The sequence below is a fragment of the Somniosus microcephalus genome, chromosome 20, assembly GCF_052327205.1.
Source record: "Somniosus microcephalus isolate GS21.2 chromosome 20, FLI_Smic_1.0, whole genome shotgun sequence".
NCBI classification, from domain to species: Eukaryota; Metazoa; Chordata; class Chondrichthyes; order Squaliformes; family Somniosidae; genus Somniosus; species Somniosus microcephalus.
In genome coordinates this window covers 12571157-12713236 of record NC_141006.1, presented here as the reverse complement: position 1 = coordinate 12713236, position 142080 = coordinate 12571157, and positions in this window count along the sequence as shown.

The window sequence follows — 142080 nt, the reverse complement described above, 5'->3', positions numbered from 1 at the left end:
TGGAGGTGGCGGTCCCATGACCCAAGGTTGCGGCGTCCACGGTGCGGAGTGGTTAGGGGAGAAAGCGTCCATATTCCTGTGGGCCGCGTCGAGCGAGAGCGCGAGGGGCACTGCCTTTTTCAGGTCTATTTCTCCCTTCTCCAACAGTCTCTGCCGGGAGTAGTCGGACCTTAGACCCGCAACGAAAGCATCTCGGATCAGTCCCTCCGTGTGTGCTGCGGCTGATACTTCTTTGCAATCGCAGCCTCGGCCGAGTATCCGTAGTGCCCGTAGGAAAGCCTCCACCGATTCCCCGGGCTGCTGTCTGCGGGATCTTAAGAGGTGCCGGGCATAGACCGTATTTACCGGGCGTGCGTATTGCCCTTTAAGCAGATCGATAGCCGCCGCGTAGGTCGTCGCGTCCTGGATTAGTGTATAAACTTGGTGGCTCACCTTTGAGGCCAGGATTTTCAGCTTGTTTTCGTCTAGGGTCACAGTTGAGGCTTCCAGGTAAGCCTCGAAGCAACGCAGCGATTGTGCGAATTTGGTAGCCGAACCCGCTTCTTGGGGGTCTAGGTCCAGGCATGTTGGTCCGAGGGCTCGCAGCAGCGCCTGCTGCTCAGCGTTTGGCGCCGTCGGTTGATGCAGCTCCTGCTGTTCAGCATTTGGACCCGACATTTTGTTTTGCTAATAAAATTGATGCGCTATCAATTCCTCATAAAAGACAGAGAGTTAATTAATAGGCTTTTATTAGCAAAGAACAGAGCATGCCTCTCGTGGTTGCCTGGTATCCAAAAGGGCAGGGGGCTGCAGAGCAGTCACCTTTATACCCGGGCATGTGGGTGGAGCCTGGGGCGGAGTCAGCTGAGGCATGCATAGGCACAACAGTGTGCAACAACAACAACAACAACAATAACAAACAGTGGTTTACCACAAGGAGGATGGGGGGTGAGGGTGAGGTCTGGGGGATGGGAAGGGGAGGGGGAGGGGGATGGGGAGGTGAGGGGGAGGGGGAGGGGAGGTCAGGGGGAGGGGGAGGTAAGGGGGAGGGGGAGGGGAGGTCAGGGGGAGGGGGAGGCGTGGGGGATGGGGAGGGGGAATTGAGGGGGAGGTGAGTTGAGGGGGAGGTGAGTTGAGGGGGGAGGTGAGGTGAGTTGATGGTGAGGATGAGGTTGAAGATATGGTGAGGAGGAGAGGAGGTGAGATGAGGTGAGGGGAGGTGAAGGGGGGAACGTGTGGGCACCACCCAGGAGAGAGAGAGTGATTGCCTGGTTCCAATTACCTATCATTGTTTCAGGGAATGTGCTGCACCCCAATTAAAGGAAGATTCACTCCATTGGGAATGTTGGAGGGAGGGGCTGGTCACACTGAGGGTGGTCTGGTCCCCTTGCCCACCCTGACCTTGTCCTCCCGTGCTGCAGTAACACTGCGAGCTGCCGCCCGCGCTGGATTAGCCCTTCTGCTGTCTAACCCGCCACCGGCCGCTCTCTGGTGCTGGGGTTCACGCAGTCCTACATGCGACACTCACCGGTTTTCCTGGTACTCCTATTCCTGGTGGTCCCGCAGGTCCCGGGGATCCTGGCTCACCGGCTAGTCCCTCCGGCCCAACTGGTCCTGGATCTCCCTAATTAACAGCAGAAACAGAATGTGAATCCAAGCGAGACTGCAGCAGTTACTGGTTTTAAAGGCACAGTCCTTCACTAGCAGGCCAGCCATAACTGGTGATGATGGGGACGAGAGTGAGGAGGCTGTCGGGACTTCGAACAGGGAAACGTGTTAATTCTCACAATTTAAACCGCGGAATGAGGTGTTCCAGAGTGAATGATGCTCGTGACTGTGTCATTACAAACACTGGAGAGACATTATGGTGAAAGGATGTACTTTAAAAATCAGAGGCCTCACAGAGCAGGCCGCGCAGTGAATCTCAGGGTGGTGGACACTCAGTTGCTATGGCGCTGGTCTGCTTTAACTGCAGAATTTCTGAATCAAAAGCATGTTAAAGAGACAACAGCCCAGAAATTCGGCCACACAGCGCCTATTTTCCAGGCACGAAACAGCCTCCTAAGTCTCCAGTATGGCGGGTAGGAAGCGCACGCTCATGAGATGGAAGTTTGCTGTCCGCCATATTGGTAAAGGCTGAAAAATCGTCATACAGCGCCCACACCTGAAATAGGCATTAGACCCTTGCATATGCAAATAAGGAGTCTAATGATTGTGTGAGGTCCCAACTGCAAGATTGGTTTACCTTGAGGTAGCCGGTACTCAGGCTGTATTGGGCCTGGTCTTCCTAACAGGCTGTCCTTAAAGGGGCTTTTGAAGGCCTCAACGAACAGGGTAAGTGTTTAAAATATACTTACCTGAACGTCAGGCCCCTGGCGCACTAGCCCAGTAACATAATCACGATGCTACCGTACCCCAAAAACACTTGCATCACACCGCCTGTCCTGTAGGGGGACTGCCCGAAGATGGCGCTGTTTCCTCACACTGCCGACCCCCGACCCCCTTTGCCTCTCCCCCTCCTTCCATCCCCCCATCTCCACACGACCCCGAATCTCGGGCCTGGGATCAAGGTGGCTGCAGCTTAACGTGGCTGCTTTAAAACGACGGAACACTGAAGAATTGAGCAATAAACCTACGACAGTCAGGGCTGGATCACTCTGCTGCCGTGGTATGGGGCGCACGTACCTTCAGATGGAAGGACTGAGGTGTGCTCCTGACCCAAGGCCGATTTCCTGGCCTGTGAGTCATTCCAATAGATTCGCAGGGCACCCCACAGCCTCCATTCTGGAGGGGCAGGTGTGGAGAGGGCGCCTTCCAAACTGCCCCCTCCTCCACAATCGATCACTCTGAATTTTAATTACCCCCTTCTGCTGCCATAGCAACATCGTGGATGAACAGGTATCCCTGCCATCCAGGGTTGCTCTGCCACAAGAGATGGAGAATGGGTCGGGTGGGGTGCTGCTGTCATTAAAATATTATATGTGAGCAGGTCTGTGTCACCTGCCAGTCTGTCAGGCCATGGGAGGGCAGCAAGCATGCTGTGATCCGGCGGAACGGGTCACTGACCCCCTTTCCCAATCCGTCCGCCACATTTTTCCACCAAAATAATTGGCAGAGGGAGAACGGAAAATCCCACCTTAGCGTTCACTCCAATGAAGCTCCCTTCCAACCTCAACAAAACTTCTCTCCACAGAATGTAACTGTCTGCTCAATGCAATCTCCTTCTTTCTCACGTTCTGTGTTTCCGTTCCCCACGCCCTGGATCATTTGAGCCCCACTCTCCCTCTCTGTTACTCTTTCGAGCTCTTAGTGTCAGTCAGGGTGGTCCAAGCTCCAAGGAAGAAACAGGCAAGAGAGGAAGCTTAGCCGGGAGAGCGGGGGGGGGACAACTGCATGTTTGAGTGCGTCTGTGCTTTTCTGCCCTGCTCTGCAGTCAGAGCAGACACGGGGTGATGGGAGTCGTCGCCCCCTCAACTCCCCAGTGTGAGCAGATTCCCAAAAAAGAAACATTTTTGGAGCCAGTGCCAGAGCTCCACATCCTTCTGCTGCCAACAATCTGAAGTCGGCCGCCACTGAACCTAAAATAACTTGACAGCAAGCAGGCTAAGAATATTAGTCACTCTCACAAGACAGATGCAGATGAGGGACACAGCTTGATTCAACATAGCCCATCCAGCCTGGGGAAAATAATCTACAATCCCCCACCACGGCATTGAACGGGCCCTTAGGTTGTAGGCTTCAGCCTCCACTCCCCCACTCAGAGGCCATTCCAAGTACTGATCACTCATTGCATGAAGCTTTCCCTGAAAGCTGTCTGAAATTGGCCTTTTACTAGTCTTACCCGGCGCATCCTTGCTTTTCTGCCTTGGCTTTACTTTGATGTAATTCTCCAGATTGGGGTTAGACTGGATTAAAGAGCAGGTCAGAGGCTGGGTTCGCTACAGCGAGTGTCTCACCTCCTGACTCCCCAAAGCCTTTCCACCATCTACAAGGCACAAGTAAGGAGTGTGATGGAATACTCTCCAACAACACTCAAGATGCTCGACACCATCCAGGACAAAGCAGTCCGCTTGATTGGCACCTCATCCAACACCTTAAACATTCACTCCCTCCACCATCGACGTACCGTGGCTGCAGTGTGTACCATCTACAAGACGCACTGCAGCAACTCGCCAAGGCATCTTCGACAGCACCTCCCAAACCCGAGACCTCTACCACCTAGAAGGTCAAGGGCAGCAGGCGCATGGGAACATCACCACCTCCAAGTTCCCCTCCAAATTCCAAACCATCCTGACTTGGAAATATATCGCCATTCCTTCATCGTTGCTGGGTCAAAATCCTGGAACTCCCTCCCTAACAGCACTGTGGGAGCACCTTCACCACACCGACTGCAGTGGTTCAAGAAGGCAAATCATCACCACCTTCTCAAGGGCAATTAGGGATGGGAAATAAATGCTGGCCTTGCCAGCAACGCCCACATCCCGTGAATGAATCAATAAAAAAAAAGATTGACCTTATCTCTACCATTTAATATCTTTGATAGCTCAATAAGAGTAGCTAAGGGTGGCTCCCATCGGTCACTTCCCTTCACGGTTAAATACTCCCCCAGTCTTTCCTCATGACTAATTCCTCTGACTTTAGGGATCAGCTTTGTCTGATCTATTTTTTGAATAGTCTAAAGCTGTCCCACCTGCCTCAAGGGTTAAAGGTCAGACTTCCACTTTCGGATATCATCCCAACTTCCTCATAACACACTCCCAGTCACTTGTACTGTTTAACGCAATACAAAACATTGAGCAACTGCTAAAGATTATTGACAAACCTTCGCACCCTTCGGTCCAGCCACACACAATTCTCCAGGTTTCCCCTTAAAAGACAAAATTACACGAGAAAGAACAGTTAGAATGGTGACGAGGAACAGGACAAGAAGAACAAACATGGACGATTGCTTCCAAAACAAATTAAATCTAATTACGGGATAGTGACTCCTGTTTCCCAGAATTCAGTGCAGCATTCAAGGTGTCAAATTGGAGGAAGATTGGTGCCGTGATCTCAGCCTGCCTCTATGGTCATTGGCAAGAACGGCATCTTCAGGAATCCCGCCCTTACTCGAGCAGCCCCCGACTGGGCTCTGACTCTTCACTGGCTCATTGAAATTCTCTTACTATACAATCATAAAAAGTTCCAGCACAGGAACAGTCCATTCAGCCCATCAAATTCCGCCAGTGACTTTCTTCATATGAGCTCCCCTAATCTGATCCCACTCTCCCGCTCGCTCCCTGTACCCGTTAATATCCCACCCAGTCTAACCCCACTCTCCCGCTCGCTCCCTGTACCCTTTAATATCCCACCCAGTCTAACCCCACTCTCCCGCTTGCTCCCTGTACCCTTTAATATCCCACCCAGTCTAACCCCACTCTCCCGCTCACTCCCTGTACCCTTTAATATCCCACCCAGTCTATACCCACAGCCCTCGCTCCCTGTACCCTTTAATATCCCACCCAGTCTAACCCCACTCTCCCGCTCGCTCCCTGTACCCTTTAATATCCCACCCAGTCTATACCCACAGCCTTCGCTCTCCGTACCCTTTAATATCCCGCCCAGTCTAACCCCACTCTCCCACTCGCTCCCTGTACCCTTTAATATCCCACCCAGTCTATACCCACAGCCCTCGCTCTCCGTACCCTTTAATATCCCACCCAGTCCAATCCCACTCTCCCGCTCGCTCCCTGTACCCTTTAATATCCCACCCAGTCCAATCCCACCCTCCTGCTCGCTCTCCGTACCCTTTAATATCCCACCCAGTCTAACCCCACTCTCCCCTCCTCACACCCCTGGGAGACCAGCCAGTCCCGGCAACCCTGGCTCACCCTTCTGACCTCTCTCAGACTTCGGAGGCAAACAGAACATTCTCAAATTAGACATGAATAAATATAGCCCCCAAACTCTAAAACCTGCTTCGATTACTGCACACAATTAGAAAGAAAGAAGTCAATGGGAAAGTGTCGGAGTTCTGGGAGTAACTGAGGCCGAGAACCAATGATACGAATGCCATCAGTCAGTGTCGCCACACTCCGCTCACTGAAAGTTAGACAACTAGAAATGGGCACAGCAACGAGCGGCCGAACCTGCACCAACACAGGAATCAAACATGGTTTTGGGTTCATACGTCAGCCTAAGGGATTAATATTCAGCTGAAGACAGCCTTTGTATCCCATTCTTCGAGAACTCCAACCCGACAGTCTTCCCATTACTGTGTTTACATCCACCTGATCAGGCAGGTCAGCATCAATGTAATACCTCAACTGAAGGACGGCACCTCCGACAGTGCCGCACTCCCTCAGCACTGCACTGGAGTGCCAGCCGAGATAGTGTGCGCAAATCCTGGGGCAGGAATTGACCCAAAGCCACGATTGCTACCAACTGACTCAAGCTGGCACAATAATGGCAGGAGAGCCAAAGCAGAGAGGCAGGACAATGCAAGGAGGAAGAGGAGCAATGACATGAGGAGGAGAGAATTGGAGAGCTAGTCCATTTTACACCCCTATGTTGGTCCGATGTTCACCCTGTGCGGGCTCCTCTGTGACCAGATGCTGTTCATTTTCAGCATGGATTATGAGGTAAATAAAACAGACATAAAAGACATCAAATCTCAACTGCAATCACAGGCCTATGAGTGAGAGTTTGGAGAAATACAATGAGAATATGATTCAATGGACATCCTACAGAACTGGGCAGGAGCAGACTTCTTTTCAAGATGTAACATCACCGAGCGTTTGTTTGTAGAAACACTTACCGGAGGGCCTATGGGTTCTCCTAGAATTCCCTAATTAATAACAGAAAATACTCAAATTATTCTGAAGTTTCTGATCACTGAAATATGTTTTTTGATGCTAGAAAACCAAAGCCACTTGGAGTTCCCAATAGTGCACGAACTCTGGTTTGACATATTCCTGGACATTTAATCATGTGACATCTGATCGCATGGCATTCCCTTCCCAGTGTGTTGTTAGATCCGGGTACCTTGATGTTGTGTCCTTCAATAACTAGACAAGAGACTGCAGGAAAAAATCAACAGGTGTTAACTGAATGAGGGTTACTCTAAAACTAACTGTACAGCTCCCTACTCAGGGTTTATATACAGGTGTGGTCACTGCCGGTATTACAGTATACAGGAGCTGTAAAAAGTAGTTCTCCCCTTAAAGGTACATACATTACAATTCCTCCCCTTTTAGATTAACAGTACCATAACATTCATTTAAAAATTAAATATCAACTAATTACAATTAACACTTTTAACATGCAACATTAACTGAAAATAGTCTATTTATAAATTCAGTCTTTGGGGAGGCTTCCTGATCCTTTCTGGATAGCGCCTTTCCTGAGTGTCTTGCTCTTGGTGCGGAGGCGATTCTGGCCCCCTGTCATCGGTTGGTTCATCAGCTTCCGATGCTACTGTTTCTGGGGTAGATGCTACCTGTATGTCGGGTTCATCACCAGGTACGCGAGACATGGGGTTGACTCGTTCCTGTGACTCTAGGATCTGGTCAACATGGCGTCTCACAATGTTCTCCCCAACATCCACTGTGTACATTAGTGGCCCCTGCCGTGTGCATATCGTTCCTGGTTGCCATTTCTCTGTTCAGTAGTCGCAGGCCAAGACTGGTTGCCCTACATTGAAACTACTTGTCGGCTTCTCATTGATGTGCTGGAATTGCTTATTCTCAACATCTCTTCATACATTTGGTCTGAGCAAATCCAGGCGAGATCTCAACCTTCGGTTAAAGAACATCATGGCCGGGGTCTGGTTGCTGACTGCATGTGTCGCATTTCTGAAGACTAACAGGAAATTGTCCACCTTATGCTGCAGTGGAATGTCGTCATCGCACATGGCCCTTACTGCTTTTTTAAAGGTTTGTACGAACCTCTCAGCCAATTCATTTGTGGCTGGATGATACGGGGCGGATGTGTAATGCCTTACCCCATTCCTTTTCATAAATCTTCGAAACTCTTCGGAAACAAACTGTGGTCCGTTATCAGAGCAAATCTGCTCTGGCAAGCCGTTCCTGGCAAATATGGTCCGTAGGACTGCAATAGCTTTCTCCGTGGTGGTGGAGGACATTTTGATGACCTCAGGCCATTTCGAGTGCGCATCCACAGCTATTAAAAACATTGAGTCCATGAATGGACCAGCAAAATCAATATGCACCCGTTGCCATGGAGATGAGGGCCAATCCCATGGGTGTAGAGGGGCATGTGGTGGTGCATTTTTAACCTTCTGGCATCCTGAGCAGCTCTTTGTCAGTTCCTCGATTTGCTGATCCATCCCCGGCCACCACACATAAGCCCTAGCAAGGCTTTTCATTTTCACCCCTCCCAGATGGCCTTCGTGAAGCTCATTGAGCACTCTCTCCCTTAACTTGGGTGGAATTACCACTCGGGATCCACACATCAAGGTCCCCTGGCATACTGACAGCTGTTCTCTTCTGGATGAGAATGCTGGCAACAGTGAGTCGCCATGTGTTGGCCATCCCTTCACCGTCAAGTCATATACCCGAAACAGTGTCGGGTCATTTCGGGTCTCCTTCTCTATATCAGCGTTAGTTACTGGCAAGCGTTCAATTACAGTCGAATAAAATATTTCAACAGGGTCCACTGCTGGTGATTCCTCCACAGTAGGCAGTGGCAGGCGTGATAGCCCATCAGCGTTTCCATGCTGTTTCGTGCCCTTATACTCGATTTCATATTGGTTCACCCCTAGAAAAAGGGACCATCTTTGTAGCCATTGTGCAGTCATCACCAGAACGCCCTTCTTTGAATTAAAGATGGAGACAAGTGGTTGGTGGTCAGTCAGCAAGGTGAACTTCTGCCCGTGCGGATAGTGATTGAACTTTTTCACTCCCCACACTAGGCTGAGGGCCTCCCTGTCAATCTGGGCATAGTTGCGCTCGGCTGAGGTTAGTGACCGAGACGCAAAGGCAACTGGCCTCTCCGAGCCGTCCGGGAATTTGTGCGACAGCACCGCTCCAATGCCATAGGGTGATGCATCACACGCCAACCGAATTGGTAGTGCTGGGTTGAAATGAGCTAACACCTCTTTTGATGTGATCAATGCTTTGCTCTTCTGGAAAGCTCGTTTACATTCGTCAATCCACTTCCATGGTACCCCTAGTACGATAGCAAAATACTGCAGATGTTGGAAATCCGAAATAACAACAGAAAATGCTGGAAAAACTCAGCAGGTCAGGCAACATCCGTGGAGAGAAATTTGAGTTGACGTTTCGGGTTGGACCCTTCTTCAAAACTGGAAAGAAAACAAACTAGATCGAAGGCAGGGCTGCGATCGGACAAAAGAATAAAAGAAACAAAAGAAGTAAAAGAGATTAGAAGCTAGACGAGATGGTAATAGGCTGGGATAGGGTGTAAAGTGTACTGGCAGGGCAAAAGAACTTATCTCTTCCTATCTTGACTCTATCTTTTCTCCCCTTGTCCAGTCTCTTCCCACCTACATCCGCGACTCTTCGGACGCCCTCCGCCACTTTAACAGTTTCCAGTTTCCTGGCCCCAACCGCTTCCTTTTCACCATGGACGTACAATCCCTCTACACCTCCATCCCCCACCCGGATGGCCTGAGGGCGCTCCGCTTCTTCCTTGAACAGAGGCCCGACCAGTCCCCATCCACCACGACCCTCCTCCGCCTGGCTGAACTTGTTCTCACATTGAACAACTTCTCCTTTAACTCCACTCATTTCCTCCAAATCAAAGGTGTTGCCATGGGTACCCGCATGGGTCCTAGCTATGCCTGCCTTTTCGTGGGCTATGTGGAACAATCTTTGTTCCAGTCCTACTCGGGTCCCCTCCCTCACCTCTTTTTCCGATACATTGATGACTGTATCGGCGCCGTTTCCTGCTCTTGCCCCGAACTTGATAATTTCATTCACTTTGCCTCCAATTTCCACCCTTCCCTCACCTTCACATGGTCCATCTCGGACTCTTCCCTTCCCTTCCTCGACTTCTCCGTCTCCATCTCTGGGGATAGGTTATCGACCAATATTTACTACAAGCCCACTGACTCCCACAGCTACCTGGACTACACTTCCTCCCACCCCGCTTCCTGTAAGGACTCTATTCCATTCTCCCAGTTTCTCCGCCTCCGCCGTATCTGCTCCGACGACGCCACCTTCCACACCAGGGCTTCAGAGATGTCTTCCTTTTTCCGCAACCGAGGATTCCCCTCTACCGTGGTTGACACTGCCCTCGACCATGTCAGTTCTATCTTCCGCACTTCTGCCCTCACCCCTGCCCCTCCCTCCCGGAACCACGATAGGGTTCCCCTTGTCCTCACCTTTCACCCCACCAGCCTCCACATTCAACGGATCATCCTCCGGCATTTCCGCTACCTCCAAAGTGATCCCACCACCAAACGTATCTTCCCCTCCCCTCCCCTTTCAGCATTCCGCAGGGACCGCTCCCTCCGAGACACCCTAGTCCACTCCTCTATCACCCCAAACAGCCCTTCCTCTTCGCCTGGCACCTTCCCGTGCAAGCGGAGGAGATGTAACACCTGCCCCTATACCTCCCCCCTTCCCACTGTCCAGGGCCCCAAACACCCCTTCCAGGTGAAACAGCGATTTACTTGTACTTCTCGCAATCTAGTATACTGTATTCGCTGCTCACGATGCGGTCTCCTCTACATTGGGGAGACCAAACGCAGATTGGGTGACCGCTTTGCGGAACACCTCCGTTCAGTCCGTAAGGGTGACCCCGAGCTTCCGGTCGCCTGTCATTTTAATTCACCGCTCCATTCCCACTCGGACCTCACCGTCCTTGGCCTCTTGTATTGTTCCACGGAAGCTCAACGTAAACTCGAGGAACAGCACCTCATCTTCCGATTAGGCAGTCTGCAGCCTTCCGGACTCAATATCGAGTTCAACAATTTCAGATCATAAGCTCGGCCCCCATTTCATTTTCTCTTGTAATTGTTCCACTCCTTTCCCCCCCCCCTTTCCTTTTGTTTCTCTCTCACACCTGGCAGCTATCTTTTGCCCTGCCAGTACACTTTACACCCTATCCCAGCCTATTACCATCTCGTCTAGCTTCTAATCTCTTTTACTTCTTTTGTTTCTTTTATTCTTTTGTCCGATCGCAGCCCTGCCTTCGATCTAGTTTCTTTTCTTTCCAGTTTTGAAGAAGGGTCCAACCCGAAACGTCAACTCAAATTTCTCTCCACGGATGTTGCCTGACCGGCTGAGTTTTTCCAGCATTTTCTGTTGTTATTTCCATGTTAACCCCGTTTGCAGTAGGGTGTTCAGTGGGTGTAGGACTGTAGACAAATTCGGCAAGAACTTATGGTAGTAGTTCACCAGCCCGAGGAACGACCTCAGTTGTGACACAGTTTCCAGTGCTGGAGCCTTGACTACTGCCTCAATCTTTTCAGGGGACTTATGTAACCCCTCTTCATCAATAACGTGGCCACAATACGAGATCTGCTTCTGGAAAAACTCGCATTTGTGGCGATTTGCTCGGAGCCCATATTCCTTCAATCTAGTGAGCACGTGCTCCAGGTTGGCGAGGTGATCACTGTCATTTTTGCCCGTGACCAGGATGTCGTCCAAATAACACTGGGTCCCTGGAATCCCTTGCAGGACTTGATCCATTGCCCTTTGCCAAATAGCCGGAGCTGATGCTACCCCGAACACCAGCCAGTTGTATTAGTAGAGACCTTTATGAGTGTTGATCGTGAGGTACTGTTTCGAGGCTTCTTCTACCTCCATTTGCAGGTACGCCTGGGCCAGATCAATCTTAGTGAAGCGTTTCCCTCCAGGTAGCGAGGTGAAAATATCTTCAGACCGCAGAAGCGGATATTGTACCGTGTGAAGGACTGGGTTGACTGTCACCTTAATGTCCCCACAGAAGCGAACCTTCTTTGGTTCCCCAGGCGTATTACTCAATGACCTCTTCATTACAGGAACGATGGGTGTAGCCCACTCGCTCCAGTCCACTTTGGACAGTACTCCTGAATGTTCCAAGCCTTCCAGCTCTGCTTCGACGGCTGGGCGGATCGCATAAGGCACCGGTCTGGCCTTAAAAAACTTTGGGCTTGCATTTTCCTCTATTTTGATCGTCGCTGTTATGCCTTTTAGTGTTCCGAGTCCCTCCTGGAACACTTCTTGTGCATCAGTTAGCATTTTTGACAGTCATCCAGGTGTGACGTCGTCATCCTTTTTGGCATCTACAGTCAGTGCTTGTATGGAATGCCAATCTAGCTGTATGTTCCGGATCCATTCACGTCCTAGTAGTGGTGCTCCTCCATCTGGCAATACATATAGGTCCATTTTTGGTGTTTCCTTGCTGTTATATATAAGGTTCACCCTTATTTTTCCTTTGCGGTAGATTTTTGCCCCATGACAATCTCTGTATCTCTCAAGGGTATATGTGAGAATAGTCGCTTGTGTAAGATTCGCAATTTTCAGCAAAAATCACGCAAGAAAACTGGATAAAATTAAGACTGTTTATTGACCAAAGTAAGCTTGCACAGAAAAACCTTTGATAAAAGGGCATACAAAATGGCCGCCAGGCCCCGTGATCAGTTTATGAACCATTTTATTTCTGTTACTGCAAGCCAGACAGGCTTGTGGATTGAAGACAGTGAGCCCACGAAAGCCAATCTCTGGGAACCGAAACTCAGAGCAACAGCATACATATTCAATGGATTATAAGTACAGGATGGGGCCCATCAAGATATGGGCGGACAATGTAAAAACACTTATACCCATTTATCGTACAAAGGAAAAACCGTTTAGCAGCCATCAAGGAAAATGTCCGGACCGATCAATATGCGAACCGAGCCACGGTGACAATGCAAAAGACATTGAAAGACATTATCGGCCAGGAAGGCCAGTTTAAGTTATCACCGGCTCCGTTACAAGACAAAGCGCCCCTGCAGAGATTTCTGCCCGCCAAAATTAATACAAAGACAGGACTATGATTTGGCGGGAGATAAGACTGTCCCAAAAGAGTATAACTATGGATTGAAAGTCCATCCAAAAAAACTTCGGACTCCGGGTTACTTGAACAACTTCTTCTTCACTGCCACGGCTTTCTTGTTGGGCGACTTCAGGCTTCCATTTTCTTCAAGAACTTTCTTCTACGAGGAACGAACGAAGGGCGGACGGTGCCCGGATCGGCGCCTCTTCCACTTCGGCAGATCGATGAAAACGTTTTCGTCTTTTTAAAGACGGACGGTTTCGGTAAAAGGACAACGTGGTCGGTGTTCAGCCAAACAAGGCTCGGCCACGACGAGAAGACGACGAGGGTGGCCCGGGTACTGGGGTCGGGAGATCATCGACGACCCAGGCCGACGGAGAAGAAACCCTCTGGAGAACCGGCGATCGATGCCACAAGATTCTCCCAAGTGCATAGCCTGCATCTGGGTCTGCTCCATGAACCCAAATTGACTTGGTGGATCTCAACCTTAACGAGCGCTCATCGAGGCTGGGTCTACCCCACCGCCTCGAGGGAGGAGAGAATATCGACTGCGCCAGAAGTTTCCAAATCCACGTGACGACGGAAAGCGGTGCCAAAAAGGCTGCGAACCCCCCTTTCTCGCGATTTCGAGAGTGGTGAGCATGATCCCAAGTTCCCCAGGTCGAAACTTAGTTTAGGTATAGGGGAGGGAGTTAAGGGAAATCGTAATGTGTTTCCCCTTTTTCGATGTGCCGTGTGTTCCCCATTTCCATAGAGTCAAGTTCATAAATTTGTGCATGATTGTAGTAACTTTAATCTGTGCCTATGATATGTATTTTGTAATGCTTCAAACTGTTTAAAAATAAAAGCATCCATTTCGTGCTATTCAACCTGGTCTATTGAGTTCTTTCTCTGCACTACTGTTCTCTGCACCTAAGTCCAAGGTCTAGAACCGTAGGGGGGAGTGGGTCGAACCACTCAAGGGTAATTATTGCACGAAGCCTGGCAGGAGACCAGAAAGAGCAAGAGAAACCCCTACAGAAATGGCGACCGCGGCAGGACCTTGGCAGCAGGAAAGTAGTGTGTTAGATCAAGATCTGAATAGACGAAATGTGATGGATGAAAGAATAGCAGATAATGTTTTTGGAAAAGTCAACCTCACAAAACAATGGATATCTGATCTACTAAGGGATAGGCGCCCGCTAGACGCAGCCATCAAGTGGACAGCGGGTAGAGAGCATAAGAAATCTGTAGAAAAGGCGGTCTGGCTGATGTGCTCCAAGAAGCAAGTCCAGCTTTTGGACCAGGTAGTTGCAGCACAGACAGTCCAGATCAACGGCTTGCTTAAAGGCGTGGAGGAAAAGGTTGCGGGAGGTCAAAAACTGATTGAATCGCTTGACGCGCTGAACCAGGAACGCCGCTCTGTAATTCGCTGCCACGAAACCCGGGTAGAATATTTAAAATGTCAGGTCGTGGAGGCCAAGGCCAGTGAAGGTAGAATGAGAGAGAGGTGTTCCCGTCTAGCCAAACAAGTAGATGCCCAAGAGGAAAAGCTCCTGGGAGCCAGGGCAGCATATAAAATGGCCATGGAGGATAGATCTGAGAACACCGACCACAGCACTTGCCGCCGGGAGCTAGAGGACCTGAGAAAGGCCCTAGCGAAGGCAAACGGGTTGGTGTGTCTCATAAATCCACCAGCGAGTCAGCTGTTGCTAGCCAAGGAATCCAAAAGACCGATTCCACAAGAGGCAGTTGGGGTACCAACCCCCGAACCTTCTGCGCCTCCTGCCTATGAGGAGTCTTGGACTCCGGGACAGGAGACGGAGACGGTAGAGGAAAAGAGCCCTGAGGTAGAGCAACCCCAGACAGTAGAGTCGGGGTCGGCGCCAATGTGTCCAACGAGACACCGGAGGATCGGTCGAAATGAAGAAAATGGCGATGACGGACCCCTTGAGAGTCAGATCATAATGCCTCATAGCGCACGACAGCTAAGAGAGATGATAAGTCACATCCCAAAACTCTCCGAGTCAGGAGATCCCTCCGTGCATTTCAGGGACGTGGAGCAGACCGCAGCAGTCAATGACTGCGACGGGGTTGAACAGTCTAAAATGCTGCTGTTCTCCCTGGACAGTTCGCTCCTCCAGTGTCTCCCTGACGAGAGCAAGAGAGGGCACAGGGACTATGAGTTGCTACGGGATGAGATTCTGGAGATCATGGGAGAGGGGGACGGAACTCCGTTCCTCCGTTTAGAAAAGACAGTGCAGCTAGAGGGAGAACCCCCACGGGTTTTCGCCGACAGGTTGTGGCCAGTGTATCGGCGCAGCTGCCCGGGCGGGCCGGCCCGGGCCGGGCTGGATGGCGAACAAAGGGCTCACTGGCTTCGGTGCCTGGTAGCAGGTTGCCTGCCAGTAGTGAAGGAACAGGCCAAAGCATGGTTTGACCCCACTAACGCCCGCTCCACGGAGGAAGTAGTACTAGATCAGCTCACGATCAGTTATAGAAACAACAAGGGCAAGAAAACGCCTGTTGTGAAAGAAAAGGTGCATGAGGTGAGACCCGCAGCCTCTGCTAAAAAGGAATGGCGTCAGGAGGGAAATCGCCATCCCCAAGCAAATAGCAGTTGTTACGGGTGTGGGAAGGAGGGTCATTGGCGCAAGGACTGTAGGAATCCTTGGAAGGATAAGAGGGAGAGAGAGTTCGCCGCAGCCCAAGATCGAGCCCAAGCCCGAGTCGCCAATGGCCCGAGAGTTTCCCCAACACCAGCACAACCACAAGTGCAGGCCGCTGCCCCAACACCAGTCCAGAACCCAACCGTAGCTTTTGCCCCGAATGAAGGGGGTGGTGCGGTTGTGGACCCCGCTGCGATCGAGTCAGTCTTGGAGACTATGCGGTCTCTGATGACCTGGCAGGGGAAGGTAGCGGTTGCTAACAGCCCTATCGCCCCCGAGACCCCAGCCGAAACACCTAAATGACTGACGCCCGCGCAGCCCATCTACTTGTGTCCGCTCCGCTATGACGCTTGGAGAAGACCTGTGGTGGAGATGGAGGTGGAGAAACAAAGGGGTAGTTACCTGTTGGATACGGGAGCTTCGTGTACCTTGATCCACACGGACAAACCTTTTGCCTCACCTCTGTCCGCCCAGGCTCCATATTTAGTAGCGGGTTTCACGGGTAGAGCACAGGCTGGCGCGCACTCCCTCCCGCTCTCCATTCAGTTGGGAGCGCTCCACACCACATGGACGTGCATCCTATTGAAGTGGAAAGAGGGGGGGGGGAAAGGCATCCTCGGGGCTGATTTCTTGGTGGAACACGGGATCCTCGTGGACCTGAGAAATCACTGTCTCTGGGGAGCCGAGGGCGGTTTAGGTAAGGTAGTCGTAATCCCGGGGAAGGAAGAAAAGGGGGCCCTGTGCACTATGAAGCCATCAGGAGGTTACGATCTCGAGCTCATGATAACAAACGTCCCAACGGACTTGCAGGCGCGTGTGTCAGAAAATCTGACCGCGTTCGCCACCCACAAGCACGACTGCGGGAGAGTCACTGGGTTCGAAGTCAGCGTAGACGGGGACCCCATGATCCAACCCCAAAAGCAGTATAATTTCCCCAAGGAGGCAGAACCCGACATGGAGACAGCAATATCTTCATTGGTACAGCAGGGCGTATTGAGGACGATAGCCACCCACGTGAACTCCCCATTATGGCCGGTAAAGAAACCGGACAATTCGTGGAGAGCCACGGTGGACTATAGAGTCCTCAATAGTAATATCCCAGCCTGCGCGCCCACGGTAGCAGCAGTTGCAGACTTAATAGGGAGTATTCCAGCATCGGCGACCACATTCACGGTGCTGGACATCTCGAACGGTTTTTGGTCCATTCCGCTGCGGCGGGAGGACCAGTACAAGTTTGCCTTTACTTTCAAAGGGCAACAGTACACCTGGAACTGCTTACCACAGGGTTTTCACAACAGCCCCAGCATTTTCCATCAGTGTATGGCGGGGAGTTTGAAAGAGTTCAGCCAGCCCAACCAGATAGTGCAGTATGTGGACGACTTACTCCTGTTCACAGATACAAGGGAGCAGCACGGCCCACTGTTAGCCGAATTGTTGGAACTGTTAGAAAGGAAGGGTTTCAAAGTAAACCCAAAGAAAGCGCAGATCGGCCAGCAGGAAGTTAAATTCCTGGGTCTGGCCATCCGCGCTGGGGAAAGAGCCATAGATAAGGCCAGACGGGAATCTATACAAGATCTGCCGATTCCCAACACAGTAACGGGTGTAAGGTCCTTTTTGGGATTGACCGGGTACTGCAGAGATTTCATCGAGGACTATGCTGCCACAGCGGCCCCGCTACTTCGACTCTTACACAAGGGAGTCGAGTGGTCTTGGGACGAGGGGTGCCAGGCAGCATTCGAGAAGTTGAAAAGAGATCTGCAGACCGCGCCAGCCCTAGGGGCCATAGATGGGGGAGAGGAGTTCTTTCTGGAGGTAGCCGCTAGTGGGGACAGCCTGAGCGCAGTACTGCTCCAAGAGCGGCACGGCAAGCTAAGACCAGTAGTTTATTCCTCCAGGGTGCTCACGGATGTGGAGAGGAGTTTCTCCAATTGCGAACGGCATCTCCTGGCCACGCATTGGGCTGTGAACAGATCAGTGATCTTCACAGGGACCTCTCCCATTACGCTCCTCACCCATCACACCCCCACGAAGATGCTTCTGGACGGGAGGATTAAGGATGGGACCGTAAGCAGCGCTCGGATTGCGCGCTGGACCCTCCTCCTTTCCCAGATGGATCTCAAAGTTAAAGGCCTCTGCGCGCCAAGGCTCGCAGCCAATATGGCATATCCCGGGACAGCCCATCAATGTTCCGTAGAAGGGGTATGGGAAGTTAACATAGGTTTACGGGCCGGGATACATCCCACGGGCCGCGAGATCTACGTAGACGGTTCTAGCACTGTAGCTGACGGCAAGCGACTCACAGGGTGTGGAGTTTATGACCCTGCGGCAAACATTGCCCTGGCAATTAAGCTCCCCAGCACTATGAGCGCGCAGCAGGCTGAACTGTCCGCGGTGGCGTACGTGGTTACCCACCCCGAGATTTTCCCAACCCCATACACGATTTGCTCAGACAGCATGTTCACGTGCAATTCGTGTACGGAGTACCTCGCCATCTGGTCCCGACGCGGGTACACCTCCGCGGACGGGCGGCCTTTAACAGTTAAGCCCTTGCTGGAGAAGATCCTAGCAGCTGTGGGGGAGAAAGGAGAGGTGTTCATCCATAAGGTGAAGGCTCACTCCATTACAGAACCCCGCAGTCAGGGCAACCAGCAGGCGGATGCGCTAGCCAGGGAGGGTGCCCGCAGCGGCATTCTCTGGGACCCATACGAACCCGGACCCGTGGCGGCGATCCAAGGCAGGGAGGGAATTCCCGGGAACACAGGGGTGACACCGCCCCCAGACCTAAAGACCGTCCAAACCCTGGATCCCGCCCTAAAAGCAGTCCTAAAAGCCATCACAGAGGGCAAACAGGTAGAAGGTCCGTACAGTACGGCAGCCCTCACAGTCAAGGAAGGTATGCTGTTCCGAAAGGAGCAGTGGGTTGTGCCGCAGCAGCACCGAAGGGAATTCCTGCAATTGGCCCACGAGGGTCCAGGAGTGGGACACCCCGGACCTGAGGTCACCTGGCAACGGGTGGAACAGGCGGGATGGTGGCCGGGACTTCGGGACGATGTCCGCGAGTTCTGCGCAAGCTGTCTTGTGTGTGCTGCTAACAACCCAGACCCCCACAAAAGGAAGGTGCCCATGGGGCACATCAGGAGGGTAGAGGGACCATGGCAGTCGATTCAGGTCGACTACATAGGGCCCCTGCCCGCCGCCCAGGGAGGCTATAAGTACTGCCTTGTCCTGGTAGATGTGTTCACCAAATGGGTAGAAGCCTTCCCGTGCAGAACAGCTACGGCACTGGGTACTGCTAAGATCTTGATTCGGGAAGTGTTCTCACGGTGGGGACTCCCCCGTTTTGTAGAGTCCGATCAAGGGAGTCAGTTCACCGGTCAAGTAATGCAGAACGCCCTCAGGCTCTTGGGCATTGAGGGAAAGTGGCACGTAGCATACAATCCCCAGTCATCCGGGATTGTTGAGCGTATGAATCGGACCCTCAAGGAAAAGCTGAGGAAAGAGACAATGGGCTCGCCCCAGAAATGGGCGGAGGTCCTGCCTTTAGTCCTCATGGGGATCCGAGCCAGCCAGTCCAAAAGCACGGGGTATTCCCCGCACGAGTTAATGACTGGAAGGATCATGCGAACACCCACCCATGTGCTAGCCCCGGTGCTCACTGAGGGCCAGCTCCGGGAGGTGAAACGGGACAAATTCGCCCAAACCCTCTTGGAGCGCCTGAGACAGATTTATGGGCAGGCGGCTGGGAACATGGGAAGACAGCACCAGGGAAATAAACTGTTGTTGGAACCTCGGAAACAACAAGAGTGGGTAGTCGGGGACCAGGTCATGGTCCGAAACTACGCCAGGGTAGGGAGTTTTGAACCACTGTACATGGGGCCATACAGCATTGTAGACAAAGCCAGCCCCATGGTTTATGCAGTGAAGACGCCCCGACGTACCAAATGGTTTCACATCAACCAGTGTAAACTGTTTAAACCGGGTACACCAGGGCCACCAAAGGGGACCAGGTCTGAGAACAAAGATCCTCAGCCTGTAACAGAGTCACAGACCACACAGGCTGGAGCAGTAGCCTGCGTGAAGGGAGAGGCCATCCCATTGGAGTGGGAGGTCTCATCTTTTGAATGGGATTTAGGCAGGGGAGAGCCCGAACAGCTCAACCTCGCTTTAGACCCAATCACGGAGGAGGAAGAGTCAGAGGACGGCAGTCCCGCCCTCGACTCAAGCTTGGGGGAGGTAGGGAGTGGGGGTGAAGACTCGTTACCTGTAGGGACAGGTGAGGTGGAGTCGGAAGCCACAGATCCCGACCCCGGGGGGGCGGAGCCTGAGGAAGGGGAGCTGGAGCCGGCAGCTGTGGAGGAACCACAGGCTGTGACGGTAACAGTCACGACCCCAGGTCCATCGGCCCCGGGAGCCCAACCCAAAGCAGCCCCTCGTAGGTCAGCTCGAGCGCCCCAGCCCAGAAAATTTTGGCCAGATTCTCCCCATCCTCCCCAACCACGGTTTAAAGCAGCCCCAGGAAGACATGATCCCCGTTCAGCAGCGACAGGCTGCGGGGGATCAAGGCCAAAGATCAATGCAGCCCCACCGCAGGGTGTGGCACACGACAGACCTCACAGGGATTCGGAAAGCCGCCCCACGGAGGGCGGCGCTGTACATAAGTTAAGATAGGTAATTATGGTCATAGTTTAAGGAATGTAAAGTATATGGTGTTAAGAGTACAATTTTGAAGTCTGCCCGGTATGTGTGTTTGTTAGGGAGCGGGGTCCAGGAACCCGCGCGTCCAATTAATTTAGGCCAGCACCTATCGGGAGCCCGGCTACATCATTTTGTTGGTTACAGAAACCTGGGATACGATGGAAAGGATTGTCGTCGCGTTCATGGCGATCGGGTGCGGGTGGGCCTACCGAGGCCGCACCAAGGACGTCATCATTTTCGGGTGCTCCGGGGACACGGTCCCCATCGCAACGGATGGGACGGGGGAGCGAGAGGTAGAGGAAACCGCCACCTACTTCCACCAAGGGAGATGGCCAGGTTGGCTGGGAACGAATTCTACGGAATATTCCAGCAATTTCGGTTTTGCCTACCAAGAGACTTCATTAACGTGCCCTCGAGTGAGGATCCTAGCGCCCAGAGTCAGCGTCACCGTGGGAAAGAGGATTTGTCTGGTGTGCAATGGGAACGTACCACCAAGGCGATGGTGGTGGCTACGAAAGCTGGGAAAGGACATGAGAAACTCTACGGTCGAGTGGGAGCGACTGGGTAATAATACCCATCGGACTATTACGGGAACTCACGGACAATTACGTGTGTGTTGGGACAAATGGTGGGAACCGGATGAGGGAATATATGTCTGTATGTGGGGTTCGAGACGCGTCTGCCCCAAGGGCGTGTCCATCTTCTTCCAGAGGCAGTGGCAGGATGAAGGGAAGGGGATGAGATGGGATGTTAGCACTCGAGCGTGCGGAGCCCCATACTCCCCTATTCCGGTGAACGCCACTGAACTCATCACCCGCCCACGCAAGCCCCTGCCCACGCTTCCGGTAGCACTAGCCCAGATAGGAGGGTGCCCAACCACCACCAGGGGACCCGGGAACGGTTTAGTATTGGTACCCACCGGTCAGGTGCTGTACCAAGGGGTACACTACGCGGTGGCCTCAGTGATTTTAAATCTCACTGAGGTAAGATTGCCGGAGTGGTGTCCCAAAGAAACGGAACAATTATACCAGGTCCTGTTAACCAGTATGTTTAGACAATTTTACGAATTTGATTTTGCCGACATCGACAGAGACAAATTATACACCACACCGCCAGAAGTTTTGGATCGAGTCGGGAGGCAAAGAAGGGGTACTGTAAATGACATATTCACTGCTTTTAATACCGGGACATCTGTTGTCAACGCTCTAGATAACGTGGAACTGCAGACACAGATCAACGGTTTAAAAGCCCAGTTAAGGAACATATTGACAGACGAAAACAAGGTCGTGGGTTCTGAGTTGCATGAGGACCAGGCCATGACACTACACTTTAAGGACATAATTGCTGAGCTGGAGAAACACGCGAGAACGGTAAATGCACTCATTAAGGAGGATCGGAATGCGTCCGATCAAGCTGCGCAAAACGAGGCCTGTGTGCTGTACGGGGCGTGGTTATTGGGCGAGGGCCGCAGTAATCTTGAGGATTTAAAACAGGGTTTGGTCCCGTCCTGGATCAGCAACAAGCACTTGCAAGCGCTCCACCCTTTTGAGAATGCATTAAGCCCGTGCCAGCTCAGACTAGCCGCAGAAGCATACCCAGTTCCAGTGGACTGCGGACATTCGAATCACACTATTATGGGAATAGTAGTAAGAATGCCGGTGTTGGGTCCCGCAGCAAAGCCCGCCCCGGTATACAGAGTAGAGAACATTGGAGTCATTCAGGGGGGCGCACACATTCGTTACGCAGTGGTCCCGCCTTACATCATCAGATGGGAGCGTACGATGACAGGCACCGACCTCTCGGGATGTCGGAGCCGGGGAGCACACATCATCCTGTGTCCCCAGCACTTGAATGCCTTTTTGAAACCACAGTGCGGGTTCAGAACCGCTAGCGCGAAGCCGGTGAATTGCACCATGGAGGCAATGGCAGAGGACCATGTGCCCCCACAGGTAGCATATATCGGGGGTGGGACATACTGCGTCACCACTGCAGCGCCTCAGTACCGATATGGACAACACGAGTGGTGTTCGGTCGGTGATAGCAGTTTCTGTTTCAAACCCAGGGCCGAGGTTCAAGTGGCACAACAACGAATTGTTCCCATTCCTGCGCCCTCCACTGTACACATCACTATCAAAGAGAATTTCACAGACTTACAACGATTTGTCGCGCATTTTGGTTATGTCATTCCCCCTCTTCCCGAACACCTCACCAAGGTTTTAAAAGCCGTTATAGTTTCGCAGAAACATTTCTATACACTGGAGCAGAAGACTTTAGAGATAGGAAAAGACATATTGGATATAACCATCCCACCATGGTGGGACTTGTTCACCAACATAGAGGTCCCCGCCTGGATTAGAATAGCATCCCATATCCTAGTAGTATGTCAGGTTTTGATTGTGATATTTTTGCTCTTCGTGCATTGCAAAAGAGGCAAACGCCTCCAGAGGCACGAGAACACAGGAGAATGGAGAGAACGCTATGTGCAGATGGGGGAAGCAGATACCCCACTCTAAGCTGCTAGTATAAGATTAAGCGTCCCTCCATTTAAAAAAAAAAAATTTTTTTTTTTTTTTTTGATTGTTTTGGGTTATAAGGAAATAAGTATTGTCATGTTATTAGTTGTTCTTAAGTTTTTTTGGATTAATAAAAGATGCATGCAGATGGCGCAAAAGGGTATCAACCCCTGCCCATCTGACAGGTGAAGGTGTTATAGTTTAAGATTTGCTGTCTATGATTCCAAATGTGCATGAGGTAATTTTCATTTTTCTCCGGAAATGGGAACTGCATGTGTCGTGAGGGGCATAGATAGTTAAGTGCCAGGAATGTTTGGTTGTGGGGAATCAGGGAAAATTTGCTCATCAAGGATTATTGATACTTTAAGCAAGCTATCAGTATCACAGGGGGGCCTGTAAGATTCGCAATTTTCAGCAAAAATCACGCAAGAAAACTGGATAAAATTAAGACTGTTTATTGACCAAAGTAAGCTTGCACAGAAAAACCTTTGATAAAAGGGCATACAAAATGGCCGCCAGGCCCCGTGATCAGTTTATGAACCATTTTATTTCTGTTACTGCAAGCCAGACAGGCTTGTGGATTGAAGACAGTGAGCCCACGAAAGCCAATCTCTGGGAACCGAAACTCAGAGCAACAGCATACATATTCAATGGATTATAAGTACAGGATGGGGCCCATCAAGATATGGGCGGACAATGTAAAAACACTTATACCCATTTATCGTACAAAGGAAAAACCGTTTAGCAGCCATCAAGGAAAATGTCCGGACCGATCAATATGCGAACCGAGCCACGGTGACAATGCAAAAGACATTGAAAGACATTATCGGCCAGGAAGGCCAGTTTAAGTTATCACCGGCTCCGTTACAAGACAAAGCGCCCCTGCAGAGATTTCTGCCCGCCAAAATTAATACAAAGACAGGACTATGATTTGGCGGGAGATAAGACTGTCCCAAAAGAGTATAACTATGGATTGAAAGTCCATCCAAAAAAACTTCGGACTCCGGGTTACTTGAACAACTTCTTCTTCACTGCCACGGCTTTCTTGTTGGGCGACTTCAGGCTTCCATTTTCTTCAAGAACTTTCTTCTACGAGGAACGAACGAAGGGCGGACGGTGCCCGGATCGGCGCCTCTTCCACTTCGGCAGATCGATGAAAACGTTTTCGTCTTTTTAAAGACGGACGGTTTCGGTAAAAGGACAACGTGGTCGGTGTTCAGCCAAACAAGGCTCGGCCACGACGAGAAGACGACGAGGGTGGCCCGGGTACTGGGGTCGGGAGATCATCGACGACCCAGGCCGACGGAGAAGAAACCCTCTGGAGAACCGGCGATCGATGCCACAAGATTCTCCCAAGTGCATAGCCTGCATCTGGGTCTGCTCCATGAACCCAAATTGACTTGGTGGATCTCAACCTTAACGAGCGCTCATCGAGGCTGGGTCTACCCCACCGCCTCGAGGGAGGAGAGAATATCGACTGCGCCAGAAGTTTCCAAATCCACGTGACGACGGAAAGCGGTGCCAAAAAGGCTGCGAACCCCCCTTTCTCGCGATTTCGAGAGTGGTGAGCATGATCCCAAGTTCCCCAGGTCGAAACTTAGTTTAGGTATAGGGGAGGGAGTTAAGGGAAATCGTAATGTGTTTCCCCTTTTTCGATGTGCCGTGTGTTCCCCATTTCCATAGAGTCAAGTTCATAAATTTGTGCATGATTGTAGTAACTTTAATCTGTGCCTATGATATGTATTTTGTAATGCTTCAAACTGTTTAAAAATAAAAGCATCCATTTCGTGCTATTCAACCTGGTCTATTGAGTTCTTTCTCTGCACTACTGTTCTCTGCACCTAAGTCCAAGGTCTAGAACCGTAGGGGGGAGTGGGTCGAACCACTCAAGGGTAATTATTGCACGAAGCCTGGCAGGAGACCAGAAAGAGCAAGAGAAACCCCCTACACTTGTAGTCTCTTCGGTTTATGATTGTTAGGGCTGATCCTGTGTCCAATTCCATTTTCACTTGGACTCCGGCTATCTTGAGCGTGACCCAGATAGTTTGGTGATCCTCCATTTTGATCACATTATGTAGTTTCAGACAACCCAGCTCTTTGCTTCTGGAGTCTGTATCACTTTTCTGTTCGTCTGAACTACTCTCTATCACCTTATGAACCTTCTTGTACTTCTCCTGTGGAGATTTCTTGCTGCTGGTTTTCTTTCCCGACCTGCAGACTCTTGCTATGTGTCCTACTTTCCCACACTGTCTGCACACTTTGTCCTTGAACCAGCCATCCTTATGGTCGTGTGTTGTTCTGCCGCAGTGAAAGCACTTCACTGTTCCGTATGACATTTCATTTGTGCCATACTCTTGTGGTCTCCGTTGTATCTCTGCCACGCCCCGTGCTGCTGCTTCATGTGATACTGCCATGCTGAAAGCCTTGTCCAGCGTAAGATCCTTTTCTGATAGAAGCCGTTTCTGGGTTCCTTCACTTTGAAGCCCACACACAAACTTGTCCCTTAAAGTATCTGCTACTCCCGTTCCAAACTGGCAGTGTTTCGATAGCTTGCGCAGTTCTGTTAAAAACTCAGCATTACTTTCATCTTTATGCTGGTTCCTTTTGTCAAACTTAAATCTTTCTGCTATCAGCAGCGGTGTGGGGTTTAAGTGGTCCTGTAGGATTGAAACTATGTTTTCAAAATCCTTTTCCACTGGCTTCTCTGAGGTTACTAGGTTTCGCAGTACGCCATACGTTTTTGCACCCATTGAATTCAACAATACCAGCGCTTTCCTGTCATCTGGCACTTCATTCGCCGTGCAGTACACTTCTATGCGTTTAACATATGTCATCCAATCTTCGACTTCATTGTCGAATGCTGTGACACTGCCACTCTTTGGCACCCCTGGGTGTGGTTAAACTGGCTCAAAATGGCGTCTCCCGCGCTCTCCCTTCTTCTCCGCTGCGGCTGAAAATGGCGGCTCCTGCGCTTTCCTTCCTTCCCCGCTGACGCTGCTCGGCCCTTGAACACCGGCTGCGCTCTGCGTGTTTTCCTGCGCGCCTCTCTCTCTCGTTGATGCTGCTCGGCCCTAGAACACCGGCTGCGCTCTGCTCTACCCTCTCTCTTCTCCCGTCGATGCCGCTCGGCCTTTTTCTGTGCCGTTGGTCGGCTCTAGCCACCGCTGTTCGTGAAGGGTCTGCGCCGTACCTGTTGCCAGCCCATTTCGCTGGACCACTGTGATTGGAGAACCAAGCCCGGCTCTTGACAGCCTCCCCTGCGATGCTCAAATCTCCGCTGGATGACTGGGGGGTTTCCTGTGGTCGACACCCGTGCTTCTGGACTCGGCCTTCTTCTTTCACTGTTCTCCAGGAGCGAATCCGTGGGAGGTGATGCAGAGTTGCAGGGAGTTTAGAATCTTCTCGTCGCTAATGTTAAATCCGGGTAGCTTGATGTTGTGTCCTTCAATAATTAGACAAGAGAATGCAGGGAACAATCAACAGGTGCTTACTGAATGAGGGTTACTCTAAAACTAATTGTACAGATCCCTACTCAGGGTTTATATACAGGTGTGGTCACTGCCGGTACTACAGTATACAGGAGCTGTAAAAAGTAGTTCTCCCCTTAAAGGGACATACACTACGTGTGTTTATCTCTCCCTCACCAGTGTGTTTCTCTCTCTCTCCCCAGTGTGTGTTTCTCTCTCTCTCCCCAGTGTGTGTTTCTCTCTCTCTCCCCAGTGTGTGTTTCTCTCTCTCTATCCCCAGTGTGTGTTTCTCTCTCTCTCTCCCCAGTGTGTGTTTCTCTCTCTCTCTCCCCAGTGTGTGTTTCTCTCTCTCTCTCCCCAGTGTGTGTTTCTCTCTCCCTCCCCAGTGTGTGTTTCTCCCTCCCTCCCCAGTGTGTGTTTCTCTCTCTCTCCCCAGTGTGTGTTTCTCTCTCCCTCCCCAGTGTGTGTTTCTCTCTCTCTCCCCAGTGTGTGTTTCTCTCTCTCTCCCCAGTCTGTGTTTCTCTCTCCCTCCCCAGTGTGTGTTTCTCTCTCACTCCCCAGTGTTTATCTCTCTCTCTCCAGTGTGTGTTTCTCTCTCCGCAGTGTGTGTTTTTCTCTCTCTCCCCGGTGTGTTTCTCTTTCTCTCCCCAGTGTGTGTTTCTCTCTCTCTCCCCAGTGTGTTTTTCTCTCTCTCTCTCCCCAGTGTGTGTTTCTCTCTCTCTCCCGTGTGTTTCTCTCTCTCTCCCCAGTGTGTGTTTCTCTCTCTCTCCCAGTGTGTGTTTCTCTCTCTCTCCCCCAGTGTGTGTTTCTCTCTCTCTCCCCAGTGTGTGTTTCTCTCTCTCTCCCCAGTGTGTTCCTTTCTCTCTCTCCCCAGTGTGTGTTTTTCCCTCTCCCCAGTGTGTGTTTCTCTCTCTCTCCCCAGTGTGTGTTTCTCTCTCTCTCCCCAGTGTGTGTTTTTCTCTCTCTCCCCAGTGTGTGTTTCTCTCTCTCTCCCCAGTGTGTGTTTCTCTCCCTCTCCCCAGTGTGTGTTTCTCTCTCTCCCCAGTGTGTGTTTCTCTCTCTCCCCAGTGTGTTTCTCTCTCTCTCCCCAGTGTGTGTTTCTCTCTCTCTCCCCAGTGTGTGTTTCTCTCTCTCTCCCCAGTGTGTTTCTCTCTCTCTCCCCAGTGTGTGTTTCTCCCTCTCCCCAGTGTGTTTCTCTCTCTCCCCAGTGTGTGTTTCTCTCTCTCCCCAGTGTGTGTTTCTCTCTCTCTCCCCAGTGTGTGTTTCTCCCTCTCCCCAGTGTGTGTTTCTCCCTCTCCCCAGTGTGTGTTTCTCTCTCTCCCCAGTGTGTTTCTCTCTCTCTCCCCAGTGTGTTTCTCTCTCTTTCTCCCCAGTGTGTGTTTTTCCCTCTCCCCAGTGTGTGTTTCTCTCTCTCTCCCCAGTGTGTGTTTCTCTCTCTCTCCCCAGTGTGTGTTTCTCTCTCTCTCCCCAGTGTGTGTTTCTCTCTCTCTCCCCAGTGTGTGTTTCTCTCTCTCTCCCCAGTGTGTGTTTCTCTCTCTCTCCCCAGTGTGTGTTTCTCTCCCTCTCCCCAGTGTGTGTTTCTCTCTCTCCCCAGTGTGTGTTTCTCTCTCTCCCCAGTGTGTGTTTCTCTCTCTCTCCCCAGTGTGTGTTTCTCTCTCTCTCCCCAGTGTGTGTTTCTCTCTCTCTCCCCAGTGTGTTTCTCTCTCTCTCCCCAGTGTGTGTTTATCCCTCTCCCCAGTGTGTGTTTCTCTCTCTCCCCAGTGTGTGTTTCTCTCTCTCCCCAGTGTGTGTTTCTCTCTCTCTCCCCAGTGTGTGTTTTTCCCTCTCCCCAGTGTGTGTTTCTCTCTCTCTCCCCAGTGTGTGTTTCTCTCTCTCTCCCCAGTGTGTGTTTCTCTCTCTCTCCCCAGTGTGTTTCTCTCTCTCTCCCCAGTGTGTGTTTCTCCCTCTCCCCAGTGTGTGTTTCTCTCTCTCTCCCCAGTGTGTTTCTCTCTCTCTCTCCCCAGTGTGTGTTTTTCCCTCTCCCCAGTGTGTGTTTCTCTCTCTCTCCCCAGTGTGTGTTTCTCTCTCTCTCCCCAGTGTGTGTTTCTCTCTCTCTCCCCAGTGTGTGTTTCTCTCTCTCTCCCCAGTGTGTGTTTCTCTCTCTCTCCCAAGTGTGTGTTTCTCTCTCTCTCCCCAGTGTGTGTTTCTCTCCCTCTCCCCAGTGTGTGTTTCTCTCTCTCCCCAGTGTGTGTTTCTCTCTCTCCCCAGTGTGTGTTTCTCTCTCTCTCCCCAGTGTGTGTTTCTCTCTCTCTCCCCAGTGTGTTTCTCTCTCTCTCCCCAGTGTGTTTCTCTCTCTCTCCCCAGTGTGTGTTTCTCCCTCTCCCCAGTGTGTGTTTCTCTCTCTCCCCAGTGTGTTTCTCTCTCTCTCCCCAGTGTGTGTTTCTCCCTCTCCCCAGTGTGTGTTTCTCCCTCTCCCCAGTGTGTGTTTCTCTCTCTCCCCAGTGTGTTTCTCTCTCTCTCCCCAGTGGGTTTCTCTCTCTCTCTCCCCAGTGTGTGTTTCTCTCTCTCTCCCAGTGTGTGTTTCTCTCTCTCTCCCCAGTGTGTGTTTCTCTCTCTCTCCCCAGTGTGTGTTTCTCTCTCTCTCCCCAGTGTGTTTCTCTCTCTCTCCCAGTGTGTGTTTCTCTCTCTCTCCCCAGTGTGTGTTTCTCTCTCTCTCCCCAGTGTGTTTCTCTCTCTCCCCAGTCTGTGTTTCTCTCTCTCCCCAGTGTGTTTCTCTCTCGCCCCAGTGTGTGTGTCTCTCTCTCCCAAGTGTGTGTTTCTGTCTCTCCCCAGTGCGTTTCTCTCTCTCTCTCCCCAGTGTGTGTTTCTCTCTCTCCCCAGTGTGTGCTTCTCTCTCGCTCCCCTGTGTGTGTTTCTCTCTCTCTCCCAGTGTGTGTTTCTCTCTCTCCCCAGTTTGTGTTTCTCTCACTCTGCCCAGTGTGTGAACATAAGAACATAAGAAATAGAAGCAGGAGTAGACCAATCGGCCCCTCGAGCCTGCTCCGCCATTCAATAAGATCATGGCTGATCTGATCCTAACCGCCAATCTACTATCACAGAACCATCTCCTGAATCTAACAGAATTAGACACACGAAATAGGAGCAGGATCAGGCTACACGGCCCCTGGGCCCGCTCCGCTACCCACAGAGCCATGACCGATCCGAACCTAGACTCATGTCCAAATTCCTGCCCGTCCCCGTAACCCTTATTTCGCGCCCGCTCCCCGTAACCCTTAATTCCCTTTACTTCTAGGAAACTGTCTATTTCTGTTTTAAATTTATGTAATGATGTAGCTTCTACAGCTTTTTGGGGCAGCATATTCCATGGACCTACCACCCTCTGAGTGAAGTAGTTCCTCCTCATCTCAGTTTTGAAAGAGCAGCCCCTTATTCTAAGACTATGCCCCCTTGTTCTAGTTTCACCCATCATCGGGAACATCCTCCCCGCATCCACCCGATCCAACCCCTTCACAATCTTATATGTTTCAATAAGATCGGTGGCATAGTGGCATAGTGGTTAGCACTGTTGCCTCACAGCACCAGGGACCCGGGTTCGAATCCGGCCTCGGGCGACTGTCTGTGTGGAGTTTGCACATTCTCCCCGTGTTTGCGTGGGTTTCCTCCGGGTGCTCCGGTTTCCTCCCACAGTCCAAAGATGTGCGGGTTAGGTTGATTGGCTATGATAAATTGACCCTTAGTGTTAGGGGGGATTACATACGTGGGGTTATGGGGATAGGGTGGGATATGTGTTGGTGTTGGTGTAGGGGTTATGGGGATTGGGTGGGACATGTGTCAGTGCAGGCTCGATGGGCTGAAATGGCCTCTATCTGCACTATGGGGTTTCTGTGATTCTGTGAAGATCGCCTCTCATTCTTCTGAACTCCAATGAGTAGAGTCCCAATCTACTCAACCTCTCCTCATATGTCCGTCCCCTCATCCCCGGGATTAACCGAGTGAACCTTCTTTGTACTGACTCGAGAGCAAGTATGTCTTTTCTTAAGTATGGACACCAGAACTGTATGCAGTATTCGAGGTGCGGTCTCACCAATACCTTGTACAACTGAAGCAATACCTCCCTATTTTTATATTCTATCCCCCTAGCAATGAAAGCCAACATTCCATTGGCCTTCTTAATCACTTGCTGCACCTGCATACTAACCTTTTGAGTTTCGTGCACCAGGACCCCCAGATCCCTTTGTACTTCAGTACTTTCCAGTTTCTTGCCATTAAGATAATAACTTGCTCTACGATTTTTCCTGCCAAAGTGCATAACCTCACACTTTCCAGTATTGTATTCCATCTGCCAAATCTCTGCCCACTTACTTAGCCTGTCTATGTCCCCTTGCAGGTTTTTTATGTCCTCCTCACTCACTACTTTCCCTCCCATCTTAGTATCATCTGCAAACTTTGATATGTTACACTCGGTCCCCTCCTCCAAATCGTTAATATAGATTGTTAAGAGTTGGGGACCCAGCACTGACCCCTGCGGAACACCACTAGTTACTGATTGCCAGTCTGAGAATGAACCATTTATCCCAACTCTCTGCCTTCTGTTAGATAGCCAATCCTCTCTCCATGCCAGAATATTACCCCTAATCCCGTGATTTTTTATCTTAAGCAATAATCTTTTGTGTGGCACCTTGTCAAATGCCTTTTGGAAGTCTAAATACATGCAGCAAATTTGTCAAACATGACTTTCACTTCATAAAACCATGCTGACTTTGTCCTATTAAATTATGATTATCCAAATGTCCTGTTACTGTCTCCTTAATAATGGACTCCAAAATTTTACCTACCACAGAGGTTAGGCTAACCGGTCTATAGTTTCCAGCCTTCTGTCTACTGCCCTTTTTAAATAAGGGTGTTACATTAGCAGTTTTCCAGTCTGCCGGGACCTTTGCTGAGTCCAGGGAGTATTGGAAAATTATTACCAATGCATCCACCATCCCTACCACCACTTCCCTCAAGATCCTAGGATGTAAGCCATCAGGTCCAAGTTATTTATCCGCCTTGAGTCCCCTTATTTTACCGAGTACCACTTCCTTAGTGATTTTGATCGTGTTTATCTCCTCCCCGCCTATAGCCCCCTGTTTGTCCAGTGTTGGGATATTCTTAGTGTCCTCTACTGTAAAGACTGATACAAAGTATTCATTCAGTGTTTTTGCCATCTCCATATTTCCCACCATTAATTTCCCGGTCTCATCCTCTAAGGGACCAACATTTACTTTAGCCAACCTTTTTCTTTTTATATAACTATAAAAACTCTTACTATCTGTTTTTATATTTTTTGCTAATTTACTTTCATAATCTATCTTCCCTTTCTTAATCAATCTTTTTGTTATATTTTGCAGTCTTTTTAAGTTTTCCCAATCCTCTATCCTCCCACTAGATTTGACTACCTTATATGCCCTTGTTTTTAGTCGAATACTATCCTTAATTTCTTTACTTAGCCACGGATGGCTGTCTTTTCTTTTACACCCTTTTCTTCTCAGTGGAATATATATTTTTTGGAAGTTGTAAAATAACTCCTTAAATGCACACCACTGATCATGTATCGTCTTACCCTTTAATCTATTTTCCCAATCCACTCAACTCAATTCCGCTCTCATACCTTTATAGTCTCCTTTATTCAATCTTAGCACGCTTGTTTGAGATCCAACCTCCTCACCCTCTAATTGAATATGGAATTCAACCATGTTATGGTCACTCATTCCAAGGGGATCCTTTACTAGGGCATTTTTAATTAATCCTGTCTCGGTACACAGGACCAGATCTAAGGTTGCTTTCCCCCTGGTCGGTTCAGTAACATACTGCTCAACAAACCCACCCCTAATACATTCAATGAACTCATCCTCAAGGCAGCCCTGCCCAATTTGATTTGTCCAATCAATATTATAGTTAAAATTCCCCATCATTATACATGTTCCCTTATTACAAGCCTCAACTATTTCCCGATTGTTACTCCGTCCAACCGAGTTGCAACTGTTCGGAGGCCTATAGGCTACGCCCACAAGTGTTTTTTTCCCATTATTTCTCTCTCTCTCTCTCCCCCCAGTGTGTGTTTCTCTCTATCTCCCCCAGTGTGTGCTTCTCTCGCTCTCCCCAGTGTGTGTTTCGCTCTCTCTCCCACAGTGTGTTTCTCTCTCTCTCCCCAGTGTGTGCTTCTCTCTCTCTCCCCAGTGTGTGTTTCTCTCTCCCTCCCCAGTGTGTGTTTCTCTCTCTCCCCAGTGTGTGTTTCTCTCTCTCTCTCCCCAGTGTGTGTTTCTTTCTCTCTCCCCAGTGTGTGTTTCACCTTCTCTCTCCCCAGTGTGTGTTTCTCTCTCTCTCCCCAGTGTGTGTTTCTCTCTCTCTCCCCAGTGAGTTTTTCACTCTCTCTCCCCAGTGAGTGTTTCTCTCTCTATCCCCAGTGTGTGTTTCTCTCTCTCTCCCCAGTGTGTGTTTCTCTCTCTCTCCCCAGTGTGTGTTTCTCTCCCTCCCCAGTGTGTGTTTCTCTCTCTCTCTTCCCGGTGTGTGTTTCTCTCTCTCTCCCCAGTGTGTGTTTCTCTCTCTCTCCCCCCAGTGTGTGTTTCTCTCTCCATCCCCAGTGTGTGTTTCTCTCTCTCTCCCCAGTGTGTGTTTCTCTCTCTCCCCAGTGTGTGTTTCTCTCTCTCTCTCCAGTGTGTGTTTCTCTCTCTCTCCCCAGCGTGTGTTTCTCTCTCTCCCTCCCCAGTGTGTGTTACTCTCTCTCCCCAGTGTGTGTTTCTCTCTCCCCAGTGTGTGTTTCTCTCTCCATCCCCAGTGTGTGTTTCTCTCTCTCTCCCCAGTGTGTGTTTCTCTCTCTCCCCAGTGTGTGTTTATCTCTCTCTCTCCAGTGTGTGTTTCTCTCTCTCTCTCCAGTGTGTGTTTCTCTCTCTCTCCCCAGTGTGTGTTTCTCTCTCTCCCTCCCCAGTGTGTGTTACTCTCTCTCTCCCCAGTGTGTGTTACTCTCTCTCTCCCCAGTGTGTTTCTTTCTCTCTCCCCAGTGTGTGTTTCTCTCTCTCTCCCCAGTGTGTGTTTCTCTCTCTCTCCCCAGTGTGTGTTTCTCTCCCTCCCCAGTGTGTGTTTCTCTCTCTCTCTTCCCGGTGTGTGTTTCTCTCTCTCTCCCCAGTGTGTGTTTCTCTCTCTCTCCCCCCAGTGTGTGTTTCTCTCTCCATCCCCAGTGTGTGTTTCTCTCTCCATCCCCAGTGTGTGTTTCTCTCTCTCTCCCCAGTGTGTGTTTCTCTCTCTCCCCAGTGTGTGTTTCTCTCTCCCCAGTGTGTGTTTCTCTCTCCATCCCCAGTGTGTGTTTCTCTCTCTCTCCCCAGTGTGTGTTTCTCTCTCTCCCCAGTGTGTGTTTATCTCTCTCTCTCCAGTGTGTGTTTCTCTCTCTCTCTCCAGTGTGTGTTTCTCTCTCTCTCCCCAGTGTGTGTTTCTCTCTCTCCCTCCCCAGTGTGTGTTACTCTCTCTCTCCCCAGTGTGTGTTACTCTCTCTCTCCCCAGTGTGTTTCTTTCTCTCTCCCCAGTGTGTGTTTCTCTCTCTCTCCCCAGTGTGTGTTTCTCTCTCTCTCCCCAGTGTGTGTTTCTCTCCCTCCCCAGTGTGTGTTTCTCTCTCTCTCTTCCCGGTGTGTGTTTCTCTCTCTCTCCCCAGTGTGTGTTTCTCTCTCTCTCCCCCCAGTGTGTGTTTCTCTCTCCATCCCCAGTGTGTGTTTCTCTCTCCATCCCCAGTGTGTGTTTCTCTCTCTCTCCCCAGTGTGTGTTTCTCTCTCTCCCCAGTGTGTGTTTCTCTCTCTCTCTCCAGTGTGTGTTTCTCTCTCTCTCCCCAGCGTGTGTTTCTCTCTCTCCCTCCCCAGTGTGTGTTACTCTCTCTCCCCAGTGTGTGTTTCTCTCTCCCCAGTGTGTTTCTCTCTCCATCCCCAGTGTGTGTTTCTCTCTCTCTCCCCAGTGTGTGTTTCTCTCTCTCCCCAGTGTGTGTTTCTCTCTCTCTCTCCAGTGTGTGTTTCTCTCTCTCTCTCCAGTGTGTGTTTCTCTCTCTCTCCCCAGTGTGTGTTTCTCTCTCTCCCTCCCCAGTGTGTGTTACTCTCTCTCTCCCCAGTGTGTTTCTTTCTCTCTCCCCAGTGTGTGTTTCTCTCTCTCTCTCCCCAGTGTGTGTTTATCTGTCTCTCCCCAGTGTGTGTTTCTCTCTCTCTCCCCAGTGTGTGTTTCATTCTCTCTCCCCAGTGTGTGTTTCTCTCTCAACCTGTGTGTGTTTCTCTCTCTCTCCCCAGTGAGTTTTTCTCTCTCTCTCCCCAGTGAGTGTTTCTCTCTCTCTCCCCAGTGTGTGTTTCTCTCTCTCTCCCCAGTGTGTGTTTGTTTCTCTCCCCAGTGAGTGTTTCTCTCCCTCCCCAGTGTGTGTTTCTCTCTCTCTCTCTCCCAGTGTGTGTTTCTCTCGCTCTCTTCCCGGTGTGTGTTTCTCTCTCTCTCCCCAGTGTGTGTTTCATTCTCTCTCCCCAGTGTGTGTTTATCTGTCTCTCCCCAGTGTGTGTTTCTCTTTCTCTCCCCAGTGTGTGTTTCATTCTCTCTCCCCAGTGTGTGTTTCTCTCTCTCCCCAGTGTGTGTTTCTTTCTCTCTCCCCAGTGTGTGTTTCACCTTCTCTCTCCCCAGTGTGTGTTTCTCTCTCTCTCTTCCCGGTGTGTGTTTCTCTCTCTCTCCCCAGTGTGTGTTTCTCTCTCTCTCTCCCCAGTGTGTGCTTCTCTCTCTCTCCCCAGTGTGTGTTTCTCTCTCTTCCCCAGTGTGTGTTTCTCTCTCTCTCCCCAGCGTGTGTTTCTCTCTCTCCCTCCCCAGTGTGTGTTTCTCTCTCTCCCTCCCCAGTGTGTGTTACTCTCTCTCTCCCCAGTGTGTTTCTTTCTCTCTCCCCAGTGTGTGTTTCTCTCTCTCTCTCCCCAGTGTGTGTTTATCTGTCTCTCCCCAGTGTGTGTTTCTCTCTCTCTCCCCAGTGTGTGTTTCATTCTCTCTCCCCAGTGTGTGTTTCTCTCTCAACCTGTGTGTGTTTCTCTCTCTCTCCCCAGTGAGTTTTTCTCTCTCTCTCCCCAGTGAGTGTTTCTCTCTCTCTCCCCAGTGTGTGTTTCTCTCTCTCTCCCCAGTGTGTGTTTGTTTCTCTCCCCAGTGAGTGTTTCTCTCCCTCCCCAGTGTGTGTTTCTCTCTCTCTCTCTCCCCCAGTGTGTGTTTCTCTCTCTCTCTTCCCGGTGTGTGTTTCTCTCTCTCTCCCCAGTGTGTGTTTCATTCTCTCTCCCCAGTGTGTGTTTATCTGTCTCTCCCCAGTGTGTGTTTCTCTCTCTCTCCCCAGTGTGTGTTTCATTCTCTCTCCCCAGTGTGTGTTTCACCTTCTCTCTCCCCAGTGTGTGTTTCTCTCTCTCTCCCCAGTGTGTGTTTCTCTCTCTCTCCCCAGTGTGTGTTTGTTTCTCTCCCCAGTGTGTGTTTCTCTCTCTCTCTCTCCCAGTGTGTGTTTCTCTCTCTCTCTTCCCGGTGTGTGTTTCTCTCTCTCTCCCCAGTGTGTGTTTCATTCTCTCTCCCCAGTGTGTGTTTATCTGTCTCTCCCCAGTGTGTGTTTCTCTCTCTCTCCCCAGTGTGTGTTTCATTCTCTCTCCCCAGTGTGTGTTTCTCTCTCTCCCCAGTGTGTGTTTCTTTCTCTCTCCCCAGTGTGTGTTTCACCTTCTCTCTCCCCAGTGTGTGTTTCACCTTCTCTCTCCCCAGTGTGTGTTTCTCTCTCTCTCCCCAGCGAGTTTTCTCTCTCTCTCCCCAGTGAGTGTTTCTCTCTCTCTCCCCAGTGTGTGTTTCTCTCTCTCTCCCCACTGTGTGTTTCTCTCTCCCTCCCCAGTGTGTGTTTCTCTCTCCCTCCCCAGTGTGTGTTTCTCTCCCTCCCCAGTGTGTGTTTCTCTCCCTCCCCAGTGTGTGTTTCTCTCTCTCTCCCCAGTGTGTGTTTGTTTCTCTCTCCCCAGTGTGTGTTTCTTTCTCTCTCCCCAGTGTGTGTTTCACCTTCTCTCTCCCCAGTGTGTGTTTCTCTCTCCCTCCCCAGTGTGTGTTTCTCTCCCTCCCCAGTGTGTTTCTCTCTCTCCCCAGTGTGTTTCTCTCTCTCTCTCCCCAGTGTGTGTTTCTCTCTCTCCCCAGTGTGTGTTTCTCTCTCTCTCCCCAGTGTGTGTTTCTCTCTCTCTCTCCCCAGTGTGTGTTTCTCTCTCTCTGTCCCCAGTGTGTGTTTCTCTCTCTCTCCCCAGTGTGTGTTTGTCTCTCTCTCTCCCCAGTGTGTGTTTCTCTCTCTCTCTCCCCAGTGTGTGTTTCTCTCTCTCTCCCCAGTGTGTGTTTCTCTCTCTCTCCCCAGTGTGTGTTTCTCTCTCTCTCCCCAGTGTGTGTTTCTCTCTCTCCCCAGTGTGTGTTTCTCTCTCTCTCTCCCCAGTGTGTTTTTCTCTCTCTCTCTCCCCAGTGTGTTTTTCTCTCTCTCTCTCCCCAGTGTGTTTTTCTCTCTCTCCCCAGTGTGTGTTTCTCTCTCTCTCTCCCCAGTGTGTGTTTCTCTCTCTCTCCCAGTGTGTGTTTCTCTCTCTCTCCCAGTGTGTGTTTCTCTCTCTCTCCCCCAGTGTGTGTGTGATGAAATATATGCCTTCATCAGCCCCTGTGTTTTACCAGCATTGTATTGTTTGCACCGTCCCCCTTTTCCCCTATTGTGTGTATTGGCTCCGCCCCTGTCTTTGGTCATATAAAGGCCTCAAGAGCTGTAGGAGTCATTCTGCCAGACGAATCCGATGTGGAATGACGTGCAATGTTCTTAGCGATTAAAAGCCTTCAGTTGAATCCTTTAACTTCTTGTCCTTGAGTTATTGATGGCACATCAATTTTAATCGCTAAAACACCAAGATGGATCGACTCCTGAAACCAGAGCGCTTGGATCTGGACCCCCATGCCACAGACGCAGCCACAGTGTTCGGACACTGGTTCCAATGCTTCGAATTTTTCATCGAAACCTCAGCCACCACCATAGCAGCCGCGACCGCCACCGGAGACGTGAAACTGGGAATCCTGCGAAACCGGGTGAGTCATCGGGTCTCCCCTCTCATCCGAGATGCCACCAGCTACGAGGATGCCTGCACCATTCTGAAGGCCCACTACGTGCGGCCAATAAACGAGGTGTACGCCAGGCATCTTCTGACTAGTCGCACGCAGCGGCATGGTGAGTCACTAGAGGACTTCATGCTAAGCCTAAAAGTGCTGGGCAGAGACTGTAACTGTAAGGCCGTGTCTGCCACCGTGTACACGGAGGAGCTGATCCGAGACTCCTTTATTGCGAGCCTCAGTTCAAATTACATTCGGCAGAAACTGTTTGAAAAGGAGGGACTGGACTTAAAACAGGCTATGGGCATAGCGCGATCGCTGGATATGGCCCAGAGGAACTCTGAATCCTGTTCCTCAGGCCACGCGGCCCACTCCGCCTCGTGCGCGCCGTGGGGGCCGCCATCTTGGAAGCCATCTTCACCTCCCAGGTCTCAGGCCAGCCCAGCACCGTCGGAGCCCCAGCCTCCACCCAGGAGCCCCACTACTGCCGCGATGCATCGGGGCCCAAAATGCTACTTCTGCGGCCAGGACAAACACTCCAGGCATCTGTGCCCAGCGAAGGGCACCACCTGTTTTAAATGCGGGAAGAAAGGACATTTCAGTAAAGTCTGCAGAGGGAACCCTGCCTCCAACTCCGCCACCGCCGCGTGCGCACCGCCGGGGCGGCCATCTTGGATGCCATCTTGTCCACCCTCATGGAGTCCACCATCTTGTCCCAACTACACGGACCCCCAGGACCCACTGGTGGCCTCAATCACAGTGGATCAATCCAGGCCGCATCCGTTGTCTAGATCGATGATGGACATAGAGCTAAACGGGAACAAGGTTAAGTGCTTGATTGACTGCGGGAGCAACGAAAGCTTTATTCATCCTAGCCTGGTAAAACGACTTTCACTAACGATAGTCCCTACACAGGGCAAAATCGCCATAGCTGATAAGACTCATACCTCAAAAATTACAGGTTTCTGCGCGGTTATGTTGTCGGTAAAAGGCACTGATTACAGAGATTTTAAACTGTTGGTAATGCCAGATCTCTGTGTGAGCGTGATCTTGGGTCTGGACTTCCAGTGCCACCACCAAAGTATCACGCTTACCTACAGTGGGTCCCAGCCGCCCCTCACAGTGTGCGGTCTGGCTACCCTGAAGGTCAAGCCGCCCTCTCTGTTCGCCAACCTCGCACCCAACTGTCGACCCATAGCGACCAAGAGTAGGCGGTACAGCTGGGAGGACAGACGGTTCATTGCGTCTGAAGTAGAAAGACTCAAACGGGAGGGTATCATCGAATGCAGTACCAGCCCATGGCGCGCCCAGGTAGTAGTGGTTAAGGGTAGCGAAAAGAAGCGGATGGTGATAGATTATAGCCAGACGGTTAATCTATACACCCAGCTAGACGCCTACCCTCTGCCCCGCACAGCGGATATGGTTAACCAAATTGCGCAATACCGGGTGTTTTCCACCATCGACCTAAAATCGGCATACCACCAGCTCCTCATTAGGCCAGAGGACCGTCCGTACACCGCCTTCGAGGCGAACGGGCGCCTCTACCACTTCCTCAGAGTCCCCTTTGGGGTAACGAATGGGGTCTCGGTCTTCCAGCGGGAGGTGGACCGCATGGTCGATGAGAACCAGTTAACAGCCACCTATCCATACCTAGACAACGTCACCATCTGCGGCCACGACCAGCAAGACCACGAATCGAACCTCGCGAGATTTCTGAAAACCGCCCTCAGACTCAATCTCACCTACAACGAGGATAAGTGTGTCTTTAGCACCACGCGCCTCTGTATCCTGGGCTGCGTGGTGGAAAATGGGGAAATCGGTCCGGACCCCGACCGATTGCGCGCCCTACGGGAGCTACCTCTACCAAACACTCCCAAGGCCCTGAAAAGGTGCCTGGGGTTTTTCTCCTATTACGCCCAATGGGTCCCCAATTATTCCGACAAGGCCCATCCCCTCCTGAAATCAATGTCCTTCCCGCTCACGGCCGAGGCCCACGCCGCCTTCGACAGCATTAAACACGACATTGAGAAGGCCGCGCTGCGGGCAGTGGACGAAAACATCCCTTTCCAGGTCGAAAGCGGTGCGTCCGACTTCGCTTTAGCAGCCACCCTCAACCAGGATGGGCGGCCCGTAGCCTTTTTCTCAAGAACCCTCCAAGGGCCCGAGATCAGGCACTCCTCGGTAGAGAAGGAGGCCCAGGCCATAGTGGGGGCAGTGCGGCACTGGAGGCACTACCTAGCCAGCATACGCTTCACCCTGCTTACCGACCAGCGGTCGGTAGCCTTCATGTTTAACAACAAACAGAGGGGGAAGATCAAGAACGACAAAATTCTCAGGTGGCGAATCGAACTCTCCACGTTTGAGTACGACATAATATATAGGCCGGGGGCCCTCAACGAATCCCCCGATGCCCTATCACGAGGGATGTGTGCCAGCATCCAGGGGGACAGGCTACAGGGCCTCCACAATGGCCTCTGCCACCCGGGGGTCACCCAGCTATTTCACTTTATAAAATCCCGTAACCTGCCCTATTCCATCGAGGAGGTCCGGTCTATGACCAGGGACTGCCGCACCTGTGCGGAATGCAAGCCCCATTTTTACAGGCCCGACAGAGCCCACCTGATCAAAGCTACACGGCCATTCGAGCGCCTGAGCTTAGATTTCAAGGGACCACTCCCCTCCACCGACCGCAATGTGTACTTTCTCAACATTGTGGACGAGTGCTCCCGCTTCCCATTCGCCTACCCCTGCCCAGACATGACCAGTGCCACGGTCATCAAGTGCATCGGCAGCCTGTTTTGCACGTTCGGCATGCCGAACTACATCCACACTGACAGGGGGGCGTCGTTCATGAGCGACGAACTGCACCAATACCTGCTGTCGAAGGGGATAGCCACGAGTCGGACCACTAGTTATAACCCCCGGGGTAATGGGCAAGTGGAGAGGGAGAACGCGACGGTGTGGAAGGCGGTCACCTTGGCACTAAGGTCTAAAGGCCTCCCTACCTCCCGCTGGCAAGAGGTCCTCCCGGACGTACTCCACTCGATAAGGTCGCTACTGTGTACTGCTACTAACGCCACTCCTCACGAGAAGATGTTTGTTTTTCCCCGCAAATCAACCTCGGGAATGTCCCTACCTTCGTGGCTCTCCACCCCAGGGACAGTCCTATTACGGAAGCATGTGAGGGGCCACAAAGTGGATCCCCTTGTGGAGGCAGTACACCTACTCCATGCAAACCCACAGTATGTGTACGTCAAGCACGCTGACGGTCGTGAGGACACCGTGTCCATAAAGGGCCTCGCCTCGGAGGAAGCGATGACGACCCATCCTCACCACCCCCAGAAGAACCTCGACCATCCCCAGAGGTATCCTCACCACCCCCAGAATTACCTGCAACACCCCCAGCACATGGGTATGCCCAGGAGGGCACCACGGACTCCCAGTCGGAACCCGAGGTACTGTTGCGATGTTCAGGTAGGACTATCACACCCCCCGGACAGACTAAATCTGTATGTAGCCTGGCGAAATGGAGCAGCACAGGACACAGAGCTTTCTTTTCTCTGGGGTTTTTTATTCTGAATTAATAACTTGGGTTCTAGGCTTAGGATGTAGTTGTAAATACATAAAACCACATTTAATTGTATAAAATACGGAAAGGACGGAAATACGGCAAATACAAGAAAACACAGTCGATAAAATACGGCAGTGGCTTGCTCTAGAACAGAACATGAGGCAAACTACAGGTGCAGTTAGTTAGTTAGCTAACAATCATTATACAAAACAAAACCAATAGTACAATACATTCTTATGTCCCGTTATCCCTTGTTACATCTTACAAGAAAACACAGAATATTAAACTCGTTCGCAACGTAGCCCCCAAGGACTCAACAACAATTTTAGCAAGTGTTAACACCAGCACATGGTGGGACAATCTGCAAGCATCCCCGTGGTATCGAGTGATTTGGGAAACAACATCACTTTAAAACTATGTCTGGGCTGCACTAAATACTGTTTTAGTTGTACTTTACACAGAATAAGTTCATTTCAAAAGTCATATTCACCCCAGCTCTCCTCAGAGCAATCTCTCACGCTGGATGTAGAAAATGGAGGCTGTGAAGAAAGGGGAGGTTCCTTTGGCATCACATGGTCCTACCCATAACCCTTTTCTCCTTGTTCAAATTACTAAAGGGGAAAATGAACCGCGCCATCTAGTGGACTTAAATATTCACTGCATTTTCCCCACTTGGCTACATTCTCCCCTGCTTTAAAGTCAACGTCCTCGGTGACTTAGCACCAGTTTTTCACTTCTTTTACAGCTTCTCGAAAAAATGCAGCACCCAGACTAGATAAAACCTGAGAGAACACTCAGGATTGAGTGAGACTGCATTACAGGCTGACTGAGGCAAATGGTACGGGTTAGGGTTTACCCCAGCATTGGCTCTTTTAGTTCTGCGAGGAGCCGGAATGGGTACCTGAACCTCAGTCCCACACTCAGAAGGATCTGAATGCTCTGGCTCAGAAACAGCCTCTGATTCCTGTACATCTTGGGCGTTACCAACAGGATCATTGTTTACTTTTTCCTCCTGAGTTAACTCTGGATAGGTGACTTCCTCTACCACAACAAACTCAGTATCAGAGGGCTCTGGCAACGATTCTGTCAAAAGAGTGACAGGGTGTACGGTGACAGGGGACTTGGTTCTCATCCGCCTAGGCTCAGGGACAGGGGCAACACATGGCCTAAGATTAACTCTATGGACCCTTTTTAAAGGACCGCCCTCTAAAGGCTCAACTGCATGTGTAGTGCCCTGTACCTCCACCACTCTGTACACAGCAGGACCCCAAGCATCCTGAATTTTGTTCCTACCCAAAGGCCTGTGTCGTAAGTATACCAACTGACCCACCTCAATGGTTGGACAGTACACTTTGTCTTTGTTAAGTTCAATTCTTTGAGCTGATTTATTTTCAGTGTACTCTCTTGCCCTTGCATGTGCCTCCTTCAAACGCTCTTCGTGGACAACCAACCACTCATGTTTCTTGTCTAACACTTGCTCCTGACCTAATAAAGCATCTACAGGAAGGTGTGGATGAACCCTGAAAAGCAGATAGTACGGTGAGTAGCCAGTCGTAGCATGGGGTGTTACATTGTAGGCATACACCAACTCAGATAAGTGCTCAGGCCAGCGGCGTTTCTTTTCTGGAGGCAGTGTACGCAAAAGATCATGTAAAGATCTGTTGAATCTCTCACATTGAGCATTTCCTTCCGGGTGGTGTGGGGTAGTGCGGGTTTTCTTTACACCATAAAGCTTACACAGCTCGGCAATGATTTCACTCTCAAAATTTCGACCTCTGTCTGAATGCAATCTTTCTGGGACCCCATGCTTCATGAACCACTCTTTGAGAAGGACTTTTGCCGTGGTATCAGCCTTTTGGTCCCGAGTAGGGAAGGCTTGTGTGAATTTAGTGAAAATATCTGTCACCACTAACACATTCTCACGACCAGCAGAGGCCGGTTCCAGCATGGTGAAATCTACAGCAACTACTTCAAGGGGCCGGGAGGCTAGAAATGATTTCATAGGGGCATGTACCTTGGGGTGGGGCATTTTTGTCAAAACACACCTCTCGCATTTCTTGACCCACTGTTCCACATCCTCATACATCCCAACCCAAAAACATCTCTGTCTCAAAAGGTTCTGTGTGCGCTCTATTCCCTGATGGCCCATACGATCATGCACACCTTCAAGTACGACTTCTTTCAAACAAGAGGGCAGTAGTAGCTGGCGACATTCACCAACATGGACATCCTCGATTACACGGTACAACAAGCCATCTTGCTCACAAATACGGGGCCACTGCTTTAACGTGGATAATACTAGCTTGGATAACTGCGACCTCTCCTTGTAAGTTGGCTTTCGCTGCTCACCCCAAAACTTCCTAAACACGCTGAGGGTGGGGTCTGTGTCCTGAAACTTACGTAGTTCCTCTTTAGAGTAACCGGGAAGTGTTGGTGTGTTACCCTGCGACTCACTACGCTCAGTACTTCCTTCTGCGTCCGAAACACAGATCTGTCTGACTTTACAGCACTTGACTCCTGCTGTCACTAAGTCTGGTCCTAGAGCTGTTCCCTTGTGAATGACATTACATATGGCCACACAATCATCATAGTCTGCATCCCCACTGTCTGACTCGGGCTCCCCTGCTAACGGCTGCCTAGAGAGGGCATCTGCTGCTGCATTACAGCGGCCTGGGCGGTACTTGACGTCAAAGTCAAAAACAGCTAACTGAGCCACCCATCTTTGCTCAACAGCACCTAACTTAGCTGTAGAAAGGTGACACAGGGGGTTGTTATCTGTTATGACAGTGAACTTGGAACCTAGAAGGTAACCTCGAAATTTCTCTGAAACAGCCCATTTGAGGGTGAGGAGCTCTAGTTTCATACTGCTGTAGTTTCTGTCATTTCTTTCAGCATTACGGAGCCTCCTACTGGCGTATGCCATCACTCTCTTCCTATCTCCCTGCTGCTGGTGGAGGATGGCACCTAATCCTAGGTTACTGGCATCCGTCTCTACAATGAAAGGCTGAGTGAAATCTGCGTAACCTAATGCTGGAGCACTGATCAGCTTTTCTTTCAACTGTTCGAAAGCAGCTTGGCACTCAGCTGTCCATGAACCTTCAAACAACCGTTTTGCTTTTGCTGGGCTGTCTTCCCTAAGGCATGCATTGACTACGTCATGGAGAGGGCCAGCTCATTTAGAAAAATCCTCAATGAACCTCCTGTAATAACTACAGAAGCCAAGAAATGACCTCAGATCTTTGACTGTACTGGGGACCTGCCACTTCTTTACGGCGGCAATTTTCTCTGGATCTGTCCCTATACCCTCCCCTGAAATTTGATGCCCAAGGAACCTGACTTCCTGCTGCAGGAAGTGACACTTTTCAAGCTTTACTTTCAAGCCTGTCTCTTTCAGTCGTCTTAGAGCTGTCTCAAGCCTCTCTAAATGGTCCGGGAAGGTCTGAGAGAACACAAGGATGTCATCTAAATACACCAATAGGATGTGGAACACTAAGTCGCTCATAGTCGCTTGCATAAGTCGTTGAAAAGTCGCAGGTCCATTACAGACACCAAAAGGCATTCTGAGGTACTCAAAAAGGCCAAAAGGAGTTGTAAAAGCAGTCTTAGGCCTGTCACTTTCACGAACAGCAACCTGGTGGTACCCACTTGCAAGATCAATGGTCGAGAAGAACTTTGCACCATGAAGGGCATCAAAACTCTCGTCAATGCGGGGCAAAGGAAATGCGTCACGTCTGGTTTTTGAGTTTAGTTTCCTAAAGTCAACACATAGTCGTATGTCTCCATCAGTCTTACGAACTACCACTATGGGTGAAGCGTATGAACTATTGCTCTCCTGGATGACACGCTTTCTTAGAAGCTTAGTGATGTGGTCCCTCACCTCTTTGTACAGTGTAGGTGGGATACGACGGTATGGCTCTGTAACTGGTGCGTCATCTACCAAGTTAATCTCATGCTCAACTTTATCAGTGTAGCCTAGGTCCTCATCCTTAAAAGCAAATACTTCCGAATACCTGGCTAAAAGTGCACCTAACTCTGCTTGTTGGCCCTGTGTGCCACCTATGTGTAGTTTGTCCAAAAGCAACTGAATGTCTTGGTCTGTCATCTGTCCTTCTTTTCTGCCAACAGTTACTTCCTCTGTGTCAGCGGAGATGCGTTGAAATCGCACCTCACAGGAGTCCTTGTCTACACACTCTGCCTGAGTCGGAATACCAAGCCTGGTCCTGGGGCTTAACCACACATCCTCCTCAGAGAAATTTACCACCTGCACTGGAAATAAATGTCCCTTTGATTCAACTAGAGTGGGGACAACTACCAGGCCACCTGGCAATGGTGTGTTACCTGGCTCCAACAGCATTTTAGTGCTGTCACCTGACTGAGTTTTAAGTCCCTTTACATGGACTGTAGCTATGGAAGACGCAGGCACATGTACAGCACCACTACCAGCTACACGGACAGAAGATGACTTTGGAGTGATGTTACACTGTTGTACTTGCTGAAATGCTTCCCTCCAATCTGAATCTAACTTTCCCCCTAGAGTAGTGTCAAACTCAGCATGAACTAGTTGTCTGCATCGGCTGATGGTGTTCATACCAATAAGACCTGGTGCTGCAGGCTGTGACTGCTGATGCTCTTTGACTACCAGGAAACCACACTCGGGTAAGGTTATGCCCATAGTTTCAACGTCTAACTCAAGGTAGCCCAAGTAGCCCAAGTAGGGAATGTCCAACCCGTTGGCGGCAGTGATCTTAAGCCACCCGGTTGTAGACAGCATATCCTCATCCCTCCCAAGTATGTGCTCTCTGAAAAAACCTTCAGTAATAGTGCTGACCTTGGCTCCCGGTATCCAGTAAACAGTTAGCAGTAACCCCCCCAATCTTGAGATCTACTACTGGACATTTACCTATTGCACGGTCAAGAAATCTGTCACGAATACCAGTACTATTCTGAGAGCCTGCAGGTTTTCCTCGCATTGCCCGGCTCATGGCAATCGAGGGAGCTAGTTTTCCTGCACCCCAGCCGGTATCGGTGGATGTGTTTGCTACCTTGTGCTTCTGAGGACACTGTTTGGCAATGTGTCCCACCCCGTTACACTTAAAGCAAATAGGCTGACCTTCATCAGTGAACTTAGGCTTGGCTCTAGGTTTCCCAACCTTGTCATTACCAGTGTTTTCCTTCTGTAGAGCAAGACCCCGTACTGCCTCTGTTAGTTCGCCGATAGCTTTACCCTGCTCCGCCACCACTTTAAGAACATCCTGTAAAGTGACAGCCTGGCTGCCTGGTACCCCAATGGCAGAACACTGAAGATCCCTCCCCGTACGGTCACACACTACATTCTTGCTCTTTGCAACTTTAGTGATACAGGGCTGGTCTTCTAAGGGCCATAAGACAGCTTCTTCACGTACATCAAACAGGGTAGACTGGGGGTTGCCTCGTACAAACTTGCGCAACTCTCTCCGGAGTGAGGGATCTCTAACACCATCAACAAATCTGTTTCTGACAACCCGTTTTGTGTCCGGCACAGCATCAGGTGATTGCTTTACCAAAGTTCTAATAATCTGAGAGAGTGCATGTGAGTATTCTTGGAAACCTTCACCCTCTTCTTGCTTGCGTCCATAGAAAGTTTCTAACAGCTGAGACTCACTGTGTTTTTCGGTGAAAGCCCCCCTTAGGTAACTGAACAGGTCACTGGGCTGCTTAGACTCTCCACCCAACCGTAACCTAATTTCCTGTAGGGCTGCCCCCCTCAACAAAGATCGAATGAAATCTACCTGCTCTGCAGGAGTCTGATCTCTAGCTCGTAGTACACTTTCAACCTCTTCAATGAACTCATCAACTGAACGACTATCTTTAGATACCTCACCACTGATTGGTTGGATCTGACGCTCTCTAGGTACATACACATATGACTTGGTTGCCCCATTACCTAGAGTGGCAATAATTGCCATTGCTTGGTCATGGTTTTTTTTCAACTCTGAAATCTGTGACTTGAGTTCATCTATCCGGTTGCCCTCACCCACACTAGAGGTATTGTCCTCAACATCCGAAGTGTGAGCTCCAACCTCCTCATCAGGAGACTCTAACATTTTGACTCAGTTCACAAGTCCCTGACAGCCACTGAATGGGATGGCAGCTGCGACGATTCTTCTCCAGTGCTGTCCCTCCTCGGTGCCTTGATGGGTCCTCTCCCAGATTGGTCCTGGCGCCCTCTGGATCCCGTCTGTCTGGTCTGGTCCTCCTTAGCAACCCCAAGCAGCACTCTCCATCCGTCTCCAGGTCCACTTGGCACCACACCACTCTTCCCCCACTGCCGTATTTTATGTATTTTTTCTTTACCGAGCCTGAGAAACTCCAAGCTAACAGACCCCACTCCTGGTACCAAAATGTGTAGCCTGGCGAAATGGAGCAGCACAGGACACAGAGCTTTCTTTTCTCTGGGGTTTTTTATTCTGAATTAATAACTTGGGTTCTAGGCTTAGGATGTAGTTGTAAATACATAAAACCACATTTCAATCACAGAATCACAGAATCTACAGTGCAGATAGAGGCCATTTCGGCCCATCGAGCCTGCACCGACACATATCCCACCCTATCCCCGTAACCCCACGTATTTAATCCCCTAACACTAAGGGTCAATTTATCATAGCCAAATCAACCTAACCTGCACATCTTTGGACAGAACAGAACATTTAATTGTATAAAATATGGAAAAGACGGAAATACAGCAAATACAAGAAAACACAGTCGATAAAATACGGCAGTGGCATGCTCTAGAACAGAACATGAGGCAAACTACAGGTGCAGTTAGTTAGTTAGCTAACAATCATTATACAAAACAAAACCAATAGTACAATACATTCTTATGTCACAAGAAAACACAGAATATTAAACTCGTTCGCAACGTAGCCCCCAAGGACTCAACAACAATTTTAGCAAGTGTTAACACCAGCACATGGTGGGACAATCTGCAAGCATCCCCGTGGTATCGAGTGATTTGGGAAACAATATCACTTTAAAACTATGTCTGGGCTGCACTAAATACTGTTTTAGTTGTACTTTACACAGAATAAGTTCATTTCAAAAGTCATATTCACCCCAGCTCTCCTCAGAGCAATCTCTCACGCTGGATGTAGAAAATGGAGGCTGTGAAGAAAGGGGAGGTTCCTTTGGCATCACATGGTCCTACCCATAATCCTTTTCTCCTTGTTCAAATTACTAAAGGGGAAAATGAACCGCGCCATCTAGTGGACTTAAATATTCACTGCATTTTCCCCACTTGGCTACATGTAGAAGGGGTGAATGTAATGAAATATATGCCTTCATCAGCCTCTGTGTTTTACCTGCATTGTATTGTGGGTACCACCCCCCCTTTTCCCCTGTTGTGTGTATTGGCTCCGCCCCTGTCTTTTGTCATATAAAGGTCTCAAGAGCTGTATGAGTCATTCTGCCAGATGAATCCGATGTGGAATGACGTGCAATGTTCTTAGCGATTAAAAGCCTTCAGTTGAATCCTTTAACTTCTTGTCTTTGAGTTACTGATGGCACATCATCCCCAATGTGTGTTTCTCTCTTTCCCTCCCCAGTCTGTGTTTCTCTCTCTCCCTCCCCAGTCTGTGTTTCTCTCTCTCTCTCCCCAGTATGTGTTTCTCTCTCCCCAGTGTGTTTCTCTCTCTCCCTCACCAGTGTGTGTTTCTCTCTCTCTCTCACCAGTGTGTGTTTCTCTGTCCCTCCCCAGTGTGTTTCTCTCTCTCTGCCCAGTGTGTGTTTCTCTCTCTCCCCAGTGTGTTTCTCTCTCTCTCACCAGTGTGTGTTTCTCTCTCTCTCCCCAGTGTGTGTTTCTCTCTCTCCCAGTGTGTGTTTCTCTCTCTCCCCAGTGTGTTTCTCTCTCTCTCTCCCCAGTGTGTGTTTCTCTCTCTCTCACCAGTGTGTGTTTCTCTGTCCCTCCCCAGTGTGTTTCTCTCTCTCTCCCCAGTGTGTGTTTCTCTCTCTCTCACCAGTGTGTGTTTCTCTCTCTCTCACCAGTGTGTGTTTCTCTCTCTCTCCCCAGTGTGTGTTTCTCTCTCTCCCAGTGTGTGTTTCTCTCTCTCCCCAGTGTGTTTCTCTCTCTCTCCCCAGTGTGTGTTTCTCTCTCTCTCACCAGTGTGTGTTTCTCTCTCTCTCCCCAGTGTGTGTTTCTCTCTCTCCCAGTGTGTGTTTCTCTCTCTCCCCAGTGTGTTTCTCTCTCTCTCCCCAGTGTGTGTTTCTCTCTCTCTCACCAGTGTGTGCTTCTCTGTCCCTCCCCAGTGTGTTTCTCTCTCTCTGCCCAGTGTGTGTTTCTCTCTCTCCCCAGTGTGTTTCTCTCCCCCTCCCCAGTATGTTTCTCTCTCTCCCTCTCCAGTGTGTTTCTCTCTCTCTCACCAGTGTGTGTTTCTCTCTCTCTCCCCAGTGTGTGTTTCTCTCTGTCTCTCCCCAGTGTGTGTTTCTCTCTCTCTCCCCAGTGTGTGTTTCTCTCTCTCTCCCCAGCGTGTGTTTCTCTCTCTCCCCAGTATGTGTTTCTCTCTCTCTCACCAGTGTGTGTTTTTCTGTCCCTCCTGTGGTAAACCACTGTTTGTATACTGTTTGCATTCCATTGTGTACATGGCTGGAAATGCCTCGGCTGACTCCTCCCACAAGTCCTAGTATAAAGGTGACTGCTCCCCAGCCCTTTGTATTTCTGGACCGGTCGACCACTCGAGGCAGACCTCCATTCTTTTGTTAATAAAAGCCTTTAGTTACTCTTCTAACTCTCAGTCTTTTATGAGTAATTGATAGCGCATCAATTTTATTAACAAAATTTTTATAATGGAAAAGATCCTCACACCAGCATGCCTGGACTTAGGTCATCGGGAGGCGGACTCATCCACCAAGTTTACTCACTGGCTTAAGTGTTTCGAAAAATTCCTGACCGCCTCCGAAGCAATCAAATCGGAAGAGGACAAACTGGATGTCCTGACCTCCAAAGTGAACCACCGAGTGTACTCGGTCATCCAAGACGCGACCTCGTACGCGGATGCTATCAAGCTCCTCAAGGACCAGTACACGCGCCCAGTGAACGAAGTGTACGCCAGGCACCTTCTGGGGAGTCGTAAGCAACAACCTGGGGAATCGACCGTGGAATATCTTCAGGCACTGTCCGTGCTTGGCCGGGCCTGTGGGTGCAAGGATGTAAAGGCCGCTGTGTACACAGAGGAACTTATCCGGGACGCTTTTGTAGCGGGCCACAGATCCAATTACACCCGACAGCGACTGTTGGAGCAGAGTGACCTCAACCTCAACAAGGCCTCTGAACTCGCACTATCATTGGATGCAGCCTACCAGGGCATGGATGCCTACTCCTCTGCACCGTGGACGCCGCGGGGAACGACAGCCTGGGACACGGTAGGACCGCCTCATAGCGCCGTGCCACCCCAGCCACACCCCAGCAACGGCCAAACTACCGCAGCAGTGTCCCAAGGCCAGACAGCAGTGCCCCAAGGCCAGAAATGCTACTTCTGTGGCCAGGCAAAACACCCCAGAGCGCGCTGCCCGGCGAAAAACGCGATCTGCTCGGGCTGCGGGAAGAAGGGACACTACGCTAGCGTCTGCAGGGCCAAAGCCACCCCGAACCCCAGCAGCGCCGCATGTGGGCCATGCGGGCCGCCATCTTGGGCCTCCTCGGCCATGTGCGAATCACCGGTACAGCAGCCATTTTGGACGCCTCCAGCCACATGGGGATCATGGACGCCGCCATCTTGGATGACAGCCGGGACGCAGCAGGCCCCCGACACCGCCTCATCTGATACCCGCAGCGACACACCGACCCCTACGCTGGCATCCGTTACACTGGACCAAGCGAGACCGCACCAACTGGCCAGTTCCACAATGGACATTAAGGTAAATGGTCACAATACAATCTGCCTTTTTGACTCTGGGAGCACGGAGAGCTTCATCCACCCTGACACGGTGCGGCGTTGCTCTCTCCCAGTCCTGCCTGCGCACCAGCGGATTTCTATGGCCTCCGAGTCCCAGTCAGCGGACATTGGCGGCTACTGCGTGGTGACACTCATAGTAGACGGGACTGTGTACGATAATTTTAAACTTTTGGTCCTGCCCGACCTCTGCGCTGCCGTTCTACTGGGGTTAGATTTTCAGTGCCACCTTAAAAGTGTTACGATGGCGTACGGTGGACCCCTCCCCCCACTCACAGTCTGCAGCCAGCAGCTTCCAAATTGCCCGCCGCGCACCAGGTGCAACCTCTCCACACTCCGAATCACCCCCCCCCGACTGTTTGCTAACCTCACCCCCGACTGTAAGCCCATCGCCACAAAGAGCAGGCGATACAGCGCCGGGGACAGGGTTTTCATTAAAACCGAAGTGGAGCGGCTCCTGAAGGAAGGGATTATTGAGGGCAGCACCAGCCCCTGGCGAGCCCAGGTTGTGGTCGTTAAGACCGGCGAGAAGCAGCGCCTGGTCATCGACTACAGCCAGACAATAAATCGCTACACCCTACTGGACGCTTACCCACTCCCCCGCGTAGCTGATATGGTCAATCAGATCGCGCAGTACCGCGTCTTCTCGACCACTGACCTGAAATCAGCGTACCACCAACTCCCTATCTGCCCTGAGGACCGCCAGTATACTGCCTTTGAGGCAAACGGCCGCCTCTATCACTTCCTTAGGGTTCCCTTTGGCGTCACCAACGGGGTCTCCGTCTTCCAAAGGGAGATGGACCGGATGGTAGATCAAAATGCGTTGCAGGCCACTTTCCCATACCTGGACAATGTGACCATCTGCGGCCGTGACTTGCAGGACCATGACGCAAACCTCGAAAAATTCCTCCGCACCGCCCAACTCCTGAACCTGACATATAACAAGGAGAAGTGCATATTCCGCACAAACCGCCTCGCCATCCTTGGCTGTGTTGTGGAACACGGAGTCATCGGTCCCGACCCCGACCGGATGCGTCCCCTTATGGAACTCCCACTGCCCCACTGCCTCAAGGCCCTGAAGAGGTGCCTAGGGTTTTTCTCCTATTACGCCCAGTGGGTCCCCTACTATGCGGACAAGTCCCGTCCGCTGATCAAGTCCACCTCTTTTCCCTTGACGGCAGAGGCCCGCTTAGCCTTCCACCGTATCAAGGAGGACATCGCCAAAGCCACCATGCACGCAGTGGACGAATCCATCCCCTTCCAGGTGGAAAGCGACGCGTCCGACTTTGCCCTGGCCGCTACCCTCAATCAGGCGGGGAGACCCGTGGCCTTCTTTTCACGAACCCTCCAGGGCCCGGAGACCAGACACTCCGCTGTTGAGAAGGAGGCCCAGGCTATTGTGGAGGCTGTGCGTCATTGGAGGCACTACCTGGCCGGAAAACGATTTACCCTGCTCACTGACCAGCGTTCAGTCGCTTTCATGTTTAACAACAAGCAGAGGGGCAAAATCAAAAATGACAAGATCTTGAGGTGGAGAATCGAACTTTCCACCTACAATTACGAGATCTTGTACCGGCCCGGGAAGCTCAACGAACCCCCGGATGCTCTATCGCGTGGCACCTGCGCCAGCGCGCAGATCGATAGACTGCGGGCCCTCCACAATGACCTCTGCCACCCGGGGGTCACCAGGTTCTTCCACTTCGTCAAGGCCCGCAACCTACCTTACTCCATTGAGGAGGTCAGGACCATGACCAGGAACTGCCAAGTCTGCGCTGAGTGCAAACCGCACTTTTATAAACCAGACAGGGCTCACCTGATAAAAGCCACTCGCCCCTTCGAGCGCCTGAGCGTCGATTTTAAAGGGCCTCTCCCCTCCTCCGACCGCAACGTGTACTTCCTCAATATTATTGATGAGTACTCCCGTTTCCCGTTCGCCATCCCCTGCCCGGACATGACCAGTGCCACGGTCATTAAATGCCTAAATGACCTCTTCACCCTGTTCGGTTTCCCCAGCTATATCCATAGCGACCGGGGCTCATCGTTTATGAGCGACGAACTCCATCAGTACCTGCTAACTAGGGGTATTGCCACAAGCAGGACCACTAGTTACAACCCCCGGGGGAACGGACAGGTGGAAAGAGAAAATGCGACAGTTTGGAAGGCCGCCCTGCTAGCCTTAAAGTCTAGGGGCCTTCCAACCTCCCGCTGGCAGGATGTGCTACCCGATGCGCTCCACTCTATTCGGTCACTGCTCTGCACTGCCACTAACGCCACCCCTCATGAGAAAATGTTTGTCTTCCCAAGGAAGTCCACATCGGGGACATCGCTACCGCCATGGCTGACGTCCCCAGGGCCGGTCCTACTGAGAAGACAGGTAAGGACCCATAAAACGGACCCCCTGGTCGAGAGGGTCGACCTCCTCCACGCCAACCCCCAGTACGCTTACATTGCGTACCCGGACGGGCGGGAGGACACAGTCTCCATAAGAGACCTTGCACCCTCGGGGGCTGCAGTAACCCACTACCCACTACCACCCCCCCCCACGATCCGATATCCAGCCCCAGCAGACGGCAGGCCTGGGTCCCGCGACCCGCTCAACATCTACGATGACGACACGCCAGCGCCACAGCCTACGCGGGACTTGATGCCGGAAGCTTCACTACCCCTGCCGTCGCCACGCCGATCACAGCGGCAGACAAGACCTCCGGAGAGACTCCAATACACTAACTTTTAATACACTTCACCCCGCCGGACTCAATTTTAAACAAGGGGTGAATGTGGTAAACCACTGTTTGTATACTGTTTGCATTCCATTGTGTACATGCCTGGACATGCCTCGGCTGACTCCTCCCACAAGTCCGAGTATAAAGGTGACTGCTCCCCAGCCCTTTGTATTTCTGGACCGGTCGACCACTCGAGGCAGACCTCCATTCTTTTGTTAATAAAAGCCTTTAGTTACTCTTCTAACTCTCAGTCTTTTATGAGTAATTGATAGCGTATCACCTCCCCAGTGTGTTTCTCTCTCTCTGCCCAGTGTGTGTTTCTCTCTCTCCCCAGTGTGTTTCTCTCTCCCTCCCCAGTATGTTTCTCTTTCTCCCTCCCCGTGTGTTTCTCTCTCTCTCACCAGTGTGTGTTTCTCTCTCTCTCTCCTCAGTGTGTGTTTCACTCTCTCTCCCCAGTGTGTGTTTCTCTCTCTCTCCCCAGTGTGTGTTTCTCTCTCTCTCCCCAGTGTGTGTTTCTCTCTCTCTCCCCAGTGTGTGTTTCTCTCTCTCTCCTCAGTGTGTGTTTCTCTCTCTCTCCAGTGTGTGTTTCTCTCTCTCTCCCCACTGTTTTTTTTTCTCTCTCCATCCCCAGTGTGTGTTTCTCTCTCCCTCCCCAGTGTGTTTCTCTCTCTCCCCTGTGTGTGCTTCACTGTCTCTCTCCCAGTGTGTGTTTCTCTCTCTTTCCCAGTGTATGTTTCTCTCTCCCTCCCCAGTGTGTTTCTCTCTCTCTCTCTCTCTCTCTCTCCCCAGTGTATGTTTCTCTCTCTCTCTCCCAGTGTGTGTTTATATCTCTCCTTCCCCAGTGTGTGTTTCTCTCTCTCTCTCCCCAGTGTGTGTTTCTCTCTCTCTCCCCAGTGTGTGTTTTTCTCTATCCCTCCCCAGTGTGTGTTTCTCTCTCTCTCTCTCTCTCCCCAGTGTGATTCTCTCTCTCTCTCCCCAGTGTGTGTTTCTCTCTCTCCCCAGTGTGTTTCTCTCTCCCTCCCCAGTATGTTTCTCTCTCTCCCTCCCCAGTGTGTTTCTCTCTCTCTCACCAGTGTGTGTTTCTCTCTCTCTCTCCTCAGTGTGTGCTTCACTCTCTCTCCCCAGTGTGTGTTTCTCTCTCTCTCCCCAGTGTGTGTTTCTCTCTCTCTCCCCAGTGTGTGTTTCTCTCTCTCTCCTCAGTGTGTGTTTCTCTCTCTCTCTCCAGTGTGTGTTTCTCTCTCTCTCCCCACTGTGTGTTTTTCTCTCTCCATCCCCAGTGTGTGTTTCTCTCTCCCTCCCCAGTGTGTTTCTCTCTCTCCCCTGTGTGTGCTTCACTGTCTCTCTCCCAGTGTGTGTTTCTCTCTCTTTCCCCGTGTATGTTTCTCTCTCCCTCCCCAGTGTGTTTCTCTCTCTCTCTCTCTCTCTCTCTCCCCAGTGTATGTTTCTCTCTCTCTCTCCCAGTGTGTGTTTCTCTCTCTTTCCCAGTGTGTGTTATTCTCTCCCTCCCCAGTGTGTGTTTATATCTCTCCTTCCCCAGTGTGTGTTTCTCTCTCTCTCTCCCCAGTGTGTGTTTCTCTCTCTCTCCCCAGTGTGTGTTTTTCTCTATCCCTCCCCAGTGTGTGTTTCTCTCTCTCTCTCTCTCCCCAGTGTGATTCTCTCTCTCTCTCCCCAGTGTGTGTTTCTCTCTCTCTCCCAGTGTGTGTTTCTCTCTCTTTCCCAGTGTGTTTTTCTCTCTCTCTCTCTCACCAGTGTGTGTTTCTCTCTCTCCCCGTGTGTGTTTCTCTCTCTCTGTCCCCAGTATGTGTTTCTCTCTCTCTCTCCCCAGTGTGTGTTTCGCTCATTCTATCGCCAGTGTGTTTCTCTCTGTCTCCCCAGTGTGTGGTTCTCTCTCTCTCCCAGTGTGTTTTTCTCTCTCTCTCTCTCACCAGTGTGTGTTTCTCTCTCTGTCCCCAGTGTGTGTTTCTCTCTCTCTCTCCCCAATGTGTGTTTCGCTCTCTCTATCCCCAGTGTGTTTCTCTCTGTCTCCCCAGTGTGTGTTTCTCTCTGTCTCCCCAGTGTGTGTTTCTCTCTCTCTCCCCAGTGTGTGTTTCTCTCTCTCTCCCAGTGTGTGTGTGATGAAATATATGTCTTCATCAGCCCCTGTGTTTTACCTGCATTGTACTGTTTGTACCGCCCCCCTTTTCCCCTATTGTGTGTATTGGCTCCGCCCCTGTCTTTTGTCATATAAAGGCCTCAAGAGCTGTATGAGTCATTCTGCCAGACGAATCCGATGTGGAATGATGTGCAATGTTCTTAGTGATTAAAAGCCTTCAGTTGAATCCTTTAACTTCTTGTCTTTGAGTTATTGATGGCACATCAATTTTAATCGCTATAACACCAAGATGGATCGACTCCTGAAACCAGAGCGCTTGGATCTGGACCCCCATGCCACAGACGCAGCCACACAGTTCGGACACTGGTTCCAGTGCTTCGAATTTTTCATCGAAACCTCAGCCACCGCCATAGCAGCCGCGACCGCCACCGGAGACGTGAAACTGGGAATCCTGCGAAACCGGGTGAGTCATCGGGTCTCCCCTCTCATCCGAGATGCCACCAGCTACGAGGATGCCTGCACCATTCTGAAGGCCCACTACGTGCGGCCAATAAACGAGGTGTACGCCAGGCATCTTCTGACTAGTCGCACGCAGCGGCATGGTGAGTCACTAGAGGACTTCATGCTAAGCCTACAAGTACTGGGCAGAGACTGTAACTGTAAGGCCGTGTCTGCCACCGTGTACAAGGAGGAGCTGATCCAAGACTCCTTTATTGCGGGCCTCAGTTCAAATTACATTCGGCAGAAACTGTTTGAAACGGAGGGACTGGACTTAAAACAGGCTATGGGCATAGCGCGATCGCTGGATATGGCCCAGAGGAACTCTGAATCCTGTTCCTCAGGCCACGCGGACCACTCCGCCTCGTGCACGCCGTGGGGGCCGCCATCTTGGAAGCCATCTTCACCTCCCAGGTCTCAGGCCAGCCCAGCACCGTCGGCGCCCCAGCCTCCACCCAGGAGCCCCACTACTGCCGCGATGCATCGGGGCCCGAAATTCTCCTTCTGTGGCCAGGACAAACACTCCAGGCATCTGTGCCCAGCGAAGGGCACCACATGTTTTAAATGCGGGAAGAAAGGACATTTCAGTAATGTCTGCAGGGGGTACCCCGCCTCCAACTCCGCCACCGCCGCGTGCACGCCGTGGGGGCGGCCATCTTGGACGCCATTTTGTCCGCCCTCATGGAGTCCACCATCTTGTCCCAACGACACGGACCCCCAGGACCCACTGGTGGCCTCAATCACAGTGGATCAATCCAGGCCGCATCCATTGTCTAGATCGATGATGGATATAGAGGTAAACGGGAACAAGGTTAACTGCTTGATTGACTGCGGGAGCACCGAAAGCTTTATTCATCCTAGCCTGGTAAAATGACTTTCACTAACGATAGTCCCTACACAGGGCAAAATCGCCATGGCTGATAAGACTCATACCTCAAAAATTACAAGTTTCTGCGCGGTTATGTTGTCGGTAAAAGGCACTGATTACAGAGATTTTAAACTGTTGATAATGCCAGATCTCTGTGTGAGCGTGATCTTGGGTCTGGACTTCCAGTGCCACCACCAAAGTATCACGCTTACCTACGGTGGGTCCCAGCCGCCCCTCACAGTGTGCGGTCTGGCTACCCTGAAGGTCAAGCCGCCCTCTCTGTTCGCCAACCTCGCACCCAACTGTCGAACCATAGCGACCAAGAGTAGTCGGTACAGCTGGGAGGACAGACGGTTCATTGCGTCTGAAGTAGAAAGACTCAAGCGGGAGGGTATCATCGAATGCAGTACCAGCCCGTGGCGCACCCAGGTAGTAGTGGTTAAGGGTAGCAAAAGGAAGCGGATGGTGATAGATTATAGCCAGACGGTTAATCTATACACCCAGCTAGACGCCTACCCTCTGCCCCGCACAGCGGATATGGTTAACCAATTTGCGCAATACCGGGTGTTTTCCACCATCGACCTAAAATTGGCATACCACCAGCTCCCCATTAGGCCAGAGGACCATCCATACACCACCTTCGAGGCGAACGGACGCCTCTACCACTTCCTCAGAGTCCCCTTTGGGGTAACGAATGGGGTCTCGGTCTTCCAGCGGGAGATGGACCGAATGGTCGATGAGAACCAGTTAACAGCCACCTATCCATACCTAGACAACGTCACCATCTGCGGCCACGACCTGCAAGACCACGACTTGAACCTCGCGAGATTTCTGAAAACCGCCCTCAGACTCAATCTCACCGACAACGAGGATAAGTGTGTCTTTAGCACCACGCGCCTCTGTATCCTGGGCTGCGTGGTGGAAAACGGGGAAATCGGTCCGGACCCAGACCGATTGCGCCCCCTACGGGAGCTACCCCTGCCAAACACTCCCAAGGCCCTGAAAAGGTGCCTGGGGCTTTTCTCCTATTACGCTCAATGGGTCCCCAATTATTCCGACAAGGCCCGTCCCCTCCTGAAATCAACGCCCTTCCCGCTCACGGCCGAGGTCCACGCCGCCTTCGACAGCATTAAACATGACATTGAGAAGGCCGTGGGCAGTGGACGAAAACATCCCTTTCCAGGTCGAAAGCAATGCGTCCGACTTCGCTTTAGCAGCCACCCTCATTCAGGATGGGCGGCTCGTAGCTTTTTTCTCAAGAACCCTCCAAGGGCCCGAGATCAGGCACTCCTCGGTAGAGAAGGAGGCCCAGGCCTTAGTGGAGGCAGTGCGGCACTAGAGGCACTACCTAGCCGGCAAACGCTTCACCCTGCTTACCGACCAGCGGTTGGTAGCCTTCATGTTTAACAACAAACAGAGGGGGAAGATCAAGAACGACAAAATTCTCAGGTGGCGGATCGAACTCTCCACGTTTGAGTATGACATAATATATAGGCCGGGGGCCCTCAACGAATCCCCCAACGCCCTATCACGAGGGATGTGTGCCAGCATCCAGGGGGACAGGCTACAGGGCCTCCACAATGGCCTCTGCCACCTGGGGGTCACCCGGCTATTTCACTTTATAAAATCCCTTAACCTGCCCTATTCCATCGAGGAGGTCCGGTCTATGACCAGGGACTGCCGCACCTGTGCGGAATGCAAGCCCCATTTTTACAGGCCCGACAGAGCCCACCTGATCAAAGCTACACGGCCATTCGAGCGCCTGAGCTTAGATTTCAAGGGACCACTCCCCTCCACCGACCGCAATGTGTACTTCCTCAACATTGTGGACGAGTACTCCCGCTTTCCATTCGCCTACCCCTGCCCAGACATGACCAGTGCCACGGACATCAAGTGCATCGGCAGCCTGTTTTGCACGTTTGGCATGCCGAACTACATCCACACTGACAGTGGGGCGTCGTTCATGAGCGACGAAGTGTGCCAATACCTGCTGTCGAAGGGGATAGCCACGAGTCGGACCACTAGTTATAACCCCCGGGGTAATGGGCAAGTGGAGAGGGAGAACGCGACGGTGTGGAAGGCGGTCACCTTGGCACTAAGGTCTAAAGGCCTCCCTACCTCCCGCTGGCAAGAGGTCCTCCCGGACGTACTCCACTCGATAAGGTCGCTACTGTGTACTGCTACTAACGCCACTCCTCACGAGAAGATGTTTGTTTATCCCCGCAAATCAACCTCGGGAGTGTCCCGACCTTCATGGCTCGCCACCCCAGGGACAGTCCTATTACGGAAGCATGTGAGGGGCCACAAAACGGATCCCCTTGTGGAGGCAGTACACCTACTCCACGCAAAACCACAGTATGCGTACGTCAAGCACGCCGACAGGCGTGAGGACACCGTGTCCATAAAGGACCTCGCCTCGGCAGGAAGCGATGACGACCCATCCTCACCGCCCCCAGAAGAACCTCCACCATCCCCAGAGGTATCCTCACCACCCCCAGAAGTACCTGCAACACCCCCAGCACATGGGTATGCCCAGGAGGGCACCACGGACTCCCGGTCGGAACCCGAGGTACTGTTGCGACGTTCAGGAAGGACTATCACACCCCCGGACGGACTAAATCTGTAGAAGGGGTGAATGTGATGAAATATATGTCTTCATCAGCCCCTGTGTTTTACCTGCTTTGTATTGTGTGTACCACCCCCTTTTCCCCTATTGTGTGTATTGGCTCCGCCCCTGTCTTTTGTCATATAAAGGTCTCAAGAGCTGTATGAGTTATTCTGCCAGACGAATACGATGTGGAATGACGTGCAATGTTCTTAGCGATTAAAAGCCTTCAGTTGAATCCTTTAACTTCTTGTCTTTGAGTTATTGATGGCACATCAGTGTGTTTCTCTCTCTCTCCCCAGTGTGTGTTTCTCCCTCTCTCCCCAGTGTGTGTTTCTCTCTCTCTCCCCAGTGTGTGTTTCTCTCTCTCCCCCAGTGTGTGTTTCTCTCTCTCCCTCAGTGTGTGTTTTTCTCTCTCTCCCCAGTGTGTGTTTCTCTCTCTCTCCCAGTGTGTGTTTCTCTCTCTCTCCCCAGTGTGTGTTTCTCTATCTCTCCCCAGTGTGTTTCTCTCTCTCTCTCCCCAGTGTGTGTTTCTCTCTCTCTCTCCCCAGTGTGTGTTTCTCTCTCTCTCCCCCAGTGTGTGTTTTTCTCTCTCTCCCCAGTGTGTGTTTCTCCCTCTCTCCCCAGTGTGTGTTTCTCTCTCACTCCCTGTGTGTTTCTCTCTCTCTCCCCAGTGTGTTTCTCTCTCTCTCCCCAGTGTGTGTTTCTCTCTCTCTCCCCAGTGTGTGTTTCTCTCTCTCTCCCCAGTGTGTGTTTCTCTCTCTCTCCCCAGTGTGTGTTTCTCTCTCTCTCCCCAGTGTGTGTTTCTCTCTCTCTCCCCAGTGTGTGTTTCTCTCTCTCCCCCAGTGTGTGTTTTTCTCTCTCTCCCCAGTGTGTGTTTCTCTCTCTCTCTCCAGTGTGTGTTTCTCTCTCTCTCCCAGTGTGTGTTTCTCTCTCTCTCCCCAGTGTGTGTTTCTCTATCTCTCCCCAGTGTGTTTCTCTCTCTCTCTCCCCAGTGTGTGTTTCTCTCTCTCTCTCCCCAGTGTGTGTTTCTCTCTCTCTCCCCAGTGTGTGTTTTTCTCTCTCTCCCCAGTGTGTGTTTCTCTCTCTCTCCCCAGTGTGTGTTTCTCTCTCTCTCCCAGTGTGTGTTTCTCTCTCTCTCCCCAGTGTGTGTTTCTCTATCTCTCCCCAGTGTGTTTCTCTCTCTCTCTCCCCAGTGTGTGTTTCTCTCTCTCTCCCCCAGTGTGTGTTTTTCTCTCTCTCCCCAGTGTGTGTTTCTCTCTCTCTCCCCAGTGTGTGTTTCTCTCTCTCTCCCAGTGTGTGTTTCTCTCTCTCTCCCCAGTGTGTGTTTCTCTATCTCTCCCCAGTGTGTTTCTCTCTCTCTCTCCCCAGTGTGTGTTTCCCTATCTCTCCCCAGTGTGTTTCTCTCTCTCTCTTTCCCCAGTGTGTGTTTCTCTCTCTCTCCCCAGTGTGTGTTTCTCTCTCTCTCCCCAGTGTGTGTTTCTCTATCTCTCCCCAGTGTGTTTCTCTCTCTCTCTCCCCAGTGTATGCTTCTCTCTCTCTCCCCAGTGTGTGTTTCTCTATCTCTCCCCAGTGTGTTTCTCTCTCTCTCCCCAGTGTGTGTTTCTCTATCTCTCCCCAGTGTGTTTCTCTCTCTCTCTTTCCCCAGTGTGTGTTTCTCTCTCTCTCCCCAGTGTGTGTTTCTCTCTCTCTCCCCAGTGTGTGTTTCTCTCTCTCTCCCAGTGTGTGTTTCTCTCTCTCTCCCCAGTGTGTGTTTCTCTATCTCTCCCCAGTGTGTTTCTCTCTCTCTCTCCCCAGTGTATGCTTCTCTCTCTCTCCCCAGTGTGTGTTTCTCTCTCTCGCCCCAGTGTGTGTTTCTCTCTCTCTCTCCCCAGTGTGTGTTTCTCTCTCACTCTCCCCACTCTAGTGTTTTTCTCTCTCTCTCTCCAGTGTGTGTTTCTCTCTCTCTCCCCAGTGTGTGTTTCTCTCTCTCTCCCCAGTGTGTGTTTCTCTCTCTCCCCCAGTGTGTGTTTTTCTCTCTCTCCCCAGTGTGTGTTTCTCTCTCTCTCTCCAGTGTGTGTTTCTCTCTCTCTCCCAGTGTGTGTTTCTCTCTCTCTCCCCCAGTGTGTGTTTTTCTCTCTCTCCCCAGTGTGTGTTTCTCTCTCTCTCCCCAGTGTGTGTTTCTCTCTCTCTCCCAGTGTGTGTTTCTCTCTCTCTCCCCAGTGTGTGTTTCTCTATCTCTCCCCAGTGTGTTTCTCTCTCTCTCTCCCCAGTGTGTGTTTCTCTCTCTCTCCCCCAGTGTGTGTTTTTCTCTCTCTCCCCAGTGTGTGTTTCTCTCTCTCTCCCCAGTGTGTGTTTCTCTCTCTCTCCCAGTGTGCGTTTCTCTCTCTCTCCCCAGTGTGTGTTTCTCTATCTCTCCCCAGTGTGTTTCTCTCTCTCTCTCCCCAGTGTGTGTTTCCCTATCTCTCCCCAGTGTGTTTCTCTCTCTCTCTTTCCCCAGTGTGTATTTCTCTCTCTCTCCCCAGTGTGTGTTTCTCTCTCTCTCCCGAGTGTGTGTTTCTCTCTCTCTCCCAGTGTGTGTTTCTCTCTCTCTCCCCAGTGTGTGTTTCTCTATCTCTCCCCAGTGTGTTTCTCTCTCTCTCCCCCCAGTGTATGCTTCTCTCTCTCTCCCCAGTGTGTTTTTCTCTTTCTCTCCCCAGTGTGTGTTTCTCTATCTCTCCCCAGTGTGTTTCTCTCTCTCTCTTTCCCCAGTGTGTGTTTCTCTCTCTCTCCCCAGTGTGCGTTTCTCTCTCTCTCCCCAGTGTGTGTTTCTCTCTCTCTCCCAGTGTGTGTTTCTCTCTCTCTCCCCAGTGTGTGTTTCTCTATCTCTCCCCAGTGTGTTTCTCTCTCTCTCTCCCCAGTGTATGCTTCTCTCTCTCTCCCCAGTGTGTGTTTCTCTCTCTCTCCCCAGTGTGTGTTTCTCTCTCTCTCTCCCCAGTGTGTGTTTCTCTCTCACTCTCCCCACTCAAGTGTTTTTCTCTCTCTCTCCCCAGTGTGTGTTTCTCTCTCTCTCCCCAGTGTGTGTTTCTCTCTCTCCCCAGTGTGTGTTTCTCTGTCTCTCCCCAGTGTGTGTTTTTCTCTCTCTCCCCAGTGTGTGTTTCTCTCTCTCTCTCCCCGATGTGTGTTTTTCTCTCTCTCTCCCCAGTGTGTGTTTCTCTCTCTCCCTCCCCAGTGTGTGTTTCTCTCTCTCTCCCCAGTGTGTATTTCTCTCTCTCCCCAGTGTGTGTTTCTCTCTCTCCCCAGTGTGTGTTTCTCTCTCCCCCCGCAGTGTGTGTTTCTCGCTCTCTCCCCAGTGTGTGTTTCTTTCTCTCTCCCCAGTGTGTGTTTCTCTCTCCCCCCGCAGTGTGTGTTTCTCGCTCTCTCCCCAGTGTGTGTTTCTTTCTCTCTCCCCAGTGTGCTTTTCACTCTCTCTCTCCCTAGTGTGTGTTTCTCCCTCTCCCCTGTCAGTGTTTCTCTCTCTCTCCCCAGTGTGTTTTTCTCTCTCTCTCCCCAGTGTGTGTTTCTCTCTCTCTCTCCCCAGTGTGTGTTTCTCTCTCGCTCCCCAGTGTGTGATTCTCTCTCTCTCCCCAGTGAGTGTTTCTCTCTCTCTCCCCAGTGTGTGTTTCTCTCTCTCCCCCAGTGTGTGTTTTTCTCTCTCTCCCCAGTGTGTGTTTCTCTCTCTCCCCCAGTGTGTGTTTTTCTCTCTCTCCCCAGTGTGTGTTTCTCTCTCTCTCCCCAGTGTGTGTTTCTCCCTCTCTCCCCAGTGTGTGTTTCTCTCTCTCTCCCCAGTGTGTGTTTCTCTCTCTCCCCCAGTGTGTGTTTCTCTCTCTCCCTCAGTGTGTGTTTTTCTCTCTCTCCCCAGTGTGTGTTTCTCTCTCTCTCCCAGTGTGTGTTTCTCTCTCTCTCCCCAGTGTGTGTTTCTCTATCTCTCCCCAGTGTGTTTCTCTCTCTCTCTCCCCAGTGTGTGTTTCTCTCTCTCTCTCCCCAGTGTGTGTTTCTCTCTCTCTCCCCCAGTGTGTGTTTTTCTCTCTCTCCCCAGTGTGTGTTTCTCCCTCTCTCCCCAGTGTGTGTTTCTCTCTCACTCCCTGTGTGTTTCTCTCTCTCTCCCCAGTGTGTTTCTCTCTCTCTCCCCAGTGTGTGTTTCTCTCTCTCTCCCCAGTGTGTGTTTCTCTCTCTCTCCCCAGTGTGTGTTTCTCTCTCTCTCCCCAGTGTGTGTTTCTCTCTCTCTCCCCAGTGTGTGTTTCTCTCTCTCTCCCCAGTGTGTGTTTCTCTCTCTCCCCCAGTGTGTGTTTTTCTCTCTCTCCCCAGTGTGTGTTTCTCTCTCTCTCTCCAGTGTGTGTTTCTCTCTCTCTCCCAGTGTGTGTTTCTCTCTCTCTCCCCAGTGTGTGTTTCTCTATCTCTCCCCAGTGTGTTTCTCTCTCTCTCTCCCCAGTGTGTGTTTCTCTCTCTCTCTCCCCAGTGTGTGTTTCTCTCTCTCTCCCCAGTGTGTGTTTTTCTCTCTCTCCCCAGTGTGTGTTTCTCTCTCTCTCCCCAGTGTGTGTTTCTCTCTCTCTCCCAGTGTGTGTTTCTCTCTCTCTCCCCAGTGTGTGTTTCTCTATCTCTCCCCAGTGTGTTTCTCTCTCTCTCTCCCCAGTGTGTGTTTCTCTCTCTCTCCCCCAGTGTGTGTTTTTCTCTCTCTCCCCAGTGTGTGTTTCTCTCTCTCTCCCCAGTGTGTGTTTCTCTCTCTCTCCCAGTGTGTGTTTCTCTCTCTCTCCCCAGTGTGTGTTTCTCTATCTCTCCCCAGTGTGTTTCTCTCTCTCTCTCCCCAGTGTGTGTTTCCCTATCTCTCCCCAGTGTGTTTCTCTCTCTCTCTTTCCCCAGTGTGTGTTTCTCTCTCTCTCCCCAGTGTGTGTTTCTCTCTCTCTCCCGAGTGTGTGTTTCTCACTCTCTCCCAGTGTGTGTTTCTCTCTCTCTCCCCAGTGTCTGTTTCTCTATCTCTCCCCAGTGTGTTTCTCTCTCTCTCTCCCCAGTGTATGCTTCTCTCTCTCTCCCCAGTGTGTGTTTCTCTATCTCTCCCCAGTGTGTTTCTCTCTCTCTCCCCAGTGTGTGTTTCTCTATCTCTCCCCAGTGTGTTTCTCTCTCTCTCTTTCCCCAGTGTGTGTTTCTCTCTCTCTCCCCAGTGTGTGTTTCTCTCTCTCTCCCCAGTGTGTGTTTCTCTCTCTCTCCCAGTGTGTGTTTCTCTCTCTCTCCCCAGTGTGTGTTTCTCTATCTCTCCCCAGTGTGTTTCTCTCTCTCTCTCCCCAGTGTATGCTTCTCTCTCTCTCCCCAGTGTGTGTTTCTCTCTCTCGCCCCAGTGTGTGTTTCTCTCTCTCTCTCCCCAGTGTGTGTTTCTCTCTCACTCTCCCCACTCTAGTGTTTTTCTCTCTCTCTCTCCAGTGTGTGTTTCTCTCTCTCTCCCCAGTGTGTGTTTCTCTCTCTCTCCCCAGTGTGTGTTTCTCTCTCTCCCCCAGTGTGTGTTTTTCTCTCTCTCCCCAGTGTGTGTTTCTCTCTCTCTCTCCAGTGTGTGTTTCTCTCTCTCTCCCAGTGTGTGTTTCTCTCTCTCTCCCCCAGTGTGTGTTTTTCTCTCTCTCCCCAGTGTGTGTTTCTCTCTCTCTCCCCAGTGTGTGTTTCTCTCTCTCTCCCAGTGTGTGTTTCTCTCTCTCTCCCCAGTGTGTGTTTCTCTATCTCTCCCCAGTGTGTTTCTCTCTCTCTCTCCCCAGTGTGTGTTTCTCTCTCTCTCCCCCAGTGTGTGTTTTTCTCTCTCTCCCCAGTGTGTGTTTCTCTCTCTCTCCCCAGTGTGTGTTTCTCTCTCTCTCCCAGTGTGCGTTTCTCTCTCTCTCCCCAGTGTGTGTTTCTCTATCTCTCCCCAGTGTGTTTCTCTCTCTCTCTCCCCAGTGTGTGTTTCCCTATCTCTCCCCAGTGTGTTTCTCTCTCTCTCTTTCCCCAGTGTGTATTTCTCTCTCTCTCCCCAGTGTGTGTTTCTCTCTCTCTCCCGAGTGTGTGTTTCTCTCTCTCTCCCAGTGTGTGTTTCTCTCTCTCTCCCCAGTGTGTGTTTCTCTATCTCTCCCCAGTGTGTTTCTCTCTCTCTCCCCCCAGTGTATGCTTCTCTCTCTCTCCCCAGTGTGTTTTTCTCTTTCTCTCCCCAGTGTGTGTTTCTCTATCTCTCCCCAGTGTGTTTCTCTCTCTCTCTTTCCCCAGTGTGTGTTTCTCTCTCTCTCCCCAGTGTGCGTTTCTCTCTCTCTCCCCAGTGTGTGTTTCTCTCTCTCTCCCAGTGTGTGTTTCTCTCTCTCTCCCCAGTGTGTGTTTCTCTATCTCTCCCCAGTGTGTTTCTCTCTCTCTCTCCCCAGTGTATGCTTCTCTCTCTCTCCCCAGTGTGTGTTTCTCTCTCTCTCCCCAGTGTGTGTTTCTCTCTCTCTCTCCCCAGTGTGTGTTTCTCTCTCACTCTCCCCACTCAAGTGTTTTTCTCTCTCTCTCCCCAGTGTGTGTTTCTCTCTCTCTCCCCAGTGTGTGTTTCTCTCTCTCCCCAGTGTGTGTTTCTCTGTCTCTCCCCAGTGTGTGTTTTTCTCTCTCTCCCCAGTGTGTGTTTCTCTCTCTCTCTCCCCGATGTGTGTTTTTCTCTCTCTCTCCCCAGTGTGTGTTTCTCTCTCTCCCTCCCCAGTGTGTGTTTCTCTCTCTCTCCCCAGTGTGTATTTCTCTCTCTCCCCAGTGTGTGTTTCTCTCTCTCCCCAGTGTGTGTTTCTCTCTCCCCCCGCAGTGTGTGTTTCTCGCTCTCTCCCCAGTGTGTGTTTCTTTCTCTCTCCCCAGTGTGTGTTTCTCTCTCCCCCCGCAGTGTGTGTTTCTCGCTCTCTCCCCAGTGTGTGTTTCTTTCTCTCTCCCCAGTGTGCTTTTCACTCTCTCTCTCCCTAGTGTGTGTTTCTCCCTCTCCCCTGTCAGTGTTTCTCTCTCTCTCCCCAGTGTGTTTTTCTCTCTCTCTCCCCAGTGTGTGTTTCTCTCTCTCTCTCCCCAGTGTGTGTTTCTCTCTCGCTCCCCAGTGTGTGATTCTCTCTCTCTCCCCAGTGAGTGTTTCTCTCTCTCTCCCCAGTGAGTGTTTCTCTCTCTCTCCCCAGTGTGTGTTTCTCTCTCTCTCCCCAGTGAGTGTTTCTCTCTCTCTCCCCAGTGTGTGTTTCTCTCTCTCCCCAGTGTGTGTTTCTCTCTCTCTCTCCACAGTGTGTGTTTCTCTCTCTCTCCTCAGTGTGTGTTTCTCTCTCTCCCTCCCCAGTGTGTGTTTCTCTCTCTCTCTCCCCAGTGTGTGTTTCTCTCTCTCTCTCCACAGTGTGTGTTTCTCTCTCTCTCCTCAGTGTGTGTGTCTCTCTCTCTCTCCACAGTGTGTGTTTCTCTCTCTCTCTCCCCAGTGTGTGTTTCTCTCTCTCTCTCCACAGTGTGTGTTTCTCTCTCTCTCTCCCCAGTGTGTGTTTCTCTCTCTCTCTCCACAGTGTGTGTTTCTCTCTCTCTCCACAGTGTGTGTTTCTCTCTCTCTCCTCAGTGTGTGTTTCTCTCTCTCTCTCCCCAGTGTGTGTTTCTCTCTCTCTCTCCACAGTGTGTGTTTCTCTCTCTCTCCTCAGTGTGTGTGTCTCTCTCTCTCTCCTCAGTGTGTGTTTCTCTCTCTCCCTCCCCAGTGTGTGTTTCTCTCTCTCTCCTCAGTGTGTGTTTCTCTCTCTCCCTCCCCAGTGTGTGTTTCTCTCTCTCTCCTCAGTGTGTGTTTCTCTCTCTCTCTCCCCAGTGTGTGTTTCTCTCTCTCCCCAGTGTGTGTTTCTCTCTCTCTCTCCACAGTGTGTGTTTCTCTCTCTCTCCTCAGTGTGTGTTTCTCTCTCTCCCTCCCCAGTGTGTGTTTCTCTCTCTCTCTCCCCAGTGTGTGTTTCTCTCTCTCTCTCCACAGTGTGTGTTTCTCTCTCTCTCCTCAGTGTGTGTTTCTCTCTCTCTCTCCCCAGTGTGTGTTTCTTTCTCTCCCCAGTGTGTGTTTCTCTCTCTCCCCAGTGTGTGTTTCTCTCTCTCTCCCCAGTGTGTGCTTCTCTCTCTCTCTCCCCAGTGTGTGTTTCTCTCTCCCCCCACAGTGTGTGTTTCTCGCTCTCTCCCCCGTGTGTGTTTCTCTCTCCCTCCCCAGTGTGCGTTTCTTTCTCTCGCCCCAGTGTGTTTTTCACTCTCTCTCTCCCTAGTGTGTGTTTCTCTCTCTCCCCTGTGAGTGTTTCTCTCTCTCTCCCTAGTGTGTGTTTCTCTCTCTCTCCCTAGTGTGTGTTTCTCTCTCTCTCCCCAGTGTGTGTTTCTCTCTCTCTCCCTAGTGTGTGTTTCTCTCTCTCTCCCCAGTGTGTGTTTCTCTCTTTCTCTCCCTAGTGTGTGTTTCTCTCTCTCTCCCCAGTGTGTGTTTCTCTCTTTCTCTCCCTAGTGTGTGTTTCTCTCTCTCTCTCCCCAGTGTGTGTTTCTCTCTCTCTCTCCCCAGTGTGTGTTTCTCTCTCTCTCCCCAGTGTGTGTTTCTCTCTCTCCCCTTTGTGTGTTTCTCTCTCTCTCTCCCCAGTGTGTGTTTCTCTCTCTCTCCCCAGTGAGTGTTTCTCTCTCTCTCCCCAGTGTGTGTTTCTCTCTCTCTCCCCAGTGTGTGTTTCTCTCTCTCCCCAGTGTGTGTTTTTCTCTCTCTCTCTCCCAGTGTGTGTTTCTCTCTCTCTCACTCCCAGTGTGTGTTTCTCTCTCTCCCCGGTGTGTGTTTCTCTCTCGCTCCCCAGTGTGTGTTTCTCTCTCTCTCCCCAGTGTGTGTTACTCTCTCTCCCCAGTGTGTGTTCCTCTCTCTCGCTCCCCAGTGTGTGTTTCTCTCTCTCTCCCCAGTGTGTGTTCCTCTCTCCCTCCCCAGTGTGTGTTTCTCTCTCTCTCCCCAGTGTGTGTTCCTCTCTCCCTCCCCAGTGTGTGTTTCTCTCACTCTCCCCAGTGTGTGTTTCTCTCTCTCCCCAGTGAGTGTTTCTCTCTCTCTCCCCAGTGTGTGTTTCTCTCTCTCTCCCCAGTGTGTGTATTGATGTGCCTCAATGAATCCGAGACTCAACGTTAACGAAGCAAAGCAAGGCTTTTATTAACTCAGAAAGTAATACACAGTGGAGAAGTGTCTCTCATCCAAAGAACTGCTGTACTGCCTGTGAGACATGCTGGGGCCTGCTTAAGTAGGGGCCAGGTATGGGCGGAGCCCTACGCACAATACAATACAGGTAAGGAAATGTAACTGAATCTAAACTCCCCTGCTTGTCACCGTCACAGGCACAATCAAACACAGAGAATACAGCGTGCCTGATGAATGGCATGTTTCATCACATATATCTCTCTCTCTCCTCAGTGTGTGTTTCTCTCTCTCTCCCCAGTGTGTGTTTCTCTCACTCCCCACTGTGTGTTTCTCTCCCTCCCCAGTGTGTGTTTCTCTCTCACTCTCCAAGTGCGTGTTTCTCTCTCTCTGTCCCCGGTGTGTGTTTCTCTCTCTCTCCCCAGTGTGTGTTTCTCTCTCTCTCCCCAGTGTGTGTTTCTCTCTCTCCCCATTGGGTTTCTCTCCCTCCCCAGTGTGTGTTTCTCTCTCACTCTCCCACTGTGTGTTTCTCTCTCTCTCTCCCCAGTGTGTGTTTCTCTCTCTCTCTCCCCGGTGTGTGTTTCTCTCTCTCTCCTCAGTGTGTGTTTCTCTCTCTCCCCAGTGTGTGTTTCTCTCTCTCTCTCCCGAGTGTGTTTCTCTCTCTCCCCAGTGTGTGTTTCTCTCTCTCCCCAGTGAGTGTTTCTCTCTCTCTCCCCAGTGTGTGTTTCTCTCTCACTCCCCAGTGTGTGTATTGATGTGCCTCAATGAATCCGAGACTCAACGTTAACGGAGCAAAGCAAGGCGTTTATTAACTCAGAAAGTAATACACAGTGGAGAAGTGTCTCTCATCCAGAGATCTGCTGTACTGCCTGTGAGACACGCTGGGGCCTGCTTAAGTAGGGGCCAGGTATGGGCGGCGCCCTACACACAACACAATACAGGTAAGGAAATTAAACTGAAACTAAACTCCCCTGCTTGTCACCGTCACAGGCACAATCAAACACAGAGAATACAGTGTGCCTGATGAATGGCATATTTCATCACATTCACCCCTTCTACAGATTTAGTCTGTTCGGTGGTTTGGTAGTCCTCTGTGACCGACATAGCTGTTGTGGTGCCGCGGGTGTCAGCTGGGTGTCCCCGGTTGTCTCCTGGGTCTCTGCCGGGGGCGCCGCCAGGGTTGTTGAAGGGGTAGTTGGTGGGGGCACCGTTGGTCTATGTTCTTCCAGGGGTGATGAAAGAATAGTGGGTGGGTAGGAGTTGCTGTGATCGTTGTTGCTGTTGTTGTCATGGTTGTTGTCGTTACCGGCTGGGGCGACGTCTTTTATGGACACGGTGTCCTCCCTTCCATCGGCGTGCCAGACATACGCGTATTGGGGGTTGGCGTGGAGTAGGTGCACTGACTCCACGAGAATGTCCATCTTGTGGCCCCTCACATGCCTTCGTACAAATACTGGACCTGGGGTGGAGAGCCATGACGGCATGGATACGCCTGAGGTGGATTTCCGGGGAAAGACAAACATTCGTTCATGAGGCGTGGCATTAGTGGCAGTACACAATAGCGACCGTATCGAATGGAGCACATCTGGGAGGACTTCCTGCCAGCGGGAGGTAGGGAGGCCCTTGGTCCTTAGAGCTAGAGTGACTGCTTTCCATACTGTCCCGTTCTCTCGCTCCACCTGACCGTTACCCTGGGGGTTGTAGCTGGTGGTACGGCTCGTGGCGATCCCCCTGGACAGCATGTACTGGCGTAGCTCTTCACTCATGAAGGACGCCCCACTATCCGTATGGATGTAGCTCGGCATGCCGAACAGGCAGAACAGGCTGTAGAGGCATTTAATGACCGTGGCGCTGGTCATGTCTGGGCAGGGGAAGGCGAATGGGAAACGGGAGTATTCGTCCACAATGTTCAGGAAGTAAACATTGCGGTCAGCTGACGGGAGGGGGCCCTTGAAACCTAAGCTGAGCCGCTCAAAGGGCCGTGTAGCTTTGATTAAGTGGGCTCTATCTGGGCGGTAGAACCGAGGCTTGCACTCAGCGCAAGTGCGGCAGTTCCTGGTCAGAGACCGAACTATCTCAATCGACTAGGGTAAATTGCGGGACTTTATGAAGTGGAACAGCCGTGTGACCCCTGGGTGGCAGAGGTCGTTGTGCAGGGTCTGTAGCCGATCCACGGTGGCGCTGGCACACATCCCTCTTGAGAGGGTATCGGGGGATTCGTCAAGGGCCCCTGGCCGGTAAATGATGTCATACTCGAAGGTAGAGAGCTCAATCTGCCACCTGAGAGTCTTATCATTTTTAATCTTCCCCTTCTGTTTATTATTTAACATAAACGCTACCGACCGCTGGTCGGTAAGTAGGGTGAAGCGTTTGCCAGCTAGGTAGTGGTGCCAGTGGCGCACTGCCTCCACAATGGCTTGGGCATCCTTTTCCATGGAGGAGTGTCTGATCTCGGGCCCTTGGAGGGTCCTCGAGAAGAAAGCTATGGGCCGCCCCGCCTGGTTGAGGGTGGCCGCCAAGGCAAAGTCAGACGCATCACTTTCCACTTGAAAGGGAGTGTTCTCGCCCACTGCCTGTAGCGTGGCCCGCTCAATATCCCGCTTAATGCTTTTGAAGGCGGCGTGGGCCTCAGCAGAGAGCGGAAAAGAGGATGCTTTCATGAGGGGGCGGGCTTTGTCGGAGTAGTTGGGGACCCATTGGTCATAATAAGAAAATAACCCCAGGCACCTTTTCAGGGCTTTGGGAGTGTTGGGCGGGGCAGCTCCCGTAGGGGGTGCAATCGGTCGGGGTCTGGTCCGATTTCTCCATTCTCCACCACGCTGCCTCGTATGCAGAGGCGCGTGGTGTTGAAAACGCACTTGTCCTCGTTGTTGGGCTGCCGGGCGGGGAAGATGCCTTCCAAGATGGCAGCGCCCTTGGTGTACACTTGGCGGCGTGGGCGGCGTGGGCTGATGAGTAGACGTCCGAGTTTCTCTGGGCCACATCCAGGGATCGCGCTGTATCCACAGCCTGTTTCAGGTCCAATCCCATTTTTTCCAGTCGTCTCTGCCGGATGTAAGTGGAGCTGAGGCCTGTGATAAAGGCATCACGAACAAGTTCATCGGTGTACACTGCGGCTTTTACATCTTGGCACTTGCAGTCTTTGCCAAGCTTTTTCAGGGTGGCTAGAAACTCATCCAGCGATTCCCCAGGTCGCTGTGTGCGAGTAGCGAGCAGATGCCTAGCGTACACCTCGTTCGTAGGCTGCTGGTAATGCGCGTTTAGGATGTCGCAGGCGGCCGGGTACGTGGCGGCGTCTTGGATGAGCGGGTAAACCCGGTGGCTTACCCAATTCCGCAGGATTCCGAGTTACATACTCTCAGCGTCCGTAGCGTCTGTGATGGCTGCGGAACTGTCCAGGAAGAATTCCATACACTTAAACCAGTGTCCGAAGCGTGCCGATGCGTCAGAAGCATACGGGTCCAAATCCAAACGTTCGGGTTTGAAGAGTTGATCCATTGCGTTGAAGATTGAGTTAATAAAATTGATGTGCCTCAATGAATCTGAGACTCAACGTTAACGAAGCAAAGCAAGGCTTTTATTAACTCAGAAAGTAATACACAGTGGAGAAGTGTCTCTCATCCAGAGATCTGCTGTACTGCCTGTGAGACACGCTGGGGCCTCCTTAAGTGGGGGCCAGGTATGGGCGGAGCCCTACACACAATACAATACATGTAAGGAAATGAAACTGAAACTAAACTCCCCTGCTTGTCACAGTCACAGGCACAATCAAACACAGAGATGTGAGGGTGCCAGTCAGTTCCTTCTGTAACCTTTAGATGGCACCTTCACTTGTTTGTTCCTTTGTTAATTGTTTCTAGCCCTTTGTTAATTGTTCCTAGCCTCCTGTGTTAATTCTTAACGGTCTGTTAGCTGTTCATGGTTTTCACCTGGTTTTCTTGGTGTATAAGTTCTGTGCTTGCTTTCCTCTGTGCTCGGTCCTAACCGGGGAACCGGGGACTAGCCTTCGCTCTGTGGCTGCTGGCTTTGACTAGCTGGCTGCCATGGTTCTCGAGCTCTGTATTTAAGATGTATCTAAGTCTGTGTTCTTGTTGTTCTTAGTCTTGATAAGGTGCTGGGCTGGACTAGCGTGTTGCCATGTTGGCGCTTGTCTTGAGCTCTGTATTGGTAAGCCTGTTACCCCTGTGGCAGCCCCTCGTGATAGCTTGTCTCGAGTCTCGTCTCGGCAAGCTGGTTGCGCTTGTGGTAAGCTGATCCCAGCTCAGTATGGACAAGTAGGTTGCCTCATGGAAGCTGTCCTGAGTTCCTATTCTTGACTAGCCTTTTTGTAACTTGTCTCGAGTTCTATGTATATTGTTGTGTTCCTTGTATGAATCAAGTTATGTGTGAATCAAGTAAAGTACCTTAAAGATTGTATACCTGCCTCTAGCCTGGTTTCTGCACTTGGGTCCAGAACCTACCTTGCCCGGAGAGCACGGCCCCGTATCTACATGGCCCCGTGGCTCCCCAACCCTGACAAGAGAATACAGCGTGCCTGATGAATGGCATATTTCATCACATGTATCTCTCTCTCTCCCCAGTGTGTGTTTCTCTCTCTCCCCAGTGTGTGTTTCTCTCTCTCCCCAGTGTGTGTTTCTCTCTCACTCTCCAAGTGTGTGTTTCTCTCCCTCCCCAGTGTGTGTTTCTCTCTCACTCTCCAAGTGTGTGTTTCTCTCTCTCTGTCCCCGGTGTGTGTTTCTCTCTCTCTCCCCAGTGTGTGTTTCTCTCTCTCTCTCTCCGATGTGTGTTTCTCTCTCTTTCCCAATGTGTGTTTCTCTCTCCCTCCCCAGTGTGTTTTTTTCTCTCTCTCTCTCCCCAGTGGGTGTTTCTCTCTCTCCCCAGTGTGCGTTTCTCTCTCTCTGTCCCCAGTGTGTGTTTCTCTCTCTCTCTCCCCAGTGTGTGTTTCGCTCTCTCTATCCCCAGTGTGTTTCTCTCTCTCTCCCCAGTGTGTGTTTCTCTCTCCTTCCCCGTTGTGTGTTTCTCTCTCTCTCCCAGTGTGTGTTTCTCTCTCTCTCCCCTGTGTGTGTTTCTCTCTCTCTCCCCTGTGTGTGTTTCTCTCTCTCTCCCCTGTGCGTGTTTCTCTCTCTAATCACAGAATCACAGAAACCCCACAGTGCAGATAGAGGCCATTTCGGCCCATCGAGCCTGCACCGAAACATATCCCACCCTATCCCCGTAACCCCACATTTTTAATACCCCTAACACTAAGGGTCAATTTATCATTGCCAGCCATCCTAACCCGCACATCTTTGGACTGTGGGAGGAAACCGGAGCACCCGGAGGAAACCCACGCAAACACGGGGAGAATGTGCAAAATCCACACAGACACTCACCCGAGGCCGGATTCGAACCCGGGTTGCTGGCGCTGTGAGGCAACAGTGCAAACCACTATGCCACCGTGCTGCCCAGTGTGTTTCTCTCTCTATCCCAAGTGTGTGTTTCACTCTCTCTCCCCAGTATGTGTTTCTCTCTCTCTCCCCAGTTTGTGTCTCTCTCTCTCCTCAGTGTGTGTTTCTCTCTCTCTCCCCGGTGTGTTTCTCTCTCTCTCCCCAGTGTGTGTTTATCTCTCACCCTCCCCAATCAGTGTTTATCTCTCTCTCTCCCCAGTGTGTGTTTCTCTCTCTCTCTCTCCCCAGTGTGTGTTTCTCTCTCTCCCCAGTGTGTTTCTCTCTCTCTCCCCAGTGTGTTTCTCTCTCTCTCCCCAGTGTGTGTTTCTCTCTCTCTCCCCAGTGTGTCTTTTTCTCTCCCTCCCCAGTGTGTTTCTCGCTCTCTCCGCACTGTGTGTTTCTCTCTCTCCCTCCCCAGTGTGTTTCTCTCTCTCTGTCCCCAGTGTGTGTTTCTCTCTCTCTCCCCAGTGTGTGTTTCTGTCTCTCTTCTCAGTGTGTGCTTCCCTCTCTCTCCCCAGTGTGTGTTTCTCTCTCTCCCTCCCCAATGTGTGTTTCTCTCTCTCTCCCCAGTGTGTGTTTCTTTCTCTCTCCCCAGTGTGTGTTTTTCTCCCTCTCTCCCCAGTGTGTGTTTCTCTCTATCCCTCCCCAGTGTGTGTTTCTCTCCCTCCCCAGTGTGTGTTTCTCTCTCTCTCTCCCAGTGTGTATTTCTCTCCCTCTCTCCCCGGTGTGTGTTTCTCTGCCTCTCTCCCCAGTGTGTGTTTCTCTCTCACTCTCCCCACTCAGTGTTTTTCTCTCTCTCTCCCCAGTGTGTGTTTCTCTCTCTCTCTCCCCAGTGTGTGTTTCTCTCTCTCCTCAGTGTGTTTCTCTCTCTCTCACCAGTGTGTTTCTCTCTCTCTCCCCAGTTTGTGTTTCTCTCTCTCTCTCCCCAGTGTGTCTTTCTCTCTCCCTCCCCAGTGTGTTTCTCGCTCTCTCCGCACTGTGTGTTTCTCTCTCTCCCTCCCCAGTGTGTTTCTCTCTCTCTCTCCCCAGTGTGTGTTTCTCTCTCTCTCCCCAGTGTGTGTTTCTGTCTCTCTTCTCAGTGTGTGCTTCTCTCTCTCTCCACAGTGTGTGTTTCTCTCTCACCCTCCCCAGTGTGTGTTTCTTTCTCTCTCCCCAGTGTGTGTTTCTTTCTCTCCCCAGCGTGTGTTTCTCTCTCTCCCCAGTGTGCGTTTCTCCCTCCCTCCCCAGTGTGTGTTTCTTTCTCTCTCCCCAGTGTGTTTTTTACTCTCTCTCTCCCCAGTGTGTGTTTCTCTCTCTCCCCTGTGAGTGTTTCTTTCTCTCTCCCCAGTGTGTCTTTCTCTCTCTCTCCCCAGTGTGTGTTTCTTTTTCTCTCTACCCAGTGTGTGTTTCTCTCTCTCTCCCCAGTGTGTGTTTCTCTCTCTCTCCCCAGTGTGTGTTTCTCTCTCTCTCCCCAGTGTGTGTTTCACTCTCTCCCCAGTGTGTGTTTCTCTCCCTCCTCAGTGTGTGTTTCTCTCTCTCTCTCCCAGTGTGTTTCTCTCCCTTTCTCCCCGGTGTGTGTTTCTCTCTCTCTCCCCAGTGTGTGTTTCTCTCTCTCTCTCCCCAGTGTGTGTTACTTGTGATGAAATATTCCATTCATCACTGCCTGTGACTGTGGTCGGTTTCAGTTTCATTTCCCTTCCCCCAGTTCCGTTTCCTCACCATTGTATTGTATATTGGAATGTGTTGTGTGTAGGGCTCCGCCCATACCTGGCCCCTATGTAAGCAAGCTCAGTCTGGCCTCACATCCAGTACTGCAGCCCTCCGGATGGAAGATACCTCTCTGCACTACGTGTTACCTTCTAAGTTAATAAAAGCCTTGTTTTGTTTCGCTAACATCGAGTCTCGGAATTATTGAGGCACATCAATTTTATTAACTTATTTTTCAACACAATGGATCAACTCCTGAAACCCGAACGTTTGGATTTGGATCAGCATGCTCCGGACGCATCAGCACGCTTCGGACACTGGTTTATGTGTATGGAATTCTTCCTGGACAATTCCGCAGCCGTCAAAGACGCTACGGACGCTGCGAGTATGAAACTCGGAATTCTGCGGAATTGGCTCAGCCACCGGGTTTACCCCCTCATCCAAGACGCCGACACGTACCTGGCCGCCTGCGACATCTTAAAGGCGTATTACCAGCAGCCTACGAATGAAGTGTATGCTAGGAATCTGCTCGCTACTCGCGCACAGCGACCTGGGGAATCGGTGGAGGAGTTCCTAGGCACCCTGAAAATGCTTGGCAAAGACTGCAAGTGCCGAGATGTAAAAGCCGCAGTGTACACTGACGAGCTTGTTCGCGATGCCTTTATCACAGGCCTCAGCTCCACTTACATCCGGCAAAGACTGCTGGTAGAAACGGGATTGGACCTGAAACAGGTTGCGGACACCGCGCGAACCCTGGATGTGGCCCAGAGAAACTCGGACGCCTACTCTTCAGCCCGCGCCGTCCACACCACCACGTGTGCACCAAGGGCACCGCCATCTTGGAAGGCATCTTCCCCGCCCGGCAGCCCGACACCGTCGGGGCCCCGCTCTCCCCCCAGAAGCCCTACGACAGCCGCGACGCGTCGGGGACCCAACTGCTACTTCTGCGGGCAGCCAAAGCACACCAGAAACCTGTGCCCGGCGAAAGGCACCACCTGCTTTAAGTGCGGTAAGAAGGGGCACATCGGGAAGGTGTGCAGAGGCAACCCCGCCGGAAAACCAACCGCCGGAAAACCCGCCACCGCCGCATGTGCGCCGTGGGAGCGGCCATCTTGGACGCCATCTTGCCCGAACTCGTGGGATCCGCCATCTTATGAGCAGACAGCGTGGACGCCATCTTGTCTCAATCAGGGCCCTACAGTGGCATCGGTCACAGTGGACCAGACCAGGCCGCACCCGCTATCCAAATCAATGGTGGACATCGAGGTAAACGGGTGCAGGGTTAAATGTTTAATTGACAGTGGAAGCACGGAGAGTTTTATCCACCCTGAACTGGCACAACAACTCTCCCTAAAGGTGGTCCCTACTCAGGGTACCATCTCTATGGCTGATAAAACCCAGACATCGACCATTCTGGGTTACTGCACGGTACAATTGTCCGTTAACGGAACTGTATATGATAATTTTAAAGTATTAATCATGAAGAATCTATGTGCGAGCGTGATCTTGGGCCTGGATTTCCAGTGCAACCACCAAAGCATCACGCTCAAGTACGGTGGGTCCCAGCCGCCCCTCACAGTGTGCGGTCTGGCTACCCTGAAGGTAAAGCCGCCTTCGCTATTCGCGAACCTTACCCCTAACTGCCGGCCAATAGCGACCAAAAGCAGGAGGGACAGCTGGGAGGACAGGCGGTTTATCGCGACCGAGGTAGACAGGCTCCTGAAAGAGCGCATTATTGAACGCAGCAACAGCCCGTGGCGCGCCCAAGTGGTAGTGGTAAGGGGTAGCGAGAAGAAATGGATGGTGATCGACTATCGCCAAACGAACAACAGGGACACCCAAGTAGACGCCTACCCGCTACCCCGCATATCAGAAATGGTGAACCAAATCGCCCAATACCGGGTGTTCTCCACCATCGACCTTAAGTCAGCGTACCACCAGCTCCCTATCAGACCAGAGGACTGCCCGTACACCGCCTTCGAGGCGAACGGGCGCCTCTACCAATTCCTCAGAGTCCCCTTTGGGGTGACGAATGGGGTCTCGGTCTTCCAGAGGGAGATGGACCGCATGGTCGATGACCACCACTTGCAGGAAACCTTCCCCTACCTCGACAACGTCACCATCTGCGGTCAAAACCAGCAGGATCACGACTCGAACCTCGAGAGGTTCCTGGAAACCGCACAAAAACTCAACCTCACCTACAACGAGGACAAGTGCGTTTTCAACACCACGCGCCTCTGCATACGAGGCAGCGTGGTGGAGAATGGGGAAATCAGACCAGACCCCGACCGATTGCGCCCCCTACCCGAGCTGCCCCTGCCCAACACTACCAAAGCCCTGAAAAGCTGCCTGGGGTTATTTTCTTATTATTCCCAATGGGTCCCCAACTACTCCGACAAAGCCCGCCCCCTCTTGAAAGCATCCTCTTTTCCGCTCTCTGCTGAGGCCCACGCCGCCTTCAAAAGCATTAAGCAGGATATTGAGCGGGCCACGCTACAGGCAGTGGACGAGAACACTCCATTTCAAGTGGAAAGTGATGCGTCTGACTTCGCCTTGGCGGCCACCCTCAACCAGGCGGGGCGGCCCGTAGCTCTCTTCTCGAGGACCCTCCAAGGGCCCGAGATCAGACACTCCTCCGTGGAAAAGGAGGCCCAAGCCATCATGGAGGCAGTGCGCCACTGGCACCACTACCTAGCCGGCAAACGCTTCACCCTACTTCCCGACCAGTGGTCGGTAGCGTTTATGTTCAATAATATACAGAGGGGGAAGATTAAAAATGATAAGATTCTTAGGTGGCGGATCGAGCTCTCCGCCTTCGAGTATGATATCATTTACCGGCCAGGGGCCCTTAACGAATCCCCTGATGCCCTCTCACGAGGGATGTGTGCCAGCGCCACTGGGGATCGGCTACAGACCCTTCACAACGACCTCTGCCACCCAGGGGTCACACGGCTGTTCCACTTCATAAAGTCCTGTAACTTACCCTACTCGATTGAGGAAGTTCGGTCTCTGACCAGGAACTGCCGCACTTGCGCTGAGTGCAAGCCTCGGTTCTACCGCCCAGATAGAGCCCACTTAATCAAAGCTACACGGCCCTTTGAGCGGCTCAGCTTAGATTTCAAGGGCCCCCTCCCGTCCCTCGACCGCAATGTTTACTTCCTGAACATTGTGGACGAATACTCCCAGTTCCCATTCGCCTTCCCCTGCCCAGACATGACCAGCGCCACGGTCATTAAATGCCTCAACAGCCTGTTCTGCCTGTTTGGTATGCCGAGCTACATCCATACGGATAGGGGGGCGTCCTTCATGAGTGAAGAGCTACGCCAGTACATGCTGTCCAAGGGGATCGCCACGAGCCGTACCACCAGCTACAACCCCCGGGGTAACGGCCAAGTGGAGCGAGAGAACGGGACAGTATGGAAAGCAGTCACTCTAGCTCTAAGGACCAAGGGCCTCCCTATCTCCCGTTGGCAGGAAGTCCTCTCGGATGTGCTCCATTCGATACGGTCACTATTGTGTACTGCCACTAATGCCACGCCTCATGAACGAATGTTTGTCTTTCCCTGGTAATTCACCTCAGGCGTATCCATGCCGTCATGGCTCTCCACCCCAGGTCCGGTATTCGTGCGAAGGCATGTGAGGGGCCACAAGACGGACCTTCTCATGGAGCCAGTGTACCTACTCCACGCCAACCCCCAATACGCATATGTCCGGCATGCCGACGGAAGGGAGGACACCGTGTCCATAAAAGACGTCGCCCCAGCCGGTAACGACAACAACCACGGCGATAGCAGCGACAACGATCGCAGCAACTCTTACCCACCCACTACTCTTTCATCACCCCCGGAAGAACATCGACCAACGGCACCCCCACCAACTACCCCTTCAACAACCCTGGCGGCACCACCGGCAGAGACCCAGGAGGCTACCGGGGACACCCAGCCGACAACCGCGGCACCGCAACAGCCACGTCGGTCGCAGAGCACTATCAAACCCCCGAACAGACTAAATCTATAGAAGGGGTGAATGTGGTGAAATATTCCATTCATCACTGCCTGTGACTGTGGTCGGTTTCAGTTTCATTTTCCTTCCCCCAGTTCCGTTTCCTCACCATTGTATTGTATATTGGAATGTGTTGTGTGTAGGGCTCCGCCCATACCTGGCCCCTATGTAAGCAAGCTCAGTCTGGCCTCATATCCAGTACTGCAGCCCTCTGGGTGGAAGATACCTCTCTCCACTAGGTGTTACCTTCTAAGTTAATAAAAGCCTTGTTTTGTTTCGCTAACATCGAGTCTCGGAATTATTGAGGCACATCATTACTCTTTCTCCCCAGTGTGTGTTTCTCTCTCCCTCCCCAGTGTGTGTTTCTTTCTCTCTCCCCAGTTTGTGTTTCACTCTCTCTCTCCCCAGTGTGTGTCTCTCTCTCTCCCCAGTGAGTGTTTCTCTCTCTCTCCCCAGTGTGTGTTTCTCTCTCTCTCTCCCCAGTGTGTGTTTCTCTCTCTTTCTCCCCAGTGAGTGTTTCTCTCTCCCTCCCCAGTGTGTGTTTCTCTCTCTCTCTCCCCAGTGTGTGTTTCTCTCTCTCTCACCCCAGTGTGTGTTTCTCTCTCTCTCCCCAGTGTGTGTTTCTCTCTCTCCCCATTGTGTTTCTCTCCCTCCCCAGTGTGTGTTTCTCTCTCACTCTCCCACTGTGTGTTTCTCTCTCTCTGTCCCCGGTGTGTGTTTCTCTCTCTCTCCCCAGTGTGTGTTTCTCTCTCTCCCCATTGTGTTTCTCTCCCTCCCCAGTGTGTGTTTCTCTCTCACTCTCCCACTGTGTGTTTCTCTCTGTCTCTCCCCAGTGTGTGTTTCTCTCTCTCTCTCCCCGGTGTGTTTCTCTCTCTCTCCCCAGTGTGTGTTTCTCTCTCTCTCCCCAGTGTGTGTTAATCTATCTCCCCAGTGTGTGTTTCTCTCTCTCCCCAGTGTGTGTTTCTCTCTCTCTCTCCCCAGTGTGTGTTTCTCTCTCTCCCCAGTGTGTGTTTCTCTCTCTCCCTCCCCAGTGTGTTTCTCTCTCCCTCCCCAGTGCGTGTTTCTCTCTCTCTCCAGTGTGTGTTTTACCCTCTCTCTCCCCAGTGTATGTTTCTCTCTCTCTCCCCAGTGTGTGTTTCTCTCTCTCTTCATCCAGTGTGTGTTTCTCTCTCTCCCCAGTGTGTGTTTCTCTCTCTCCCCAGTGTGTGTTTCTCTCTCTCTCTCCCAGTGTGTGTTTTTCTCTCTTTCCCAGTGTGTTTCACTCTCCCTCCCCAGTGTGTTTTTTTCTCTCCAATTCCAATTCCAATTCCAATTCAAATGCTTTATTGGCATGAAAGTTTACAGAGAACCATATTGCCAAAGCTTACATAGCAAAAAGGTACAGTTTTCCAACATTCTGTAGGTGTCAATCGATTTGACATTTGTTGGTTACATACAATATTACTTTTAAACAATATTAATTTTAAACAGTCTTTGTACTTCATTTGGTACGTTCAATATTAATTTTAAACAGTCTTAATTTTTAAACAGTCCTCAGGTTGTGACATGTTGTTACATATTTGGTCCAAGGTATGGTCTGTCTCCTTCTCCTAGGACTAATCTCAATTTTGACAGGTCATCCAATTCCTTGAAATCTGGGGTTGTTTGGCTTAGCTTGTTGAATAATATGTTTCTTGATGTGTTGAATTTTTCGCATTTTAGGAGGAAATGCATCTCTGTTTCAACCTCGCCGGCCAGACATTGATCGCATATTCTATTCTCTCTAGGCTGCCAGGATTTCTTGTATCTGCCTTTTTCAATTTCCAGTTGGTGGTCGCTTAGTCTGTACCTGGTGAGGGTCTGTCTCTGTTTTGTGTCTCTGATGGTCGTGAGGTAGTCTGCCAGTTTATATTCTCTTTTTAGGGCTCGGTAACATTCTAATCTGCTTTGGCTTTCAGTTATTTTGTTCCAATGTTCCAGGTAGGTTTCTTTGCATTTTTTAATGATTTGGTTCACTCGGATTGGTGTTTGGATGGCTGTGTTGGTCTGGGGCTGGTCAGGGTCCGGCTGAGTACTTAGTTTCAGCAGCAGCTGACTCAGGGGACTCTTTTCTGGGTTTAGCTCTTGGGTCTGAAAGGCTTTGAAATGAAGGGTGTCTGGGGAGCTAGATTTGAGGTGATTTAGGAAGTTTAGTGCTCGTTTTTGGATGTTTATTATCAGTGGGTATCTGCCTAGTTCGGCTCTGCATGCATTTGTTGGCGTTTTTCTTTGGGTGCGAAGGATGCTTCGGCAGAATTCTGCATGTAGGGCTTCTAATGTGTGTTTTTCCCATTTAGTGTAGCTTTGGTGATTTAGCGGGCCCCATACTTCACTACCGTACAGTGCAATGGGCAGGATTATGCTGTCAAATATTTTGAGCCAGATTTTGATTGGGATTTGGATGTTGTAGAATTTTCTTTTTATTGCATATAGGGCTCTTCGGGCTTTTTCTTTTAGTGCATTCACTGCTATGCTGAAGCTCCCTGATGCTGTAATAGTTAGACCAAGGTAGGTGTAGCTCATAGTGTGTCCTATAGTGGTATCACTGAGGGTAAACTGGTATTTGTTTTCCTGACATCTGGGCCTTTTTTGAAAAATCATGATGTTGGTTTTCTTTAGATTTACTGTTAGAGCCCAATTTTGGCAGTATTTGTTGAGTAGGTCTAGTTGTTGCTGTAATCCCTGTTCTGTGGGAGACAGCAGAACCAGGTCGTCCGCATAGAACAGGGATTTCACTTCTCCATCCAGGAGACGGAGACCTGGTGACTCGTTTTGCTCCAGCATGTCTGCTAATTCATTTATGTATATGTTGAACAGGGTCGGGCTCAAATTGCAGCCCTGCCGGACGCCTCTTCTCTGGGTGAAGAAATCGGTGCGTTTGTCTCCAATTTTGACCCCGCATTTGTTTTTCAGATACATTGATTTAATAAGGTCATAGACTTTGCCCCCTATTCCACACTGAAGAAGTTTATAATAGAGCCCTTCGTGCCATATAGAGTCAAAGGCTTTCTTGAAGTCGATGAAACAGGCGAATATTTTCCCATTTTTTGTTTGGTGTATATGTTTTTCAATGAGGGTGTGAAGGGTATAGATATGGTCGGCGGTGCGGTGTTTTGGAAGAAAGCCTATTTGGTTTTTTCTGAGGATATTATGTTTGTTAAGAAAATCAAGTAATCTACTATTTAGAATACTGCAGAATAACTTCCCTAGACAACTGTTGACACAGATGCCGCGGTAGTTATTTGGGTCTGATTTGTTTCCACTTTTATATATGGGGGAGATTAGTCCTTGGCACCAGATATCGGGAAAACAGCCTGAACATAATATGATGTTGAATAATTTGAGTACCGCACCCTGCATCTCCATATTGCTGAACTTGAGCATTTCATTTTTGATGTTGTCTGGGCCACAGGCTTTCTTTAGGTGGAGAGATTTTGTTTTTGTGGCCAGTTCTTTCCATGTGATTGGGGAGTCTAGAGGGTTTTGGTTGTCTTTAATTGTTGCTTCTAATGTGTGGAGTTTTTCTGTGACCTGATGTTGACTTGGGGTTTGTTTCGTTTATTGGGATGTCTTTGTAGAGGTTTTCAAAATGTGTTCTCCAGATGTCGCCATCTTGGATTGGTAATGCTTGCAATTGTGTTGTACTCAGGTTATTCCACATTTCCCAGAATTGTTTTGGATTGGTGGAGTTTTCAATTTCTTCGAGTATTTTGTGGGTATAGTTTTGTGTTTTGTTCCTAATGGTGTGTTTATATCTTTTGAGGGTTTCATTGTATCTAGTACGTAGGTCCGGATTGTTTGGTTGGCGATGCTTTTGGTTTGATATTTTTCTCCCCAGTGTGTGTTTTTCTCTCTTTCCCATTGATATGCCATCAATGACTCAAAGACAAGGATTCAACTGAAGGCTTTTAATCACTAAGAACATAGCAGTATAGCAGGTCTTCCCACATCGGGTTCGTCTGGTAGTAAATGTCTCATACAGCTCCTGAGACCTTTATATGGCAAAAGACAGGGGCGTAGCCAATACACACAACAGGAACAAAAGGGGGTGGTTCACAATACAAGTAGGTAAAATACAAGCAGGTAAAATACAAGCAGGTAAAATACAAGCAGGTAAAACGCATGGTTTGATGAAGGTGTGGCGGATCGCCAGCTAAACGGGCGCAATCCACTTTTCCGTCCGTGGACAATAAATCGGGCACCTTGCCTTTAAGAAGCATGCTGCCTTTAAGGCATGACAAAGGAGCGGGCATCGCCCTCAGTGTGTACTCAAAAGCGCGGGCGTCGCCCTCATTCTGTTTTCGGGTTTAGCAGAGAGAGGAGCTGGGGCAGCCATCTCTCAAGAGAATGTAATAAAAGCCATGTGTTCCTCAGATCGGTTCGGCCTCCATTCGTGTTCCGCGGCAGCCTCAACATTGGTGACCCCGACGCTCAGAACGTATTCCGAGCACTGCAATGGCGGACACGAACGCCGTTTCCGTGAAACTGCCGGAGTTTTGGGAAAACCAGCCCGAAGCCTGGTTCCTCCAAGCTGAGTCCCGATTCCGGCTGCGACACATCACCACAGATGGGACGAAGTATGACTACCTCGTCGCATCACTCGGTAGCTCCACAGTCACGAAGGTCTGGATAGTGCTGCAGAACTCACCAGAGGAGGGCAAGTATGCACATCTTAAGGCCGCGCTCCTTAAAAAATTTACGACCTCGACGTACCAGCGAAACTGCCGCCTCCTCGACCTTCCAGGCCTCGGTGACGCCTCACCGTCAGACCTCCTCTCCCACATGCTCTCACTCACCGACGAGAGCCCACCCGGGTCCCTCTTCCGCACGCTGTTCATCCGCCAGCTACCTCCCAGCATCCGCCCAGCGATCGTGGCGTCCGGCCTCACGGACCTAGAAGCCCTGGCCGACGAGGCCGACAAGCTGCTGTCCGCTCACTCCAGCCATGACGTCGCTCCGGACCTGGCAGCCACAGCCTGGGCGCGCCGCTCACCGGCCACCACGCGGCCACAAGGCCCAGCCACGGGGCCCACGGGGCCTTCGCGCCCCACATACCCGGGCTACTGTTACTACCATGCACGGTTCGACGCCAGGGCACAACAGTGCACACCTCCCTGCTCCTTCAAGTCCAACCCCGTACCAGCGCCCGTGATGGCCGTGGGCCACGCGGGCTCCCTGCTGTACGTCACAGATGACAAAACCGGCCGCCGGTTCCTGTGCGACACTGGAGCTCAGCACAGCATCATCCCGGCCTCCGCCCTCGACATCCAAAAGGGCGAACGAGGACAGGCGCTGGCTGCCGCTAACGGCTCAGACATCCGGACGTACGGCACCCGCACAGTCACCCTCGACCTCGCTGGTCGCCGCTACCGATGGGAGTTCATCACTGCCAAGGTACTCTCCCCTCTCATCGGCGCAGACTTCCTGTGCGCCCACGGCCTACTGGTAGACATCCCTCGACACCGCCTCGTGGACATGAACACCATGTCCCCCATCCTGGGCGCTATGGCCCCCCGTCAACCCACCGACATGGCGTCACAGTGCCACGCCCGGGCCACGGATGACTACTCGGCACTCCTGGCCGAATTCCCGGCCCTCACCAACCCGACCTTCTCCGTAGAGGTCGCCAAACACGGGGTGGAACACTTCATCCCCACCACAGGCCCCTTAGTGTACGCCCACGTCCGCAGGCTGGACCCGGCCAAACTGGAGATCGCGCGGACCGAGTTTGCCACGATGGAACAGCTCGGCATCATCCGCCGCTTCAACAGTCCCTGGGCCTCCCCATTCCACATCGCCCCCAAACCAGGCGGGGGTTGACGCCCCTGCGGGGATTACCGCCGCCTCAACGATGCCACCACCCCTGATCGGTACCCCGTGCCGCACATTCAGGACTTCTCGGCTAGACTGGCCTGCCGCTCAGTCTTTTCCAAAGTCGACCTGGTGCGCGGCTACCACCAAGTCCCCGTCCACCCCACGGACGTCCCCAAGACGGCCGTAATCACCCCCTTCGGGCTTTTCGAGCTCCTGCGGATGCCCTTCGGCCTCAAAAATGTGGCCCAGGCATTCCAACGGCTCATGGACTCGTTCCTTCGGGACCTGAAGTTCCTGTTCGTCTACCTGGACGACATCCTGGTAGCCAGTTCCTCCAAGCAGGAACACCTCGAACACCTTCGCATCCTGTTCGGGCGCCTCAGCGACCACGGGCTCATCCTCAGCCCAGCCAAGTGCCAGTTCGGCCTGGACAAGATCGACTTCCTCGGCCACCACATCACCCATGCTGGGGCCATCCCCCTGCCCACCAAGGGGCAGGCCGTCCAGCAATTTCCCCGCCCCACCACCATCAAAGGACTCCAGGAGTTCCTTGGGATGGTGAATTTCTACAACCGCTTCATCCCCAAAGCGGTGTCCCTCATGAGGCCCCTGTATGAAGCCCTTCGGGGCAGGAGCGGCAAGATGGCGGTCGAATGGACGGCAGACGTATCAGCCGCCTTCAACTCCACCAAGACCGCGCTCGCCGACGCCACCCTGCTCGCGCACCCACGGCCCAATGCCAGAGTAGCGCTCACCACGGATGCCTCCGACCACGCGGTCGGCGCCGTGTACGAGCAGTGGGTCAACGGCGCCTGGCAACCACTTGCCTTCTTCAGCCGCCAACTACGCCCCCCGGAGGTCAAGTACAGCAGCTTCGACCGCGAGCTCCTCGTGCTGTACCTGGCGGTCCGCCATTTTCGGTTTTTGCTGGAGGGCCACCCTTTCACTGCGTTTGTCGACCACAAACCCCTGACATTCGCAATGGCAAAGACAACCGACCCCTGGTCCGTCAGGCAGCAGCGCCAGCTCGCGGCAGTGTCCGAGTTCACCACGGACATCCAACACATCTCCGGCCAAGACAACGTGGTAGCCGACTGCCTCTCCCGCCCCGCCATCCACGCCGCACACCTGGCAGTCGACTACGCTCAACTCGCAGCAGACCAGCTCACGGACCCTGATCTGCTCTCCGCACTTACCAACCTACCAGGGCTACGCCTGGCCGATGTCACCTGCGGCCCGACCGCAGTCACGGTCAAGTGCGACATATCCCTATCTCAACCTCGGCCCGTCGTCCCAGCGTCCTGGCGCCGCCGGGTATTCAAGATTCTCCACAACCTCTCCCACCCCGGCGCCCGCGCATCCATCAAATTGGTAGCCAACCGCTTTGTCTGGCGCGGCCTTCGCAAGGATGTGCGTACTTGGGCCAACTCCCGCCTAGCCTGCCAATGGGCCAAGGTGCAGCAACACACGAAAACACCCCTCGAGGAGTTCACCGTCCCTTCACGTAGATTCGACCACATCCACATGGACATCGTCGGGCCCCTGCCGCCGTCGCAAGGCCACATGCACTTGCTGACGATCGTCGACCGCACCACGCGCTGGCCCGAGGCAATTCCACTGACCTCTACCACCACCGCCGACATCGCCAGAGCCTTCGTCAGCACCTGGGTCGCACGGTTCGGCATCCCCTCCGACATGACGTCGGACAGAGGTCCGCAATTTACCTCTGAACTCTGGCCCGCCATCGCATGCAATCTCGGGGTGACCATTCACCGCACCACAGCGTACCACCCCCAAGCCAACGGACTGTGTGAGTGGTTCCACAGATCCTTGAAGGCATCTCTTCGAGCCAGCCTCCAGGAAGGCGCCTGGACCGACCGACTCCCGTGGGTCCTCCTCGGCCTGCGCTCCGCAATTAAAGAAGACCTCCACACATCGGCAGCAGAGCTCGTGTATGGCCAGCCGCTGTGCATACCCGGCGAGTTCCTGCCCACCGCCACGACACCCTGGTCAGCTGACCAGCAACGCCACAACTTCGCCTCACCGTTGCTACAGTTCGCCACGGTGCCCATTGCCCGGCAAGGCGAATCCACCTCACACGTCCCTCTAAGCCAGCACCAGGCATGGTTCATTTTCATCCGGCACGATGCCCACCACGGACCCCTTCAACCCCCGTACGACGGGCCCTACAAAGTGCTACAGGCTGGGGATAAATTTTTCGACCTACAAGTGGGCGACAGGACTGAAAAAGTGTCGGTTGACCGACTCAAGCCAGCACACTCGGAGCCCGGTGAGCAGGTCCCAGTAGCTCGTCCACCGCCACGCGGCCGACCTGCCCTCAAGCCAGTACACCCGGCTGCTCCACGCCCGGCCATTCCACGTCCACCGGCGTCCTACAAAAGCCGCTCCGGCTGGCCCATCAGACCGCCGCATTGTCTCGTCCACACCTCCTAAGCAGATGCTGGGGGGAGCTGTGTGGCGGATCGCCACCTAAACGGGCGCAATACACTTTTCCGTCCGTGGACAATAAATCGGGCACCTTGCCTTTAAGAAGCATGCTGCCTTTAAGGCATGACAAAGGAGCGGGCGTCACCCTCAGTGTGTACTCAAAAGCGCGGGCGTCATCCTCATTCTGTTTTCAGGTTTAGCAGAGAGAGGAGCTGGGGCAGCCATCTCTCAAGAGAATGTAATAAAAGCCATGTGTTCCTCAGATCGGTTCGGCCTCCATTCGTGTTCCGCGGCAGCCTCAACAAAGGCATATTTCATCAAATCCCAGTGTGTGTTTCTCTCTCTCAGTCCCCAGTGTGAGTTTCTCTCTCTCTCTCCCCAGTGTGTGTTTCTCTCTCTCTATCCCAAGTGTGCTTCTCTCTCTCTCCCCAGTGTGTGTTTCTCTCTCTCTTTCCCAGTGTGTTTTTCTCTCTTTCCCAGTGTGTGTTTCACTCTCCCTCCCCAGTGTGTTTTTTTCTCTCTCTCTCTCCCCAGTGTGTGTTTCTCTCTCTCCCCAGTGTGTGTTTCTCTCTCTGTCCCCAGTGTGAGTTTCTCTCTCTCTCTCCCCAGTGTGTGTTTCTCTCTCTCTATCCCCAGTGTGCTTCTCTCTCTCTCCCCAGTGTGTGCTGCTCTCTCTCTCCCCAGCGTGTGTTTCTCTCTCCTTCCCCAGTGTGTGTTTCTCTCTCTCTCTCCCCAGTGTGTGTTTCTCTCTCTCTCTCCCAGTGTGTGTTTCTCTCTCTTTCCCAGTGTGTGTTTCTCTCTCCCTCCCCAGTGTGTGTTTATCTCTCTCCTTCCCCAGTGTGTGTTTCTCTCTCTCTCCCCAGTGTGTTTCTCTCTCTCTCCTCAGTGTGTGTTTCTCTCTCTCTATCCCCAGTGTGTTTCTCTCTCTCTCCCCAGTGTGTGTTTCTCTCTCTCTCTCCCCAGTGTGTGTTTCTCTCTCTCTCCCCAGTGTGTGTTTCTCTCTCTCTCCCCAGTGTGTGCTTCTCTCTCTCTCCCCAGTGTGTGTTTCTCTCTCTCTCTCCCCAGTGTGTGTTTCTCTCTCTCTCCCCAGTGTGTGTTTCTCTCTCTCTCCCCAGTGTGTGTTTCTCTCTCTCTCCCTGTAATGATATCAGCAAATAGAGATGGTATTTGCCTGTTCGATTATGATGCCTTAATTAATGGAAGGTTTACTCCCACCGGCGATGCTTCAGTTGACAGGTAATGTGGCTGAAAATTGGAGGAGATTCAAACAACGTGTGGGGTTGTATTTATCAGCAATCGGAGCTGTCGAGAAAAGTAATAAAAATAAATCGTCACTGTTCTTACATGTCGTGGGTGATGAAGCGCTGGAGGTGTATAATAACTTCACATTCGTTGTTGATGGAGACAAAATAAAGCTAGATAAAATAATGGAACAGTTTGAGGCCTACTGCATACCTAAACGTAACGTGATGTTTGAGAGGCACAGATTTTTCACATGTGTACAGAAAATGGGTGAGACTATTGATCAGTATGTGACTGAACTGAGAAACAGAAGCAAATCATGTGAATTTGGGGGAATGGCAGACTCGCTGATAAAAGACAGACTGGTGTGTGGTATTCCAGATAATGGTCGAAGGGAAAGACTGCTAAGAGAGCAAGATCTAGACCTGGGAAAAGCCATAGCACTGTGTAGTGCTACAGAGACTGTGAAGTTGCAGGCAAAGGATCTGTTCAGTGACAAAAGCTGCAACGTGGATGCAGTGAGAAAGAACGGATACAAACCATTTAACAAAAAGAGCGCCAATGTGAAAAAAGAGGCGTGGCCAGCGAACGAAAATGAAAGGGACAATCGAAAGACATGTAGTCGATGCGGTACACAGCATCCACCAAGAAAGTGTCCAGCATATGGTAAAACATGCAATAGTTGCAACAAAAACTACCATTATGCCTGTTGCTGCAAGAACCAAGTGCAACAAAGCAAGGTCCATGCAGTAGATGAAAGCGACATAGAGGAGTTCTATGTAGATGTTGTGTCTGAAAACAAAAAAGAAGAAAGAGACTGGATGTTGACACTAAAAGTGAATGACATATACATTCCATTTAAATTGGATACTGGAGCACAAGTTAATGTGATATCAGAGACTGATTTTAAGAAAATTAGACCCAGACCAAAGATACATGGAATCAAAGTGAAAGTGACAGGATACTCAGGTACTGAAATACCAGTGAAAGGAAGATGCATTGTCAAAGTGACACACAAGGACAGAGAGCACACGCTAACATTAATCGTGGTGCCAAAGGATGTGGAAACCATACTAGGTTTAAAAGCCTGTGAGAGACTGAACCTGGTAAAGAGAGTCCTCGTTGTGGAAAGCAAAGGAGAGACAGTCTATGATGAACTGAATGTTGCGTACACACTGGGTAAGCTGATGTATACAGCAGACACGTTGTCCAGAGCTGTTGACTCAGGAGAGCCCGCAAACACAGTGAAAAGACTGAAGTACAAGGCAAAAGACAGTGGAACTGACTTCTACCAGAGCATGCTTGTATACCGCACAATGCCGCTCGAGTGTGGTATGTCACCAGCCCAACTCCTGATGGGACGTCGGCTAAGGTCAAACCTACCCATCCCGGAGAACCTCCTGAAAACAAAAGAGGGGGAGAAAGTGAGGAAGTTCAAAGAACAACAGAAAGAAAAGCAAAAGTACTACTATGACAGAGGAACACAAAACCTACCTGAACTCCACACTGGTGACCAAGTAAGGTTCAAAGACAAAACAAACACATGGACTCAGAAGGGAACTGTCCTGAGTGAAGTTCAACCAAGATCATACACCATTCAGACAGATGAGGGTGCTGTTCTGAGAAGAAATCATCGAGATCTTCTCATGGGACCAGCCACAGCAGGTCAAGAGACTGATACTGTTGAACAACCTGATCACACAGCTGAGAACACATCATCTGAGGCAACAACTCAGATTCAAGGACAATCAATCAGAAAATCCTCAAGACACGTGAAGCCTCCTGAGAGACTCATTGAGCAAATTTAAGGACTATTGTTATAGAGGGAAGTAATGTTATCTTATTCTTTCTTCAAGTTCTAGTGTATTGACATATTTCATGTGAACACACAAAGCAAGGTTAAAAAACCTTGATCATGATAATGATAATGTAAGTTCATTAAGTGTTACAGGTAAAATGCAGATTAATACAAAGAAAACATGTTGTTAGTTAAAAGTAAAATACTTTCATTTTAAGGAAAGGAGATGTAATGATATCAGCAAATAGAGATGGTATTTGCCTGTTCGATTATGATGCCTTAGCAGCATGATTGCAGTGATTGATTGCTAGTGCCTGACCAGCAGAGGTCATGTGACCGAGACAAGCAAGGCAAGGGAGTTTGGTTTCAGTTTCGTTCTAGATGCATCACAAGCTTGTTGTCTCCTGTAAATGCTGTATAAAGAGTTGAACAGACTTTAGACTAAAATTCATTCTCTTTCATAAATGTCTCATCATTGAACCCACAAAGAAATCAATACACTCCCCTGTGTGTGTTTCTCTCTCTCTCCCCAGTGTGTGTTTCTCTCTCTCCAGTTTGTGTTTTTCTCTCTCCCCAGTGGGTGCTTCTCTCTCTCCCCAGTGTGTGTTTCTCTCTCTCTCCCCAGTGTGTGTTTCTCTCTCTCTCTCCCCAGTGTGTGTTTCGCTCTCTCTCTCCCCAGTGAGTGTTTCTCTCTCTCTCCCTGATGTGCCTCAATGAACCCGAGACTCAACGTTAACGGAGCAAAGCAAGGCTTTTATTAACTCAGAATGTAATACACAGTGGAGAAGTGTCTCTCATCCAGAGATCTGCTGTTCTGCCTGTGAGACACGCTGGGGCCTGATTAAGTTGGGGCCAGGTATGGGCGGAGCCCTACACACAATACAATACAGGTAAGGAAATGTAACTGAAGCAAAAATACAATACAGGTAAGGAAATGAAACTGAAGCTAAACTCCCCTGCTTGTCACAGTCACAGGCACAATCAAACACAGAGAATACAGCGTGCCTGATGAATGGCACATTTCATCACATTCACCCCTTCTACAGATTTAGTCTGTTCGGGGGTTTGGTAGTCCTCTGTGACCGATGTAGCTGTTGTGGTGCCACGGGTGTCGGCTGGGTGTCCCCGGTGGCCTCCTGGGTCTCTGCCGGGGGTGCCGCCAGGGTTGTTGAAGGGGTAGTTGGTGGGGGCACCGTTTGTCTATGTTCTTCCGGGGGTGATGAAAGAATAGTGGTTGGGTAAGAGTTGCTGTGATCGTTGTTGCTGTTGTTGTCGTGGTTGTTGTCATTACCAGCTGGGTCGACATCTTTTATGGACACGGTGTCCTCCCTTCCATCGGCGTGCCACACATACGCGTATTGGGGGTTGGCGTGGAGTCGGTGCACTGACTCCACGAGAGGGTCCGTCTTGTGGCCCCTCACATGCCTTCGTACAAATACCGGACCTGGGGTGGAGAGCCATGACGGCATGGATACGCCTGAGGTGGATTTCCGGGGAAAGTCAAACATTCGTTCATGAAGCGTGCCATTAGTGGCAGTACACAATAGTGACCGTATCGAATGGAGCACATCTGGGAGGACTTCCTGCCAGCAGGAGGTAGGGAGGCCCTTGGTCCTTAGAGCTAGAGTGACTGCTTTACATACTCTCCCGTTCTCTCGCTTCAACTGACCGTTACCCTGGGGGTTGTAGCTGGTGGTACGGCTCGTGGCGATCCCCCTGGACAGCATGTACTGGCGTAGTTCTTCACTCATGAAGGACGCCCCCCTATCCGTATGGATGTAGCTCGGCATACCAAACAGGCAGAACAGGCTGTTGAGGCATTTAATGACCGTGGCGCTGGTCATGTATGGGCAGGGGAAGGTGAATGGGAAATGGGAGTATTCGTCCACAATGTTCAGGAAGTAAACATTGCGGTCGGCTGATGGGAGGGGGCCCTTGAAATCTAAGCTGAGCCGCTCAAAGGGCCGTGTAGCTTTGATTAAGTGGGCTCTATCTGGGCGGTAGAACTGAGGCTTGCACTCAGCGCAAGTGCGGCAGTTCCTGGTCAGAGACCGAACTTCCTCAATCAAGTAGGGTAAGTTGCGGGACTTTATGAAGTGGAACAGCCGTGTGACCCCTGGGTGGCAGAGGTCGTTGTGGAGTGTCTGTAGCCGATCCCCGGTGGCGCTGGCACACATCCCTCGTGAGAAGGCATCGGGGGATTCGTTAAGGGCCCCTGGCCGGTAAATGATGTCATACTCGAAGGTGGAGAGCTCGATCCGCCAGCTGAGAATCTTATCATTTTTAATCTTCCCCTTCTGTTTATTATTAAACATAAATGCTACCGACCGCTGGTCGGTAAGTAGGATGAAGCGTTTGCCGGCTAGGTAGTGGCACCAGTGGCGCACTGCCTCCACGATGGCTTGGGCCTCCTTTTCCACGGAGGAGTGTCTGATCTCGGGCCCTTGGAGGGTCCTCGAGAAGAAAGCTACGGGCCGCCCCGCCAGGTTTAGGGTGGCCGGCAAGGCACAGTCAGACGCATCACTTTCCACTTGAAAGGGAGTGTTCTCGTCCACTGCCTGTAGCGTGGCCCACTCAATATCCCGCTTAATGCTTTTGAAGGTGGCGTGGGTCTCGGCCATGAGCGGGAAGGACGTTGATTTCAGGAGGGGACGGGCCTTGTCGGAATAATTGGGGACCCATTGGGCGTAATAGGAGAAGAACCCCAGGCACCTTTTCAGGGCCTTGGGAGTGTTTGGTAGGGGTAGCTCCCGTAGGGGGCGCAATCGGTCGGGGTCCGGACCGATTTCCCCGTTTTCCACCACGCAGCCCAGGATACAGAGGCGCGTGGTGCTAAAGACACACTTATCCTCGTTGTAGGTGAGATTGAGTCTTAGGGCGGTTTTCAGAAATCTCGCGAGGTTCGAGTCGTGGTCTTGCTGGTCGTGGCCGCAGATGGTGACGTTGTCTAGGTATGGGTAGGTGGCTGTTAACTGGTTCTCATCGACCATGCGGTCCATCTCCCGCTGGAAGACCGAGACCCCGTTCGTTACCCCAAAGGGGACTCTGAGGAAGTGGTAGAGACGTCCGTTCGCCTCGAAGGTGGTGTATGGACGGTCCTCTGGCCTAATCGGGAGCTGGTGGTATGCCGATTTTAGGTTGATGGTGGAAAACACCCGGTATTGCGCGATTTGGTTAACCATATCCGCTATGCGGGGCAGAGGGTAGGCGTCTAGCTGGGTGTATAGATTAACCATCTGGCTATAATCTATCACCATCCGCTTCTTTTCGCTACCCTTAACTACTACTACCTGGGTGCGCCATGGGCTGGTACTGCATTCGATGATACCCTCCTGCTTGAGTCTTTCTACTTCCGACGCAATGAACCGTCTATCCTCCCAGCTGTACCGCCTACTCTTGGTCGCTATGTGTTGACAGTTGGGTGCGAGGTTGGCGAACAGAGAGGGTGGCTTGACCTTCAGGGTAGCCAGACCGCACACTGTGAGGGGCGGCTGGGACCCACCGTAGGTATGTGTGATACTTTGGTGGTGGCACTGGAAGTCCAGACCCAAGATCACGCTCACACAGAGATCTGGCATTATCAATAGTTTAAAATCTCTGTAATCATTGCCTTTTACCGACAACGTAACAGCGCAGAAACCTGTAATTTTTGAGGTATGAGTCTTATCGGCCATGGCGATTTTGCCCTGTGTGGGGACTATCGTTAGAGAAAGTCATTTTACCAGGCTAGGATGAATAAAGCTTTCGGTGCTCCCGCAGTCAATCAAGCATTTAACCTTGTTCCCATTTACCTCTATGTCCATCATCGATTTAGACAGCGGATGTGGCCTGGATTGATCCACTGTGATCGAGTCCACCAGTGGGTCCTGGAGGTCTGTGTAGTCGGGGCAAGATGGTGGACTCCATGAGGGTGGACAAGATGGCTTCCAAGATGGCCGCTCCCACGGCGCGCACGCGGCGGTGGTGGAGTTGGAGGCGGGGTTCCCTCTGCAGACTTTGCTGAAATGTCGTTTCTTCCCGCATTTAAAACAGGTGGTGCCCTTCGCTGGGCACAGATGCCTGGAGTGTTTGTCCTGGCCGCAGAAGTAGCATTTCGGGCCCCGATGCATCGCAGCAGTAATGGGGCCCCTGGGTGGGGGCTGGGGCTCCGATGGTGCTGGGCTGGCCTGAGACCTGGGAGGTGAAGGTGGCTTCCAAGATGGCGGCCCCCATGGCGTGCACGAGGCGGAGTGGGCCGCGTGGCCTGAGGAACAGGATTCAGAGTTCTTCTGGGCCATATCCAGCGATTGCGCTATATCTATAGCCTGTTTTAAGTCCAGTCCCTCCTTTTCAAACAGTTTCTGCCAAATATAATTTGAACTGAGGCCCACAATAAGGGAGTCTCGAATCAGCTCCTCCGTGTACACGATGGCAGACACGGCCTTACAGTTACAGTCTCTGCCCAGTACTTTTAGGTTTAGTATAAAGTCCTCTAGTGACTCACCATGCCGCTGCGTGCGAGTAGTCAGAAGATGCCTGGCGTAAACCACGTTTATTGGCCGCGCGTCGTGGGCCTTCAGGATGGTGCAGGCATCCTCGTAGCTGGTGGCATCTTGGATGAGGGGGAGACCCGATGGCTCACCCAGTTTCACAGGATTCCCAGTTTCATGTCTCCGGTAGCAGTTTCGGCTGCGGCTATGGCAGTGGATGAGTTTGCAATGAAAAATTCGAAGCATTGGAACCAGTTTGCGAACTGTATGACTGCGTCTGAGGCATGGGGGTCCAGATCCAAGCGCTCTTGTTTCAGGAGTCGATCCATCTTGGTGTTTTAGTGATTAAAATTGATATGCCATCAATGACTCAAAGACAAGGATTCAACTGAAGGCTTTTAATCACTAAGAACATAGCAGTATAGCAGGGCTTCCCACATCGGGTTCGTCTGGTAGTAAATGACTCATACAGCTCCTGAGACTTTTATATGGCAAAAGACAGGGGCGTAGCCAATTCACACAATAGGAACAAAAGGGGGCGGTTCAAAATACAAGCAGGTAAAATACAAGCAGGTAAAATACAAGCAGGTAAAACACATGGGTTGATGAAGGCATATTTCATCACATCCCAGTGTGTGTTTCTCTCTCTCTGTCCCCAGTGTGAGTTTCTCTCTCTCTCTCCCCAGTGTGTGTTTCTCTCTCTCTATCCCCAGTGTGCTTCTCTCTCTCTCCCCAGTGTGTGTTTCTCTCTCTCTCTCCCAGTGTGTGTTTTTCTCTCTTTCCCAGTGTGTGTTTCATTCTCCCTCCCCAGTGTGGTTTTTTCTCTCTCTCTCTCCCCAGTGTGTGTTTCTCTCTCTCCCCAGTGTGTGTTTCTCTCTCTCTCCCCAGTGTGTGCTTCTCTCTCTCTCTCCCCAGTGTGTGTTTCTCTCTCCCCAGTATGTGTTTCTTTCTCTCTCCCCAGTGTGTGTTTATCTCTCTCTCCCCAGTGTGTGCTTCTCTCTCTCTCCCCAGTGTGTGTTTCTCTCTCTCTCCCCTGTGTGTGTTTCTCCCTCTCTACCCAGTGTGTGTTTCTCTCTCTCTCCCCAGTGTGTTTCACTTATCTCTCCCCAGTGTGTGTTTCTCTCTCTCTCCCCCAGTGTGTGTTTCTCTCTCTCTCCCCATGTGTGTTTCTCTCTCTCTGTCACCAGTTTGTGTTCCTCTCTCTCTCCCCAGTGTGTGTTTCTCTCCTTCTCCCCAGTGTGTTTCACTCTCTCTCCCAGTGAGTGTTTTTCTCTCTCTCCCCAGTGTGTGTAATGTGCCTCAATGAATCCGAGACTCAACGTTAACGGAGCAAAGCAAGGCTTTTATTAACTCAGAAAGTAATACACAGTGGAGAAGTGTCTCTCATCCAGAGATCTGTTGTACTGCCTGTGAGACATGCTGGGGCCTGCTTAAGTTGGGGCCAGGTATGGGCGGAGCCCTACACACAATACAATACAGGTAAGGAAATGAAACTGAAGCTAAAATACAATACAGGTAAGGAAATGAAACTGAAGCTAAACTCCCCTGCTTGTCACAGTCACAGGCACAATCAAACACAGAGAATACAGCGTGCCTGATGAATGGCATATCTCATCACATTCAACCCTTCTACAGATTTAGTCTGTTCGGGGGTTTGGTAGTCCTCTTTGACCGACGTAGCTGTTGTGGTGCCGCGGGTGACGGCTGGGTGTCCCCGGTGGCCTCCTGGGTCTCTGCCGGGGGCGCCGCCAGGGTTGTTGAAGGGGTAGTTGGTGGGGGCACCATTGGTCTATGTTCTTCCGGGGGTGATGAAAGAATAGTGGGTGGGTAAGAGTTGCTGTGATCGTTGTTGCTGTTGTTGTCGTAGTTGTTGTCATTACCGGCTGGGGCGACGTCTTTTATGGACACGGTGTCCTCCCTTCCGTCGGCGTGCCGGACATACGCGTATTGGGGGTTGGCGTGGAGTAGGTGCACTGACTCCACGAGAGGGTCCGTCTTGTGGCCCCTCACATGCCTTCTTACAAATGCCGGACCTGGGGTGGAGAGCCATGATGGCATGGATACGCCTGAGGTGGATTTCCGGGGAAAGGCAAACATTCGTTCATGAGGCGTGCCATTAGTGGCAGGACACAATAGCGACCGTATCGAATGGAGCACATCTGGGAGGACTTCCTGCCAGCGGGAGGTAGGGAGGCCCTTGGTCCTTAGAGCTAGAGTGACTGCTTTCCATACTGTCCCGTTCTCTCGCTCCACCTGACCGTTACCCTGGGGGTTGTAGCTGGTGGTACGGCTCGTGGCGATCCCCCTGGACAGCATGTACTGGCGTAGTTCTTCACTCATGAAGGACGCCCCCCTATCCGTATGGATGTAGCTCGGCATACCGAACAGGCAGAACAGGCTGTTGAGGCATTTAATGACCGTGGCGCTGGTCATGTCTGGGCAGGGGAAGGTGAATGGGAAATGGGAGTATTCGTCCACAATGTTCAGGAAGTAAACATTGCGGTCGGCTGACGGGAGGGGGCCCTTGAAATCTAAGCTGAGTCGCTCAAAGGGCCGTGTAGCTTTGATTAAGTGGGCTCTATCTGGGCGGTAGAACCAAGGCTTGCACTCAGCGCAAGTGCGGCAGTTCCTGGTCAGAGACCGAACTTCCTCAATCGAGTAGGGTAAGTTGCGGGACTTTATGAAGTGGAACAGCCGTGTGACCCCTGGGTGGCAGAGGTCGTTGTGGAGGGTCTGTAGCCGATCCCCGGTGGCGCTGGTACACATCCCTCGTGAGAGGGCGTCGGGGGATTCGTTAAGGGCCCCTGGCCGGTAAATGATGTCATACTCGAAGGTGGAGAGCTCGATCCGCCACCTGAGAATCTTATCATTTTTAATCTTCCCCTTCTGTTTATTATTATAGATAAGCGCTACCGAACGCTGGTCGCTAAGTAGGGTGAAGCGTTTGCCGGCTAGGTAGTGGCGCCAGTGGCGCACTGCCTCCACGATGGCTTGGGCCTCCTTTTCCACGGAGGAGTGCCTGATCTCGGGCCCTTGGAGGGTCCTCGAGAAGAAAGCTACGGGCCGCCCCGCCTGGTTGAGGGTGGCCGCCAAGGCAAAGTCAGACGCATCACTTTCCACTTGAAAGGGAGTGTTCTCGTCCACTGCCTGTAGCGTGGCCCGCTCAATATCCCGCTTAATGCTTTTGAAGGCGGCGTGGGCCTCAGCAGAGAGCGGAAAAGAGGATGCTTTCAAGAGGGGGCGGGCTTTGTCGGAGTAGTTGGGGACCCATTGGGAATAATAAGAAAATAACCCCAGGCACCTTTTTAGGGCTTTGGGAGTGTTGGGCAGGGGCAGCTCCCGTCGGGGGCGCTATCGGCCGGGGTCTGGTCCAATTTCCCCATTCTCCACCACGCTGCCTAGTATGCAGAGGCGTGTGGTGTTGAAAACGCACTTGTCCTCGTTGTAAGTGAGGTTGGGTTTTTGTGCGGTTTTCAGGAATCTCTCGAAGTTCGAGTCGTGATCCTGCTGGTTGTGACCGCAGATGGTGACGTTGTCGAGGTAGGGGAAGGTTGCCTGCAAGTGGTGGTCATCGACCATGCGGTCCATCTCCCTCTGGAAGACCGAGACCCCATTCGTCACCCCAAAGGGGACTCTGAGGAATTGGTAGAGTCGTCCGTTCGCCTCGAAGGCGGTGTACGGGCGGTCCTCTGGTCTGATAGGGAGCTGGTGGTACGCTGACTTGAGGTCGATGGTGGAGAACACCCGGTATTGGGCAATTTGGTTCACCATTTCTGATATGCGGGGTAACGGGTAGGCGTCTAGTTGGGTGTACATGATGATTGTTTGACTATAGTCGATCACCATCTGTTTCTTCTCGCTACCCCTCACCACCACCACTTGGGCGCGCCACGGGCTGTTGCTGCGTTCAATAACGCGCTCCCTCAGCAGCCTGTCCACCTCGGTCGCGATAAACCGCCTGTCCTCCCAGCTGTACCTCCTGATTTTGGTCGCTATTGGCCGGCAGTTGGGAGTAAGGTTCGTGAATAGCGAAGGCGGCTTTACCTTCAGGGTAGCCAGACCGCACACTGTGAGGGGCGGCTGGGACCCACCGTAATTGAGCGTGATGCTTTGGTGGTGGCACTGGAAGTACAGGCCCAAGATCACGCCCGCACATAGACTCTTCATGATTAGTAATATAAAATTATCATCTACAGTTCCGTTAACGGACAATTTTACCGCGCAGTAACCCATAATGGTCGATGTCTGGGTTTTATCAGCCATAGAGATGGTGCCCTGAGCAGGGACCACCGTTAGAGAGAGTTGTTGTACTAGTCCAGGGTGAATAAAACTCTCCGTGCTTCCACTGTCAATTAAACATTTAACCCCGCACCCGTTTACCTCGATGTCCACCATTGATTTGGATAGCGGGTGCGGTCTGGTCTGGTCCACTGTGACCGATGCCACTGTAGGGCCCTGATCGAGACAAGATGGCGTCCACGCTGTCTGCTCACAAGCTGGCGGACCCCACGAGGTCGGGCAAGATGGCGTCCAAGATGGCCGCTCCCACGGCGCACACGCGACGGTGGCGGGTTTTCCAGCAGGGTTCCCTCTGCACACCTTCCCGAAGTGCCCCTTCTTACCGTACTTAAAGCAGGTGGTGCCTTTCACCGGGCACAGGTTTCTGGTGTGCTTCGGATGCCCGCAGAAGTAGCAGTTGGGGCCCCGACGCATCGCGGCTGTCGTAGGGCTTCTGGGGGGAGAGCGGGGCCCCGACGGTGTCAGGCTGCCAGGCGGGGAAGATGCCTTCCAAGATGGCGGCGCCCTTGGTGCACACGTGGCGGCGTGGGCGGCGCGGGCTGAAGAGTAGGCGTCCGAGTTTCTTTGGGCCACATCCAGGGATCGCGCTGTGTCCACAGCCTGTTTCAGGTCCAATCCCGTTTTTTCCAGTAGTCTCTGCCGGATGTAAGTGGAGCTGAGGCCTGTGATAAAGGCATCACGAACAAGCTCGTCGGTGTACACTGCGGCTTTTACATCTTGGCACTTGCAGCCTTTGCCCAGCATTTTCAGGGTGACTAGGAACTCATCCAGCGATTCCCCAGGTCGCTGTGTGCGAGTAGCGAGCAGATGCCTAGCGTACACCTCGTTCATAGGCTGCTGGTAATGCGCCTTTAGGATGTCGCAGGCGGCCGGGTACGTGTCGCCGTCTTGGATGAGGGGGTAAACCCGGTGGCTTACCCAATTCCGCAGGATTCCGAGTTTCATACTTTCAGCGTCCGTAGCGTTTGTGAGGGCTGCGGAATTGTCCAGGAAGAATTCCATACACTTAAACCAGTGTCTGAATCGTGCCGATGCATCCGAAGCATGCGGGTCCATATCCAAACGTTCGGGTTTCAAGAGTTGATCAATTGCGTTGAAAATTGAGTTAATAAAATTGATGTGCCTCAATGAATCCGAGACTCAACGTTAACGGAGCAAAGCAAGGCTTTTATTAACTCAGAAAGTAATACACAGTGGAGAAGTGTCTCTCATCCAGAGATCTGCTGTACTGCCTGTGAGACATGCTGGGGCCTGCTTAAGTAGGGGCCAGGTATGGGCTGAGCCCTACACACAATACAATACAGGTATGGAAATGAAACTGAAGCTAAAATACAATACAGGTAAGGAAATGAAACTGAAGCTAAACACCCCTGCTTGTCGCAGTCACAGCCATAATCAAACACAGTGAATACAGCGTGCCTGATGAATGGCATATTTCATCACACTCCCCAGTGTGTGTTTCTCTCTCTCTCCCCTTGTGTTTTTCTCTCTCTCTATCCCCAGTGTGTGTTTCCCTCTCTCTCCCCAGTGTGTGTTTCTCTCTCTCTATCCCCAGTGAGTGTTTCTCTCTCTCTCCCCAGTGTGTGTTTCTCTCTCTCCCTCCCCAATGTGTGTTTCTCTCGCCATCCCCAGTGTGTATTTGTCTCACTCCCCAATGTGTGTTTCTCTGTCACCCCTGTTAAGTCTGTGTGTCCCAGTTATGCTTATTATAAATCACTGGACACAGACCACAAGAATAACTTTAACAGGTCTTTACTATTCGGAGGTCAGGGCTGAACTGCCCAGCAAATTCCCTACACAACACTTATATACCGGTGTGGTCACCACCGGTATTACAGTATACAGCAGCCAAGAGAAAGTAGTACATCTCTTAAGGTAGTTCTCTTAAGGTGGAACAGGTTACATACACCACAATCCTCCCTTTTTAGCTTAACAGTTATATCCCCATTTAACACAACATAATAACATATATATATATATACAACTTCATGCAAAACAGTTCAAAGATTCAGTCTCTGAGGAGGCCTCCTGATTCCAGTTGGATAACGCCTTTCAGGGGTCTCTGATTCTCATTGCTGGGGTGACTCATCTAGTTGGTCTCTTATGGATTGGACATCATCATCAGGTACATTCACTTCTGAGGTAGATGCTTCAGGTTCACTAACTTCTTCCACGGTTGTCTCTGCCATAACCATGGGTTCGACCCTTGTTCTCGATTCTACCAGTTGGTCAGCATGACGCCGTATTACATTTTCACCAATATCTACCGTGTACATCAGGGGTCCTTGTCTGGCCCGAATTGTTCCAGATTGCCATTTCTCGTTTTTATAGTCCCGGGCTAACACTGGTTGTCCTATTTCGAAACTCTGAGTGGTCTTGTTATTTATATGCTGGAACTGTTTGTTTTCAACTTCCCTCCGCACATTTGGTTTTAACAAGTCCAACCTGGACCGCAACCTCCTGTTATAGAACATCATGGCAGGACTTTGGTTTGTCACTGCATGAGTGGCGTTTCGATATGCCAGTAGGAATTTGTCCACCTTGTGTTGTAGTGGAATCTGATCTTCGCTCATGGCCTTTACTGCTTTTTTGAACGTTTGTACAAATCTCTCGGCCAACCCGTTTGTAGCCAGATGATATGGGGCAGAGGTATAATGTTTCACCCCATTCTTCTTCATGAATTTCTGGAATTCTTCTGACACGAACTGCGGTCCGTTGTCTGAACATATTTGTTCTGGCAATCCATTTCTTGCAAATATCGTTCTTAGCACCGCGATCGTCTTTTCCGAGGTAGTGGTAGTCATCTTAATCACTTCTGGCCATTTAGAATGTGCGTCCACCGCAATTAAAAACATGGAGTCCATGAATGGACCAGCAAAGTCAATATGTACATGTTGCCATGGGGTTGAAGGCCATTCCCATGGATGCAGCGGTGCAATCGGAGGTGCATTTTGCACTTTTTGGCACCCTGAGCAGCTTTTCGTCAGCTCCTCTATCTGTTGGTCGAGACCCGGCCACCACACATAAGCCCTAGCAAGGCTTTTCATCTTGACTCCCCCCAGATGACCTTCATGCAGTTCCTTTAGAACTCTCTCTCTTAACTTAGGAGGAATAATCACCCTTGTTCCATACATCAATGTTCCTTGACAGACGGACAGCTGTTCTCGTCTTGCTGAGAATGCCGGTAACAGTGGATCACCATGTGCTGGCCATCCCTTCACTGTCACTTCGTAGACCCGGGACAGTGTCGGGTCGTTCCTGGTTTCTCTTTCAATACTTGCATTGGTGACTGGTAAACATTCGATGATGGTCGAGTGAAATAACTCAACAGGGTCAACCGTCGGTGCCTCCTCCTCTGTAGGTAGTGGCAGGCGCGACAGCCCATCAGCATTACCATGCTGCTTTGTACCTTTGAATTCGATCTGATATTGATGTGCCCCTTGGAAAAGGGACCATCTCTGGAGTCTCTGTGCTGTCATCACCGAAACACCCTTCTTAGGGTTAAAAATGGATACCAACAGCTGGTGGTCTGTCAGAAGTGTAAACTTTTGGCCCTGCAGGTAATGATTAAACTTCTTTACTCCCCACACAAGGCTGAGAGCCTCCCTATCTATCTGAGCATAGTTGCGCTCAGCGGAGGTCAATGATCTGGATGCGAACGCAACTGGCCTCTCCAGGCCATTTGGCAACTTGTGTGAGAGTACTGCCCCAATACCATATGGAGAAGCATCACAAGCCAAACGAATAGGCAGTGTTGGGTTGAAGTGAGCCAACACTTCCTCTGAGGTGATCAATGCCTTGCTTTTGCGAAAGGCCCTCTTACAGTCCTCGCTCCACTTCCATGGTACTCCCTTCTGCAAAAGAGCGTTCAGCGGGTGCAGCACCGTGGATAAATTTGGCAGAAACTTATGGTAATAGTTAATCAACCCTAGGAACGACCTCAACTGGGATGCATTATCCAGAGCGGGAGCCTTCACAACAGCTTCGATCTTGTCAGGAGACTTATGAAGCCCCTCCTGGTCAATGACATGACCACAGTACGAGATCCGCTTCTGAAAGAACTCACATTTCCGGCGATTAACTCGAAGTCCATATTCTTTCAATCTAGTGAGCACCAGTTCCAAATTTGCAAGGTGTTCCTCGTCATCATCTCCTGTAATCAGAATATCGTCCAGGTAACATTGTGTGCCTGGAATTCCCTGTAATACCTGCTCCATGGCCCTCTGCCAAATTGCTGGAGCCGATGCCACTCCAAAAACCGGTCTATTTTACCGGTACAAGCCTCTATGCGTGTTGATCGTGAGATACTGGCGTGACTCTTCCTCAACTTCCATCTGTAAGTACGCCTGCGCCAGGTCTATCTTGGTGAAGTGTTTCCCGCCAGACAACGAAGCGAAGATATCCTCAATCCGCGGAAGCGGATACTGCACCGTGTGAAGCACCGGATTAACAGTGATCTTGAAATCTCCACAGATGCGAACCTTCCCCGGTTCCCCCAGCTTGTTGCTCGATGAACGCTTCATGACGGGGACAATGGGTGTGGCCCACTCACTCCAATCTACCTTAGACAGCACTCCTGAACATTCTAGCCCTTCCAGCTCAGCTTCCACAGCAGGTTGTATCGCATAAGGTACCGGTCTGGCTTTGAAAAATTTCGGGTTTGCATGTTCTTCAACCTTGATGTTTGCCGTAATTCCTCTCAGTGTTCCCAGTCCCTGTTGGAACACCTCTTTAGCATCGTCCAATATTCTGGACAATCGTTTAGGTTTGACATCTTTTTTACCAGAATCTACCGTTAGTGCTTTTAAGGAATGCCAGTCCATATTTATTTTCCTAATCCACTCCCGTCCCAGTAGTGGTGGACCTCCCTCAGGTAGCACATATAAGTCCATTCCTCAGCTTTCTTTGCCCTTGTGGACCACCTTTACCTCTATCTTCCCGATGGAGTATACTCTTTGCCCCGTGTATGTTTTCAATACAATCTCCATATCCCGTAGGGGAATATGTAGGAATAACCTTTTGTAATCTTGCTTATTCATGACCATCAATGCCGATCCAGTGTCCAATTCCATCTTCACTTGGACTCCTGCTATCTGAAGTGTGACCCAGATTGTTTGGAGGTCTGCTTCATTGCCAACATTGTTTACTCTTAGACTACCCAGTTCATTACTGCTGGAGTCTGAATTTGACTTCTGTTCATTCGAACTGTTCTCTGTCACCTTGTGTACCTTTCTGTACTTTTCCTGCGGTGACTTTTTGTTGCTGGTCTTCTTTCCTGACCGGCATACTTTAGCTATCTGACCAAGCCTGCCACATTTTCTGCATTCCTGATTTTTGAACCAGCACTGGTTCTGATCGTGCATTGTCTTTCCACAACGATAACATTTTACTGTACCCAAGACCATTTGATTGGTGCTGAGTTCCGGTGACCGTAGCTGCATTTCCGCAGTGCCTCTCGCTGCGGCTTCGTGCACTGCTGCAATAGTGACAGCTTTATCAAGCGTAAGATCATTCTCCTCAAGCAGTCGCTTTTGTGTTCCTTCTTTTAACAATCCACACACAAATTTATCTCTCAGCGCATCTGCTAATCCTGTTCCAAACTGACAGTACTTTGATAGCTTACGCAGTTCAATTAAAAATTCAGCGTTGCTTTCGTCTTTCAGCTGCGTTCTTCTGTAAAATTTAAATCGTTCCGCTATCATCAGCGGCATGGGGTTTAAATGATTTTTCAGGACAGTAACAATATTCGCGAAAGTCTGATCCGCCGGTTTATCTGGTGACAGAAGGTGCTTCAATAGCCCATATGTCTTCGCACCCATTGAGCTTAATAAGGTTAGTGCTTTCTCATCATCTGGTACCTTATTTGCTTTACAATAAACTTCCATGCGTTCTACATACGTGGTCCAATCTTCGATATCGCTATCAAAGGTATTAATGTTCCCATGTTTAGGCATCCTTGCAAGTTTTTAAGTTTTTCTTTTTCTCAAAATGGCAGCTTCCCACGCTTGTCTTCTTCCCCCGCCTACTACAGTGGCGGATTCCCGCGTTTGCCTTCTTCCCCCGCTGGCTGCAATGGCGATTGCCGTGCTGCTGCCGTTCTCGCCTCCCCAGCGGTTCTCAATTCCCCGACGCTGCTTTTACTCCCCCGCGGTTCCCGTGGGCATTCACGCTTCCCCTGCTGTTGCGCCTCTCAGCCCCGCATGCAGCCCGGTCCTTTACACCAGCTGTGTTTGAGTTCTCCGCGGCTCTCGTGCCTTAAGCTGCCCCAGTCGCTGCGCCTCTCGGCCTCGATTGCAGCCCGGCCCTTTTCACCGGCCGTGGTCGAGTTCTCCGCCCTTTTTCCTCCGTTTTCCCTCCCCCACTCCACAGTCAACGCGGCCGACTTTCTGCTTGTGTCGCTGATCGGCTTACCCACCACCGTGGTAGAAGGGATGATCACTGCCTGTCGCTGATGGAGGGCTTCGTGGTCAGAATTTTTCTTTTTAACCCGGGTTCTCGATGCCTCCCGTGCGATAGTGCTCAGCAGGATGATGAGGGCGGATGCCTCTTCTCGACGCCCGTTCTGAGGACGAAGCTGCCTTGGATGTAAAACTGCCGCAGGGTAAGATCGGACTCGTCGCCACTGTTAAGTCTGTGTGTCCCAGTTATGCTTATTATAAATCACTGGACACAGACCACAAGAATAACTTTAACAGGTCTTTACTATTCGGAGGTCAGGGCTGAACTGCCCAGCAAATCCCTACACAACACTTATATACCGGTGTGGTCACCACCGGTATTACAGTATACAGCAGCCAAGAGAAAGTAGTACATCTCTTAAGGTAGTTCTCTTAAGGTGGAACAGGTTACATACACCACAACCCCAGTGTGTGTTTCTCTCTCTCTCTCCTCAGTGTGTGTTTCTCTCTGTCTCCCCAGTGTGTGTTTCTCTCAAAATTCAAATTCAAATTCAAATTCAAATGCTTTATTGGCATGAAAGTTTACAGGGAACCATATTGCCAAAGCTTACATAGCAAAAAGTACAGGTTTCCAACATTCTGTAGGTGTCAAATGTTTTTGACCCTCGTTGGGTACAGACAGTATTAATTTAAACAGTCGTTGACCCTCGTTGGGTGCATTCAGTATTAATTTAAAACAGTCGTTGGGTACATTCAGTATTAATATAAACATTTTTAGAGTATATATGCTATGGGTGTGCTCGTTAAGTCACTCACTGTTCCTCAGGTTGTGACATGTTGTTACATATTGGGCACCAAGATATGGTCTGTCTCCCTCCCCCAGGACTATTCTTAATTTTGACAGGTCATCCAATTCTTTGAAATCTGTGGTTGTAAGGCTGAGCTTGTCAAAATATATGTTTCTTGTCTTGTTGAATTTTTTGCATTTTAGGAGGAAGTGCACCTCTGCCTCAACCTCGCCGGCCAGACAGTGATCACATATTCTATTTTCTTTAGGTTGCCAGGATTTCTTGTATCTTCCTTTTTCAATTGCCAGTTGGTGGTCGCTTAGTCTGTATCTGGTGAGGGTCTGTCTCTGTTTTGTGTCTCTGATGGTCGAGAGATAGTCTGCCAGTTTATATTCTCTTTTTAGGGTCTGGTAGCATTCTAATCTGCTTTGGCTTTTGGTTATTTTGTTCCAATGTTCCAGGTAGGTTTCTTTGCATTGTTTAATGATTTGGTTCACTCGGATTGGTGTTTGGGGAGCAGTGTTGGTCTGGGACTGGTCAGGGTCCGGCTGGGTAGGAGAACTTAGTTTCAGTAACATCTGACTCAGGGGACTCGTTTCTGGGTTCAGCTCTTGGGTCTGGAGGGCTTTAAAGTGAAGGGTGTCTGGGGAACTAGATTTGAGATGATTTAGAAAGTTTAGTGCTCGTTTTTGGATGTTTATTATCAGTGGGTATCTGCCTAGTTTGGCTCTACATGCATTTGTTGGTGTTTTCCTTTGGGTGCGAAGAATGCTTCGGGAAAATTCTGCATGTAGGGCTTCTATTGTGTGTTTTTCCCATTTAGTGTAGCTATGGTGATTGAGTGGGCCCCATACTTCACTACCATACAGCGCAATGGGCAGGATTATACTATCAAATATTTTGAGCCAGATTTTGATTGGAATTTGGATGTTGTAGAATTGTCTTTTTATTGCATATCGGGCTCTTCGGGCTTTTTCTTTTAGTGCATTCACTGCTATGTCGAAGCTCCCTGATGCTGTAATGGTTAGACCAAGGTAAGTGTAGCTCATAGTGTGTCCTATGATGGTATCACTGAGGGTAAACTGGTATTTGTTTTCCTGACATCTGGGCCTTTTTTGAAAAATCATGATGTTGGTTTTCTTTAGATTTACTGTCAGGGCCCAATTTTGGCAGTATTTGTCGAGTAGGTCTAAATGTTGCTGTAATCCCTGTTCTGTGGGAGACAGCAGAACCAGGTCATCTGCACGGAACAGGGACCTCACTTCCTCATCCAGGAGACAGAGACCCGGTGACTCGCTTTGCTCCAGCTTGTCTGCTAACTCATTTATGTATATGTTGAACAGGGTCGGACTCAAATTGCAACCCTGCCGGACGCCTCTTCTCTGGGTGAAGAAACCGGTGCGTTTGTCTCCAATTTTGACACCGCATTTATTTTTCAGATACATCGATTTAATAAGGTCATAGACTTTGCCCCCTATTCCACACTGAAGAAGTTTGTAATAGAGCCCTTCATGCCAAATAGAGTCAAAAGCTTTCTTGAAGTCAATGAAACAAGCGAATATTTTCCCATTTTTTGTTTGGTGTATATGTTTTTCAATGAGAGTGTGAAGGGTATAGATATGGTCAGTGGTGCAGTGTTTTGGAAGAAAGCCTATTTGATTTTTTCTAAGGATATTATGTTTATTAAGAAATTCCAGTAATCTGCTATTTAGAATACTGCAGAATAACTTCCCTAGACAACTGTTGACACAGATGCCACGGTAGTTGTTTGGGTCTGATTTGTTTCCACTTTTATATATGGGAGAGATGAGTCCTTGGCACCAGATATCTGGAAAACAGCCCGAACGTAATATGATGTTGAATAACTTGAGTACAGCACCCTGCACCTCTATAGTGCTGAACTTGAGCATTTCATTTTTGATGTTGCCTGGACCACAGGCTTTCTTTAAGTGGAGAGATTTTGTTTTTGTGGCCAGTTCTTTCCAAGTGATTGGGGAGTCCAGAGGGTTTTGGTTGTCTTTAATTGTTGCTTCTAATGTGTGGAGTTTTTCTGTGACATGATGTTGACTTGAGTTTGATTCGTTTACTGGGATGTCTTTGTAGAGGTTTTCAAAATGTGTTCTCCAGATGTCACCATCTTGGATTAGTAATGCTTGTAATTGAGTTGTACTCAGGTTATTCCACATATCCCAGAATTGATTTTGATTAATGGAGTTTTCAATTTCTTCAAGTCTTTTGTGGGTATAGTTTTGTGTTTTGTTCCTAATGGTGTGTTTATATCTTTTGAAGGTCTCATTGTATCTAATACGCAGGTCTGGGTTGTTTGGTTGGCGATGCTTTTGGTTTGATATTTTTCTCAGGTCTTTTCTGGCATTTTTGCATTCGTGATCAAACCATTTCTCATTTTTTTGTCTTTTGTAACGTTTCCTCTTCTGTTTCACAAGGTCGGCTTTTACAGCTGCCTCATGGAAGATCCTATTAATATCATCTATGGCCATGTTTACACCATCTCTGGTGATCTCATATAGATTTTCTTTAAATTTTGATATTTTACTTGTGAGATCAGGTGAATTTAGTGCTGTGATGAATTTATCTCCACTGTCTGGGGCCCATCTGTATGTCTGGTTTAGTTTATGGAGCTTACTGGGTTCCTTTTTTGTGTCTGTAGTTTGGGCAGAAAGTTTAAGGTACACATTTATTTGGTTATGGTCTGAGAGGGGGGATTGCTGCCTGACAGTGAATGCGTTGATATTGCAGGGGTCCATGTCAGTGATTGTATAATCCACCACACTAGACCCAAGAGTTGAGGAATAGGTGAGTCTCCCTAAGGAGTCCCCTCTGAACCTACCATTAACTATGTACAGGCCTAAGGCTCGGCAGAGTTGCACTACCTCCCTGCCGCTTTTATTTATTTCACAGTCAAGGTTGTTCCGATTTGTGATGGCTGGTGTGACATATAAAGGGGTCTGGCCAAACACATGGTTGTTGCCCTGTGGGTCTATGAAGTCAGGTTCACATCCGGTCCTTGCATTTAGGCCCCCACATAGTAGCACCTTTCCTTGGGCCTGGAAATGGCTGATTTCCATGTGGAGAGTTTCAAACAACTCCTCTTCAAAATATGGCGATTCTATTGGGGGTATGTAGATCGCACATAAGTAGACATCTTTTTTTGCTATTCCTATGTTTTTATCTAATTTTAGCCATACATGTGATTTCCCCTGTTTTACCGGTGAGATGTGTTTGTCCAGTTCTCCTTTATACCACACCAAGATTCCCCCGGAGGTTCTGCCCTTGTGTACCTTAGTGTTCTTTACTGAGGGCACAATGATTTCATGGTACATTGGAGGACAGTGGGTGGGCACGTCCTTTTGACACCATGTTTCTGTTAACAATTATATCAATGTCTTTTATAGATTTTAGGAATTCAGGGTCTGTACTCTTCAGTCCAAAAGTTGAGGAGCGGAGACCCTGGATATTCCAGCAGCTTATGTGGAAAGAACGCATCTATATAGTTAAAAAAAAAACAAAGCAAAATGGACCTATTTTGTGGGACGGGTGTGAAAACATTAGTGTCTATAGATGTACAATGCTAAATGACGATTTAGTATAGATTCCATATGGCATGCACATACTGCTACTTAATAATAGTAATAATAGTAATAAAATAACAATAATAATAATTTAGTACATTCTTATCCTTTTTTCCATCAGGGTGCTTATCATCGTCATGATCTTTCCCAGTTCTTGTTTTACAGTCGCCTCTGGTCTAATGGGGGGTCTGGGGTCAGGTACAATAGCACGGTTCTGTTGCTGGTTTTGTACAGGGGGGTAGGGGACAGTGGTGGTCCTGTTTGGGTTAGGGCTCCCATTGGCAGAGGGGGTGGGAGGGGTGCGTCCTTTGGCAGTGTTTATGAGGTTTTTTGCGAAGATCCACACCCGCTGTTTGAGTAGATGTAATCCGTCATAGAGGTCCCGTGTGTTGATGTTTGGGTGGTGGGCCAGGTAGACGTTGGGGCAGTCAGCACATCTTGTGTCAATCTCCCTGTTGGTGTTGTGGATTACATAGGCTTGGGTGTCCTATCTGGGCAGTTTGTGTTTCTCTCTCTCCCCAGTGTATGTTTCTCTCTCTCTCTCCCCAGTGTGTGTTTCTCTCTCTCTCTCCCCAGTGAGTGTTTCTCTCTCTCTCCCCAGTGTGTGTGTGTCTCTCTCTCTCCCCAGTGTGTGTTTCTCTCTCTCCCCCCAGTGTGTTTCTCTCTCTCCCCAGTGTGTGTTACTCTCTCTCTCCCCAGTGTGTGTTTCTCTCTCTCTCTCCCCAGTGTGTGCTTCTCTCTCTCCCCAGTGTGTTTTTCTCTCTCTCTCCCCAGTGTGTGTTTCTCTCTCTCTCTCGCCAGTGTGTGCTTCTCTCTCTCCCCAGTGTGTTTTTCTCTCTCTCTCCCAAGTGTGTGTTTCTCTCTCTCTCCCCTGTGTGTGTTTCTCACTCTCTCTCCCCAGTGTGTGTTTCTCTCTCTCCCTCCCCAGTGTGTGTTTCTCTCTCTCTCCCCAGTGTGTGTATCTCTCTCTCTCCCCAGTGTGTGTTTCTCTCTCTCTCCCCAGTGTGTTTCTCTCTCTCTCTCCCCAGTGAGTGTTTCTCTCTCTCCCCAGTGTGTGTTTCTCTCTCTCTCCCCAGTGTGTGTTTCTCTCTCTCTCCCCAGTGATTGTTTCTCTCTCTCTCTCCCCAGTGTGTGTTTCTCTCTCTCTCCCCAGTGAGTGTTTCTCTCTCTCCCCAGTGTGTGTTTCTCTGTCTCTCCCCAGTGAGTGTTTCTCTCTCTCTCCCCAGTGTGTGTTTCTCTCTCTCTCCCCAGTGAGTGTTTCTCTCTCTCTCCCCAGTGAGTGTTTCTCTCTCTCTCCCCAGTGTGTGTTTCTCTCTCTCTCTCCCCAGTGTGTGTTTCTCTCTCTCTCCCCAGTGAGTGTTTCTCTCTCTCTCCCCAGTGTGTGTTTCTCTCTCTCTCCCCAGTGTGTGTTTCTCTCTCTCTCCCCAGTGAGTGTTTCTCTCTCTCTCCCCAGTGTGTGTTTCTCTCTCTCTCCCCAGTGAGTGTTTCTCTCTCTCTCTCCGGTGTGTGTTTCTCTCTCTCTCTCCAGTGAGTGTTTCTCTCTCACACTCCCCAGTGTGTGTTTCTCTCTCTCTCCCCAGTGTGTGTATCTCTCTCTCTCCCCAGTGTGTGTTTCTCTCTCTCTCCCCAGTGTGTTTCTCTCTCGCTCTCCCCAGTGAGTGTTTCTCTCTCTCCCCAGTGTGTGTTTCTCTCTCGCTCTCCCCAGTGTGTGTTTCTCTCTCTCTCCCAAGTGTGTGTTTCTCTCTCTCTCCCCAATGTGTTTCTCTCCCTCTCTCCCCTCAGTGTGTGTTTCTCTCTCTCTCCCCAGTGTATGTTTCTTTCTCTCTCTCCCCAGTGTGTATTTCTCTCTCTCTCTCCCCAGTGTGTGCTTCTCTCTCTCCCCAGTGTGTGCTTCTCTCTCTCCCCAGTATATGTTTCTTTCTCTCTCTCCCCAGTGTGTGTTTCTCTCTCTCTCTCCCCAGTGTGTGCTTCTCTCTCTCCCCAGTGTGTGTTTCTCTCGCTCTCTCCCAAGTGTGTGTTTCTCTCTCTCCCCACTGTGTGTTTCTCTCTCTCTCTCCCCAGTGTGTTTTTCTCTCTCTCTCCCCAGTGAGTGTTTTTCTCTCTCTCCCCAGTGTGTGTTTCTCTCTCTCTCTCCCCAGTGTTTGTTTCTCTCTCTCTCCCCAGTGTTTGTTTCTCTCTCTCTCCCCAGTGTGTTTCTCTCTCTCGCCCCAGTGTGTCTTTCTCTCTCTATCCCCAGTGTGTGCTTCTCTCTATCTCCCAGTGTGTGTTTCTCTCTCTCTCCACATTGTGTGTTTCTCTCTCTCTCCCCAGTGTGTGTTTCTCTCTCTCTATCCCCAGTGTGTGTTTCTCTCTCTCTCCCCAGTGTGTTTCTCTCTCTTCCCAGTGTGTGTTTCTCTCTCGCTCTCCCCCCCAGTGTTTCTCTCTCTCTCTCCCCAGTGTGTGTTTCTCTCTCTCTCTCCCCAGTGTGTGTTTCTCTCTCTCTCCCCAGTGTGTGTTTCTCTCTCTTTCCCCAGTGAGTGTTTCTCTCTCTCTCTCCCAAGTGTGTGTTTCTCTCTCTCTCCCCAATGTGTTTCTCTCCCTCTCTCTCCCAAGTGTATGTTTCTCTCTCCCTCCCCAGTGTGTGTTTCTCTCTCTCTCTCCTCAGTGTGTGTTTCTCTCTCTCTCCCCAGTGTGTGTTTCTTTCACTCTCTCCTCAGTGTGTTTTTCTCTCCCTCCCCCCAGTTTGTGTTTCTCTCTCTCTCTCCCCAGTGTGTTTCTCTCTCTCCCCAGTGTGTGTTTCTCTCTCCCTCCCCAGTGTGTGTTTCTCTCTCTCTCTCCCAATGGATGTTTCTCTCTCTCTCCCCAGTGTATGTTTCTCTCTCTCTCTCCCCAGTGTGTGCTTCTCTCTCTCCCCAGTGTGTGTTTCTCTCTCTCTCCCCAGTGTGTGTTTCTCTCTCTCTCTCCCCAGTGTGTGCTTCTCTCTCTCCCAAGTGTGTGTTTCTCTCTCTCTACCCTGTGTGTCTTTCTATCTCTCCCCACTGTGTGTTTCTCTCTCTCTCCCTCCCCAGTGTGTGTTTCTCTCTCTCTCCCCCCCCCAGTGTGTGTTTCTCTCTCTCTCCCCAGTGTGTATTTCTCTGTCTCTCCCCAGTGTGTTTCTCTCTCTCACCCCAGTATGTGTTTCTCTCTCTATCCCCAGTGTGTGTTTCTCTCTATCTCCCAGTGTGTGTTTCTCTCTCTCTCCACATTGTGTGTTTCTCTCTCTCTTCCCAGTGTGTGTTTCTCTCTCTCTCCCCATGTGTGTTTCTCTCTCTCTATCCTCTGATCCCCTTGGACAGCATGTACTGGCGTAGCTCTTCACTCATGAAGGATGCCCCCCTATCCGTATGGATGTAGCTCGGCATACCGAACAGGCTGTTGAGGCATTTAATGACCGTGGCGCTGGTCATGTCTGGGCAGGGGAAGGCGAATGGGAACCGGGAGTATTCGTCCACAATGTTCAGGAAGTAAACATTGCGGTCAACGGACGGGAGGGGGCCCTTGAAATCTAAGCTGAGCAGCTCAAAGGGCTGTGTAGCTTTGATTAAGTGGGCTCTATCTGGGCGGTAGAACCGAGGCTTGCACTCATCAGGCACTGTATTCTCTGTGTTCTCAGGCACTGTATTCTCTGTGTTTAGTTTAGTTTCAGTTTCATTTCCCCTCCGGTACTGTATTGTGTGTAGGGCTCCACCCATAACTGGCCACTACTTAAGCAGGCTGCACTGTCTCACAGACAGTGCAGCAGATCTTTGGATGGGAGACACTTCTCCACTGTGTATTACTTTCTTAGTTAATAAAAGCCTTGCTTTGCTCCGTTAACGTCGAGTCTCGAATTCATTGAGGCACATCAATTTTATTAACTAAATTTTCAACGCAATGGATCAACTCTTGAAACCCGAACGTTTGGATTTGGACCAGCATGCTTCGGACGTATCGGCACGCTTCGGACACTGGTTTAAGTGTATGTATTTCTTCCTGGACAATTCCGTAGCCGTCACAGGCGCTACGGACGCCGAAAGTATGAAACTTGGAATCCTGCGGAATTGGGTAAGCCACTGAGTTTACCCCCTCATCCAAGACGCTGACACGTACCCGGCCGCCTGCGACATCCTAAAGGTGCATTACCAGCAGCTTACGAATGAGGTGTACGCTAGGCATCTGCTCGCTACTCCCGCACAGCGACTTGGGGAATCGCTGGATGAGTTCCTAGTCACCCTGAAAACGCTTGACGAAGACTGCAAGTGCCAAGATGTAAAAGCCGCAGTGTACACTGACGAGCTTGCTCGTGATGCCTTTATCACAGGCCTCAGCTCCACTTACATCCGGCAGAGACTACTGGAAAAAACGGGATTGGACCTGAAACAGGCTGTGGACATAGCACGATGCCTGGATGTGGCCCAGAGAAACTCGGACGTCTACTCTTCAACCCGCACCGCCCACGCCGCCACATGTGCACCAAGGGTGCCGCCATCTTGGAAGGCATCTTCCCCGCCCGGCAGCCCGACACCGTCGGGGCCCCGCTCTCCCCCCAGAAGCCCTACGACAGCCGAAGCACACCAGAAACCTGTGCCCGGCGAAAGGCACCACCTGCTTTAAGTGCGGTAAGAAGGGGCACTTTGGGAAGGTGTGCAGAGGGAACCCCGCTGGAAAACCCGCCACCGCCGCGTGTGCGCCGTGGGAGCGGCCATCTTGGATGCCAACTTGCCCGACCTCATGGGGTCCGCCATCTTGTGAGCAGACAGCGTGGATGCCATCTTGTCTCGATCAGGGCCCTACAGTGGCATCGGTCACAGTGGACCAGACCAGACCGCACCCGCTATCCAAATCAATGGTGGACATCGAGGTAAACGGGGACTGTTGCTGCGTTCAATAACGCGCTCCCTCAGCAGCCTGTCCACCTCAGTCGCGATAAACCGCCTGTCCTCCCAGCTGTACCTCCTGCTTTTGGTCGCTATTGGCCGGCAGTTGGGAGTAAGGTTCGCGAATAGCGAAGGCGTCTTTACCTTCAGGGTAGCCAGACCGCACACTGTGAGGGGCGGCTGGGACCCACCGTAATTGAGCGTGATGCTTTGGTGGTGGCACTGGAAGTCCAGGCCCAAGATCACGCCCGCATATAGACTCTTCATGATTAGTAATTTAAAATTATCATATACAGTTCCGTTAACGGACAATTGTACCGCGCAGTAACCCATAATGGTCGATGTCTGTGTTTTATCAGCCATAGAGATGGTGCCGCAAGCAGGGACCACCATTAGAGAGAGTTGTAGTACTAGTCCAGGGTGAATAAAACTCTCCGTGCTTCCACTGTCAATTAAACATTTAACCCCGCACCCGTTTACCTCGATGTCCACCATTGATTTGGATAGCGGGTACGGTCTGGTCTGGTCCACTGTGACCGATGCCACTGTAGGGCCCTGATCGAGACAAGGTGGCGTCCACGCTGTCTGCTCACATGATGGCGGACCCCACGAGGTCGGGCAAGATGGCGTCCAAGATGGCCGCTTCCACGGCGCACACACGGCGGTGGCGGGTTTTCCAGCGGGGTTCCCTCTGCACACCTTCCCGAAGTGCCCCTTCTTACCGCACTTAAAGCAGGTGGTGCCTTTCGCCGGGCACAGGTTTCTGGTGTGCTTCGGCTGCCCGCAGAAGCAGCAGTTGGGGCCCCGACGCGTCGCGGCTGTCGTAGGGCTTCTGGGTGGAGAGCGGGGCCCCGACGGTGTCGGGCTGCCGGGCGGGGAAGATGCCTTCCAAGATGGCGGCGCCCTTGGTGCACACGTGGCGGCGTGGGCGGCGCGGGCTGAAGAGTAGGCGTCCGAGTTTCTCTGGGCCACATCCAGGGATCGCGCTGTGTCCACAGCCTGTTACAGGTCCAATCCCGTTTTTTCCAGTAGTCTCTGCCAGATGTAAGTGAAGCTGAGGCCTGTGATAAAGGCATCACGAACAAGCTTGTCGGTGTACACTGCGGCTTTTACATCTTGGCACTTGCAGTCTTTGCCAAGCATTTTCAGGGTGACTAGGAACTCATCCAGCGATTCCCCAGGTCGCTGTGTGCGAGTAGCGAGCAGATGCCTAGCGTACACCTCGTTCGTAGGCTGCTGGTAATGCGCCTTTAGGATGTCGCAGGCAGCCGGGTACGTGTCGGCGTCTTGGATGAGGGGTAAACCCGGTGGCTTACCCAATTCCGCAGGATTCCGAGTTTCATACTTTCAGCATCCGTAGCGTCTGTGATGGCTGCGGAATTGTCCAGGAAGAATTCCATACACTTAAACCAGTGTCCGAATCGTGCCGATGTGTCCGAAGCATGAGGGTCCAAATCCAAACGTTCGGGTTTCAAGAGTTGATCCATTGCGTTGAAAATTGAGTTATAAAATTGATGTGCCTCAATGAATTCGAGACTCAACGTTAACGGAGCAAAGCAAGGCTTTTATTAACTCAGAAAGTAATACACAGTGGAGAAGTGTCTCTCATCCAGAGATCTGCTGTACTGCCTGTGAGACACGCTGGGGCCTGCTTAAGTAGGGGCCAGGTATGGGCGGAGCCCTACACACAATACAATACAGGTAAGGAAATGAAATTGAAGCTAAAATACAATACAGGTAAGGAAATGAAACTGAAGCTAAACTCCCCTGCTTGTCACAGTCACAGGCACAATCAAACACAAAGGATACAGCGTGCCTGATGAATGGCATATTTCATCACATTCACCCCTTCTGCAGATTTAGTCTGTTCGGGGATTTGGTAGTCCTCTGTGACCGACGTAGCTGTTGTGTTGCCGCGGGTGTCGACTGGGTGTCCCCGGTGGCCTCCTGGGTCTCTGCCGGGGGCACTGCCAGGGTTGTTGAAGGGGTAGTTGGTGGGATCACCGTTGGTCGATGTTCTTCCGCGGGTGATGAAAGAATAGTGGGTGGGTAAGAGTTGCTGTGATCGTTGTTGCTGTTGTTGTCGTGGTTGTTGTCGTTACCGGCTGGGGCGACGTCTTTTATGGACACGGTGTCCTCCCTTCCGTCGGCGTGCCGGACATACGCATATTGGGGGTTGGCGTGGAGTAGGTGCACTGACTCCACGAGAGGGTCTGTCTTGTGGCCCCTCACATGCCTTCGTACAAATACCGGACCTGGGGTGGAGAGCCATGACGGCATGGATACGCCTGAGGTGGATTTCCGGCGAAAGACAAACATTCGTTCATGAGGCGTGGTATTAGTGGCAGTACACAATAGCAACCGTATCGAATGGAGCACATCTGGGAGGACTTCCTGCCAGCGGGAGGTGGGGAGGCCCTTGGTCCTTAGAGCTAGAGTGACTGCTTTCCATAATGTCCCGTTCTCTCGCTCCACCTGACCATTACCCTGGGGGTTGTAGCTGGTGGTACGGCTCGTGGCGATCCCCCTGGACAGCATGTACTGGCGTAGTTCTTCACTCATGAAGGACGCCCACCTGTCCGTATGGATGTAGCTCGGCATACCGAACAGGCAGAACAGGCTGTTGAGGCATTTAATGACCGTGGCGCTGGTCATGTCTGGGCAGGGGAAGGCAAATGGGAAACAGGAGTATTCATCCACAATGTTCAGGAACAAAACATTGCGGTCGGCTGACGGGAGGGGGCCCTTGAAATCTAAGCTGAGCCGCTCAAAGGGCCGTGTAGCTTTGATTAAGTGGGCTCTACCTGGGCGGTAGAACCGAGGCTTGCACTCAGCGCAAGTGCGGCAGTTCCTGGTCAGAGACCGAACTTCCTCAATCGAGTAGGGTAAGTTGCGGGACTTTATGAAGTGGAACAGCCGTGTGACCCCTGGGTGGCAGAGGTCGTTGTGGAGGGTCTGTAGCTGATCCCCGGTGGGGCTGGCACACATCCCTCGTGAGAGGGCGTCGGGGGATTCGTTAAGGGCCCCTGGCCGGTAAATGATGTCATACTCGAAGGTGGAGAGCTCGATCCGCCACCTGAGAATCTTATCATTTTTAATCTTCCCCTTCTGTTTATTATTAAACATAAACGCTACCGACCGCTGGTCGTTAAGTAGGGTGAAGCGTTTGCCGGCTAGGTAGTGGCGCCAGTGGCGCACTGCCTCCACGATGGCTTGGGCCTCCTTTTCCACGGAGGAGTGTCTGATCTCGGGCCCTTGGAGGGTCCTCGAGAAGAAAGCTACGTGCCGCCCCGCCTGGTTGAGGGTGGCCGCCAAGGCAAAGTCAGACGCATCACTTTCCACTTGAAAGGGAGTGTTCTCGTCCACTGCCTGTAGCGTGGCCCTCTCAATATCCCGCTTAATGCTTTTGAAGGCGGCATGGGCCTCAGCAGAGAGCGGAAAAGAGGATGCTTTCAAGAGGGGGTGGGCTTTGTCGGAGTAGTTGGGGACCCATTGGGCATAATAAGAAAATAACCCCAGGCACCTTTTCAGGGCTATGGGAGTGTTGGGCAGGGGCAGCTCCCGTAGGCGGCGCAATCGGTCGGGGTCTGGTCCGATTTCCCCATTCTCCACCACGCTGCCTAGTATGCAGAGGCGCGTGGTGTTGAAAACGCACTTGTCCTCGTTGTAAGTGAGGTTGGGTTTTTGTGCGGTTTTCAGGAATCTCTCGAGGTTCGAGTCGTGATCCTGCTGGTTGTGACCGCAGATGGTGACGTTGTCGAGGTAGGGAAAGGTTGCCTGCAAGTGGTGGTCATCGACCATGCAGTCCATCTCCCTCTTGAAGACCGAGACCCCATTCGTCACCCCAAAGGGGACTCTGAGGAATTGGTAGAGGCGTCCGTTCGCCTCGAAGGCGGTGTACGGGCGGTCTTCTGGTCTGATAGGAAGCTGGTGGTACGCTGACTTGAGGTCGATGGTGGAGAACACCCGGTATTGGGCAATTTGGTTCACCATTTCTGATATGCGGGGTAACGGGTAGGCGTCTAGTTGGGTGTACATGTTGATTGTTTGACTATAGTCGATCACCATCTGTTTCTTCTCGCTACCCCTCACCACCACCACTTGGGCACGCCACGGGCTGTTGCTGCGTTCAATAACGCGCTCCCTCAGCAGCCTGTCCACCTCGGTCGCGATAAACTGCCTGTCCTCCCAGCTGTACCTCCTGCTTTTGGTCGCTATTGGCCGGCAGTTGGGAGTAAGGTTCGCGAATAGCGAAGGCGTCTTTACCTTCAGGGTAGCCAGACCGCACACTGTGAGGGGCGGCTGGGACCCACCGTAATTGAGCGTGATGCTTTGGTGGTGGCACTGGAAGTCCAGGCCCAAGATCACGCCCGCACATAGACTCTTCATGATTAGTCATTTAAAATTATCATATACTGTTCCGTTAACGGACAATTGTACCGCGCAGTAATTCATAATGGTCGATGTCTGGGTTTTATCAGCCATAGAGATGGTGCCCCGAGCAGGGACCACCATTAGAGAGAGTTGTAGTACTAGTCCAGGGTGAATAAAACTCTCCGTGCTTCCACTGTCAATTAAACATTTAACCCCGCACCCGTTTACCTCGATGTCCACCATTGATTTGGATAGCGGGTGCGGTCTGGTCTGGTCCACTGTGACCGATGCCACTTTAGGGCCCTGATCGAGACAAGATGGTGTCCACGCTGTCTGCTCACAAGATGGCGGACCCCACGAGGTCGGGCAAGATGGCATCCAAGATGGCCGCTTCCACAGCGCACACGCGGCGGTGGCGGGTTTTCCAGCGGGGTTCCCTCTGCACACCTTCCCGAAGTGCCCCTTCTTACTGCACTTAAAGCAGGTGGTGCCTTTCGCCGGGCACAGGTTTCTGGTGTGCTTCGGCTGCCCGCAGAAGTAGCAGTTGGGGTCCCAACGCGTCGCAGCTGTCGTAGGGCTTCTGGGTGGAGAGCGGGGCCCCGACGGTGTCGGGCTGCCGGGTGGGGAAAATGCCTTCCAAGATGGCGGCGCCCTTGGTGCACACGTGGCGGCGTGGGCGGCGCGGGCTGAAGAGTAGGCGTCCGAGTTTCTCTGGGCCACATCCAGGGGTCGCGTTGTGTCCACAGCCTGTTTCAGGTCCAAACCCGTTTTTTCCAGTGGTCTTTGCCGGATGTAAGTGGAGCTGAGGCCTGTGATAAAGGCATCATGAACAAGCTCGTCGGTGTACACTGCGGCTTTTACACCTTGCCACTTGCAGTCTTTGCCAAGCGTTTTCAGGGTGACTAGGAACTCATCCAGCGATTCCCCAGGTCGCTGTGTGCGAGTAGCGAGCAGATGCCTAGCGTACACCTCGTTCGTAGGCTGCTGGTAATGCGCCTTTAGGATGTCGCAGGCAGCCGGGTACGTGTCGGCGTCTTGGATGAGGGGGTAAACCCGCTGGCTTACCCAATTCTGCAGGATTCCGAGTTTCATACTTTCAGCGTCCGTAGCGTCTGTGATGGCTGCGGAATTGTCCAGGAAGAATTCCATACACTTAAACCAGTGTCTGAATCGTGCCGATGCGTCCGAAGCATGCGGTCCAAATCCAAACGTTCGGGTTTCAAGAGTTGATCCATTGCGTTGAAAATTGAGTTAATAAAATTGATGTGCCTCAATGAATCCGAGACTCAACGTTAACGGAGCAAAGCAAGGCATTTATTATCTCAGAAAGTAATACACAGTGGAGAAGTGTCTCTCATCCAGAGATCTGCTGTACTGCCTGTGAGACACGCTGGGGCCTGCTTAAGTAGGGGCCAGGTATGGGCGGAGCCCTTCACACAATACAATACAGGTAAGGAAATCAAACTGAAGCTAAAATACAATACAGGTAAGGAAATGAAACTGAAGCTAAACTCCCCTGCTTGTCACAGTCACAGGCACAATCAAACACAGAGAATACAGCATGTCTGATGAATGGCATATTTCATCACACTCCCCAGTGTGTGTTTCTCTGTCTCTCCCCAGTGTGTGTTTCTCTCTCTCCCCATTGTGTGTTTCTCTCTCTCCCCAGTGTGTGTTTCTCTCTCTCTCTCCCCAGTGTGCGTTTCTCTCTCCCGCTCCCCAGTGTTTGTTTCTCTGTCCCTCCCCAGTGCGTGTTTCTCTCTCTCACCAGTGTGTGTTTCTCTCTCTCTCCCAGTGTGTTTCTCTCTCTCCCCAGTGTGTGTTTCTCTCTCTCCCCAGTGTGTGTTTCTCTCTCTCTCTCCCCAGTGTGTGTTTCTCTCTCCCGCTCCCCAGTGTTTGTTTCTCTGTCCCTCCCCAGTGTGTGTTTCTCTCTCTCACCAGTGTGTGTTTCTCTCTCTCCCCCAGTGTGTGTTTCTCTCTCTCCCCGTGTGTTTCTCTCTCTCTCCCCAGTGTGTGTTTCTCTCTCTCCCCAGTGTGTTTCTCTCTCTCTCCCCAGTGTGTGTTTCTCTCTCTCTCCCCAGTGTGTGTTTCTCTCTCCCTCCCCAGTGTGTTTCTCTCTCTCTCTCCGCAGTGTGTTTCTCTCTCTCTCCCCAGTGACTGTTTCTCTCTCTCCCCAGTGTGTGTTTCTCTCTCTCTCCCCAATGTGTGTTTCTCTCTCTCTCCCCAGTTTGTGTTTCTCTCTCTCCCCAATGTTTGTTTCTCTCTCCCTCCCCAGTGTGTTTCTCTCTCTCTCTCCCCTGTGTGTTTCACTCTCTCTCTCCCCGTGTGTGCTTCTCTCTCTCCCCAGTGTGTGTTTCTCTCTCTCTCCCCAGTGTGTGTTTCTCTCTCTCTCTCCCCAGTGTGTGTTTCTCTCTCTCTCTCCCCAGTGTGTTTCTCTCTCTCTCTCCCCAGTGTGTGTTTCTCTCTCTCTCCCCAGTGTGTGTTTCTCTCTCTCTCCCCAGTGTTTTTCTCTCTCTCCCCCCAGTGTGTTTCTCTCTCTCCCCAGTGTGTGTTTCTCTCTCTCTCTCCCAGTGTGTGTTTCTCTCTCTCTCCTCAGTGTGTGTTTCTCTCTCTCTCTCTCCCCAGTGTATGTTTCTCACTCGCTCTCCCCCCCACCCAGTGTGTTTCTCTCTCTCTCCCCAGTGAGTGTTTTTCTCTCTCTCGCCAGTGTGTGTTTCTCTCTCTCCCCAGTGTGTTTCTCTCTCTCTCCCCAGTGTGTGTTTCTCTCTCTCCCCAGTGTGTTTCTCTCTATCTCCCCAGTGTGTGTTTCTCCCTCTCTCCCCAGTGTGTGTTTCTCTCTCCCTCCCCAGTGTGTTTCTCTCTCTCTCTCCCCAGTGTGTGTTTCTCTCTCTCTCCCCAGTGTGTGTTTCTCTCTCTCTCCCCAGTGTGTGTTTCTCTCTCTCCCCAGTGTGTGTTTCTCTCTCCCTCCCCAGTGTGTTTCTCTCTCTCTCTCCCCTGTGTGTTTCACTCTCTCTCTCCCCGTGTGTGCTTCTCTCTCTCCCCAGTGTGTGTTTCTCTCTCTCTCTCCCCCCAGTGTGTGTTTCTCTCTCTCTCTCCCCAGTGTGTGTTTCTCTCTCTCTCCCCAGTGTGTGTTTCTCTCTCTCTCTCCCCAGTGTGTGTTTCTCTCTCTCTCCCCAGTATGTGTTTCTCTCTCTCTCCCCAGTGTGTTTTTCTCTCTCTCCCCCCAGTGTGTTTCTCTCTCTCCCCAGTGTGTGATTCTCTCAAATCAATTCAATTCAATTCAAATGCTTTATTTGCATGAAAGTTTACAGGGAACCATATTGCCAAAGCTTACATAACAAAAAGTACAGTTTTACAACATTCTGTAGGTGTCAAACAATTTTGATCTTCGTTGGGCACATACAATATTACTTTAAACAATATTATTTTAAACAGTCGTTGTACATCGTTGGGAACATTCAGTACTAATTTTAAACAGTCCTCAGGTTGTGACATGTTGTTACATATTTGGCACCAAGGTATGGTCTGTCTCCTTCTCCCAGGACTAATCTTAATTTTGACAGGTCATCCAATTCTTTGAAATCTGGGGTTGTTTGGCTGAGCTTGTCAAATAATATGTTTCTTGTTGTGTTGAATTTTTCGCATTTTAGGAGGAAATGCATCTCTGTCTCAACCTCGCCGGCCAAACATTGATCACATATTCTATTCTCTCTAGGCTGCCAGGATTTCTTGTATCTTCCTTTTTCAATTGCCAGTTGGTGGTCGCTTAGTCTGTACCTGGTGAGGGTCTGTCTCTGTTTTGTGTCTCTGATGGTCGAGAGATAGTCTGCCAGTTTATATTCTCTTTTTAGGGCCCGGTAACATTCTAATCTGCTTTGGCTTTTGGTTATTTTGTTCCAATGTTCCAGGTAGGTTTCTTTGCATTGTTTAATGAGTTGGTTCACTCGGATTGGTGTTTGGACGGCAGTGTTGGTCTGGGACTGGTCAGGGTCCGGCTGAGTAGGAGTACTTAGTTTCAGTAGCAGCTGACTCAGGGGACTCTTTTCTGGGTTTAGCTCTTGGGTCTGGAAGGCTTTAAAATGAAGGGTGTCTGGGGAGCTAGATTTGAGGTGATTTAGGAAGTTTAGTGCTCGTTTTTGGATGTTTATTATCAGTGGGTATCTGCCTAGTTCGGCTCTGCGTGCATTTGTTGGTGTTTTCCTTTGGGTGTGAAGAATGCTTCTGCAAAATTCTGCATGTAGGGCTTCTATTGTGTGTTTTTCCCATTTAGTGTAGCTATGGTGATTGAGCGGGCCCCATACTTCACTACCGTACAGCGCAATGGGCAGGATTATGCTGTCAAATATTTTGAGCCAGATTTTGATTGGGATTTGGATGTTGTAGAATTTTCTTTTTATTGCATATAGGGCTCTTCAGGCTTTTTCTTTTAGTGCATTCACTGCTATGCTGAAGCTCCCTGATGCTGTAATGGTTAGACCAAGGTAAGTGTAGCTCATACTGTGTCCTATAGTGGTATCACTGAGAGTAAACTGGTATTTGTTTTCCTGACACCTGGGCCGTTTTTGAAAAATCATGATGTTGGTTTTCTTTAGATTTACTGTCAGGGCCCAATTTTGGCAGTATTTGTCGAGTAGGTCTAGTTGTTGCTGTAATCCCTGTTCTGTGGGAGACAACAGAACCAGGTCGTCCGCATAGAACAGGGATTTCACTTCTCCATCCAGGAGACAGAGACCCGGTGACTCGCTTTGCTCCAGCATGTCTGCTAATTCATTTATGTATATGTTGAACAGGGTCGGGCTCAAATTGCAGCCCTGCCGGACGCCTCTTCTCTGGGTGCGTTTGTCTCCAATTTTGACACCGCATTTATTTTTCAGATACATTGATTTAATAAGGTCATAGACTTTGCCCCCTATTCCACATTGAAGAAGTTTATAATAGAGCCCTTCGTGCCAGATAGAGTCAAAGGCTTTCTTGAAGTCAATGAAACAAGCGAATATTTTCCCATTTTTTGTTTGGTGCATGTAAGAGCCATAAAAGCTTAAGAAAATACTTTAAAATAGTGGTTAAATGGCATAATCCAGTTAATTTACCTGACCGACTTATTGTATTAAGAAACCCCCTATGTTCTTGCTCCAGTAGTATAGTCCGAGACACCCCCTTCATTCTTGCCACAATGGAACAGTCCCTAAGCCACACATGGGTGCAGCCATTTTACAGTTTAAACTGCACGTGGTTGAAGGAGGCAGAAGCTGTGAGGTTTGGAGCAGTACAGTTTTTGACCGTGTTCGTTTATACGTGTTTGCTTTGTAATTCCATTTGTTAAGTGTTATAGTAAACAGTTTAAAAGACAAAGCTACGTTTGGGAACGTTTTATTTCGACACGCGTCTACTCGTTGTTAAAAACCCCACAGCTCAGTGGCTGCCTGTTTGGAAACTAAGAAGCGCCACTACATTAGTCAAAAACTTGCTCCCTAAGAAGGAAGGGACGGAATCGTCGGCGAACGTATACCCGAATGGTTACGGAGCCAGACGACAATATAAGAAAGTGAAGGTACAGTGACTGCTACTTGCTTTGTTCATTCTATTGAGAAGCTAAATAAGAGCTGCGGGTAAAATGGCCGAGGCCTTACGGAGCCAGGAGCTTCCATCAGCCAGAAAGATTGCTGGCCAAAAGAGGGAAATAAAGCTCACCCCAAAGGCAATGGAAGAGAAGTTACATAGAAGCATAGGTGCAAGGAAGGCTAAATTAGCTCAGATAACTGGAAAAATGAAGATAATCGATCGTCTCATGGAAGATAATGCTAATATTAAGAAAGCTGAAGACATGATGTATTACGATTTCTCCAAGCTGCATGAAGAATTTAATGTACTCAATGAAGATGTATTAGCACTTCTGCCTGAAGAAGAGGGAAACGCTGATCAGCACAACTGGTTTGATCTTAAATTAACCAGCATTAAGGACTATATCAAGGCCACGGAACAGTGGATGTTAAAGATTCGTCAAGACGCTGATACAGCAGAGAAAGATAAAATGGACGATGAAGTCGGACCAGACGATAGCATTTCAGAGACTTCCACCAGACCGAGCAAAAATCGAAAAGAAGGTAGCTCTGTTTCTGGACGCAGGTCAGTCGCTTCTACCACAAGCTCGTCGCGATGCATGAGAGCGGAGGCCGAACGGGTGGCGTTGATGGCGCGCGCAGCATCTTTAGCGGAGAAGCAAGCTCTTGAACGAGAAGAGGCCCAACTGTAGGTCCAAGAGGCCCAACTGCAGGCCCAACGGGCCCAGGTGCAGGCAAAGAAAGAACAGCTGGAGATAAAAACAGCTATCGAGGTCTCAGACACCAGGTTGAGTGCGTACGAAGATTATGAAGGCTCACGGGATGGCGGGAGCCACTGCCAGTCAACATCGTCACATAGAGTTGGATCCAGGGCACCTTCAAGAGTTACAACAGAGCCCGAAGGCAATCCCCTGGCATTACAGCGTGGAAGAGTGGCCTCTCCACTAACAGGAGCACGTGATGCTACCCCAGATGTCAGACGGTCTAGACTAGACCCTGCTGATGACCACCAGCGGCCTGAAGACACAGGGAGAAGCCTATACCGAGTGATGCAACGTCAGAACGAAATTACAGAGATGCTTGTAAAACAACAGAATCTGTTTCGACTCCCTCAAAGAGACATACCAGTGTTCCAAGGCGACCCACTCAAGTATAAGCCCTTCATCAGATCCTTTGAACAAGCCATTGACTCCAGAACAGAGAGCAGCAGTGATAAGTTGTACTACCTGGGACAGTACACCAGTGGTAAGCCACAAGACCTGGTCAGAAGCTGTGAACACATGAGACCGGACCGGGGATACATAGAAGCCAGGAAGTTGCTGCAGGAGCACTATGGTAACGAGCTGAAGATAGCCACTGCATATATCGAAAAGGCTACCAAGTGACCACAGGTCAGATCGGAGGACGGAGAGGCATTGAACGCATATGTTCTTTTCCTCATAGGATGTCGCAACACCATGGAGGATGTTGAATTCATGGAAGAGATGGACAATCCTATGACTATGAGAATCATCATCTCTAAGCTTCCTTACAGGATGAGAGAACAATGGAGAAGAACAGCCTTTGAGATAATGAAGAGACGGAAAAGTAGAGCCAGGTTTGCAGACTTAGTGAACTTCATAGACAAACAGGCTAAAATTGCTAGGGACCCATTGTTTGGAAACATCCAAGACGTCAGCCCGACCACCGATGGAAGAGTGAAAGCCAAGCCCGTTGAATCAAAGACTCTCAGGAAAGGTGGTTCCAGGGGAAGCAGCTTTGCAACTATCATCACCCAGGCCGAGGAAGAAAGGCCCCAGAACTCATCTCCCAAAAAGAGCAGCACAGTGACGTCTGCTAATGCCTTTCAGAAGCCATGCTTATTCTGCCAGAAGAATCATACATTGGATTTCTGCAGCGACATCAAAGCACAGCCACATAAGGACAGAATCGAATTCCTGAAGTGCAACGGCCTATGCTTTGGATGTCTCTCTCAGGGGCACCTGAGTAGAAACTGTAAGCAAAGAACAACATGCAGAGAGTGCACTCGGAAACATCCCAGTCTGCTGCATATCCATAAAGAAGAACAAGTCTCTAAGAAGAGTGAAGAAAACAATACCGACGAGAAGGTTGTTTCAAGTGCTCTGGTGTCGCTAGAACCAGAGACTTGTGGACTCACTGGGGCCGGTGACAGTGATTGTATTCTTGCCATCGTACCAGTAAAGATCAAGTCTAAGAGGAGCGAGAAGCTTGTGGAGACCTACGCCTTCATGGATCCAGGTAGCTCAGCAACGTTCTGCACAGAATCACTCATGCGACAGCTGAACGTTAGAGGCAGAAGAACAGAAATCCTATTATGCACCATGGGTCATGAGAAGTCAATGCAAAGTTATATCCTGTCAGACCTAGAAGTGTGTGGACTTGAAGAGAAGGACTTCATAGACCTGCCTAATGTTTTCACACAGAGGGAGATTCCTGTTAGAATAGGGAACCTAGCCCTGCAGAAGGACGTGGATAGATGGCCTTACCTAGAAAAGGTGCGTCTCCCATACATTGAAGCAGAAATTGGCCTATTAATTGGAACCAATGCCTACAAAACTATGGAGCCATGGCAGGTGATAAACAGCAAGGATGACGGACCCTACGCCGTCAGGACAGCCCTTGGATGGGTAGTCAATGGACCGGTAAGGAGAGATGATGGCCACAAGTCGAACAAGGAGGAACGACAAAACGTCACAGTTAATCGCATCTCTATCGCAAGCATTGAAGAGCTGTTGATCCAGCAGTTCAACGCAGACTTCTCAGAACGCAGCTGTGAGGAAAAGACAGAGATGTCACAAGAAGACCATCAGTTCATGGGTTTGATGACAAGGTCTACACAGTTCATTGATGGCCACTATCACATTGGTTTGCCACTGAGAAGACAGACCGCGAAGATGCTGAACAATCGCTGCATAGCAGAGCAACGCGCCATCAGTCTAAAGAGAAAGCTGAACAAGAACCCCGACTTTCACGAAGACTACAAAGACTTCATGAGAAACATCATAGCGAAAGGCTATGCCGTAAAGGTGCCCGAGGAACAGTTGAACAGAGACGATGGAAGGGTCTGGTACATTCCTCATCACGGGGTGTATCACCCAAAGAAGAAAAAGATCCGTGTAGTGTTTGACTGCGCCGCCTCATTCAGAGGAACTTCACTGAATGACCAGCTGCTTCAAGGTCCTGATCTTACTAATACCCTCATTGGCGTCTTGACTAGGTTTAGACAAGAGCTCGTTGCCATGATGGCAGACATAGAATCAATGTTCTACCAAGTTAGAATCCCTGATGAAGATGCTGATCTTCTGCGCTTCCTTTGGTGGCCAGATGGCGACGTTAGTCAAGCGATGGTGGAATGTAGAATGGCCGTACACTTGTTCGGAGCCACATCATCTCCCAGCTGTGCAAGCTACGCTCTCAGAAAAACTGCAGAAGATGGCAAAGGCAAAGCACCATCAGAGGCTATGGAGACAATCTTCAGAAACTTTTATGTCGACGACTGTCTGAAGTCCGTGTCAACAGAAGACGATGCCATCGCACTGTCAAGAGACCTTAGAACTCTGTGTTCGAATGGAGGATTCCATCTGACTAAGTGGATAAGCAACAGCAGAGCAGTTCTAGCTTCTATCCCAGAAAAGGAAAGAGCCACTGAAGTCAAAGATCTGGACCTGAGCCACGATGTCCTTCCTATCGAGAGAGCTCTTGGTGTACAATGGTGCATCGAGTCAGACACGTTCAACTTCAGGATAATGGTGAACGAAAGACCATCCACAAGACGAGGGATTCTCTCCGTGGTCAGTTCCATCTACGACCCTCTTGGATTCCTGGCACCACTCATTCTGCCGGTGAAGCTGATGCTACGAGAGCTGTGTAGAGACAAGAGAGGATGGGATGAAAATATCCCAGAAGGTCAAGCTCAGAGATGGCACAGATGGTTGACAGATTTGCAACAACTTTCTAGCTTCAACGTCAGTAGATGCATCAAGCCCGCGAGTTTTGGAGTTACAAAGACGGCTCAACTACATCATTTCTCGGACGCCAGTGAGGACGGCTATGGCACGGCTACTTACCTCTTGCTGACAAATCAACAGGGCCAGAAACATTGTGCCTTCCTCATGGGGAAATCCAGGGTGGCTCCGCTGAAGCAGGTCACCATCCCGAGACTGGAATTGACGGCAGCGGTTGTTGCAGTTAAAGTTGACCAGGTGATGCGGAAAGAGTTACAGCTCCCATTAGAAGAATCTGTCTTCTGGACGGATAGCACGACGGTGCTGAAGTATATAGAGAATGAGAAGATACGCTTCAAGACCTTCGTAGCAAACAGAATCTCATCCATTAGAGAAGCTACACAACCATCTCAATGGAGGTACGTAAACACCTCATTAAACCCAGCAGATCAAGCCTCACGAGGATTAAAGGCTGAAAACTTCATGAGGAGTGAAACTTGGATACAAGGCCCAAGTTATCTGCTGGAAACAGAGAGATCATGGCCAGAAAGACCAGATATGCCAAGTCAGATTGCTGAAGACGACGTCGAAGTCAAGAGATCAGTCACAGTAAATCTCATAAATACGAAAGAGAACTTTGACACAGTGAACAAGCTTGTTAACCATTTCTCAGGATGGCACCAGTTGAGGAAAGCAGTTGCATGGTTTCTAAGGTTGAAAGAGTTGCTGCTACACCTGAGCGGTAAGAGAAAAGAGTACCGAGCCACTATCAGTCAGTCTGAAAGTAACCCTGATAAGCAGAGAATGCTTCTACAGCAGTATACGCATCATCACAAGACCACATTGGGCAAGAATTCATTGACCGTGGAGGATTTGGCCAAGGCTGAGAAGGAGATAGTTCGCTTCAGTCAAAGACAAAGATACCCAGAAGAAATCGAAGCTCTACAGCGAAATACTCCAATCAAGAAAGATATCTACAAGCTGGACCCTACACTGCAAGATGGAGTGCTGAGGGTGGGAGGGAGACTAAACAAATCTGCTATGCCAGAGGAGGCCAAGCATCCTGCTATCCTTTCTAAGGACCTCCGGGTTGCTACCCTCATTCTTCAGCATATACACCAGAGTATTGGACACAGTGGGAGGAATCACGTGCTTGCGAAGCTAAGACAAAGATACTGGATTCCAGGAGCTAATTCCGTAAAAAGAAAAATACTCTCTGAATGCATTGTTTGCAGACGGTTACACGCTAGAGCTGGGGAGCAGAAAATGGCAGACCTGCCTGAAGACCGTTTGTTACCAGACAAGCCCCCATTTACAAACATAGGGGTGGACTATTTCGGGCCTTTCGAGGTAAAGCGAGGACGGAGCCTTGTCAAGAGATATGGCGTGCTTTTCACTTGTTTGACCATCAGAGCTGTTCATATTGAGGTGGCACACACGCTTGACACTGATTCCTGTATTAACGCCTTGCGGCGCTTTGTCTGTAGAAGAGGACAGGTGTCCATTATGCGTTCTGATAATGGCACTAATTTCGTCGGAGCGGAGAGAGAACTACGGGAAGCTATTGAAGGTTGGAATCAGCTTAAAATACAGGAAGCCATGATGCAAACAGGAATTAAGTGGATCTTCAATCCTCCAGCTGCATCCCACCACGGAGGTGTCTGGGAAAGACAGATATGCACCGTAAGAAAACTACTCAGTTCTGTACTGAAGCAGCAAGCGCTTGACGACGAGGGACTCCAAACCGTTCTGTGTGAGGTCGAAGCCATCATTAATGACCGACCGATAACTAAGACATCAGATGATCCCAATGACCTCGAAGCCCTGACTCCGAACCACCTGTTGTTGTTGAAAACACAGCCAGCCATGCCCCCGGGAGTCTTCAAAAAGGAAGATCTGTATGCCCGTCGGAAGTGGAGGCAAGTTCAGTATATGTCAGACCTTTTCTGGACCAGATGGACAAGAGATGCTACAGGAGCGTCAAAAATGGTCCAAAATAAAGAGGAACTTCATTGTCGGAGACATTGTCTTAATTGTGGATGATTCAGCCCCTAGAAATTCTTGGTTGATGGGAAAAATAATTATGACCATGCCAGACTCCAGAGGCGTCGTTCGTAGCGTTTGTTTGCAAACCAAGACCAGTACCCTGGAAAGACCGATCACAAAGCTCTGCCTGCTACAAGAAGCAGCGTGAAAGGTTCCCGAACGAAAAAAGTGGACACTTATATTGTAAATATGTTGAACTCATTAGTTTATGACTCTTAATGTTTGAGTAATTGATATGCTTCATGTGCCTAGTCAATTAGGGGCCGGAATGTAAGAGCCATAAAAGCTTAAGAAAATACTTTAAAATAGTGGTTAAATGGCATAATACAGTTAATTTACCTGACCGACTTATTGTATTAAGAAACCCCCTATGTTCTTGCTCCAGTAGTATAGTCCGAGACACCCCCTTCATTCTTGCCACAATGGAACAGTCCCTAAGCCACACATGGGTGCAGCCATTTTACAGTTTAAACTGCACGTGGTTGAAGGAGGCAGAAGCTGTGAGGTTTGGAGCAGTACAGTTTTTGACCGTGTTCGTTTATACGTGTTTGCTTTGTAATTCCATTTGTTAAGTGTTATAGTAAACAGTTTAAAAGACAAAGCTACGTTTGGGAACGTTTTATTTCGACACGCGTCTACTCATTGTTAAAAACCCCACAGCTCAGTGGCTGCCTGTTTGGAAACTAAGAAGCGCCACTACAGTGTATATGTTTTTCAATGAGAGTGTGAAGGGTATAGATATGGTCGGTGGTGCGGTGTTTTGGAAGAAAGCCTATTTGATTTTTTCTAAGGATATTATGTTTGTTAAGAAAATCCAGTAATCTACTATTTAGAATACTGCAGAATAACTTCCCTAGACAACTGTTGACACAGATGCCGCGGTAGTTATTTGGGTCTGATTTGTTTCCACTTTTATATATGGGAGAGATGAGTCCTTGGCACCAGATATCGGGAAAACAGCCTGAACGTAATATGATGTTGAATAACTTGAGTACAGCACCCTGCATCTCCATATTGCTGAACTTGAGCATTTCATTTTTGATGTTGTCTGGACCACAGGCTTTCTTTAGGTGGAGAGATTTTGTTTTTGTGGCCAATTCTTTCCATGTGATTGGGGAGTCTAGAGGGTTTTGGTTGTCTTTAATTGCTGCTTCTAATGTGTGGAGTTTTTCTGTGACATGATGTTGACTTGGGTTTGTTTCGTTTATTGGGATGTCTTTGTAGAGGTTTTCAAAATGTGTTCTCCAGATGTCGCCATCTTGGATTGGTAATGCTTGCAATTGTGTTGTACTCAGGTTATTCCACATATCCCAGAATTGATTTGGATTAATGGAGTTTTCAATTTCTTCGAGTATTTTGTGGGTATAATTTTGTATTTTGTTCCTAATGGTGTGTTTATATCTTTTGAGGGTCTCATTGTATCTAATACGTAGGTCTGGATTGTTTGGTTGGCGATGCTTTTGGTTTGATATTTTTCTCAGGTCTTTTCTGGCATTTTTGCATTCGTGGTCAAACCATTTCTCATTTTTATTTTGTCTTTTGTAACGTTTCCTCTTCTGTTTCACAAGGTCGGCTTTTACAGCTGCCTTATGGAAGACCATATTTATATCATCTATGGCCATGTTTACACCATCTCTGGTGATCTCATATAGATTTTCTTTAAATTTTGATATTTTACTTGTGAGATCAGGTGAATTTAGTGCTGTGATGAATTTATGTCCACTGTCTGGGGCCCATCTGTATGTCTGGTTTATTTTATGGAGCTTACTGGGTTCCTTTTTTGTGTCTGAAGTTTGGGCAGAAAGTTTAAGGTACACATTTATTTGGTTATGGTCTGAGAGGGGGGATTGCTGCCCGACAGTGAATGCGTTGATATCACAGGGGTCCAGGTCTCTCCAGTGTGTGTTTCTCTCTCTCTCCCCAGTGTGTGTTTCTCTCTCTCTCCCAAGTGTGTTTCTCTCTCTCTCCCCAGTGTGTGTTTCTCTCTCAGTCTCCCCCCCGCAGTGTTTTTCTCTCTCTCTCCCCAGTGTGTGTTTCTCTCTCTCTCTCCCCAGTGTGTGTTTCTCTCTCTCTCCCCAGAGTGTGTTTCTCTCTCTCTCCCGAGTGTGTGTTTCTCTCTCTCTCTCCCCAGTGTGTGTTTCTCTCTCTCTCTCCCCAGTGTGTGTTTCTCTCTCTCTCTCCCCAGTGTTTGTTTCTCTCTCTCTCTCCCCAGTGTGTGTTTCTCTCTCTCTCTCCCCAGTGTGTGTTTCTCTCTCTCTCCCCAGAGTGTGTTTCTCTCTCTCTCCCGAGTGTGTGTTTCTCTCTCTCTCTCCCCAGTGTGTGTTTCTCTCTCTCTCTCCCCAGTGTGTGTTTCTCTCTCTCTCTCCCCAGTGTGTGTTTCTCTCTCTCTCCCCAGAGTGTGTTTCTCTCTCTCTCCCGAGTGTGTGTTTCTCTCTCTCTCTCCCCAGTGTGTGTTTCTCTCTCTCTCTCCCCAGTGTGTGTTTCTCTCTCTCTCTCCCCAGTGTGTGTTTCTCTCTCTCTCTCCCCAATGCGTTTTTCTCTCTCTCTCCCCAGTGTGTGTTTCTCTCTCTCTCTCCCCAGTGTGTGTTTCTCTCTCTCCCTCCCCTGTGTGTGTTTCTCTCTCCATCACCAGTGTGTATTTGTCTCTCTCCTGAATGTGAGTTTCTCTGTCTCCCCCGTGTGTGTTTCTCTCGCTCTCTCCCCAGAGTGTGTTTCCCTCTCTCTCCTCAGTGTGTACTTCTCTCTCTCTCCCCAGAGAATGTTTCTCTCTCTCTCTCCCCAGTGTGTGTTTCTCTCTCTCTCCCCAGTGTGTGTTTCTCTCTCTCTCTCCCCAGTGTGTGTTTCTCTCTCTCTCTCCCCAGTGTGTGTTTCTCTCTCTCTCTCCCCAGTGTGTGTTTCTCTCTCTCTCTCCCCAGTGTGTGTTTCTCTCTCTCTCTCCCCAGTGTGTGTTTCTCTCTCTCTCTCCCCAGTGTGTGTTTCTCTCTCTCTCTCCCCAGTGTGTGTTTCTCTCTCTCTCTCCCCAGTGTGTGTTTCTCTCTCTCTCTCCCCAGTGTTTGTTTCTCTCTCTCTCCCCAGTGTGTGTTTCTCTCTATCTCTCCCCAATGCGTTTTTCTCTCTCCCTCCCCAGTGTGTGTTTCTCTCTCCATCCCCAGTGTGTATTTGTCTCTCTCCCGAATGTGAGTTTCTCTGTCTACCCCGTGTGTGTTTCTCTCTCTCTCTCCCCAGAGTGTGTTTCCCTCTCTCTCCTCAGTGTGTATTTCTCTCCCTCTCCCCAGTGTGTGTTTCTCTCTCGCTCACCCCAGTTGGTGTTTCTCTTTCTCCCTCCCCGGTGTGTGTTTCTCTCTCTCCCCAGTGTGTGTTCCTCTCTCTCTCCCCAGTGTGTGTTTCTCTCTCCCTCCCCAGTGTGTGTTTCTCTCTCCCTCCCCAGTGTGTTTCTCTCTCTCTCTCCCCAGTGTGTGTTTCTCTCTCCCTCCCCAGTGTGTTTCTCTCTCTCCCTCCCCAGTGTGTGTTTCTCTCTCCCTCCCCAGTGTGTTTCTCTCTCTCTCTCCCCAGTGTGTGTTTCTCTCTCCCTCCCCAGTGTGTTTCTCTCTCTCTCTCCCCAGTGTGTGTTTCTCTCTCCCTCCCCAGTGTGTTTCTCTCTCTCTCTCCCCAGTGTGTGTTTCTCTCTCCCTCCCCAGTGTGTTTCTCTCTCTCTCCCCCCAGTGTGTGTTTCTCTCTCTTTCTCCAATGTGTGTTTCTCTCTCTCCCCAGTTTGTGTTTCTCTCTCTCTCCAGTGTGTGTTTCTCTCTCTCCCCAGAGTGTGTTTCTCTCTCCCCAGTATGTTTCTCTCTCTCTCCCCAGTGTGTGTTTCTCTCTCCCTCCCCAGTGTGTTTCTCTCTCTCTCTCCCCAGTGTGTGTTTCTCTCTCTTTCTCCAATGTGTGTTTCTCTCTCTCCCCAGTGTGTGTTTCTCTCTCTCTCCAGTGTGTGTTTCTCTCTCTCTCCCCAGTTTGTGTTTCTCTCTCTCTCCAGTGTGTGTTTCTCTCTCTCCCCAGAGTGTGTTTCTCTCTCTTTCCCCAGTGTGTTTCTCTCTCTCTCTCCCCAGTGTGTTTCTCTCTCTCTCTCCCCATTGTTTGTTTCTCTCTCTCACCAGTGTGTGTTTCTCTCTCTCTCTCCCCTGTGTGTGTTTATCTGTCTCTCTCCCCAGAGTGTTTTTCTCTCTCTCTCCCCAGTGTGTATATCTCTCTCTCTCCCCAGTGTGTGTTTCCCTCTCTCTCCCCAGTGTGTTTCTCTCTCTACCCAGTGTGTGTTTCTTTCTCTCTGATGTGCCTCAATAATCCCGAGACTCGATGTTAGCGGAACAAAACAAGGCTTTTATTAACTTAGAAGATAACACGCAGTGGAGAGAGGTATCTTCCATCTGGAGCTCTGCAGTACTGGATATGAGGCCAGACTGAGCTGGCTTACATAGAGGCCAGGTATGGGTGGAGCCCTACACACAACACATTCCATACATTCCAATATACCATACAATGGTGAGGAGAAACCTGAAACCAAACACAGTCACAGGCAATACAATGGTGAGGGGAAACCTGAAACCAACCACAGTCACAGGCAGTGATGAATGGAATATTTCATCACATTCACCCCTTCTTTAGATTTAGTCTGTTCGGGGGTTTGGTAGTCCTCTGCGACCGACGTGGCTGTTGTGGTGTCGCGGGTGTCGGCTGGGTGTCCCCGGTGGCCTCCTGGGTCTCTGCCGGGGGTGCCGCCAGGGTTGTTGAAGGGGTAGTTGGTGGGGGTGCCGTTGGTCGATGTTCTTCCGGGGGTGATGAAAGAGTAGTGGGTGGGTAAGAGTTGCTGTGGTCGTTGTTGCTGCTATTGCCGTGGTTGTTGTCATTACCGGCTGGGGCGACGTCTTTTATTGACACGGTGTCCTCCCTTCCGTCGGCGTGCCGGACATACGCGTATTGGGGGTTGGCGTGGAGTAGGTGCACTGGCTCCATGAGAGGGTCCGTCTTGTGGCCCCTCACATGCCTTCGCACGAATACCGGACCTGGGGTGGAGAGCCATGACGGCATGGATGCGCCTGAGGTGGATTTCCGGGGAAAGCTAAACATTCGTTCATGAGGCGTGGCATTAGTGGCAGTACACAATAGCGACCGTATCGAATGGAGCACATCTGAGAGGACTTCCTGCCAGCGGGAGATAGGGAGGCCCTTGGACCTTAGAGCTAGAGTGACTGCTTTCCATACTGTCCCGTTCTCTCGCTCCACTTGACCGTTACCCCGGGGGTTGTAGCTGGTGGTACGGCTCATGGCGATACCCCTGGACAGCATGTACTGGCGTAGCTCTTCACTCATGAAGGACGCCCCCCTATCCGTGTGGATGTAGCTCGGCATACCGAACAGGCAGAACAGGCTGTTGAGGCATTTAATGACCGTGGCGCTGGTCATGTCTGGGCAGGGGAAGGCGAATGGGAACCGGGAGTATTCGTCCACAATGTTCAGGAAGTAAACATTGCGGTCGACAGATGGGAGGGGGCCCTTGAAATCTAAGCTGAACCGCTCAAAGGGCCGTGTAGCTTTGATTAAGTGGGCTCTATCAGGGTGGGAGAACCGAGGCTTGCACTCAGCGCAAGTGCGGCAGTTCCTGGTCAGAGACCGAACTTCCTCAATCGAGTAGGGTAATTTGCGGGACTTTATGAAGTGGAACAGCCGCGTGACCCCTGGGTGGCAGAGGTCATTGTGGAGGGTCTGTAGCCGATCCCCGGTGGCGCTGGCACACATCCCTCGTGAGAGGGCATCTGGGGATTCGTTAAGGGCCCCTGGCTGGTAAATGATGTCATACTCGAAGGTGGAGAGCTCGATCCGCCACCTAAGAATCTTATCATTTTTGATCTTCCCCCTCTGTTTATTATTGAACATAAACGCTACCGACCACTGGTCGGTAAGTAGGGTGAAGCGTTTGCCGGCTAGGTCGTGGCGCCAGTGGCGCACTGCCTCCACGATGGCTTGGGCCTCCTTTTCCATGGAGGAGTGTCTGATCTCGGGCCCTTGGAGGGTCCTCGAGAAGAAAGCTACGGGCCGCCCCGCCTGGTTGAGGGTGGCCGCCAAGGCAAAGTCAGACGCATCACTTTCCACTTGAAATGGAGTGTTCTCGTCCACTGCCTGTGGCGTGGCCCGCTCAATATCCTGCTTAATGCTTTTGAAGGGGGCGTGGGCCTCAGCAGAGAGCGGAAAAGAGGATGTTTTAAGAGGGTACGGGCTTTGTCGGAGTAGTTGGGGACCCATTGAGAATGATAAGAAAATAACCCCAGACACCTTTTCAGGGCTTTGGGAGTGTTGGGCAGGGGCAGCTCCCGTAGGGGGCGCAATCGGTCGGGGTCTGGTCCGATTTCCCCATTCTCCACCATGCTGCCTAGTATGCAGAGGCGCGTGGTGTTGAAAACACACGTGTCCTCGTTGTAGGTGAGGTTGAGTTTTTGTGCGGTTTTCAGGAACCTCTCGAGGTTCGAGTCGTGATCCTGCTGGTTGTGACCGCAGATGGTGACGTTGTCGAGGTAGGGGAAGGTTGCCTGCAAGTGGTGGTCATCGACCATGCGATCCATCTCCCTCTGGAAGACCGAGACCCCATTCGTCACCCCAAAGGGGACTCTGAGGAATTGGTAGAGGCGTCCATTCACCTCGAAGGCGGTGTACGGGCGGTCCTCTGGTCTGATAGGGAGCTGGTGGTATGCTGACTTGAGGTCGATGGTGGAGAACACCCGGTATTGGGCGATTTGGTTCACCATTTCTGATATGCGGGGTAGCGGGTAGGCGTCTAGTTGGGTGTACCTGTTGATCGTTTGGCTATAGTTGATCACCATCCGTTTCTTCTCGCTACCCCTTACCACCACCACTTGGGCGCGCCACGGGCTATTGCTGCATTCAATAATGCGCTCTTTCAGGAGCCTGTCTACCTCGGTCGCGATAAACCGCCTGTCCTCCCAGCTGTACCTCCTGCTTTTGGTCGCTATTGGCCGGCAGTTAGGGGTAAGGTTCGCGAATAGCGAAGGCGGCTTTACCTTCAGGGTAGCCAGGCCGCACACTGTGAGGGGCGGCTGGGACCCACCGTACTTCAGCGTGATGCTTTGGTGGTTGCACTGGAAATCCAGGCCCAAGATCACGCTCGCGCATAGATTCTTCATGATTAATACTTTAAAATTATCGTATACAGTCCCGTTAACGGACAATTGCACTGTGCAGTAACCCAGAATGGTCGATGTCTGGGTTTTATCAGCCATAGAGATGGTACCCCGAGTAGGGACCACCTTTAGGGAGAGTTGTTGTGCCAGTTCAGTGTGGATAAAACTCTCCGTGCTTCCGCTGTCAATTAAACATTTAACCCCGCACCCGTTTACCTCGATGTCCACCATTGATTTGGATAGCGAGTGGGGCCTTGTCTGGTCCACTGTGACCGATGCCACTGTAGGGCCCTGATCGAGACAAGATGGCGTCCACGCTGTCTGCTCACAAGATGGCGGACCCCACGAGGTCGGGCAAGATGGCGTCCAAGATGGCCGCTCCCACGGCACACACGCGGCGGTGGCGGGTTTTGGTTTTCCGGCGGGGTTCCCTCTGCACACCTTCCCGAAGTGCCCCTTCTTACCGCACTTAAAGCAGGTGGTGCCTTTCGCTGGGCACAGGTTTCTGGTGTGCTTTGGCTGCCCGCAGAAGTAGCAGTTGGGTCCCCGACGCGTCGCGGCTGTCGTAGGGCTTCTGGGGGGAGAGCGGGGCCCCGACGGTGTCGGGCTGCCGGGCGGGGAAGATGACTTCCAAGATGGCGGCGCCCTTGGTGCACACGTGGTGGCGTGGACGGCGCGGGCTGAAGAGTAGGCGTCCGAGTTTCTCTGGGCCACATCCAGGGATCGCGCGGTGTCCGCAGCCTGTTTCAGGTCCAATCCCGTTTTTTCCAGCAGTCTTTGCCGGATGTAAGTGGAGCTGAGGCCTGTGATAAAGGCATCGCGAACAAGCTCGTCGGTGTACACTGCGGCTTTTACATCTCGGCACTTGCAGTCTTTGCCAAGCATTTTCAGGGTGACTAGGAACTCCTCCATCGATTCCCCAGGTCGCTGTGCGCGAGTGGCGAGCAGATGCCTAGCATACACCTCATTCGTGGTAATGCGCCTTTAAGATGTCGCAGGCGGCCAGGTACGTGTCGGCGTCTTGGATGAGGGGGTAAACCCGGTGGCTTACCCAATTCCGCAGAATTCCGAGTTTCATACTCGCAGCGTCCGTAGCGTCTTTGACGGCTGCGGAATTGTCCAGGAGGAATTCCATACACATAAACCAGTGTCCGAAGCATACTGATGCGTCCGGAGCATGCTGATCCAATTCCAAACGTTCGCGTTTCAGGAGTTGATCCATTGTGTTGAAAAATATGTTAATAAAATTGATGTGCCTCAATAATCCCGAGACTCGATGTTAGCGAAACATAACAAGGCTTTTATTAACTTAGAAGATAACACGCAGTGGAGAGAGGTATCTTCCCTGGAGCTCTGCAGTACTGGATATGAGGCCAGACTGAGCTGGCTTACATAGAGGCCAGGTATGGGCGGAGCCCTACACACAACACATTCCATACATTCCAATACACAATACAATGGTGAGGAGAAACCTGAAACCAACCACAGTCACAGGCAATACAATGGTAAGGGGGAACCTGAAACCAACCACAGTCACAGGCAGTGATGAATGGAATATTTCATCACATTCACCCCTTCTATAGATTTAGTCTGTTCGGGGGTTTGGTAGTCCTCTGCGACGGACGTGGCTGTTGTGGTGTCGCGGGTGTCGGCTGGGTGTCCCCGGTGGCCTCCTGGGTCTCTGCCGGGGGTGCCGCCATGGTTGTTGAAGGGGTAGTTGGTGGGGGTTGTTAAGTATGTGTATTGTATTGAACAATTAACACAAAGACTTAAACGTATAACTCGAACAGGTCTTTACTGGTTGGAGGTAGGGACTATACTGAATACAAGATTACTGCACAGTGCTTATATACCGGTGTGTTCACCCCCGGTATTACGTCTACAGCAGCCTGAGAAAGTAGTACATCTCTTAAGGTGGAACAGGCTTAAGCTCTCTTAAGGTGGAACAGGTTACATACACAACACTCCTCCCTTCTTAGCTTTATAGTCATCCCCCCCATTTAACATAACGTAATAACATATATACATATATAACTTCATGTTTAACGTAACATATCACAGATTCAGTCTCTGCGGAAAACAGTTCACAGATTCAATCTCTATGAACAGTTGCAACATACTCTTAGTGGGAACAGTTTACAGGTTCAGTCTCTGTGGGAACAGTTCGTAAATTCAGTCTCTGATCTTAATTCGTTCCAGACAGCATCTTTTCGTAGTGTTCGGCCGGAGGTAGTAGAAGTAACAATATTTTAAACAATTATTATTTTCGGCCTCTTCTTTTTCTTTTCTGCCTTTTTACAACTCTTGTCGTTCCCATCTTCTCGGCGGACAGCTGTAATGCTACCAACTCTCTATGTTCTTTAGACCTTAAGTGCTTCCTCCGGATTTCAGCACTTTGGGAGTTTCCATCACAATTTGGGCATACCACATCCTCGTAGTATTCAATATCACTCGACAGGTCGAGAGGCCCTTCTACTTCTTCCTTACCCAACTGGACACTATCCGACTGCTGTTCCTTCTCTATCTCTCTTACTTCCCGTAGTAGAGCCACCTTCTTCCGATGTTCCGTAGACTTTTGGTGCTCCTCCATGATTTCTGCACTTTGGGGGTCGAAGTTACAAGCTGGGCAGGACAGGACATCGTAATATTCGGAGTCGTCCGACAGGTCATGGTAATATTCGGTGTCGTCCTGAGCTAGGCCAGCGAGAGGGTCGTCTATTTCCTCCATGCCCAGCTGGACGTTAGCCAGCTCTTGTTCCAAATCCAGACATCTTTCCTGAAGAGACTTCTTCATGTGTACCTCTGCATCCAGCTTTTTCTGGGCTTTCAGCAAGTCGTTTACTAGTGACCTCATTTGTGATTTTAATACTTCAACTTCCTTTGGAGATTGATTGCTCGGACTATGCAATCCCTCTACCGGAGCAGCTGTTTCAGCGGTCTGTTGTTCTACATTGACGTGAGTCAGCGTACTTTTGGCATCCAATGGCTGCTCTGTTGCAGTCGTTTCAGTCTGTGTCGTCACATCAGCCATCTCAATGACTTTTGAGAGCTCCGAACCCTTTTCCTTTGAAGATCGCAGCTCGTGTTCAAGTTTTTCCCATTTCAGAGTCTTGTCCCTCAGCATATGAAGGAGTTGGCTGACCGTTAACTCTTCTGACACCAGATTATGGCACGCACCTTCAGAACCTGAATCAGCTTTGATTCGTTTGGCCTCCTCGCGCAGATGGTTGGTGTGCTCCTGCTCCATTTTCTCCATCAGTTGCTTCTGTTGCCTTTCCAGATTCTCCCACTCTGTAACAAAGAACTTTTTTATTTCATTCATCTCTTGCTCAAAACGGCGAATCATTTGTTCTAATTGCTGTTGTAGTTTGAAA